This window comes from Carex rostrata, chromosome 18 (assembly GCF_964058835.1).
Source record: "Carex rostrata chromosome 18, lpCarRost1.2, whole genome shotgun sequence".
Taxonomy (NCBI): Eukaryota; Viridiplantae; Streptophyta; class Magnoliopsida; order Poales; family Cyperaceae; genus Carex; species Carex rostrata.
Window position 1 is genome coordinate 8,083,212 of NC_135935.1, and position 142,996 is coordinate 8,226,207.

The window sequence follows — 142,996 nt, forward strand, 5'->3', positions numbered from 1 at the left end:
TATTTATCCCATCTACAAAAGAATCACAAGCAAGTTGATGTAGTAATCTATTCATTTGTTATGGAATTATGCGGGCTGAGAATTTACACATTCAAGAACCCACTATTTAATTTGCGGAAATTCATACTCATGAATACGTACGGAATTGATTATGAAAATGTAAATGAGTTTAGTTGTAGGAAATCTTGATATATTTTAAAAATGTAGTAAATAGCAAAAGTTTAAGTTTGTCTCAATATATTCGGAATAGTTTCTGTTACAATCATTAATATATATTAACAAGATTCCATGTGAAGGTAGTATGGCTAGTATGGCTCAAGAATCTCATGACATGGAAAATTTATCTTTGATCGAAAATCAACCACAGGATACTGCACATTTGTAGGCAAGAATCTCATGACATGGAAAAGTAAGAAGCAGAATGTAGTTGCAAGGTCAAGTGCGGAGGCAGAATACAGAGCAATGGCATCAACAACTAGTGAGCTAGTATGGCTCAAGCAATTGTTATGTGATATGAAGATTCCATGTGAAGGGCCAATGCAAATGTATTGTGATAATCAAGCCGCCAGGCACATTGCTTCAAATCCAGTATTTCATGAAAGAACTAAACATATTGAGGTGGATTGTCACTTCATACGAGAAAAGGTTCAAGCTGGAGAAATCGAAACTCTGTTTGTGAGAAGTCAGGATCAGTTAGCTGACATTTTCACCAAAGCATTAGATAAAGGGATGTTTCAAAATATATTGTACAAGTTGGATTCTATAAATTTATTCAAACCCAACTTGAGGGGGAGTGTTGAGAAATAGAGTTTAGGTCTCAGAAAATCATCATTGACCATTTAGGAAGGAAATTAGACTAGCATCTTGAATTAGCTGTCAAGCTTAATTTAGTACCTAGCATAATTTTCTGAGATTAGGAAAATCTAGAATATTGTACATTAGGAAAGTAGCCAACGGCTATATCATTTAGCATATAATTCTCAGTCTATAAAAGGCCTTGAGAATAGATTGTAAAATCAGTAAAAAAATCCAATACATATTATTTCATCACTTCTCTTTCCAAAACGTATTATAGCCATCAAGAAAACATTGATCTGACTTTTAATTCTAATTATCAATTAGAATTCAAAAAATTTATCATAATTTAAACCTTAAATTTAACATTAATTACAAACCAAAAGTTCAGAGAAAGTCAAAGTCGAACTGAACCTATAAATTTGTGTAAAACTTCAAAATCCAGGGAGAAGCAACTGACCCCCCTAGACTAGGTTGGGTCGCGCCCTGCATGTAGTGTATAGTTTCATTGATTTGAGGAGCATGCTAAAAAAAATGAGTTTTTTTTTTTTTTTGAGAAATTTGATAGTGGCTGTCAAGTGAAAAAAGAAGAAGTTAATTTCATATTAATTGTAGATTCGATTAAGATAACTTAAAAATTAAATTGTTGAATGCTATATGTATGAAAAGACAGAAGATTTGGAACAGTTTTAATTAGTGTAAAGTGTAAACAAAAGATCAGATTTAGGGAGTATCTTGTTTTACAATTCTAATCTTAACTTTGCTAAGAAATATTAAGTTGTATGCATCTTTAAAGTAACTAAATTTTTTAAATTATGATTTCTATATTTATCGTTTTAATTTACAAGTTATTTTAGTCTAAATATGATAATTCAATGAAGAATTCTCACTAGTTTTATACTTGTCATTTTTGATTGTAGAGTAAGAGATAAATCCCTTATTCCATAGTTAACTCGTCAAATTAAATAACTAAAAAACTGTCCACTGATATTGTTTGTTTTTGATACATTTTGTATGCATGTAATATAAGATATGCATTATATATCCAAATAATTAATATCATAATTTAAAAAGGAATTAAAATAGTTATTTTAATTTTAAATTTGTAGACACAGATTTAACATAAAACAGTTGACAATGGATTCATCCATATTTTTCCCATCTACAAGAGAATCACAAGCAAGTTGATGCAGTAATCTATTCATTTGTTACGGGATTATGCAGGCTAAGAATTTACATATTCAAGAACCCACTATTTAATTTGCGGAAATCCATACTCATGAATACGTACGGAATTAATTATAAAAATGTAAATGAGTTTATTTGTAGGAAATCTTGATATATTTTAAAAATGTAGTAAATAGCAAAAGTTTAAGTTTGTCTCAATATATTCGGAATAGTTTCTGTTACAATCATTAATATATATTAACAAGATAATTGCTAAGTTGTCATATATTACTGCATGTTTGTTTACTTGGTGGTGGATTGTGGTATATCCGTTTGTTTTTAGAATGTCAATTCCAGCACGTAGTCAGAGGCGGATCCATAATTTTTTGTCGGGAAGGGGCAAGAAAATAACGGATCAAATTTGAATAGTTAATCGAATTCAAATCCATTAGCTAATCGAGTATTAGATTAAAAAAAAACATTGCTCTGACTTCTAATTTTTAATATTGTGACTTCTAATCCTAATTAGCAATTAGAATTCAAGAAATATATCATAACTATAACCTTAAATTTAACATTAATTACAAACTAAAAGTCGATAGAGAGGCAAAGTCAAACTGAACATATAAATTTTTATACAACTACAAAATCCAGGCAGAGGCAACTGACCTTCCCCCCCCCCCCCCCCCCCCCCCCCCCCCCTTTAATTAGTGTAAACAAAAGATCAGATTTAGGAAGTATCTTGTTTTACAATTCTAATCTTATATCAAGTTTTATGCACCTTTAAAGTAACTAATTAAAAATTTTATATTATCATTTTCTATACTTATCGTTTTAATTTACAAGTTATTTTAGTCTAAATGTGATAATCCAATGAAGAATTCTCACTAGTTTTATACTTGTCATATTTGGTTGGAGAGTAAGAGATAAATCCCTTATTCCATAGTTAACCCGTCAAATTATGAGTAAAAGAAAAATAAATGAAGTAAGAGATGAGTAAATTTGAAATTATTTTACTTTTCTAAATGGATCACTGACCGTTATAGATAGAGATTTATTTTTCTATATTTTAGTTCTCTAGACAGATTAATTTAAGTCATAAATTCAACTAGAAAATAAAGTGTAAAATATAAAAGATAAGATGAAATAAACAATTTAATTCTCGTACTTTTACTCGGCCAAATGAATTTTTTTTTATAAACCATATTAAAAAAAAAGATTTTTATGAAACCAACATGATTACTATTTCTTTTTTTACAAAAGCCATAAGGACTGAAATATCATTTCAGTCTTGAAATTTTTTTTTTTTGGGACTGAAATGGTAATTCGATCCAGGTATTTTTATAATTTTTCAACGTATTTTTTTCTCGAAATATGTGAATACGGCTGGAACCGAAATGATATCTCGTTTCTTATGATTTTTGTAAAAAAAACAAAACAATCAAGTTGGTTTCGTAATAATAATTTTTTTTTCATTTATGGTTTCTAAAAAAATTCCGGCCAAACATTACCTATATAACCAGCTTTTTTTTTAATATTTTATTTTATAAATCAACGAGTACTTTGTTTTTTTCTTTTTTTTTTGATTGGAAGCCCGTAGGCGGAGTACTTTGTTCTCGTTACCTCCGGGTGTATGTGCAAGTACCAATCATAAAAGCATGATGTTTTGTATTTTGAATCCGTATCACCCTAGGTACCTGAGGTACAAGTCATAAATCTAAATGTTTTTTTCATGTTGCACAAATCTCAAAGCAGACCCCACAGTCCCAACTGGTTTCGAATTGAGTTTGGTCCAACTATGATTAATTTGGGCCGTTCGTTCGTTTAAATTGTACCTCAGGTACCTGGGTGGATACGCACTCTTGTATTTTTCCAATAGTTATAGAACGAGTGCGTATCCTCTGAGATATCTCAACTTTTGCGTGACCGATGTGTCCGGTGTCTATTCGGGGAGTGATGTAGGGGGTCAGTATTATGTGTGCTTTGAGATTCGTGCAGAACATATTTAAAAGGTTGGAATTTTCCATAAAGTCACTCAAAGTTTGAGACATCTCAGAGGATACGAATTCTTACAGAACTCTCGTCCGTTGTACTGTTTTGGTCCATGGGGGCATATCAGACCCGGTCCAGTCAAGATTTAATTCCAGCAACTATAGTTGTCAAAATGTCAAGTATGTCAATATCAGTGCTCTATGCAGCGCCAACTTGGGAATAGAATTGTCAACATTGGAAAAGTTAAGGTAGTTTTTATACATACATCCCTATATTTTCTATATTCAGATTAAAGTACATTTGAATGAATTTGGTCATTTTGCAACTTGATCTTTATATTAAAATATACTTAATTAGAAATCAAATTTTATTCTTTTTTAATCTTTTTCACTATTTTTAGATAGGTACTAAGTCACTGTTTTTAGAATATTCTAAACCATCTAAAACAAAGATTTTGTACCTATCTAACAAATTAGTAAAAAAGTTCTAAAAAATATAAAATTTTGTTTCCAAGTACATTTTAACATGGAGATCATGTTGAATGGTTCAGATCGACTATTCGGACTTTGAAAACAGAAATAAAAATATAAAGCATGATTAGAGTCCAAAACCTATGATGCATTTTAACCATGCTCATAATATAATTAAGGTGTTCAATTACTAACATAAACAAGAATATCTCAGCATATTTATGTTGTCTCACTCTTAAAAAAAAATTAAAAAAAAAATAATGTGAAAAAAGTTTTTTATAAAATTTAGGAGCACATACAGTTATGCAGAAATAATTGAACAGAAAAGTGAGTGAGCCAACCTAACCACCCATGAGATGGAACCCTTGTTTTCAAAATGTGGGGGCTCTCTTGTATATTTGTTCATTTGTTGCATGGTGCCATGCAGCGTGGACCGCCTGGTCCTATTTTTGTGCAGTTTGTCTTTAATTAATAAATACAATTTTTCTTTTTCTTAACCTCAACAAACACACAGTCACAGAGGTAGCTACGCCTACTACTACAAAAAAGCTACTTTCTCAGGCTTAATTTGTTTTGTACTTTGATGCCATGTACTCCGTCTCCGTACCAGCTTTGTTAATTAGTCAAGTTGTAAGAATTAAAAAACAAAAAAAAAATCAATTGTAACTAATTGCAATTAAAAGTAGTTCAGAAAGGGTCCATTGTTTCCTCGTAGTCGTAGCGTACCCAATTTCTTATTTCATTCATCAAATTGCAAAATTACCAGCTACCTGGTAAGTATTAAACATGTAATAATTTTTACTTGGTGAATTCTGTAGTCTTTTTTGTTAACAAGGCTAATCTAAATTAGAAAAACTGATCGGAATTAAATGATATTTATTCTAACCGGTAAGGCGGTAAGACCGGAAAAATAAATCATGGTATGAAGTTGTAAATAATCAGACGTGAATTAAATTATTTCTGGCGATCAGGTCCTGCATGAGCATGACCGGTCCCACGGTCCCACCACACAGACCACAGAGACAGTCTAAATTTGTTACGATCGCCGACCTTTTGTTGTCTGATTCTGTTCATGACATGGAGATATATGCTTAGCTCAAAGAACATGCAAGCACATGCATTTTTTTTAGGATATAAATTTACTAATAATATATTCATTTAATAATTTTTAAATCCGACATTTAGAATGTGACCTAGGGGTGTAAACAGTCAGACACGCATCATCAGATAGTGGTCTTACCATATCCGTATCCGTTATAATTTTTTGGATACGGATACGAATCATATATTAAACCTTACAGATACGGATTGGATATCGGACGGATACGGATATTTTTTTATAATTAGTTTATTAGTTACAAAACATGTATTATATTATTAAAATATTAGTCAGTAATTTTGTCACGGTGTTATATTATTCATCAAAATATATATCTATATCTAATTTAATAAATTATTGGTAGAATATGCAATTTAATAAATCAATTTAAGAACATATAACACATTTGTTGTGGTTTAAAGTATAAACGGTCGGATACGGATAGTTAAAAGTCTTACCATATCCTTATCTGTTATAATTTTTCAGCTATGAATCGGATAATTTAGATAATTTTTCAGATTCGGATCTAGATAAAATCGGATAATATCTGATCCCTTTACATCCCTAATGTAACATATGCAAATTACACACATGAAAAAGTGTTCAAAAATATTAGCACTTGCAAAAATTATAAAATATAAAGGATTAAATTGTTAATTTCTATTTACAGAGGAGCTTGACCACCCGAGAGTAGTGCAAACAGGCTGGTCCGGTTCAGACTCGGCCGGTTCATTGTTATACACTGTCCATGGTTTTCACGGGTTCACGGGTCTATACAGTTCGGGTCCAGCAGGTCCGATTTGAAATGGTTGGCCCAAATTCATGCTAGGACTATGGTCCAGATTCACACGGTTCGGTCCGGTCCATACGGGTCCACGGGTCTGTTTTTTTTTCTTAAAACAAACATGTTAAATTGATAAAAATAATTAAAAAAAACTAACGGTTTAGGCACGGTCATGTCCGGTTTTGCTCTGGTTTACCACGGTTTAGGCACGGGTTATCACGATTTAGGTCCGGTCCGGTCCGGGTTATCATGGGTTATCACGATCCGGTCCACGAGTTATCAAGGATTTAGTCCAGTGTATCACAGTTAAGGTATGGTCTAGTTCGGGTTTAGTCCGGTTATGGTCCAGTCTGGTCCACGGGTTTAGAACCGCCTGAGTTATCCCGGATCTAGTGGAAAAAAAATCCACCAAAAACTGTACTAAGACTCTTTTTATCCTCGGTCCGGATTTTGACTGCAATCCGAATCAATACGAATTGGTTCCACGGATGGTCCGATCCAGTCCTGAACCGGCCGGTTTTTTTCAATCCACTACCCGAGAACCCCTTAATCTGCAACTGCAACTGTCTGCAACACGTCAATTTGGATATAGTTTTTAATCTTTTCAACTTACTTCTTTTAACTGAAAATCGATTATGGACAGACAGAGGATAATATTCTACTAACTTTCAAGTTGCTTCGGATCGAGTCAGATTAGAAAAAAAAAAATCAATATTGGTTTTAAAAATTTTACCAACTATTTATAATTTAGCTCGCTATTTTTTTTTTCTCTTAGTAAGACCTGTTAATATAATTTATTAATTTATTCTTCAATTTAAATTAGCTGACTATCCCAACCATTTCTCTCACCACTATATATATAATGCAAACAAGTCATAAACCTAGTTTTTCTTTTTTAGAAAAAAAAAGTCATAAAGCTAGTTAAGTTTCTCAATCAAGGTAATATAGTTGTATCTAATTATGCACCTTTCATTAATTATACTATTCCATTACTTCCAACTTGCAACTTTATGTTGCATCAAGAATGATTCTTGCGGGGATCAATTTTAACAGCTAACTTTTTAATCCTTACAGATCTGAGGTAAGAGAAAAAATAATTTGTGGACCAAACTATCCATTCTCCAATAAGGAAATAATGTAACTAAATTATAAATCTTTTAAATTAGGAAGAGAATCTGTCGGCATTAACTATAGTAATAGTTTATTATGTGATCTTACGCAAGCAGGAGTGATATTTCTATAAAACATTATTTTATTCAATAAATTATTTTCTAAACCATATTATGCAGACACAAAATGAATATTTAAACATATAAAATAATAATAATGATCAAATGTAATCCAAATTAAAAAAAGAATTGAACTATAATATATAAAAGTATATTATCCGTTTTATAACATAGAATATTTCTTAAACTATAATACGACCAATTGATATTCATTAAGATCCATACAAATTCAAACTATAAAATTAACAAATTAACAAACAAAACATAACAAAAAGTTGAGAAGCATACGACCTAAAATAAAAATTATTACTCTCACAACATAAATTCAAATGTGTCCGATGGACAATTTATTATCATTCTAACAATAAAACTACAACTTCAAAAAGTAGGAAAATCATTTAAATTAAGCATAGTAGTAACATTATTCTCAAAGGTCATAGTAAGGTCTTCATTTTCATTCACTGGTTCATTGACTTGAGGGGCTTGATTGTTGGCATGTGACTTGTGTTTTGTTGATGCTTCCACAAATTCAAATTTAGAAGGATCTCGCTTGATAGAACTTAATGCTCTTTGTTTTCTTTGTCGTTGTAGCATGCACTTGTTGGGTGGCACTTTTGGTTCGAGTATCAACTCGGAATTGGAGATAAAGTTGGCAATAAGTTCTTTAGCAGCTTCCTTTTTGTGAATAGGCCATTGTTGATACTTGAATTGAAACTCATTAAGTAAACTCATGATTTCATTATCAACATCATTAGTCACATTGATTAGTGAAGTGTTCAAGAGTGTTCTATCAATTCTCCATTGCGGATGAATCAAATCTAGGTGTAACATTGAATTTATGAAGTTCATCATGTTATGAGCACATGGAAGACCCATTGTCGCCTCAAAATTTTCCGTGCAAACAGGATTGATTGCTATATTTTTGGTCTTTTCATATTGCTTGTACAATTCTTGCAAAACAAAAATTGAGACATTCGATATTAGTTTCTTGAACAACTGAATATCACAATTATGCAAAACACGAATTTTTTCGCTTGAGAGTTTCACATTTATGTCATTGAATTCATGCTTGATTGCAAGACATAATTTATCTTTTACTTGTTGAAAATCACCTGTTGAAACTTGCAAATACGTTTTTAGTTTTGCATGCGCTCCTTCAGCTCTTGAAGATGCACAATTGCCTAGATGCAAGCACTTATCTGTCCATGCTCCAATAAATTTTTCTTTCAATGGTAGTAAACCCTACAAAATAAATTCCAATTATAATGTAATATTATCGAATTAAAATATTAAATTTGAAACCATGAAACTACATAAATAAAATAACACATGTTGACATTATATTTTAATCCAAGAAGATCAAATCATGCATTGCTTGTTGTTATCAAGAAGAAACCTTATCCTTATTTATATGTGCCTAATTATTCCATTGTCGGTGATTCTTATCAACCCAAAAATATACTATTTTTTCAATAGTTTTGATAGATGGATCAAGCCAAAATATACTACTCCCTCTTAGCAATGCTATTCACTTTATAAGTTTCAATTTCTAATTATAATGTAATTTAATTTTCAGCATGGAGGAATTGTAAATGATTCTTAGTTTAATATAAATCCTTAGTGACATTTTTTCTCACTAATCTTAAAAAAAAACTACATAAATAAAATAATGTTCATATAAATAGATTAAAATACTATACAGTACCTTTATTATGTAATCCAGCACAGCTTTTTTTATCTTTATAAAGTGATTGAAGTTCCAACCAACTTTGATCAAATTTTGCTTCGGTTGAAGAATAAACTACCTTGTTCCAGATAGATAGAAAAATATCATACTCCTCTTTGTTGTCGAAATATTTTCGACAATTTGTCATCAAGTTCTTTTCAATATGCCACACACAAAGAAGATGTGTAGTAGCTGGAAATACCACATTTACTGCATTTATAAATGCTTGTTGCCTATCTGACATTATAACCGAAGGTTGAGTATCTTTTGGAAGAACTTTTTTAAACATGTTCAGTGCCCATATGAAATCTTCTTCTTTTTCATTCTTTAGAAATGCACAACCAGCATAAAAGGATGTGTTAAAGCATGAGACCCCAACAATATCAAGAAGTGACATTTTATATCTATTTGTTTTGTAGGTACAATCCATAATGAAAACACTCGAGAAATTCTTAACCAGAGTGATTGACATAGGATGGATAAAAAAAAGATGTGTAAGAGTATCACCTTCATCATGTAAAACATCAAACTCAAACCCACCTTCTCCTAGTTCTTTAAATAAAGCTTGAATCATTGTTCGACCACCTAACTTTTCTCTACGAATCTTTGCCTTCACATTATATACTGTTGTGGAGATAGCTTTAAGCTTCGGGTTCTTTTGGCGTAAAGAAGAGAGAATTTGTCTGGGTGGTATTCCAGATTGAGTCATGTGGTCAACACTCTCGATATCTTCTTATGATAGTTGTCGAAGAGAAGGATGGCCAGAGATATCGGCAGATGCTTCATGGTTGTGTGATAAGTTATGTATTTTAATTATCCAAATTCCTTCATCTGTCATTCTACCCCTAATTTTAAAAGGACAATTAATTCGACGTGTTCCGGATTTCTTTTCTCTTTCATCTAATGGCACATCGCGTGTATCACGATATTGACCACCTCTATCACATTGTAAAACCACACATCTGTCTGACTTTGAACTACAAATCGATAATGCGTATCCTTTAGCTGAGTAAAATGCTCTAACACCATTAAGTAAATCTTCACGAGTTTCATACTTGAAATTGAGCAATTCAAGTTTTTCGGCCTCATGTTCGAATGAAATCGCAGACTCATCAATATCCATCTAGTAAAAAAAAAAAATTAGTTTTTTTCATTTAAACCTGTAATTTTATTGTTAAAAATTACAGTTATACTTATATTATGTAATTTTGTATTTTTAGTAAAATAATTTAAAACTGTTTAAAAAAAAATTAAAAATATTGAATTACCGTTGTTGAGTTGTTGAGTTGAAACTTGAGAAATTTATAATCTGATCGTCTCTGGAATTATTGAAGCGCACTTGATAATTTAACTTTGTTTTTGCTCAACTGTAAAAGCAAACAACCTCTATAAATTTTCTTTTAGGAAATAAATGTTGGTGGATCCACATCATGATAGCCTTCTAATTTAAGAGATTTAAAATCGAGCAACATAAATATTTTAATGATCACCGACTGTATAGATTCCACCTTTATTGTTTCCTTATTGAAGAATGGGCAATTAGGTCCAAAATTATTTTTTTCTCTAACCTCATATCTGTGAGAATTAAAAGATAGCCGTTAAAATTAGTACCCGATTCTTGCGTCAGCGACTTTTTCATTTCATTTCCTTTTAGGAAAATAATGTATGAATCAGGCAGAGAGGGCCCACAAAAGAGATTACTAAAACAGGAAAAAGTTACTTTTCCAAATTAAAAATTTCAAATTGACGAAGACAAGATGAATAGTTTTTTTTTTTTTTTTTTATATGAATGGATGAACCATTGATCTGGTCCCAATAGATACCTAATGGGATTAAATCATTAGTTCAGTCCCGTCTATTTAATAAAAAAAGCAATCCATCTCTTTACTGGTAATTTAAGTTTTAGTTTCTAAAAATAAAAATAAAAATTGTATAAAAACATGACACCATGTTCTCATGTCAAGTAGAGGTCCCTCTTCCTAATCCGGACTTTTGTCCATTATGAGAGAGTTGTTTATTTTTTATATTTACGACAAACTTTTAAGCTCCTTTTTCTTTGTTCCTATTTCAACCACCAGTCCGCAACCTAGATAACAATCTAATTATAGTAATTTAATCATTTATTGTTGGAGGCCATCACCAAGGAAGGTGGTGATGATGACGGGACGACACAGAGGAGTATCGTTGTTGCGGAGAAGGCTGCCATACGAGAGTTCGTGCAAGAAGATGTAGCTCATCAGGTGATCCATTGAGAGAAGAAAACTCGACGACGAATTTTGCCAAATCAGCATGAGAAGAAAATTCCAGAACCTTCACTTCCGAAGAAGATTATTTTGAAAGATCGAGCGCATATGTCTGAGCAATTTTATGCTCAGAAAATTGAAAGGAGCAAGAAACATGACGACCCAGATAAATGTGTACCGAAGATCAAAACAACACCGAATTGGTGCTGAGGGGGAGTGTTGAAGTCAACAACAAATTAAGACCCAAGTCCATAATTAATTTCCATGAAGATATCAAGAATTATCTTGAAGCTACTAAATAAAATATTTTGTAGTTGAGGATGTATAAATATCTAGATGGATGCTAAAAATATCTTAGGTCTAGATGTTTCCTTAGCTCCCATGGAGCAAGTATAAATAGGAGGGCATGGTAAATATTTGAAGACAAGTTCTATGAAGTAGTTCTCTTTTAAGTCAAGGTGTAGTAGCGAAGTTTTAGGATAGTTGTAGTATGTTTACTAGTTGGTATAGTGTGAGTATTTGAGTAATATTTTGTAATGTTATTTTTAGTAATAGGATAATCAACGTTAAGTAAATCTGAAATTATCACGATGAGTTGTAGCTGGTGATGATAAGATAACCTGATCTTTCTGAGTGAATATATATTGAGGTCGGAAGGGGTGAGAATAGTGACTTTCTGACTTTATTCTACATGGAGTAGTCCCTTGACAACTGACCATTTGATGAGCTTGTATTTCTATGTATAATATGCTTGCATTGTATGAGCTGATTAAAATAATATTGAGAAACAAAAAGAAAAAGGAAAGGGGAACTGATGCATAACAACCAGATCTTATCTGGTTTCAAAAATTAAGAACATTTTTTTTTTTTAATTTACTATTGGAGGATGTAAGATGCAGTTAAACTTAACTTTGTGTATTGCCCATATGCAGCTCCATATATAAATCATTAGTTGTGGCTTCTTTAAAGTAAGTATTTCAATTTTACCTGATGAATGGCCTCTGAATTGTGGCCTTTTGTGGCAAGTCTAGTCTCTCCCACCCTCTCTTTATATCTCTTTCCTTGCCCTCATAGATTATGCCAATATTACCATGAAAATTCAGTTGGCTCATCTTTTTGCATCCTTTCTGGAGTTTGATTTATTTTTGTAAACTTTTTGTACCCTAAAAGTGCAGTAGCAGAGTTTTGTATTATACTTGGTGCAAGCAAAATAGAACACTATATTTTTGGTGTATATTGTTCAAGACTACTTGTCAGTTTTTTCCTCTTGTTATTATAGCAGTTGCATGCTATTCCGGAAAACTTGTAAGCAGCCTTGTTGAATGTTCCTTGAAACCATTAGATATATATCTAGAATTCTTGTTATATTAGTCTCTGGTAATAATTGTGAAATGCCTTTTTTTGGAAGAATGAAATAATAATAGATGAGAACAAAATGTGTAATGTGTTTATTATGCGAGTGGTTTTCTGCTGCAGCCTATACTGATGCTGGTTTTGGCAACATTTGGCATTCTACAGACAGGTTATTCCAGCTGCCTATGCATTTTGTATTAGTTTTGTGCCTCAAAACCAGTACAATCTTGTGTGCTACAACTATTTCTTTTTACACACTTGCATTACACTGGTTATACAGGGGATAATTAGGTATCTATATTAGTTGATAATGTGTTTATGATTTGGCTCATACTCTTTGTTTATAACGAATATTTGGTATTTGCATAGTTTGAGCAGCTAATTAAATTGACATCCTGAGAAATTTATCAATTTTAATTTATATATATATTTGTTTGGTGTTTTATACATGTTTTATTTTAATCAAAACTTGTTTGGTCAGGTGTATGATGAACCAATGTGGACATTTGGCTTGTTCAATGTTTTGTACATTTATTTCACATATTTTTAAAAATATATCAAGATTTCCTACAACTAAATTCGTTTAAGCACGTTTCCATAATCAATTCCGTACGTATCTATGAGGAGGAAGAGGGGGCTGTCCGATGGCCATTGGACCACTTTTGTGTTCGATGGGTTCTCTCACCGTCAGATCTGCTTTAGGATTCGTGTGTACGGATTTTAAAGCAGACGCGAAATTGTGGGCGCGAATCCTAAAGCAGATCCGACGGTGAAGAGAACCCATCGAACACAAAAGTGGTCCAATGGGCGTCGGACGCCCCCTCTCCCCTATGAGGATGGTTTCTGCAAATTGAATAGTGGGTTCTTGAATATGTAAAATCCCATTCTGCATAATTCTGTAACAAATGAACAGATTACTGCATCAATTTGCTTGTGATTCTTTTCTAGATGGGAAAAATATGGATGGATCCAATGTCAACAAAATTAAAATTCAAATAACTATTTTTGATGTCAGAGCAATGTTTTCTTGATGGCTATCGAAATAATGTCAAAATCTCACGATTTTTTATATGCATGTAACATAACAGAAATAATGTAAAATATATCATTTAAGTTTATTAATTTTAAAAAAAAAATTGACGTTGTTTCACACTAATAAGTAATAATCATTGGTATTAATTGGATCCTTTTCCGAAAAAGAAAATATTAATTTCTTGTGAAGATAATAATTTTAAAAGTGGTTGTACCGATTTTAATGAGAACACTATTACACTAACAATGTTATCAAAAGCATCAGTTAGTTTTTGCAAATTTGATGGTCCATTCATTAGATCTGACTGTATAAATTAAATTAAATGTCTCTTGCGGTTTGACCGGTCTAAAATAAGACTTGGTATGAAGCGTCAAGCTTACAGTAGTAACAGTAGCCATGAGTTATAAGTTATAAGTTATAAGTTATAAGAGGCGACAAAGCTATTATGGACCTGAAAAAGAGCGCGTTGTCTCTAGGGACTAGGGAGGATGTAGGTCGGTCCTAACTCCTAACTAGCTTGCTCTGTATTGGGACCCTCCTTTGTAGACTGGACTGGAAATGGCAAAATTAGATGCTACTTATTTTCTCATCTCTTACTCTTATTTATTGCAAGACAAAGAACAAGAGGGGAAGCGAGTTATCACTTATCAGCCTGTCACCTAATGGATCTGGCCCACTCGGTTTCAATGCTTAATTTAACTTAATTCGGCCAGACTGACAGTGCTTTACAGTTTTAGACGATAACATGCTGAAGCCCACAATAGAATCTTTACCACACGGTCGAATTCGCATCCAATGCGTTTTATTTTTTGCGTTTCAATATGCTTGTTTGAATCGGCGTTTTGTGAAATGCATAGATGACGAAGATGCTTGGTATAATAAACATTTTGAAGAGCAAAATTAGGGTGTGATATGCATATGCTCATTAAGAAGTATTGATGATAAGCATAACTCCAAAAGTCCATCTAATTGAAATCCATTTATTTCATGAAAAAGAGCGCGTTGTCTCACCTAGAGTAGAGCGGTCCTAACTAGCTTGCTCTGGATTGGGACCCTTCTTTGTGGACTGGACTAGACAAGGCAAAATTAGATGGTAGTTATTTTCCCATCTCTGGAGGGGTACACGAATCACTAACCATTTATGATACTATGAAAACTATTTTACCTGATATCAGTAGCATCTTTGTTCCTAATTACTTACTCTTATTTATTGCAAGACGAGAGGAAGCGAGTTATGAGCATGTTACCCAATGGATCTGGCCCACTCGGATTCAATGCTTAATTAAACTTAATTCGGGCAGACTGACAGTAATCTACAGTTTTAGACGATAACATGCTGAAGCCAAAACATTTTAGCCTACAATAGAATCTTTACCACACGGTGCATCCAGTGCGTTTTATTTTTTGCGTTTCAATGCTTATGTGAATCGGCGTTTTGCAAACTGCATATATACATGACGAAGAATATGGAAGCGTCTAATTGTCCACAGCATTTTGTCCACTATTTGTCTACAGCTTTGACTTGCGTAAATACTATAAAACTACTTCTACATATTGTATAATTATACAATATATCACATAAAATATATCAGTTAATCACAAAACATCCAGCAACTATTTGAAGTGGTCCCATGATAGTTAGAAAAAAATTGCAACTTGCACAACATGACAAAATAAATGTACTTTCAAATTGTACTTTCGAAAATTACAGTTATAGGAAGTTATTGGCAGTTAGAGTTAGTTATTAGCGGTTATTGGCAGTTAGAGTTAATTATTAGCTTCCGCACTGGGTTGAATCTTGTATACTGTAAAATTGAATCTTGTCTGTAAAATTGAATCTTGTATACTGTAAAATTGAATCTTCTACATAGTAAAATTTACAATTGAAACTTGTATACTGTAAAATTGAATTAGTAGAACTGTAAAATTGATATTGTATACAGTAGAATTTTTAATTGAATCTTGTATACTGCAACATTGAATCTTGTATACAATAGAATTTTCAATTGAATATTGTATACTGCAACATTGAATCTTGTATACAATAGAATTTTCAATTGAATCTTGTATATTGTAAAATATATACTGTAAAATTGAATCTTGAATACTGTAAAATTTTCAAATAATACTGTAAATTTTCAATTGATTCTTGTATACTGTAAAATTTCTAAATCTAAACCATAAAATAATACCATGTATACTGTAAGATAAAATGTAAAAAATGCTACATTTCAGCTTAAACTAAAACCTGCAAAGAATCATGTATACTGTAAATTTCAAAATATAAACCATAAAATAATATCATGTATACTGTAAAATTTCTAAATCTATACATACATCCATCATCTGTTCAACAAAAATCTGTTCACCCTAATGTTTGACTCTGTTGATTCTTCAATTCCTAGATCTCCCACAATATCGGGTTTGGCATGTAAATTGATTTCTACAACCCTAATTTCTGCAACACTATTCACGCTAGAATTTTCACTTGCCAAATCTTCATTCAAATCAAAAGCCATTGGAGCAAAACTGTAAAAATCAATACTAAAGAATGTTAGACACAAACAAAAAAATATATAATGATGTACATCAAAATGTCTTCATAACACTGTATTTGTATATCTTATATACTGTAAATTACTTAATATAAAATGTAACATACACATATCATAATAACTAATACAAAATGCATATGAAAACATTACTTATATACTGTAAAATTTGTCACCTATACCATAAACCAAACCCATTTATAACATAAAATGATATACATAGCATTTAAAAAATAACAAATATATCATGTAAAACTGACTTGCGTCAATCCTGTAAAATTCATAATTCAAAGCTGTAACTTATGTAAAACAATCTAATAACAATTTTCAAACATAAAGAAAAAAATGTCATTTTACTTGCACCAATCCTATAAAATTCATCATTCAATGCTGTAACTTAAATAACAAATCTTATAAAAAACGTCATTCAAATTTTCAAACATCCAGAAACAAAATACAACAAAAAAATAAATGACAGAAGCAAAATACAACAAAAATCGCATAAATTACTATTTTGTTTGAATACAATGTTCATATAATGCATACACGCCTGAGACTATATCAATTGAAATGAAACTTTAATAGAAGCAAAGAAATCATGATTATCAATTCAAATCTAGAAGGAACGAAACTTAAATAGATTAGTAAATAATATGTTTTGAATACTGTAAAACCACAAGATGCATATTGTAAAACTACAAAGTGAATACTGTAAAATAACCCGATTATGCTCCAGATCGCCTTGCTCTTATCTCTCTTCTCCAGATCGCCTCTCTTAGATCGTCATACGCTCATACTCTCGTACTCTGTCGCCTCTCTTAGAGAAGAAAGCATCGACGAGTAGTCGTACGCTTGTACTCCGTCGCTGCCATGGGCAGATCTAGGTCTCGGCTTAGAAGCTTCATTCAAGTGAAGTCTGTGTGAAACAAATGGGTTGTGCGGGGCAGAGTCAGCATATAAGGAGCTGAGTTTGTTCAGGTATGCCAGAGAGAAAGCATGAATATAAAACTCATAGATAATGGATGGATTGAAGTCAATGAAATTATTCTACGAGCAAGCATCCCTCGTAAGGAACTTTTTAACTCCCGCGCGCACACAACTCCTCGTTCTTTTGTTCTTCACTCACATTGGAATGCCATATGTTGCGTTTGGCGCTGCTGGTCATCAAGACAGTATGCAAAGCGGAGAAGTTGAGTAATGGAGAGATCGAGAGTAGATCTGACAGAGAAAAGGTTGGGATCTTGGAGTTTAGATAGGGTAGCGGGAGACAGTGAGCAAGGAGAAAAGAAAGAGAGAGAAATTCAAAAAATGAAATCTGATCGAAAATTTGAGAAATGAAATTCGGAAAGTTATGACATGTTTAAATAAAGCAGAGGATACCGTTAAAAAGTGAGAACCGGATAAGGTTGTGGACGGATGGTGGACAAAACTCAGTGGACAGAAACCTTTTCTCAATATTTTGAAGAGCAAAGTTAGGGTGTGATATGCTCATTAAGACTTAAGAGGCATTGGTGAGCACAATTTCAAAAATTTATCTAATTGAAATTCATTTACTTCATGCGTGATGCATGTACTTAAATTATTTTAAAAGTTTTAAATTTATTTAGTACAAAATCAAACAGTAAAAAAAAAGTCTTTTATAAATTTGTTTTATCATTTTTTTACTAATTTTGTACTAAATAAATTCAAAACTTTCAAAATTTTACAATTCGTCGTTTGAAATTAAACCAATAGACTTTTAGAATTGTGCTTACCAACCAAAAGGAGCACATCAAACCCTAGCTTTGCCTCTAGTAATGAATTTTTTTCATGTTTTTTGTCTACAACGTAATTTTGTGCATATTGTAAGATAAATAACTGGAAATAATAAAAAAAAAAATTGGGGGTCTGTTGGACATTATATATACTGGAAAAAGCAACTGACGAAAAGGTACCCGAATTCTTTATCTAAATCAAAGAGAAAAAAAAATTATCAAGCAATCCCTTCCTTGATATTAGATTAGGGATGGCAAAAAAATTCGTAGTTCGTGATTCGATTCAGTTTGATTTGGGCTTGATTCGAGTTTAATTCGATTTGAAATGGGTACAAATTGAAACGAACCCAACCAGGTTCGGTTCGAAATTAATTCAAACCAAACTCAAACCTAACTTGGTTCGATCGAAATGGGTTCGCGAACTTTTATGGTTCGAATCTCATAATAACATCGGCTGTTTATTTACCTGATGGAATTAAAATCCAAGATAGAGAGTCATAATTTAACTTAGCCGACACTCCATCACTCTCAAATCTCAATAACCTAGTTCGCTCTCCGCCTCTTCCTAACTCACTCTCGCTCTCGCTCTAAAACCTAGCCGACGCTCTCAGCGACTGGCTGTCTCTCCGGCCGTCACTCCTCTCTCCGGCCTAGACGGCTGTCTCTCCTCTCTCTTCAACCGTCTCTCCTCCGCCTTCTCTACCTTTCGGATTCTCATTTCATTAGATGGTCTGATTGAGGGTTTGATCAAGTGAGCGCTCGAGATACGATTACTTGTTTTACTGCATATTTCAGTTCTTATACTTAATCCTCTTTTTACGATTATTTGTTGTGATGTATTTTTTTATGAACAATTTTTCAACTTAAAAACACTCATTTCATACCAGTAAAAAAAAACCATGTGAATTTTGTCCCGCGAGAAAAAATTAATGTATAAACTACCGATATAACTAGAACTGCTAAAAAATAATTTAGTTTGTGATTTGATTCGGGTTCGATTCGAAAAATATGTAGTTCACAATTAATTCGATTCGAAACAAATCAAATCAGGTTCGGTTCGAATCTAATTCAAACCAAATTCAAACCCAGGGTAAGTTTAATTCGGTTCGATTCGTTGCCACCCCTAATGTAGACACAGCAATTGGTTTCTGGCCAGCTCTACGTAATAATATAAATCTAGCATGTCTAGTAGCTGACATCACAAGTTCTTTTCTCAAACTTGTTCATCTCGTAACGTTCTCCTAACATAAAATATGAAGTATCGTGGTTAATAAACAATTTTGTGAAGAACATGTTTTGTTGATAAGTCTTATACAAGTGTCTTTCTTTGAGTCTAAAATACAAATCACATATACATGAGAGATGAAACCAAGAGCAGTGATTATATGTGCGGACAAATTTACAATACTCTGTTAAAGAGTTGCAACATTGGTAAGTCTGGAACCAATCTATATGACAAGGAGCAGCTCAAAAGTTGAAGGGTGTGTGCCTCAGTTCAACAGCACTAACCAGCAGTTCATTTATCATTTCCCAAGTCGACACGCTACGAAAAATAAAACAAAAGTCAGATATCACAATCCAGAACTCATTAGCAATGTTTTGTTTCAATTAAATTGGACTTGAGGTTTGTTTCTACCTTATTTTTTTTCTTTTCAATATTTGCAGGGAGCAATATAGAAAATAAATGAAATCAGAGATACAGCACATACCAGCCGTTTGCTTATATAAGGCTTCACTTGAAGTACTTGCTCAGAGTTCTCCATATCGTGGACCTCTCTTTTCTTACTGTTCTCTTTCTCAAACTCCTTTTTGGAATCCTTTCTGGTACCAGACTGCCATACCCTGCCAAAATTTGGTAGCCAAGTATCGGTACTGGTACTTTCTACCAACTCACCTCTCTTCTCCTTTTCCATTTCAGCCCGCCTCTTCTCAGCCCACACAGCTCCCACCCGTTTAGGGTTTAGTTTATGTGACTTTCCTTTGATAGAGTTAGGGTTTGGTACAGGCGTAATGCCTTGTTCGATTGGTTCGAGCCAAGGAGGCGGTGCACCAGTATGCACATTCCCTTTAACACCTTAAATGAGAATAACTCAAAAATTAATCAAATTCCTTAATAGATCAGAAATTGAAAAATCAGTGCTTCTACACTTGATACAAATCAAGGCTGATAAATGTTGGTGTGGACCACTGAGGTTTTGTATCCATAAATGGTAAACAAAGCAGGAGCCAGTCTTTTATATATTTATGATTTAAATTTTTACTCCTGTTCCTATTGTATGATTCCTCAATGAGCAGAAATAACGGAAACAGGACTTTGTTCACCTGGTTATAGGAAACAGCAAGAACATAACATTATAAAAGGTGACTTTTGCAAGAAGAGGTTTCAACTTTTGCAATAAATCATGCACAAAAATTTTCAAATATGTCTTTTTTCACTTCTATTCTTCTGGTCGAAATTCCTATGGTAAACATCACAAATGAGAAGACTTGTCTATATTTGTCTAAATGTATAAATTTAAAAATCTAAATATACCATCACTGGCAACCCCCTTATGGTTAACTCTTTGATCCTGCAACAAATCAGACATAATTAGATAAAAATTATTACGTCAATGTTTCAATTTTTATCACTAAAATCAATGCAAAAACAGTGACACCACTCCAATGAATGGCATGGTATCTCTTCTAATCACAGACCAGCAAAAAAGAGAGTTTTTCTTTGTTAAGTTTTTAAATTTTCTCTGGACGGTATGTATGTGTCGACCAGTACAATTGATGCTTTGAAACTTTCAAGTAATTTTTATTAGCTAGGAATTATAATAGAATTTGAGCTCCATATGTCTAAAGGCAGGCTAGACGAAATTCACTTTGTGCACAACCAACTAGTACCAACACAGGTATACGATGGGGGCATACAGTTTCAAGAAGAGAAAATGACCATTGAATTTGGGGAAGTTGAAGCAACTACTCCATAAGCGCCGTGTTCACCTATAAAATTAAAAAATATATATATAAATAAAAGAAGCCGCAATAAGTGCAGTATAAACAGCATGTTCATTAAAATAAGGTAAAATGTGTCACTTTACCCAATTTGGTGTTGGTATGAACGTGTTTAATTTTTTTTATCACTTAAATCTATGAACACCTAAATGAAATCAATGAACAAAAACAGTTACCTGTTTTTCCGTGTTTCATTTACTGGAACACAAAAACCAGAGAATTTTGCAATATCTCAGGTATGTTCTTATGAGCGATGCCAAATTGGATTTACTTAAGAAGTGAAATAAGTAGGCAACATTGAGGTTTGGTTGAACTTAATATAATAAGGCTTAGTTTTCTATATTACAGTTTTTTTTAAGCTTAATTTGTAATTTGTGGTTAGTTACAGGAGGCTACCAATACCACTATTTTCTGGTAAAGACTGGTGTTTCAACAAGTACCACTAAATTGCCATCTTGTATGGACTAACTATACATTTCTCAAATATCAAAGAATAATTCCACTAGCTGATCTAAAAAAAATACTGATAAAAAATTTACCATTGTAACCCTGAGCTCCGCCAAAGAGAGACTTAGAATCTTGATACTTGTCATTAGTAGCTATTTGTAAAGGCATAACATTGATAGAACTAGATGGAACTACTACTGAACTGTATGAATTACAAAAATTATTTTCATTTATGTTGCTAGAAATATACGTAATATCATTTTGGATATCTTTTGGAGGTTGCTCTCCAGACTGAGGTGAATGAAATGCCTTCTTGAGTGATTCACAACATTTCTCCCACTGAAAATTTAAATTATAAAAAAATTAATTTCAATATAATCAAGTTAGGAAAGTATAGTGAAGATTGTTGTGTCAGAACTGAGAACCACATCAGTCGGTACAAGCTAGGCTTCAATAATTAAGTAACACTTTGACATCCCATATAGTCAGGTCTGGCAATAGTACCATTACAGCATTGCTCAGTTATGACACTAATCAGACCAAGAAATGACTAAATAATTTACCTTGGCAAGCTCAATGTCAGTAACCCTAAAAGAATCAACCCGATCCATATCAGCACCTACACCATGATTCCACAGAAAATCCTTTACATTTTTCAAATGCTCTTCACTTGCCAAATGAGTTATAGCATTACCACTAGAAACACACAAAAAAAAATAGTGGATAAGTGCGTGGAGCCCTCAGTTCAGCGACTCACTAAAACCCCAATTAAGAATGATATAAATGCGAATCTAACCAAGCGAAGAGGCTATCAGTCTCGACGAGATCAAGAGAGCAAAAGATGCACCACAACCGGGTCCGACTGGCGTTGTCGGATCGGAGCATCGAGGGGCTGTGGAGAGAAAGGCGGAGGTGGGAGAGCTTGTCGGAGAAGCGCGAGAGAAGCGAGGAGAAGGCTAGCAGATGGGATGGGAAATAGCGGTGTCGCCGGCCCTGGTCGTGATTTCTCCGACAGACGTCGCAGTAAGCGTGCGGGCAGCTGCTTCGCTTCTCTCTCTCTTTCTCCTTTTTCCCCATTGGTCCAGCTCCCGGGTCGGGACTCGGGAGAACCAAGTGAAGAAAGAGGGGAGAAGAACTGTCAAATAGGACGGAAATTCGAATTCACATCCCCTCAGGTTACCGGACTGAGTACAATTAAATCAGACGGTTCAAAATTGTTCTATTTAACTTGGCACGAATCTCAAAGCAAAAATAATACTGCCCCCTCCGTTATCTCGACTTGCAACTTTGCAAGTACCGGCTTAGAGTAAATCTTGGCCGTCCGTTTCAATTGTGTTGAGTCAGGTACCTGGGAGGATACGGATCCCGGAAATTCGCGACGTGTAGTGAGTCGCGCAGTGTGTTGTGTCGAGATTTTTCTATGCTCACATCCATTCACGCAGAGTTTCTCATTTCAATCTATATAACACTAACTCTAAAATCTATCAAATTGGAGTTAGGCTAATATGACATTGGTGTTATTTGAAACTAAATAACACCAAATCTTAAACCCTTAGATCTGCTTGAAGATTCGTAATATCCGCTTTTACTGTTCAAGCACTTTATTTTGTACGAATCTTAAAGCAAATCTAAGGGTTTAAGATTTGGTGTTATTTAGTTTCAAATAACACCAATGTCATATTAGCCTAACTCATCAAATTGACTTCAAATGATAAATTCAAACCGTTCAAAGCAATTTACTTCATTAGTTGTGCATTTACATGCAAAATTTATAACTTTTTGAATTTATTTAGTATTAAGTCAAGTGGTCAAATGTGTGAGTTTTTAAGTTAATTTTAATACATTTATTTTTGAATATTTTTATCACTTGATTTGATACTAAAATAACTCAAAAATATAAAAAAAAATTATATGTAAACGCATCACTCATAATGTAAATCGGTTTGAACAGTTTTGATTAGTCGTTTGAAGCCGATTTGATAGGTTTTAGAGTTGGTGTTATATAAGCTAAAATGACATTTATGTTATATTAGCCAAACTCATCATAACTGCCGTGATTAAATGTGTGTTTAACTGTTTTTTATATTAAATTTATTTGAAAAAGAAAAAAAAATAGAAAATTTGTCCCAAAATATATAAAACATATCACATGACCACACCGATTTTTGTATTAATCAAATTTTTTTCGTCTTGGTGTATGGCGATTTCGGAGAATTGATATGAAGATTTGAAAAATCAAGTTTAAAAGGCATTGTCGGGCTCCAAATAACTTTAAGCTTGACATTTTTTTTATTTTTTTTTGTAAGCTTGACATTTGAATCAAGTTCAAAATACTTTTTTTTCCGAAACCAAATCGTCTGCCTCCGGGGGACAGGAAATTTCTGCCACCCAGAGTCACTGCGGGATGGGACCGGTTACTGTTTAGGGTTTAACTATTGTTACTGTTTTTAAATGAGGCCCCACCTGCAGAGACACTAGGGACAGGAATTTCCTGCCTCCCGGGGGACAGACGATTCGGTCTCCTTTTTTCCCATCTAGAATGGGACGGATTATTCTGCATGGATTATCTTTTTTGCATCTTGGACGAGATTGATTATCCCTATTGGTTTTTTTTTCCATGTCTGGAATGGTTTGGATTATCTTTTTTGCATCATGTACCGACTCACTGGTACATGAATCAATTCTGGATATTCTGGTTGCTCTGTGGGATAACCTTCAAACACCGCAAGTTGCTCTATTTATGACTATAGCCTGGCAAATCTGGAAATCGAGATGTTCGCACATCTTCGGTGACAAGAAATGTGACCCGGCAGCCACCATCAGGCATCTCTATCTCACCCATAAACCACTCTGTCTACCTGACCCGATACCATCCAAAATAAATGCCTTACAACAGCCCAATGACTTGCAATGTGAGAGGAATGAGTTCTCCTACAACTGCTGGTGTGATGGATCGTTTGATCAAAGAGGAAGAGGCGGAGCAGCTTTTGTTTTGGAAGAGCAGCAAGAACTTGTCAGATATGAGCTAAAAGCCTTTGCCGATGGAATATCCCCATTTCATATGGAGGTATGGGCACTGCTTATGGCGATCCGGGCGGCTGATCATATGAACATATCAAGCTGCACCTTCTATACAGATTCTGAATTGTTAGTAAAGGCGTTAAACTCTAAAACTAGAAATCTAACTCTCCAAGTAATTGATTGGCGCTCGTATAAAGAACTGATGTGCATCTCCAACTTATTGAAGAAGAATGCAAACTTCCACTGTGAGTTTAAAGGTAGAAGAGAAACCCAAAAGGCCCATCTCCTGGCCAATCTGGCACGATCAGGGCAATTTGATTACCAGGGATTTACGTACCCTCTGTTCGTTAACCATTAGCCGAGATGCAATAGACTAATAGGGGCAGCAAACATTGTTTTATTTTATTTTCTCCTAATGTACTACATGATGTATCAGTACCTGTTATTAATGAAGCCTACGGGCATTTTCAACCAAAAAAAATAATAATAATAATAAACGGTCCCGTTTTATCTATATTTCGATTTTCAATCAAAACGCCACTTTTTTCCGATATTTTTTTTCATTTCCGATTAATAAAAAAATCGGCATAACCATATGCCATATTTGATATCATTTCATCTATAGAGCAGATAAGATTCACATACCATACCGTGTCATTTTTATCAGAATGTGATCACAGTATCCATAAAACGAGATGCGCAAATTACGTTAAATGTTGTGCCGTAACGGAGTCGCGACGTGCCGTGTTCTTGTTACAACTGGCTACAGTGATTTTAAGAAGATTAATCAGGGCTTACAAGCAGGTGTTCATGGCTGGGCCTAATTCAAATATTAGCTCTTCCATCTATCCTGATTTTCCTGTTTTGTAAACCAGGAGAGTTACATCAGTATTACTTTGACTTTGTAGTATTGAGATTTGAGAGTAGGAGAGGCTTCAGGAGCATATCAAAACAAACAAAACATTTAAGACTTGATTGCTCACGTCTCAATACAAGAGGAAGGTGAAGTGCTAAACCATTAGGCCCGGCCATTCACTGTTTCCGTGGGAAAAAAAATTCACTCAGGCCCTGTTCAGCATTAATCCCGAAAGTAATGTTCACGTGGAAAAAAAAAAAATTCACTTAGACAAAATTTATTTTTTCCCACGTGAACAGTAAAATCCAGTTCAAAATTTTCAATTCCTATATCCATTCCTATTCCCTACTAGGCTGCCGAACAGACCCTCAGAGTGAATTTTTTTTTTCCACGCATACAGTGTTTTGGCCATTCAAATTAGACCCATTCTCATTCCCACCTAACAACCGAACAGAGCCTTAGTAGTTGATGGAGATGCTAATTGGCATTGTTAAGCATAAAAAAGACAGCCTGGTCATAAACGAACTAAATAGCACTAACAAATCCAATTCTTACTAGTTACAAGGGGGTCGGGAGATCTTCCAACTTAACAGAGAGAGAGGTAACAAAAACAAACAGATATATTTCTCGCGACATCATCAATATTTACACCTTAGTTGTTCTGTTGATTACCTATTTTTACAAAAATGCCAGCAGCATAGTCTTCGTAACAGACAACTATCCTACTCAACCCGGCAATTCCATTCACAAGTCACAACTTGCATGCTTTTAAGAGTTTCAACTGACCATCAATCCTCTGGCACTCCCCCACTCTCCTCTCCTTCCATTACCATCCAATGTAGCTTCGGCCCCTACATAAATGCCAACAATACAATAAAATTGGTCCCGTCTCCTTCAAGAATCAAGATTCTATATAGTCAAACAAGTCACTTTTGTGACATCTTCCAGTCTAAAAAAATAGTCCTTATCACAAGCATGACTCCCCTTCATCGATTTTTGACTAAAAGATGATAACAAGAACAATGCAGCTACAAGGTAGAATATGTAAAGACAATAATTACTAACAATGCTGCTACCAAGAGTTTCTGGGTGAAACTAGGAAATCATTGATACTTCTCGGATAATGTACTTTATTCTGAACAAAAATCATTACCATCAACTAATTTGACAATAATTACTATCATAGCAAATCTCTGATATACACATCTGTATTGATGCAAGGTCAAATTTCTGCCTATGACAGGAAATACCCATTCTGTACCAGTTGAGACAAATTTCTGCCTATGACAGGTAAGGCTAATTTTTTATGCTTCAGGGTTCTGACTTCAGTGTTCTTGGTGTTCAGTTGAGACAAATTTATCAAAACAAAAAACTGGCTTCATACAAGTAGAAACCTTTCCAAGACGAATTACAGTTGGGTAGTCCCCAGTCAAATCAACTACTGTTGATGGCTCAGCTGCTCTGACTCCATCATCAACTATAAAATCAACACCCTGAGCAACAATTAAGGAAAAAAATAAAATTAGACGTGAGAAGATAAAATTTAAAACATTGAAGTGACCAGTATGGCTGTTACTTGCATTTTTAGGAATCAGATAAAAGAATGGACAGATCAATCCTGGTACTAATATGTATCTGCTAACCTGGAACCAACATCAGTTGGTCACATTTTCCCATTCTATTCATGGGTTTCCATGGTTGCATTATGATTTCTTATGCCTTTAGTCTTTACTTAACCTTAATAATAACAGAAAAATATGTGAGGGCCGAGACCAAAATAGAGAAAGTAACATACCTCTTGTTTGTAGATTTCTGCTATAATTTCAGGATCCAAAACCCACTCATCCTCCGCTGGATATTTCACACTAGGAAGTAATAATCCAAAAAAGTATATAAACACCATCACCACATTTTTATTGTTTCAATACTCGTAAGGGCATTGCATAGTATGCTGATGTAAACAAATAGATATACATATAGAAAGTATTAAGAAAATGGTATACAGTACCTAGTGCAAATGAGGGGAGAATCTAAGGCTTCTAATATGTATTGGCATACAGTATCATCTGGCATACGTACCCCTACCTTCCTTCTTTTCACATGCCGGATTGCAACCCCTTTTGGGCCATGCCTTATGCATTGTCGGGGTAATTCTTTATTGGCCATCATTATAAATGTGTACTGCACACAATAGCGGTAACAACTGAGATATATACGGAGAGGGAGAGGGAACAAACAAATTGAAAAGGAAAAAATAGTTTAAACTATTATTGATTCCTTACTGGCAGATACAACACCTTAACAGTACATATATCATTAGAACCAATTGAAAATCATTAGCTAATAATTATAAGGGAATTTTGGCATATATCGCTGGGAGATGGGGGAACTTCATTGAATAACAAATTTTCTGAAGGTTTACAAATAAAATGCCAAGATATTTTAGGGTACACATGCAAGATTGACTCTCACAGTCATAATAAATACATAACATGACAATTAAAAAATCTAGCAATTATATCATTTCTTCGTCTTTCGGAGGGTTTTGATACTACCATTTTTCATGAGGCCTATGGCAGAAGAAAACTAAACAAGAGTACAAGTACTTGGACTAGTGCATTCTACATGAAGAATAGTAGTTTAAATCCAACCAACAAGGTTAGCATAAAGAAGGCTGTTATAACTAATGTATAGTAATCAGAAGTTTTACAGGTAAACTTGTAAATCCAAAGATATCCGAGGGCATTTGCAACACTAACTACAATTAGCAAGTTGATTAAATAATAATCCTTACAGGTCCTGGTAGGCAGGGTTTGACAACCCGAAAGATGTCTCTACGGCCTTCACTGCTACCACAAGGAAACCCCAATGTGTACTTGTATATGTCCCTTATTGAAGGGCATAGTATGCTTAAAGGCTACTTTGCAAACAAAAGAAAAATAAACAAAATGGAGAGAGATATATCAGAGGTGTACTTATGTAGTTGCTACATTTAGTCACAAATTATAAAAAAAGTAATAATAATAATAATAATAATAATAATAATAATAAAATAAATTTAAAAACCACACCAAAACATAGATCTACGCTTACTGGCACTGAATATAAACCAGCAATCCTAAATCTTGCTTTGAATAAATTAATTTTTATATGGAAAAAATAACAATAAAGTACCGTACCTTTGTAGGTCCTATGCCCTTAATCCTGCGCAAGAAAAAGGGGAATGCTAACAACTGGCACTAAAATTATGTTTTTCAAAAGTGAAATTTAAAGAAAAGAGGAAAATAAAGCAGCATACCTCCGTAGACGTTCGATGGAATCACTGTTCTTCATGTCACACACAATTGAATATCTAAATTGAAGAACAAAAAATAAAGTTGAGGCAGACTGGACATACTTTTGGTGGCGAATTGGACATCTCGAACAAGTTTAGCAGTGCAAAATGGCTTAAAAAGATGCCACAGCCCAATACAAAATGGCAGAGCCAGTTCAAAAAAAGTCACTTCAATTTTTCATATTTTGCTATTACACCATCAAGAGGAAAAAAGTGTAACTAGGAATAAGCAAGTACTTAAACTGGTATTAATGAATAAGCAAAAATACAAAAGAATAAGTGTGCAACATACAAAAAAAAATGCAACTCATAGTTTTAAGTAACAAAATATACTGTAAAGTTGCACAAAGAATGAAAGACACATCTCATCTGGTACCCACCATATATTATAAGGGTTTAGGGATTGGACAAAAATTAATCCTAAAAAGGGTACATTTATAAATTAAACATACACAGTATCAGTGGGGATTACGCCAACAGCTCCTTCCTTTATAAGCTCGATGACATGGTCAAGCTTCCACATGTCATCCCCTGACTGGTCCATCTTCACAAACACCATATCTTCCTCCTTTCTCTATAAACTCAATGAAACATTGGCATTGTGAACATATTTAGAAGTTTAGGTACCAAATTCTATTATGAGTTTTGGAGAAGGGATAGCAGGGGCAGACCTAGCATGCCCCCCCGCCCCCTGGATTTTGAGTTTTAGTGGTGATCTATCGGTACTAATCGACTTTGCCCCCCTCTCGATTTGTAATTCGGGTTAAATTTAGTATTAAAATCAAAATAAATTTCTTGAATTATCATTGGTAATTATGAATTATAATTTAAAGCATTGAAAAATATAAGTCAAAACATTTTTTTTTATCGAGTACCTAATTAGTTAATGGGTTTAAATCCGATTAGCTATTTAAACCCGATTCAATATTTTTTTGTCCCCTCCCGACAAAAATCCTGATCCGCTCCTAAGGGTTAGGAACTTTTTTAAACACATCTTGCAAGGTCTACATTTTTTTTTCTTTCTAAACTGCAGTGCTCTCCTACATAACTTGTTAAATTTTGGTTAATTTCAATCTTCGTAGAGCCTAGAGGGTTATTGTCTTTATCACTAAGCTAGTTCACTCAAACCATATATCAATATAACTGATTTAATTCAAAAACCAGAAGCCAGGAGACATGAAAATTCTGACCTTGAAGAGGCGCTCGGCGAGGTATTTTAGGCGCTTGGGGTTTCGTTTTATAAGCGCGACTACTGAGACAGTGGTGGCGGAACGAGGCGACGGGAGGCGGCGGGGTGAACGGAGGCGGACTGTGGGGTCCACAAAACATTGTGAGAAAGAGATAAACTCGCCAACGGTACCCATTTTTACTGGATTACTTGAGGGTGGCACTGAGAAAAATAAGGAGAGCGCGTTTTGTATTGAACGGAAAGAAGAGACTCGAACTGGAGTGTGGAGCTGAGGAACTTCAGAGCGCGTTTTGTATCGAACTTCCTGTGGTATAAGATGGAAGAAAAATAGAGGTAAAATGTTTCATATACATCTAAATAAACTTTAAATATCTTTTTACTACCGAATCCAACTTACTCTAATTTGAATTTGAGTTAAAATAAGATTTCAATTAAATTAATTTTAAATCGAATTAATTGCGAACTACATATTTTTCAAATCAAAATCAATTGAATTACAAACTACAAATTTTTTTGGCATTCCTATTTATACCGGTAGTTTATGTATTAATTTTCTTCTCGCGGAACAAAATTCACACGGTTTCCTTTTATCTTTCACAAATTCACACTAATGGATTATGGGTCAGTTTAAGATTTCCTTACCTTTACGCTGCTGGATTGATTAAAATTACGGCATAGACTTAGTCAAATGAAACTTATTACATTGTTAATTTGTTACGCTGCTGAAACATTTTCCTATTATAAGTTAACATTATATTAACAATTTTGAGTTGTGATGTAAGTTTGGTTCCTGCATTATTAAAGATTAATGGTTGAATTCATTAGTTGTATTATTTGAGATTCAAACCTAAATAGTTCGAGAATTAATTTCAAACGAATTATATCATGTTTGAGTTTGATTTGAATAAGGTTTGAATCAAACTGGTTTGATTTGTTTCAGAAAGAACTAATTTTGAATCGAACTAAACTCAAATCAAATTCAAATCGAATCATGAACTATGATTTTTTTTTGTCACCCCTACTTTTCACTCTGTTCTTAATTTGAAAGAATTTCAAAATTTGCAAGTTTAATAAGATTATTCAGATAATTAAGTCGAAAAAAAATACTACTTATTTAATTAACCTATACTTAATATTTTAAGTAGAGTCTGATTTTTTTGTATTTATATCAAGATTTTAAATAGCAACTATCGCCTCATCGCGGAAAAAAAAAAAAAAAAAAAACAATTATAGTTAGTTATAGTGACAAAAACAGCTAATAGCGCTATAATTATTAATAATATAACACGCCATAATTTTACTAATTTGTCTTGAAAACTCATTTTTGAACTTATTGATAATATGACAAAATTTTGCTTGAATTGCAATTTTAAATCTATTTTTGATGATCAAAATCTTAAGGTTTAAATTGTAAAATTGAAACCTTAGAAGAAGAATAAACACGTGGCTGGCCCGTTGCCCATTGTATGACCCGATCCCCTTGCGTGGTAGGCAATTAGGCATGCCACTGGCGCTCACAGTGAAACAGAAGGGATATTATCCGACCGTATTCATCTGTATTCCAAAATTAGTTATGAATATCCGATATTTGTGCAGATACATATACGATATAATTTTAAATTTTAATTATTTATATTTAAAGAATAAATAGTAAATATATTATTATATAATTTAATATATATTACGAAAACAAAAACAAATTATGTATATATTTACGGATATCCGATCCGTATCCAAAAATAAAAACAGATACAAATATAGTTTTATCACTATCTGATTTGTATCTGATCAGTTTGCACCTCTAAGCCATCCAAGCAATATTTTCTTTCAGTTCAGCTAGGTTTCTACTCGTTCCTTCTTTTTTCCTTCTGTAAACTTGTATCAAGGAGCTAAAGCAGAAAATCCCCAAAAGGGACGAGACCAAAACCAGTGAAATGCCAGGAGAAACAAAACTGAAAAATACTTCTTGCTAAAGGGAAACCGGGAATATAATAATAAAGTATCCGTAAAAATTAAGAAATTTAGAGAAGTAAAATTTCCAGTAATAAACACAAGAAGTATTACTGTTACTTTAGTCAACAAATGACTTTTATAGTCATCTTACTCATAGCTTCTATCTTGTATTATTTTGAATCTATTGTCCGATAAGAGATGGAGCAATAAGTAACTGAATGTAATTTGCTTTAGTTTGAATAACAACAAAGCCAATAGTGAACACAAGAACAGGATGTGTTGGAAAACAGATTATATAATTGTATGTTTACTCAAAAATATAAACAATATGTCATGCTACAAATTTATTTAATTGCTTTTATATTAAATAATTATTAAAAATATATGAAACTAAACTAAATGATGTGCAAATTAGAAAATTCCTACATAATAATAACTTAAACATATTTGATACTATATATTATTAGCATGCTCGTGTACTCTAATTGCAATTAACTCTATCAGTCTATGTTGTTTAAGGATGCCAAAAGTAGTACTGAAACAAATAAACATTACACAATAGAAAGTTGCTAAACGATCTCTTGCTTCAATCATGCAAGCATTTCTTTACTTTTAAGAAGTTATCTACCGTCTACATTTAGCCTTTGCTAGTTTTTTCCTTCGTTTTTTATCGACCTTAGGCACCTTGGTCTTTCGTGCCTCTCTCTTCTCCTCCTTCACCTTCTTCTTGTTCTCCTTGCGTGCCGCTTTCCTCTCCTCGGGCCCCACTTTTTCTCTCCTCTCATCCCTTTCTTCTTCATCCAAACTAGAACATGACTCGTCCCCGCTTAAGCTCTCATCATCATCATCATCATCATCATCATCATCCACCTTGTCGGCAATCTCTACTTCTCTATCTTCTTCCCTGGTGTTCTCTCTTGTGCAAACAAACCCTTGAAGGGGCTTGTCATACATGACATCAGTGGTAGGTTCATATGCAAGTGAGGGCCGTTGGAGCGATGCCATGTTGACTAGGTCAGCTTCGCATTGTTTCACATAGTTTAAGGTCTAAAGAAAATTAGGAGAAACGTATATGTTAGGGAGCTAAATCTCAGGCCTTATAGTTTGAATTACAAAGAGAAACCTACCAGTTGGCTCAATAATTTGTATTTTATTTTGGGGTTTGCTTTTATTACCGGACAATAACAAGGTGAAATATAGCACCCATACTCAGTTAGATCACATATAAATCCTAATCACCCAAAAAGAAGAAAGGCACTTTTTAAAATGAAGAGAGTAGGAAAACCAACTTAATCAATGCAGGAACTATCAACATCAGATGAAATGAAAAAGGAAGCTAGGGCACAAAGGAAATGCTATAATAGCTGAAAACACCTCAGTGGATCATTAATGGTCTTACAAAACAAGAAACTTATTTAATCCATGCTTCCTGATCAGGTTCTGCAACGAGATTTAAGCGATGAACATTAAAGTGACTCCTCAAAGGTCCCAAGGGAGGTCTCTCTGGCCTTAATCATATAGGAAATTTTACATATACTCCATCTTCTCATTATAGACAGACATGAGAACCGGCAACCAGGACAATACTTTTGTAATATGTGGAGGTAAAAATGAGGCTTCCTGTGTTTTTAGGGCTACCAATGATGCATCATGTATTACGAGGGTTAACATAAAATTGTTGCAAGCAAACATCATAAGAGAGAGGGAAAGGACCTCAACAAAAACAGTAGGGGAGATGGTGTCATCCTTGGCAGCTGCATCTCCTCTCTCCAAAACCTTTTGCTGGGCCTGAAATTAAAGTCAACAAATTAGTATACAGCAAGGCACCAACTCTCTATGGTATAATAAAAGAGAGTTGATTACAGTTGCCAACAAAACCACTACTTGAAATCAACCCAGGTAAATTGTACAAAAAATTAATATAATTTGAAGAGGGTTGAAAGCCCTGCTTTCTTATTCTGTCCATAATGGCTCCACTTTTTGAAAAATAATAAAAATTACCACTTCAAATAACAAAATACAAAACTTAAATACTACGTAAATGCTATCTTTTAGTATACAGCAACAAACAGTTTACTTTGGTATTCAAGATTGCTTGAATGACTAAACCCATTCATCTGACAAAATAAACACAAAACCAAGCAAATCCAGTTTTTGTTTTACTTTTTTTTTCATCCCTTAAGACTAGCATAGCAAATAAGAACATAGCCTACGCAAAGGTAATCTAACTAAAAACAATTTACTACTTCCACCTTGTATCTATCATGTTATAAAGTGTACTTGCCATACGGAGAAAAGTTACAAAGAATTATCAATATCATAAGAGACTATACACCCCAAAGACCAAAAACTTGTTTTGGTGTGAATAAGCAAATACATCAGTATGAGGTACCTGATGCAAAAATGTGATTGTGCATGCACGAGTGAGAGAGAGATAGGAACATACTTGACAGCCTCTGTCAAGATTTTTGAGAGAGAGAGAGAGAGAGAGAGAGGAACCTTCTCCAGATACTCATCCACAGACTCGTCAGAAATTGTTGGGTCAATCACAAAATCAAACAGCTCCATAACTGACATACCCGCAACTCCATGCTTTGTAAAGAAATCCTGTTATACAAGCACGATTAATAAATAATTTATTTTTGTTTAAAACTAAAAGCTAAAAAGAAATGAAAAGGGCACTTCTACAAAAAAAAAAACTTATGCTGGCATGCCGAATTTACCCTGGTATCACTAAGCACTATAATGGTATCATGATCATACGTTATTCACCAATACAACCCAACATTAAAAAACTTGATGAAGACAAAACATGAAAAATTAATCATTAGAATGGCTTGAGAAATGTCCTACAGTGACATGCAAGCAATCTTCCTTTAAAAACTCAAGAGCTGATGGATGGTCAAGATCAACTGATTGAGATACATCAATAATGTACAAATGACCCTGCAAAATTGCAAAACAAAAGAAGGCAATGTGAAAATTAGGTAAAACTAACTATCATCAGTAGTCTTTTTCCTCAATCCATTAAGTTGGGTTAATTTCACTTCTCTAAAAAATCCATAGGCACAATGCAATGAACAATTGCTATATTAACAAAAAGGATAGTCAACCTCCACATTTCTATAGAAAATGGGGAGAATGAGATTGCTGATGTTATCAGGTTTGAAATAGTAAAGAGAGTATATTTAGGGATGCAAGAAATATTGTAAGCTTCTTTGCGGGGTACAAGAATCATGTCATACAGTCATAATATAATTGAGAACAAACAATATTCAATTTTTTATTTTTATTTGTCTGAAGATTGTAGTCATACCTCGTAATAAAGAATGTTGTATTCGCTCAAATCTCCATGTACCAGCTTGCACTTCTGATATAGTGTCCTCATTGCTGTGATAATCTACAAAAAAAGAACAAATATAATTAAATAAAAGAAAATACTGCAATATCATATTAATTGTACAAACTGCACCAAAACTAATTACTCAGCAACAACAGCTCAAATGCCCCAGAAGTTTTATTACATGCCCCACGCTGCATAGATCAGACCCAAAAAAAATACCTGATTTTAAAATGCACAACTATCCGTTACAGCAACAAGAAGCTCAAATATTCCCTAAAACTATACAATCAAGCACCAATCCACAAGGATGGTACCAATACTGATCAGTATAGAATGCCCCCCCTCCTCAAACCCTACCCCCACTACAGACACAGATGCAAGAAACAATGGTGCAGAAGTACCTCAACATAACTCTCACGCAACTTCTCTTCAGATAAATTCGCATCCTTGAGGCGTGGCGCAGCCCATCCTCCTTTTCCTGATAAGTTTTTTACAATTATTAGCAACTCCATATGTAACATCTCACTTGCTTCTTAATAAGTTAACATCAAAACCAAGACAACTTTGGATATATCAGCTAAAGCTAAGAGAAAAAAATTAACTTACCAATAAACTCCATCACCAAAACATGCATCCTTAAGAGGAGAGGTGTCGGGCATCTTATTCCAGCAGCTTTCACTCTAAAGTAAGGACATGCATTAATGAAAAAAAAGAAACAAAAAAATGATAATGACAAGAAATTCCATTAACATAATATTTATGGGATTCCTTACCGCAAAAGGTTTCGCATTTCTTTCTCAGCCCAAGTTTTGACCATTTTGCGGGGATTGTGCTTGCAGTATCCATGCCTGAAACGGTAATCTCCCTGGACATACCGGTCTCTATCCCTGAAAACCAATAAAAATATTATACCCATTGCTATGTTCTGAATAACTAAATCCATCAACACAAGTTCAGACCAGGGCAGGCATGAGAACAAAATCCTGTAACTGATAGAGGGTTTAAGGGCCAACAATTCCCAACAAAGCCAAACCAGGACTGGTAGAACAAAATTTTAAAATGACATAGAAAGGGGAAAACAATATTCTACTGCTACATTGCTCATGCTACCCGGTCTAATGCAAGAGCAAACAATCAGATTTTACAACTACTCAACTGCATATAATTATTCTTCATACTACCTTTTCAGGTGACAAATTGTCCGATAAACTTCATTAGACCATTCCAAATTAACAGAAAAGACAACTAAAAAACTGGCAAGTAACATGAAAAATGTACAAACAAATATAAAATAAATACTTGAAGACGAGAACAGAAGTCTTGTAGATTTTTATAGCTAGCTCCTGACCATCAGTTTTTGTGGCATGATAAACATTAGCCTGTACACACACAATTATTTAATTATGAGCCTGCGGCAGGCATAGGAGATGAAATAAGAGTATGCTCTTGTACAGGATGATCAGGAACATCTAGTCAGAAAACATGCATTTGATCATTAATGCATAAGAAAAGGGTCAAGCGGGATAAGACCAAACTACAACATTAGTTTTTGATGCTCCAGCAGGCATAAACAACAAAAATACCCAGTAAGGACCTCATATCTCATTTGTATTGAATAAAAAAGGTAACAAAGTACCTCTTTCCCGGTAGAAATACAACCATTGATGTCATTGAAAACACCACGATTTAGCATCTTAAATAGAACCATTCGTGTTCTTGGGTCAATAGCCTACAAGTTGAATGTTGTCAAGTAAAGCATGATTATTATACAAACTAACTTGGTACCGTCAGGCAGAAAGAAACAAATAAGTTGGGTTACCTTAGAAGTTCTTCATTTCTTTCCTATAGCTTATTTGTTATTTAATTCATTCAATTCAGAGTCACCTCAAATCTAAGTGCTGGCAAAGAGGAAGACAGTTTGGAATAATTTAATGCTTAATAATAGTGGGATTATACCAGTAATAAATAGCTCCTTAATTACATTGCAACAATTGTGAGGAATCAAACTGTTTGTTCTTGGCAAAAAGAAGAAAAAAAAACATATAAAAAGGTGAAGCTTTCACCACATACCTGCTCAACAGTTGCTCGGTCAGCTTTCTCAGTATTCTTAGTTTTTCCGATTGCCATCCCTTTAACACTAGCTCTTATTTCAGTTGTAACCGAATTGGACATTCCTACATTCATTCTCCCTTCCCATTCCTTCAAAAATTGAAAGCTAAAATTAGTACAATCCTATGTTATTACACCCAGAGAAACCACAAGTTTGATAATAGCACCACATAACATTAGTGATTCACAAATATAAAATTATAGTAATTAGCTTTCTAATTTCTAGGCTAAACGAATTACATGCATTAAAACCCAAACTCCCTCTTCAGTCCTTCGATATTATCAAAAAATTAAAAATTAAAAGAACAGTTTTCTAAGTGCTGATATATTTCGCAAGAATCACATCACCACATTAGGCCAATTGAGCTCAATTGAATCCAGGACGCAGATTAATCCTACCAAATAGCCCAATTAACTTTTGATATAGCTCAAAAATCTCTAACTTAATTCTTTCTATCACCTATCTTATGCGTGAGGGAGGAGAGCGTGAGAGAGAGACAGACAGAGAGAGACAGATCAGTACCTCTAAAGGATCGGCTCTGATATGAGAAGTGAATCTCTGGTTACGATTAGACAGAGGTTGAAGCGGCCTTGAAAGCACCCCTCCATGCGCATTCGGCCTGCGTGGTGCCGCACTCCCACCAGAAAAGCCTGTGCCCCCTCCACAGGTGGAGACGCCGCCGCCTTCGGTGGCATCTAGCCAGTCCAGCGCCTCTCCCACGTCAGAATCATCAGACCATGTTTCGTATTCTTCTTCCTCCTCGGATAAGGCGTCTAGGCTTTCCGTCGGTTCTTGGTGCTCTCCTCCTTGTCCGACCTCTGTTTCATGCCTGGTTAGCGATTCGTCAGTCGCCACTGCCGCCATCTCTGTCTCCGCCGATAGATAAACCCTACTAGCTCGGCGAAAGAATTATGTTTACCGGGTACGGATTCCTAACTAATATAAGTTGAATAAAACCCAATCTTTGATTACCATCCTCACCGTCCGATCCATAAATAAAACCCAATCGGAACGGAATTCGTATCCTCTGCATTAACTCAAAAAGGAATCTTTTGAGTTATACCGTTAGATTAGCTTTAAGATTCGTACAGATTAAATTCGCACTAATATTAATGAGCCACTACATTATAGGCATAGGTTGGATGAGCTCCGTTTACAATCAGACGGCCCAGATATATTAACTAAAAAAGTGCTCTTTTGAGTTAATGCAGACTATGCGGACTCATCGGAACCACCTTAATATTCGTGCCAAGATACAGGTTGGACGGTCCGGATCTATACTTAAATATTGAGTTACGTGCTTGGGATTCGAATTCTATTGATCTTGGTATATTCATTAAAAAAATTATGCTGATATTTTATTTTATTTTTCCTTTAACGATAAATGTAATTTATTGTATTTTTTAATTTAATATGAAATTTTAATTGTAATGTGTCATTATTTTTTCATTAAAAGTTGAATAATTATTTTATTCTTCTTGGTACTGTTCGCCATAGTAATGGAAAGAAAAGCGAGAAAGAGTTAAATTTGAAATAAAACTTTTATTTCATACGATTTTCGGAGTGAATTTGCCTGAACGTGATAGAGTAGAAGAGTAAAAATAAATAAGTCCATTTCATCTCTTAAAAAAAAAATTTCTTAAGGCTCTGTTCAACGGACGAAGGGAAAAGAGAATCGGAATAAGATTGCAAAATTTTTGAACTGATTTTTACTGTTCACGTGGGAAAATAAAAATTCAATGAGTAAATTTTTTTTCTCCCATGTAAACAGTAAATTTTTTATTACAGCTGAACATGGCCTAAATATGTGTTGGATGGGAAATCAGATTAGCTAGAATAGCAAACTAATCCAAAATTTGAGTATAACAGGACCTGATAAATTATAGAAATAGAGAATAGTGAGTTAGCCCAAGCTATTTTAACTTTTCATTCAAACATAAAATAGCAAAACAACTCGTTTTACTAACTATTCTTTCATCACACAAACATACCCATTTCACCACCTCCGTAGAATATGACCTATTCGACAAAGCAGTGGAATAGATAAAAAGGTGAAATTTGAAATAGACTTATATTTCACACTATTCCAATCATATTCAGTTGAAAAAATAACAAAATAGTGGAATAATTGAAGAGTATCGATAAATGAGTCAATTTCATATTTTGAAAAGTATTAATTCTTCTATCTCTATTCCACCATCCTCATTGATTAATAATTAGCTCATAAAAGAATAAAAGAATGATCTATTTGTAAATAGCAGGATTCTGACTGCAGAAGTTCAAACTCAATTTTACTTTTCCACGATTTCACTTATTTTGTTTGGCTAAAATGAAGTGTTCATTCCAACTTATTTTACTTTTCTCTCTTCGACCGAACAGGTACATAGAAAATTGGCCCTTGGATAAATAGAGGAGGAATCTGTACGTTTGGATGACACAGGAATAACTCTAACCCAGAAATAGCAGCTATTCCTAGCGAGCTATTCTTTGTTTTTCACGTTTTGATGAAAAAAAAGCTATTCTCAACACAAGGAATAGCTCGGGTTAGCTGCTATTCCGCTATCCCTTAAAAATGTCGGGTTAGCAGCTATTCCGAGCTATTCTTTGTTTCATCCAAACGCACAAGAGTAGGAATTTGACCATAAAAATTCAATTTCACTCCTCTCATTTCTACAATTCCACTCAATTAAGCCTCCTTTTTTTTTTAAAGCACGATAGTAGCTATCAGTTTGAATTAAACCTCTATTTCAATCTATTTCTCTATGCTACGACTAGAGGAATCGGTGAAGACGTTTGCAAATCTGGAAACAAAAAATGTTAAATTTTAACAAAAATAATAATAAAAAATAACAGCGAGTGAGTTAATTTAGACAATTATCGTAATATGTAAGTAAAACGGAATAAATTGAAATTTACAAGAAAACTTACGAACTAGACTGAAAAATTGAATATAAGTAATTAAAATTAATTTAAAGTTCATTTTTATGCCACTTTTCTTCATAAAAAAATTCAAAGTCAATTTTAAAAACACTGGATTCATATAATTACTTTAGATTGTTTTTAAATTATAAATTGAAATAAACTTTTAAACATTTTAAAAATTAATTTTTGAAACAGACAAGCAAATAAAAATTAATATTTTAAAACCAATTTTATTAAAAAAATATTATAAAATTTACATATATCTAAAATTGTAAATAAAAGTTAACACTTACTTACGACTTAAAATTAGAATAAAATTATTAATGCAATGTCCGTTCAAAAAGATTACAGAAGAAAAAGAAAAAGAAAAAAAAAATGGTACACCGTACACGACAACATCAATTGGAGCGCTATCCTCTGAGATATCTCATATTTTACGTGACCGACGTGTCCGGTGCCTATTCGGGGGTGACGTAGGGGGCCAGTATTACTTGAGCTTTGAGATTCGCGAGAACGTATTGCAACAGTTGAGATTTACCAAAAAGTCACGCAAAAAATGAGATATCTTAGAGGATGCGAATTCACATCAATTGATCCCTCTGATTTCCGGGGGAGAGAGCGAGGGACGGAGCGAGGAAAGGCTGAGTCCGTACAACAATGGCGGAAGCTATTCCTCCCTTACGGAGCCTGCCTCCTGACGCTCCCCTCCCCCTTCCCGCACCCTTCTTAAACCCTAACCCTAACTCTAGCAGTTCACTTCCTTCTTCCTCTCGCACACCCGAAAAGGTACCATATCTCATCTTTACCATCTCTTAGTTCTCTATTTTAATTCTTCAAAGATATGTTTCACATACCTATAAATGTTCAATATGGCGTTCGTCTTTACATTCAATACTGTTCCAAGTGTGATTTTGGTGGTATAGGTTAATTCTAACGCATTTCATGGATTTCTTTTCATTAAATTTAGCAACCTTTATGAGAAAGGTTTTGTTTGTAAAGGCGATCAACTGTGCTCATTATATATGCAAGTTTATTCTGATTTATCAGTAATGAACACATTTTCACAATTTGACAAAAACACAGGCTAATGGAAAGGATCAAGCGGAGTTCCCGTACCGTTTTCAACGTACTGACCTGTGGAGGCCGGCATATGATTTCCTTGAATCTCTGGAAAAGGATACTTTGGTGACTCAGAAGGAAGTTTCTGATTGGCTAGATGCCAACCCCGGCATACTAGAGCGGTTGTCAGAGAAGCATTCACGCTACCACTTGGTGCATTACACTCAGAGAATGCACCTGAAGATGTTGAAGAAGAGAGGGAAAATACCAAAGGTATTCTTTTCATATGTGATCATTGCTGCATACTTGGAGGTGGATAGCTCTGATGCCTGGCATGTGCAATCAATGCAGTATGCTGTGGAACTGTTTCAAAGACTCCTGTCTAAGTTTTATTTACACTGGTCTAACTTCTCTATAAACATCATTATGAAACTTGAGACTACTTAAAACTAAGGGATTCATTTGACAAGCTCCCAAAAGAATAAGAATTTAAAAGGGATAATGGTTGATATCATTACATATTGGTTATTATTACTTGCTTAATTGTATGCAAGGAACCATTTAGCCCAATTGATCTATTATTTGCTTTTGGCCATGGTCATTTTTGACATGTTAGATTGTTGCTGGCCATATTGTGGGACTTGAATATATTTTTCTTGCTTAAATAGCACTCATCTTGCTGGTACCACATAGAAATGTTATTAAGGGGGTGGTATATTGTTGGTTTTATAATGAATGATGTTTAACATTTGTAGTAATCAGTTGGTCTAATCCATTCTGAGATCAGTTTCAGCAATCTTAACGATTTGATATGATTATTATTTACATGATACACTATTTGATTGCGAAGAAACAATGCACAATCTGAATCATATTTTTACAATAATGATAAGGGGTGCAGAGATTCTATTAATGGCATAATGGAGAGATGTAAGGTAACATATTAGTGGTAGTTTTCCCTTTAGGTACCCAACAAGGACATGCAATTGATTTTTAAAAGTACGCTTGAAAAATTAAATTTATTTAATTGTGCGCCAGAATAATATATGCATGATGATATTTTGATGGATTATATTGGATCAATTTGGTAAAAAGCCTTTACATAACTGTTTTCTTCTCATAAGACGACAGAGTCTGCAATTATCTGAGGCTATTAATGGCAATAATGAAGAGATGTAAGGTAACATATCAGTGGTAGATTGGCAGTTTTCCCTTTAGATACCCAACAAGGACTTGCAATTGGTTTTTAAAAGTATGCTTGAAAAAATAAAGGTTTTTTGATTGCTCGTCACTCGTCATAATGATGTGTGCTTGATGATATTTCGATGGATAAATTTGGTAAAGAAGATTTTGATTTATTTGAAATTAGCATTTACATACCTGTTTTCTTCTCATAAAACAACAGAGTCTGCATTTATCTGAGGCTAGGGCTTCTATCAAGCCCTCAATTGGTGGTGTTTCCAAGCAGAGGATCTCGATCGTTTCTAGGATTAAGAAAAGAGATGCACCAATTTCAGGTAAGATGATCATCTTGTTTAATCTCCTTTAAATTTTAAAAAGTGCTAAATTTTGGCCTTTTCTGTGTCAGGTTAAAGTTGACTAATATACTAATCTTTTTGTTGCTGAGTACAAACAGAAAGACCTAAAATATTATGACTGTACCGGTTAAACTTCTAAAACTTCAGCCTTGATTGAAATGCTTGCTCTTCCGTGCCAATTATTTATCTCAGATATGTAATTTCTTTTCAAAATCTGAAGGTAGCATTTCTGGTGCTGGTGTTAAAGAGAAGAAGATTCTGTTATCTAAAAAGAAAGAGGCTTTTATAAAATATGAACTGTAAGTGGCCTGAGCTCTGTTATCCATGAAAATTTAATCTCTCTTGTTGACTATATTAGTTTGTAAACACCAATCTACTATCTGTTTATTGTATTAGTATTGTATGGTACTGCAATGCAGTCTGTACCAGGCCTGGTCAGTGTATACTCTAGATTTATGTAGTATTCAATTGGACAGTGGACTTGGCTAGTACATATTGTCACTGTACTGGTCCCTGATGCGATTGGTAACAGTTTACTAAAATTACAAATGATGTTGGATGGTTGATGAACTATATTTTATTTTATTATTTTTTTCAGATTAACAGACCTTCATGATCAACTAATTAGCATACTGGCCAAGCACAAATCAACAAGTGAGGTAAAACAGCATGTCGCATCATCACATCATACTGACAAAAAAGGTTCTGATGCGAGTTTGAAACATCATCTGCCTGATTTGCCGAGAGTTGAATCCAAGCCTGAGGAGAAAGTACCAACAGTGAGTATAACTGGAACAGTTGAGCCAAGGGCACAGTTGGAGGGGCAAATTGGTCCTAAAAGGAAAAGGAATCCGGTTATAGTCACACCAGCCTGGTCTTATAATGAAGTTCCATCAGGTATATTAAGTTCAATGAATTTGATTAAGGTTTGCATTCAATACCGTTTTAGGCGTTTGCAGTTAGTCAGTACCATATGGTATAAGTATGCATTGTGCAGTCTCCTGCATCTGTAAACTGGATAAAACTATTCTATATGGTGTGCTATATTAACCATAACATAATATATGATTACAATAACGATAATCTGATAACTATACAAAATGGTATGTGTGATACAAAATTATTGTCATATAACTCTGTGGGCAGGATAACTATATTAGTGTACATCCCGTGCTTTCGTTTCCTTTTGAATTGTTGGCCTTCTGTTGTTTGAATTTGTAATATTACCACTCTCTTCTTAAACTTCTCTAATTAAATCAGCTAATTATGTTGTAACAGGTGGTCCAAAATTGGATCAGCCATCTAGTTCAGATACTGACGAAACTCAGAGGAGGAGGTACGTTAGTATTTGGAAAGGAGAGACAGAATCAGAGAGGTCGCCTCTGGAAGGTAGAAGAAAGAGCATTGTACATTTTGTCCAGGGACAGGAGAGAGGTGCCAGCTGGCGTATCTCCTCCTCATTACACAACCAGTATGCTGGGAGGAGCCAGGAGTCATGGGTCTCGTTCTATAGAGGTAGGTGCACATCTATCACTAGTATAATAGTATCTTGGTTGTTTTTTAAATGCTGCTCTACCAGTGGTAGAGGAGAGAGAGAGAGAGTTGAAATATTACCCGTAGTTTGCTCCCAGTTGCCTTAGTATTGGACATGTTTTGCTTACATACAAATAGAACGATATGCAACTTCCCAGCCAACTGACTTGACAATTTTGGCAGTATTTTCAAATCCAGATTCCAATTCCAGTCAAGAAGTTTCCAAACACAGATTATTTATTTTATCCCGTTAAGCATATAGATCAGTTTCCTGTTGAAATTTCATGCATTTGGGAGTCATTTGACAATTCAGGAAAGTTTCTTAAACACGACATGTTGAAAATTTCAAATTGTGATGAGCTATGCAGAGTCCTGGTGCCACAACCTCACTTTGAGACTAACAAAATGATGATTTAAATATGAATCCCTAAATACGAATAAGAGTGATCTTGTTTTGTTTCAAGTGGCATACACAGGAAAATTAAAATTTTTTGAGACCGATGTCTTCTGGTTCAGATATGAATTATTGATGCCTTGCTATATCAACCAACCATTTCCCCCAACGATATTTATGTAATTGCATGATTTAATAACTAGATGTTCTTTTTTTTTTTTAAATTTGTAAATAAATTAAAATAGGTTGGAATTCTCTCTCAAGGCAGTTCGAGGGACCCACAGTAGATCTGAAAAGAAGGTGCTACAAGTCATGGGTTCCCACATGGTGTGCTTATACCTCTAATGTATCTTCTGGCCAATCAACCGACAGGGTATACTATTTTCCCCTTTAGTGCTACTGCTAGGGTTGATATTATTACTTGTTCTTTTGGTTTCTTTTTTTCTTTTAATTTGAACCTGCTTTAATGGACTCTGAATAACATATACTTTTACGGTGTTGATTTAGTTGAGAGTGGTTGGTCTTGATCATTTGGTGCCAACTGTTTCATTTGGAATTATAAAACTGTTTTAGTGAAACTTATTTTTGTTGATTTGGTCACTGATATATATATCAGCTTTATGTATGGCGCTGATAATCTATGTTAGATAGTAATGGAAGTTGATACGGCCTACATATTTTCATTACATATCATTAGTTCTGTTAAAAAATAATTTTCATCTGGTTCAGCAAAGTCCCCAGAAGGTTTTGCATGTGAAGTTTCATCCAGAGGGTCTTCCTCAGATTGTTTGTGGCTCCAATAAGGTTAGTAGTAATATCTTTGACTTCTGCTCTATTGATTACGGTACCTCATACAGGTACTCTTCTGATACAAGGACTAATGTAGCATAAGCAAAACTTCTATAGGAATTTACTCTTATCTTATCTTTTTCTTTTCTTTTTTTTCTGTTCTAAATAAGACAAATGTTTCAATTTCCTTTATATCTTTTTAATTAGTTTAATCCATTTCTCAATAGGGACCGAACGAGTTACTGTTGTACAATCTTCGGTCTGGAAGAGCACTTCAACTTAAAGGCCACACCTCTTTGGTCTGTGTCAAGATTTCTTTGTAATTATTATTTTTTTGCTAATTTAAATGCCTTTAATGGTAATAGAGATTCTTTATTTTTATGAAGTATATCTATTGTTGCACTATTATCAACCTGAACATCACACAGATTCATAATTTAACTGGAATTTCTAGAAAAATATTATAATTGTTTTTAAAAATAAATTTTTGGTTGGAAGTTCAAAATTGGTTCCTTATGTGATCCAAATTAATGATAGCAGATCCAGGCAGTTGATTTTGCAGTCAGAGGTGCAAGCGTAGTCTCCTGTAGTTCGAATTTAGTAAAGGTAGAATTTCAAGTTTGCTTGTCATCTGTGATAAATATTTCATTTTCATTTTCTTTTGAGGTGCTAAGATGAAACTTTCAATAGGCTGGCTGGAATCCAATTGATAATCGTCTTAGGTTTACCTCTCTTTCTCTCTCTCCCCTGAGGGGTTAAGATGAAACTTTCATTTGGGTGGCTTGAAAATAACCTATTTTCAATTGATAATGAACATATGTTTGTCTATATGTAATATCTATGTACATTTTAAATTGTGTAGGTATGGGATTGCATAACTGGATCATGTCTTTATACACTGGGGGGAGATGACCAAAACAGTACTGGCCACACTGAGAGAATTAATGCCATGGCTGTTAACAAGTGGCAATCATGTAAGTAAAATTCTAGTCCATTTACTTGTGTGTTGCCATTACCATGCTACCAGGTCTCGTACTATATCCATACTGGTACCAAAAACCTTGATGGTTCTCTGGCCTCAGCAAGATGACTGATATTAAAAGTCAACACTGTTAGAAAATAGCCCAAATCAATAGAGAGCACTGAGAGGAATGACCTTGTACTCAGCGGAGAGTTTCTCTTTTCAAATATACAATTTGTGAACAGACAAGTTGTTTCAGGTCTCATTGTAACAAGCGGAGCTAAAGGAGACGGAAAGCTTCTACTTTGGAATGCTTTGAGAGGTGAACTAGTAGCTGACCTGAATTCAAACTTGAGGTACATTATTTGAACTTAATTTCAAACATTTTTCTATGCAGATTACATGTAAACATTTTTCTGCACTTGGATGCCAGTTGGACCTTACATTGAGAATAATGAATGGTTAAAGCAGACAATATATCAGTTGGTTAAATGCTTGTATATACACTAGAAAGTAGGTAGAGGAATTAGCTCAAGTAGTCCTTTGGCATCTTTGAGTTTGATCAAGTATTGTGGCACCTGTAGTTGCTGGCTAAGAGTGTGAGCTTTTGTACTGTTTCCATTGTTATGTGCTGGTACCAGTAAATTTCTGCAAGTATGATTCTTCTTTTTTTATGTTTTTTTTCCTAATAGATAAGCACAAATGGCAGAAAGGCCAGACTTATGCTGACCGGGCATGGCCAGACAAAATGGGATACTTTTTAATTTTTTTTTATTTTGAATTGAAGGTCTCAAAACATGGTGTGCCCATCAGTACTGACGATGGAGTTTTGCAAAGAGAACCTCCTTATTTGCGGGAGTGACAAGGAGCATGGTACCTCGTCAGTAGTGCAATTATGGGATGTTGATTGCCCCCAATCCTGTCTCTCCTTCTCAGCTAGTGATTCTGTATGTTAAAGAGCCTTTTATATTCTTTTTTAGTTTTTAATTTATTAATTGAAAATTCTGTCAGATATCAGAATTTCAAGTACTTATTGTCAATTTATTTTCCAATGTAATTGGTACAAAGGGATGTTTGCAAAAGAAATTGACTTCACCGACAAAGTAATAAACATCTTACGAGGACCAAATATGGTGAAATTTATAGTGACACATATAGTACTTCATTTTATTGTTTATATATTATATATATAGAGAGAGAGAGAATGGCTAAGCTCAAAACGTTTTTTTCTAGCCCCCAGAACAAACGATTCGGTTTTCTGATTTTCAAAGTCTAAACAGTTGATCCAAATCGTTAGATGTTCAATCTATATTAAAATGTGCTTGGAGACCAAATTTTACATTTTTTGGAATTTTTTTACTATTTATTAAGATGGTTTGAAAATCGCTGTTTTTCAATGGTGCAGAATTTTAATAAAAACAGCGATTTACAAATCATCTTAATAAATAGTAAAAAATTTCCAAAAAATGTAAAATTTGGTCTCCTAGCACATTTTAATATGATTAAACATCTAACGGTTTGGATCGACTGTTTGGACTTTGAATATCAAAAAACCGAGTCGTTTGTTCCGGGGGCTAGGAAAAAACGTTTTGAGCTTAGCCATTCTCTCTCTGTGTTGGCTACAGCTTACTAGCACTGCCTATTAAATCATTATGTTTGGAAGTTTGTATCTCTGTTTAAACAATTGATAAACTTATTTGTGAAATGATATAGAGATGGTCATAGTTCTAACAGATGACTGCCTTGTATGGTTTGGTACCCAAACATGAATATTTTATTATTTTTATACTGTTTCATTTTTTTTGTTTGTTTCTTAATTACAGTATGTTAGCTCCCTGAAAGTAAGTCCATCTGGACGCACTGTAATCACAGGTCTGTTTATCTTTTTGATACTGTAAAAATAGCTCAACTCTTCAGTCTTGAATTCGCATATACTATCAGAAGACACAAGCCTTTCTCAATGTTTTTTTTTCTTTTCTTTTTCGGATAAGAGAAGCCTTTTAATTCTTTTGTATTTGATAGTAACTATTTTTTTTTTTAAATGTAGGTTCTGGTGATGGGACTATAGACTTGTTTGACGTCCGTACTCGTTCACCCATTAATCATCTGTCAGTAGGACCAGGTTCTGAGGTTATGCTTCTTCCTTTGAAATTTTAATAATTTAACCTTGTCTTTTGTAGAGATTTTTATTTTGTTAATTCTCTTCAAAAGCATAAGGCAAATCAGAGAATCTGTACTCGGAGTACAATGTTGTTCACGGAAAACCAGTATATATTAATTACTATTACCCCTTTACTGCTATTATTCCTGAAGCGGATCGCAACACCGTGCTTTTCCGGTTCGGGCGGTCTGATCTAAAGCGAATGCACAGGATCTATGTCATAAAAAAATCCACCCCTGAATGACATCAGCTGGTCGATCTGGCACCTTTGTTTTGGATCAGACAGTCTAGACCAGAAAAGTCCTGTGATCGGCTTCAGCAATAGCAGCAGATTCACACTCATTGTTACTGTCAAGGTTTCAAGCATCTAAAGTAAAAACTGAGAGCTCGATCTCTCGAAAGATGCTTTATTTGCCCTTTTATACTTGTATACAGGTGACTTGTGTTTCCTTCAGTGGATGTGGCACTTACTTTAGTGCCTCCAGTACATCAAATAGCACCCTTGTTTGGGACACCCGATTTGTCCCCACAAATACCTCCAAGGACATGCGCTTCTTTCGTCCTCTCCATTGCCTAAGTCACAGGTAATTTTTAGTCTCTATGTCCTTGTAAACTTTAGGGTTTTATATGCACAAAAGTAGTGTCAAAATACTGTAGTATTAGATTTTAATATACGTTCCGTAAGAAGAGTAAGAAGTGGGTGTTGAGTTACCATTAGGAAATACGGGCTGGTGTGATTTACGCCTTCTCAGTTACACCTTGCCACTAGATGTATGTGAAAGCCCACATGTTCAAACAACTTTTGCAAATGTGCCCATGGCACTGTAATAAATGTAGAAGGACATGCATCCTAAAAACTTCTGCAGATAAGCCCATGCAAAATTGAAAAAAAAATCTTAACCTTTTGCATTTTGATTTCTGAATTGAAATTAAATACAGTGATAAAAATTCTTCTGGAGACCATGGTGTAAATGATGCGAGGTGGTTGCAAAATGAACCGGTCTTAGTTACTGTCAGTAGTGATGGCAGGTAAGTATGGCTGCAACTTATTATTATTTTTTTTTTTGCAATAATTATGGTAAAACCTCCTTTTTTGCCGTTATTATTCAAATCATATTCTGCTGGTTTGACAGATAATCTTATTGTTGCTTTTTTTGTTGTTTGATATTTGATACAATACTGAGGTGAGGTAAATAGGAACTCAACTGAGCCGGGTTGTATGATTGTGTTAATTGATGATAATTTGAATTCATTTTTCACATTAACAAGCAATTAAACAAGTTAAATTGGAGGTTAGTGGCACAGTTGGGGGATTCTGTACCTCCCCGGTCTGGTACAGTGTGTGTCAACTATGGTGCTAGCTTTTTTGAATGTTAATTAATATGGCTTTCTTCTTTTTCCTTTTTAATCTTTAGCATGGCTATGTGGGATGTGACCCTAGGTCGACCATTTGTGAGACGTGCTCTCAGTCACACAAGAAGTGTCAATACAGTAAGGCTAATACACCATCCTTTTCTTTTTGCTTTATGCCTTAGATAGTTGTGGATTTATTAAATCTTCTGTTCTTTTATGGCAGGTCGATGTGGCCCTAAATGATGAATATTTGTGCACAGGAGGGGATGATCAGAAAATTGTGAGTCTCTCTCTCTTTCTCATGCACAGACACAAACACACTTATTTGCATGTACAGTAGAAATTAGTTCTTTCTTTCTCTCTTTTATCTTCCATAATTGAGGAAAAAGAATCTCAATTTCATCCTTTGGAATTCTGAAATTTTGGGGTTATCTGTGCACGAAATTTGGAAGGTCATTGGTCCCATATCCTGGAATTGGTCACATTAACTTGTGTTTGGTTGTCTGGCAGTTAAACTTGTGTTTGTCATAGTTAGGTCATTCCATGTTTATTAAAGAAAAACATAGTGAAAAATGTTATCTACTTGTCTCTCTCCTTCCTGCTTTCGCATTACCTTGTACCTATTCTCTTCTTCCCCATCGACAATGAGCTAGGTGAATTGAGAAGTAGGAAAGAGGAGAGAAAAGGTGGGAGCTGATTCAGAAGCGGGAATGGAAAGAGTTGGGAGACCATAAAGATGAGGTATGGAGAGTTGGTAGGGAAGAGACGAAGGGAATTGAAGGACTCCTTTGTTTGATTCTTCTTTTATGGAATGGAGGTGACCTGATTAGGAAAACAAACATTCAATGATTCTTAGAAAATATCAAAGTTGTGTTACGGATTCATATAGCGGGGTATAGGTAGTGGCCTTGCAAGAAATTTATCCAATTAGGTCGAAATAGGTATATTCAAATCTATGGAGGAACTGTATTTTGATTAAGAAAAGAAAAGGAAATTTGCTCAAGGCCCTGTGGCCTTGTCTTTAGGTCCTTACATAAAGGCAATACATTGGTGAAGCATATTGGAGGGGAAACCGTAACTTTGAGAAAAGCGAGTTGCTTTATGCAATCAAGATTTCGGGCAATCAAACAATCAGCTAATCGAACTATGAATCACTATTAGTCTTGAACAAGGTGTTATATATTGCTTTCTTTAATTGCTCGATCGCACAAATCTTGATTGCTGGTTATTAGCCCAACAACCATATGACAGTATAGAATAAATACTTGCATGCAAGTTTAGCTATTGGTATGTTATTTTGATTTTTGTTTCTCCATCAATTATGTTGCTTTCAGCGGATAGCAGAAAGGTGGAATTTTAGCACTATATGCATGGTCTTGTTTACAAATTTCTTGAAAGAAATAAACTTATTATGATGGTTGGAGATTTGGCATCTTGAACATCAAAAATATCTTTTTTTTTAGAGCTTAAATTAAATATATCCTCAAGGCCATCCTACGAAGTAGATCCACCTCGAAAGAAGGATATGCTTGTGGGGTTGGGGGTTACTTTCATCTTGTTCTGTATGTATAATAACAAGTCCTTGCATCTTTGGCAGGTGCTGTATCACAATAAAAGTGGAAGAGCACGTCTAAATTGGCGGTTGTCTCACCCGATGATGCTGAATGACCAGTAGCATTTTGTATTTATGAATTTGTATTAGTACCAACCAATACAAAAGGCAAAGCCCAACTGTTGAACTCTGCTAATTGACAAAGATAGGTTTAAATTGAGCAACTCTGCAAACTTTTATACTCTGTTCCTAATTAATTTAAGGCAGCGTAACCTTAAAATCAGAAACGAAAGTGGAAAATCTGATTGCCTAATTTTCCCATTATTCTTCTGGTGAGTCCGGTGGGCTTAATTAATTTGAACTTTACAATAAGATTTATGTGATATTACATTTAACTGGTCCTGCCAAAACCTACAGGGTGCCTACTATGTAAGATGTGAGCTATAACTGTTATAGGGGACTGGCAACGGGTAAAACTCTATAAGGGTACATAAAATCGTCAAAATGTCGTAACCATTGTGTTACAGATAGGAAAACTAGCGTCCCCCGGTCATCATTTAGTTAGAATGCATCATTATACAATGCAACATGTTGACAATGTGAACTACGTGTGAATTGAAATGCAAATAAGATTTATACATAGTTCATACTTATTTTATATTAGTGTATTGTTGGCCAGTCAGACAACTTGTTCCAATGATTGTTAGCCGGCACCTTTAAATAACCCAGCAGCGAACTGACATCGGAACAATCAACAGAGAGGGGAAAGAGCTAATGCTCATGCTCTCTCAATGGATATTACTCTCGTAATGATTGAATCCATTGGTACATTTGAGGGAACAGTGATATGGATTGGTGGACCTCGTATCCTTACCATTTGATGTAGGCCGAGGTGAAACACACAAGTCAGAACAGTGTATTATACTGAAAGTCTTCTTTATGAAGATGGGAATAGTCAGGAACAGAGAGGTCAAAATATATATGTACGTTAGTACGTACCCAAAATTGCAAAATCTAACGGAAGAAAAAAAAAATACAAGTTCTAATCTGTAGGGAATTCACATCCCCTCAGGTTACCTGACTGAGTACTGAGTACAATTAAATCGGACGGCCTGAATTGGAACATTTAACTTTGCATGAATCTCAAAGCAAAAATAATATTACCCCCCCTACGCCATCCAGAGTAGGCACCTGCTGAAATTAAATCTGAGCCGTCCATTTCAATTGTGTTGAATCAGGTACTCCCAGAGGATACGAATCCATCTATAGGAGGGCTTGACCCCCATCTCTCCGCCCATGTATATTTAGCCAAAGAATCATGTTCAGTAATCAATATAAATCTATCCCCAGTAATTTTCAAGTTTCAACTTAAAATAATTATTTGTATCTTTTTTTAATATAAAAGTTGAAGAAGCCCACTGATTGCATAACGAAAGCATTATTGTTTTTACTAAGAGGATACCAAATCACTGGTACCTCTATCAAAAGAAATTAAAACTGTATTACCTTTAAAATTACATTGTTTAGTTAAAGCTAAAGAAGTTCATGCCAAACCACATACAAGTTTCAACAACAAAATTACACAGTAGTATGTGGAGTAGAACTAGGGTGTTCTTAAGTTCACTATAATAACTCTCTGGTGAAGTCAAGTCTGAATCGGATTCAAATGACTAATTTTAACAGTCGAAACCCGTCTACCTTACGAGTAATGCGTCTACATGTAAATTTTTCTTAATTTTGAAATTAATTTTGCATAGAGTCAAGTGATAAAAAAAATGAATGCATTAAAATTAATTTATTAATCTTCTAATTTGACTGCTTGACTTTATACTAAATTAATTCAAATATTTAAAATTTTCATATGTAGACGCATCACTCGTAAGGTAGACGGATTTCAACTGTTCGAATTCGTTATTTGAAATAGATTCAATTAGTTTTAAACTTGAGTTCACCAAAAAAAAACTTGGTGAATTTAGGAACACCCTAGTTTTACTCTTAGTATGTGTGATCAGAATCAGAGGGCAGCCTATCAATTTTTTGGATTTCAGCCAAATCATTTAAGTATTAAAATACCAAAAAATAAGTAATGCAATGACAGGTGTGCACTTATCAGTCAGCCTGATTTGCTGTCAAAACACAGGGCATATATTTTGAAACAAAAGCATTTCTCTTATAATAATTTAAAGTAGTACGTTACATCAAGCAACGCGTGCTGAGCTTGTCACATTTCATTTTGGCACTCTCTATCGAAAGATAAAAAGCACCTCTCAACTGAATGGAAATTGGATCACACCATCTGATTTTTCTAATTTTTCACGATTGTTTGCTAGTGTACGAAAAAGGTGTTAACTCACCTCACCGGCCAATTCTCAAATTAAATTAATGAAAATAAAAAAAAATACTGGTCCCATTCGCACACCCTCCGTTCTCTCTCTCTCTCTCTCTCTCTCTCTCTCTCTCTCTCTATCCAGTAGTCTCTTCTTAACAAAGCTTCTTGCAGCTTTATAATTTATTTATTTTGCTCATGGCAAGGAGAACTTTTTATTTATAGAAATTATTTAAAAATAATATTGAAAAATAGATGGATTGCATATAGATTTCAATTTCGTAGAAGGAACTGAATCAATGATTCGGTTTCTTTAGCTGTCACATCATGCCACAAAACAACACAAAATACCATACGACAATTTCGGCTCCTAATCCTTTAGGTATGTTTGTTTGTCATGGAATTACATGTGATAAGATTTGACGGGAATGTGAATTCACTTTTGAAAATTTGAAAACTCATAAATTAGGATACATATGGAATTGATTATGAGAATATGTTAAAATGAGTGTTAGATTGTAACGTGGAATTAAATGTTTTAAAAAAAATATAACATATTTAAAATAAAAAAATGTACATAAATAATTAAATATTGTAAAAAAAATTGTACACAAATAATTAAATGTTTTTTTACAAAAAAATTGTAAAAAATAATATTTGAATATTCTACATAATATAATAAAATGTTGTACACAAAAATTTGTACAAAAAGTACTTTTCATCCATCAGACTAATATGATGTACAAAAATTATTTTTCATTCATTAGACGAGGACCCACCCACGTGGAGGAAGAGAGAGGAATTTGGGAAATTTTTTTTTTACTTGGACCTCTTTTTTTTCCATTATTTCAACTATTGGCGTGTGAGTTATGAGAATTTTTTTTGAGAAAAATCTGGGACAACGAACATGTTTTGAAAAAAAAAAAAAACAGTTCCATTGAGTACGAATTTCCACTAATTCCTACGTAAACCCATCCATCCGAACATGACCTTAATTTCACGAAGACGTACATGAACCATTGCCACAGAGAAAAATCGAGTAGCTAAAGGAACCGAATCAATAATTACCAAATAAAATTTGATTACACTCCATCCAATTCCCTAAATGATTTAAAAATAATTTCTATAAAATAAAAATGCATGGCAAGCACCTACCAAGGATATGGTACTTGTCTTGCACGCAAAACTCACATCTAAAGCCACCACTCCCACCTGCAATCATCTCTTTACTACACACACCATTTCTAGCTCTCACCTTTAATTCCTCCTTTTCACTCTCATGCACTGAGCAATGCTTAATTATGTTGCTACCAGAATTATCAGACATAATTCCCTCTTGAGCATCTATCGTCTCTGAAGAAAAAAAAAGGGAGATATATAGATATTCAAACGATGGGTTTAATGCAAATGGAAGCCAGATTACGCACCTCGCCACTGCCGGAGACTTCATGCGCATACTTGCTTCAAGAGCTCCAGGTCAATCAATTTGAAACTTCATTTATATATATATATATTGTGATGTTTTTGTAATCAATAAGTAAAAGGTTTGTACGTTGCATGATCTTATTTGATATGTATATATATATATATATATAGTGTGTAAATATATGCATAAGTGTGAATAAACATTTACATGGACAATTTTTGCTTCAATAAATATAAAGAGAGAGAGCCATTAATTGGAGTGCTACCGCGCGTACCGGACATCATTTGTCGGTGTAATTAAAATTCTGAATTGAATGTGTTGATCTCGTTTAAAATTTAATTGAAGTACCAACTACAATAATTCCTTTATCAAAGCAAAATCTAATCATAGGTCGGTTAACATATATATTTAATGCGTAAATTTCATAATTGGCTGTCTATTCTCTGTTCCAACTTCTTAATTGGGCATGCATACTTTTGGTTATAATTAAACTCACAATTCATTTACTAGAGGCTCCAACTGATACTTAAAGCAGACTGTTGAATAAGAAAATTTCATTATATATATATGAGTAATACATATGCAAAATTTATTAATTTTCGAATTTATTTAGTATAAAGTCAAGCAGTTTAAAAAATAAAGATTTATAAGTTAATTTTAATGCATATATTTCTCATAAATTTTTTGTGCTCTATCTGAAAGTGAGAGACATACAATAATATAATTAAGTGTTTAATAATAATTTTTTAAATATTAAATATGTAATTGTAAATTTGAAACAAAAATATGCAATTTTATATATTTTTTTTCACCAATAATAAAATCCAGTCCGATCCATTTATTACACTGGAAAATCCAAAAAGGGGCCCACTTTCAGTTTCAACAAAAGCGCCAAAATCCGTGAAGTCATTCGTTCTGAATTCTGATAACAATGGAGAAAGAAACGGACTCGGAGTGGACTCGGAGCTTGGACTTGGAGGCAATCAACCCGCCGCGGTTAGAGGATGCTGGCCTCGAAGACTGCGCGCTTCCATTGGAATCCATACTGGAGGCCTTCTCCAAAGCGGCCTCCATCACCTCCATTTCTCGCTTCTCCAACTCCGTCCACGACGCCGTTGATGAAGAAGATGATGAAGGATCACAAGTTGATCAGATCGAAGATGGAGGACAACCATCTCCAGTTCAAGAATGTAAAAGAGAAGAAGCTCAAGAGCAAGTTGATCAGATCGAAGATGGAGGACAACGATCTCCAGTTCAAGAATGTAAAAGAGAAGAAGCTCAAGAGGAAAATGACAGTACTGGAGGCGAGACGCTGCTGATGAGAACTGGAGAAGAAGAATGCGCTGAAGCGGATGAGAAAAAATGAGAGGGCTTGATTTTATTTGAATTAAATATTTCGGATAACTAGAATTATGAACTTTTAATTTAGTTGTTGCTTAAATTTGGTTTGGAAATCTTTGAAATTATGTGCTCCAGTTCAAAGTTTAATGTGGATGTAACAGTCAGGATTTGAATTTATGTACACTAGATGGAGTTTGGAATGATTTTGATTTGAAATTGCAAACAGATGATATGGGATGAAGTTGGATTTGAACAAGAAGAGAGAGAACGAATACTAGAAGAACTAGAACGAGAGTGTACAGAGGTGTACAAAAGAAAAGTTGATAGTGCAAACATGTCAAGAGCTAGGCTCCACCAAGCCTTGGCTGAGTCAGAAGCTGAATTAACCAACCTACTTCTCTCTCTAGGTGAAAGGTCCTTTCCTGGCAGAGTAAGTACGTTCTATGTTTTTTTTTTCCTTTATAATTTTCTAATTTAAGGAATTAAAATTATGTTCATAAATTTGTCTCAATAGAGCCTGTACCCAAAGTGTTTAGATATTGATATTGTTCACAAATTTGCTTCTGTTGTTCCTTTCTAGATAAGTTACAGGAACAACTATAACACCAACAATGTCCATTAACTAAACATATACATCTCATAAAATTAGACAAAATTTATCCTCAAGTAGATTATTTTTTTTGAAACAGCCTGAAAAGCTAATGGGGACACTTAAGGAGCAGCTTAATTCGATCACTCCAGCTCTTCAAGAGATGCAATTAAGAAAAGAAGCTAGGCTCAAGAGGTTGAAGGAGGTCCAAGAAGAGATCCATGTAATTGCCTCAGAAATTGCAGGGATACCAGATAACCATAATGAAATTATTGTAGTGAATGAAGGGGATCTCTCTATGAAAAAGCTTGATGAATTCCAAAATGAGCTGCAAAGGCTCAAGAAAGAAAAGGTGCATTTAATTTTTTTTTAACTAAAATATGGCAGAATATTATCTACTCACATCTATCATTTCAATTTGCAAGAACCAGCTCATATAATTTCTAATTAACATGCCACCTAATAGATACTTCAAATTGGTTGCAAATATTAAATGTAAAGTGTTAATTTCAATTATGAAAATTGAGGGGAAAGTAATTGATTGTGCTTTGTTAATTTTTCTGTATCTTATTCAGTTGATGTGCTAGATAGTTAGTATTTTGTCTTAATTTAGAGATAACACCACTGTACTCAATAATACTAAATGATAGTTAACGTGGTTTGACCAGTGAGTTCACGTCCGATAACATAAAAACGCTGCCATAAAAAAATGGCACCAGTTGCTCACTGCCCGAAAATTCAATGGTCAAAATTCCAAGTATATTTGTGGTGATTTTTTATCAGATGTAGTGCCTTATCGATCAGAGCTGTTGGATTTTGATCAAAATTCCAATGGGATCTTAGTATCTTACTCTTAGGGTTATTATTGATCAGGGCTGTTGAATTTTTGATCAGATGTGGTGCCTTATTTCTTATGGCAGCAAATATGAACTTTGTGACCAGTATGCTGTACCAAGTATATTTGTGGTCTTATTCTATAAATTCATTTGTTTTTTTGTAGAGTGATAGGTTACGCAAAGTCGAGGATCTAAAACAGGAAATTCATGAGCTAGCCATTGCAATGGGAATGGAACCTTCCATGATCATTTCTGACGTGCATCCCAGCTTGTCAGTTGGCGAGAAATCGAAGAATATCAGCGATTCCATTTTAAATATGCTAAATGTTACAGTCCAAAAGCTCAAAGAAGAGAAGCGGTTAAGAATGGAAAAGGTCAAGTTATAAGTGTTTTATGTCTATTTTTTGTCTCTAGAAAATCAAAATTTGAAAAGTTAAGGATATTGTACCATTTTTGCACACTGAAATTTGTACATATGTCATTTTTCTTGTTGATTTATATATTGCTGAGTTACTTATTTGTTTGTTCTTTCTCTTTCCCTGCACTAGCCATTATGTCATCAAACAAAATTTGGAATTTATTGAATAAACAAAATCAGAAAAGTGTATCGACAAATTATTAATAAAAATTATACAAAATTTCAGATTCGAGGCCTTGAGAAAGCACTGACAAGCCTTTGGAGCATTTTGGACATGAAGTTTGAAGAACGGCAGCCATTTGCGCACATTAAGCTTTTTGCTGCTTCAAATTCTTCATTTTTGGTTTTAAGTCCTGGAATCCTAGCAATTGACAAAATTGACCAGGTAAAGAAATTACTATTGCCAATTTGCTATACACAAAAGTGTCGCAGATAAATTGTTAGGATGTTGGTGTTGTTAACATCCAAACTATTGGGATTATTAAAAGCTAATATACCTACATTATTGATCCGTTCACACAGACCATTTGATTATTTTCAGATTAAATTTGAACAACTCTTCTGGTTTAGTCAAAATTGTTTAAGTGCTGAAAACAAATTAATAGGTTGAAGCAGAAGTAAAGAGACTGGACCAGCTAAAATCATCCAAAATGAAGGAGCTATTCTGGGCAAAGAGAATAGAGGTGGAGGAAATATGCAAAAAATCACACATGGAATTATTGCCCTCTCGATCTGATATGGATAATATCATGACACTTATAGTATCAGGTTAGCTTATATTGCATGTCACCTAGAGTTTGACATAGTTGCTAGCATAATAAAGTAGGTTATTAATTAGGTTGAAACTTGAAAGGGAAGTAACTAGCTTATATTGCTGAGCCTTTTTTCTTAATTAATCAGGTTATTAATTAGGTTGATTGCCTGGCTAGTCTTTCTTTAATTAAGAAAAAAGGCTCAGATATAACTGGCTCAAAAGAATTCACAAAAATTCTTTTCTGATAGCACCGTAGCAGCGGTTACAGAAATGTATCGCATAGGCACTCACGGCTTACAGCCACATGTGATCAGAATTCAGGCCATAGTCCTGTGACTTCTATTGGACCACAACTATTTGGATGTAAGGATGTTTAATCTAAAAGAAGTTTGTAATTAAGCCTCCATGCAATCAAATTTGGGTCACTACTTCCACAATTTATGCAGTTGCACCGCAGTATTTACAAATTGTCTCAATTAACCTTCAGTTAAGCAATGCTGATTTTTACACTTTCCCTCAAATTGACCTTCTGTTATTTTTTTTCTCACTTTCTCAAGTTTCCATTTGTGACAAGTAGCTTAAATTAAATTAAAATGAAATGAAGGGAAAATGGAACATGAAGAGCTACTAAATATAATGGAGGAATACATGTCGAGGGTCCAAGATGAAGCTGTTAGCCGAAAGGAAATAATGGACAAAGTTGAGAAGTGGATTTCGTCATGTGATGAGGAGCGCTGGCTTGAAGAATATAGCATGGTACTTATGCTTATCAACTAAGTTATAGACAGGTTGATTAAAGTAGGTCTTGTTTTATCTCGTTTGGGACCGGTCTGGTTAAGTCTTTTATTTGTTTGGAAGATTACCAGACCAAAATCAGTAACACAAATTTGTTGGGGTCAGGGATGTCAGTCTGACAGGTCTGGATTGTAATTGTCATCCCAGAGGTTTTTCACCATTTTATTCACAAATTTTAATTTACGAATATATTGAAGTTCTACGCACGACATGGTTGCTTTTTTGCTTTTACTTTTGCTTCTCTAAAAGAGTAATATATGATATATGGAACAAATTCAGGATGAGAAGAGATATTCAGTAAGCAGGGGTGCTCACAAGAATTTAAGACGAGCAGAGCGTGCTCGTGTAATGGTCAATAAAATTCCAGGTAATTTTGTAAAATCTAACTAAGATAAGAAATTTCCTTTAACTAAGATAAATAGTTTCCTGAAAGAGGATGAATTGGAGTTAAGTATTTAAATGAAAATGCAGGTTTGGTTGAAATGCTGGTGGAAAAGACCAGGAGGTGGGAAGAAGAACGGAAGAAAACTTTCTATTATGATGAGGTCAGAAAACATAAAATTTCTTCTACCATTAGTAGATTATGACTGATGGTACAAAGAACAGGATGACCTAGACCTACTTGGTTATACTGGTAAGGAGTACCTAAAGCCAATACCATTTAGCTCAAGTCTGTTATAAGTTTAAAAAAAAAATGAAAAATAAAAGCAAGCAGGATGTAAGTTTTGTAGTACCATTGTCACGGAATTGTCTTTGTACTGTGGTATTCAGGACCGTGCAGCAGTACTCTATGTTGCGCATTATGGTTTTTTTTCCATTTGGACCAAATGTTTAGGTCATTCTAAACTACATTATCAGTCACTGTTGAATAGAGATTATAATTTAGCAACATTTCTTCTTTATTCTTATTTTTTGTTTCAATTTATCAAATCATCAGATTCCTCTTTTGGCAATGCTTGAAGAGTATGCTTTGTTAAGGAAAGAGAAGGAAGATGAGAAATCCAGACAAAAGGTATGCTGTCTTTTTATTACATTAACTACGAAGTGCAACTTGGAAAAAAAAAATCTAAGTTCTGCAATAAGAGTTTAATTGTGCATATAATTTGGTTTTGCAATGTGGCATGATAAATGCAGTATGAGGGATGAACGGATATATGTTTTTCCTTTTTATTCATAATTGATTTAAGCCAACAAATGATTTTTTTTTTCCTTTTTATTGCCAGGAGAGAAAAAAGGTGCAATCCCAATTGATAAGGGGGCAACCATCTCCTATTTCATCAAGGCCATCAACTAGCGCAAGTCGACCTCCTTCAAGTAGAGGCTTCAACAGAACTTCTAGCTACTCTCCAACTTTTTCTAACAAGAGAATTTCTAGTGCAACTAATAATGCGCCAAGGCCTTCCAAATTGATTGCAGCTAAGAGAAGTCTCTTTATTGGCAAAGAAGACAATGCATTCGAGATTTAGACATGAATTTGGCTGCACCATCTCCTTTTAACTCTTTTATTCATTCTTTCTCACTTGTTTCTTTAACATAACATATGGTGTGTGGGTTTTTTTTTTTTTTTGTAAAAAAAAATATATTTGTGTGCTGTTCAAGATGATTAGGTTGTGTTCTCCCTGATTTTATTTTTCTTTTGGAGTTGTTTTTCCTGAAGTTGCATGTAATGTGTAAGATGAGGATTGATATTGTGTATAGATACCCTTTCTAAAGTGATTTTATTTTCTACTGTACATTTAAAAGGACTATGTTTCTTGTTTGCTTTTCCACGATCCGAAACAGTTTTGAAGAGTAATGGTTTTCGTGTCGTCAACAATTTTTTGACGAGGCATGCTTGGCGTAGTGAGGGCCATTGAAAATATCATTAAAAATTTCAAATATCATAATGGCCATTGAAAATTAAAAATCAGAAAATTTAAAATATCATTAACATCAGCGTGGTCAAATATTTAACGTTCATACGACGCTAAAATGAAATATCACCCATGAATTGGAGTGGATTTGCTGTCCGATTCGTTGCACCGTAACAAGAATCTCCGTGTATACGTGTCAAAGAGATGTACCCAAGCCACTTTATTCTATTCATATTCATTGGCGGATTCAGAATTTTTCGTCAAAAATATCAAATCGAGTTTAAATCCATTAACTAATTGAATATTCGATAAAAAACAATGCTCTGACTTATAATTTTAATTACCAATCATAATTCAATAATTTTTTTTTATTTTAACACTAAATTTAACTCGAATTATAAATCAAACATGCAAATGGGAGCAAAAAAATTTCTTGAGAGAGGAAAAGTCAATCAGTACCGATAGATCACCACTAAAACTCAAAATTCAGAAAAACGGCTGCCCTCTCCCCCCATTACATACTGGGTCTACCCCTGTTCATTACCATTAAAAATATAAAAAGATAAAGATAGACACAACACACAAGTGAAGAAAGCAAGGACGAGCTTTTCTTTGTCATCACTGTTTTTTTTTCTTTTTCTTTTGGTCATCACTGTACTGTTTTTTTTTTTTAACATTTCAAATTGCATTGCCGAAATCCGTGTTTGACAGATGATAACTCATGGACGCTATTTAATTTCATGTTTCATGGATGCCAAATAGTTTGTCATTCGTCCGATGTTGAATTTTTTCAGTAATATTTTTAGATCTATAATTTTTAAAATTTTCGATGACCTGTTTTGTGATTTTTTCAATTTTTTATTTATTTGTTATTAAAAACAATTCGGCAGTTCGGATCCTCCAAACTACCAAATTCTGTTGAAACGAGAGAAATTTAAAGTCAACATAATAGAATATCAAAAAAAAAAAAACATATTTGTCAGCTAAATGTATTTTTTGAGTAAAGTTGGAGGTCAAGTCACCTAACATTTTAATACTCGTGTTATTTTTTTTGTGAAAAAAATACTCTTGTTATGAGTTCGAAATTTTGATGAAAAATATTTTTTTTTATTATAATTTTAAATTCATAATCTCTCACGTAAAGACTGTGTCTTTGCCACTAGATTAAATGCTAGTTCTTTTGTCAACTACATGTAAAACTGTAACTTGACTCATATCAAAACAGTTAAGCTGAATCGAGCCAAGCTTCAGTTGACCTGTCGAGTTGAGTCAGCTCGTTTGTAGAGTGAGTAACACATTTTTTTTTTAAAAAAAAATTCACTGATTTGATGTTATGAGCTGTGTATAGACCACATGCCAAAATTTTTTTTTCTATATATATTTTTTTTTCAATGAGCTTTATTTTTCATGATGAATAATAAGAAGATAGTTAAAGAATCAGAATTTTTGTTTTCTTACAACGAGTTGAAACACGATTTGAGTCAGTACAGAGTACAGACTGAACTACATCAAAATTAAACTTATAACAACTCGAATTAAAATCAAACGAGTTAATTACGGACTTCTCCCAACTACAGTCACATAATTCGCATTTTATTCGTTTTTTTATATTTTCGAACCGAACTTTGAATAAAACGCAGAATAATGTATAATACATTTTATTCGCAAATAATACACGAGTCACAAATTATTTGAGAGAAAAATGTGAAATTTTTTTTTTTTAATTTTTTTAGTTTTTTTTTTTGCTTTTTTATTTATTATACCAAATTATTCCCGAATTATACCCGAATTACGAATTTTTAACTCCGCTGAATTAAACTCGAACTATTTATTTATCACTATGCTCCAAAGTCCGAACGGATCTTGAACCACAAGTTATGAGTTCTTGACAGCCTAACTAGCTACGCTCACATTTCACTTGCAAACATATTGGCGACATGTTTTTTGTATTTTTTTTTTATATATCAACCGTATTTTTACAAATGCTACCTTCATTAAAGTGCCTACGGACTTCATGTCAAGTCTTCTTAATTTTCTATTAACAAGTCGATTAAAATTAAGTATCGTTCTTGCATCAACAAGTATTAACTAAGTTTGAATAAAATCTTAATTGTTAGGTGTGGAGCGCACATACTTGGAACTTCAAAAATATAGTAATTAGATTACGTCAGTATGGACAAAATAACAAAAATAAAAATACCAAAAAACTGAAAAAATATAAAAAAAAAAGATTTCAATATTTATTATTTATTATAAACTAATTAGTTTGTATAATATGAGTAGAGTTAAAATGATCCATTATTTTCGTAAATCAATCATTCCTCAAATATTTATCGGCCATTTTTATTAATACCCTAAATTTTTTTTTTTTTTAAAATGTCCATGCCATCTGTTTTTTCTTTTTCAAAACTGCCCCGACTGCCAGGCCTATGGGCGGCCCAATAAACCAACTAGACGCCCCATGCAGAGGCGGGCTAGTCCACTAGCGGACCACCCCGCAGTCCTCTATTTTTTATTTTTATTTTTTTAGAGATATTAATATTTTGATTTAAATAATTTTGTGAAGAAAAAGTTTTCTTGTTTAGAGTGTACGTCAAAAAATAAGACATTTGATATATTTATGAAGTGATGTCGTAACTCTTTACTACGATTTATACAGGATACGTGCATGGGATATAGTTATGAAGTTTTCTTGGCCTAGATTCTTAATAATTTATTTTATTCAAATATACACAAGAAAATATAGTTAAATTGCCTCAATGATGTCAACTTTTTTTTTTTTTAGAGAATAATTGGATTATTTGATTATTGTCGACATATACCATTTGTTCGGAGATAGGCAAACGAACACAATGAATAGTAAATGCATTTTAAAATAAGTATATGAATAATTCTTGAATAATCTCTTAGGCTTTTGACTAAACAAAATACAGATCGTTGTACGTCTACCGTTGAACGAAAACTTAAACTGAATTTTTGAGGCACTAAATGACATTTTTTTTGAAATTCTGATGTTTCGAATGCAACGATGCCCGGGATCTCCCCTGGGCAAAATCGGATCCGTCTCATCCCCCCATTTCTGAAAAGTGGTCATACGCACAAATCCGACTTTTCTAGCCAAAGTTATGGCTGTTTAAAGTTTTTTTGAAAGCTGAACTTTAAAAATTCATAACTAACTGTAGAAAAATCCAAATAAATTGAAATTTGTGTCAATTCTGTGTATTTTTGAATGCTCTACATGGGGTGTAATCACTTTTACATTTTGGTCCCTGTATCAGTCCAGACCTCTGCTGGTAAATCAGTCCAGACTGGCCATTGGCCAGTCTGGACTGATACAGGGACCAAAATGCAAAAGTGATTTAAGTAGTACATGTGACAGTCTGAAATGTCTAATAGGATCCTGGCCAGTCTAGACTGATACAGGGACCAAAATGCAAAAGTGATTTGAGTAGCACATGTGACAGTCTGAAATGTCTAATAGGATCCTTGAGTGTGGAATTCAGATCCTAGATACCTGAGGTTCAATTATAAAATATGAACCATTTTTTTAACTTGGTACGCATCTTGAAATAGACTCTTATATTTTCTTAATACATTGAATTTATTTCGGCTGAGAATTAATCTGGACCGTCTATATAAATTGCACCTCAGGTCCCATAAGATACGGATTCTTTGAGTGTGGTGTTCCGGTTTGCTCTTTTATTTTTTTGAGTGGTGATTTGACGAAAGTAAAACGTTGATTTGACAAAAGTTAAAACAATGCATGTGAGCTGCAGATTTGATTTCCATGTGCGTATCCTGTATAAATCGTAGTAAAGAGTTACGACATCACTTAAATATATCAAATATCTTATTTTTTGGCGTACACTCTAAACAAGAAAACTTTTTCTTCACAAAATTATTTAAATCAAAATATTAATATCTCTCTAAAAAAAAAATAGAGGACCGCCTCTGCAGGGGGCGGTCCGCTAGTGGATTGGCCCACCTCTGCATGGGGCGGTCTGGTGGGTTTATTGGGCCGTCCGTGAACCTGGCGGTCGGGGTAGTTTTGAAAAAAAAAAAACAGATGGCAGGGCATTTTTAAAACTTTCTTTTTTTTTTTTTGGGGGGGGGGGGGGGGGGGGGGGGGTATTAATAAAAATGGTCGAATATTTATCTCAGTTTTCAAAGTCTAAACAGTTAATCCGAGGTGCATAACATGATCTTCATATTAAAATGGTACTTATAAATCAAATTTTATATTTTTTTGTGTATTTTTTTTTACTATCTTGTAGATAGGCACAATATGGTAATTTTTTTGAAAGGCAGTGATTTGTGCCTATATGAACAAATGGTAATTTCTCCTTCAAATATATAAATTTGGTCTTCACATTTTAATACAGAGGTCACATTGAGTGGTTCAAATTGACTGTTTGAATTTTTGAAATGAAAATAAGAATGTAAGATATAATTGGGGCACAAAAATAATTAAACATTTTATCCCTACTAATGTAAAATACAATTTATAATAAATTTATATAAGTTTTCTTTATCAGATCATGGAAAATTTGATAATTTTCTTCAATTACTAGGTTTTTTTTTTAAATTTATAAACAATCCAAAACAGAAAATAAATGAAAAGAAGTAACTAATATAATGTTGTTAAACTAGACAAAATAGATTAAAAAAAAAAGAGAGAGAAGAGATTCATAATCCAGTTAAATAAAAAGGGAGCATCTAGCTATCCCCCGTAACAATCCCCCATTTCATCCCCCAGTCATTAACTACTTCAATAACTACTAACTACCTAGGGGGACCACTTACTATTGGGGACCACATAATATTTGAAAGATTTTACAACTGGCGCGCGCAAGTATTCATCTATAATGCATCAAGTATTCATCTATAACACATAAAGTATTCATACCTAATATATCAAGTATTTTAAAAAAAAAACTGGACACGTTTTTAGAGGTGAGATTTTTTTTTCTTCGTTCAATCTAATCAATATTTCTGACGATCGGTGAGGAATTTTGCAAATCTAAAACCACGAATGTTTTTGACATAATTTATCTTTAAAATGAGATCCATGATAATATACTTTCGAGTTGTCCGTTGTACAAGTATTCATCATTATCGAGAAAGTATTCATCCTCGTCGTGCAAGTGCAAATATAGAAACTGGACACATCACTCATCCATCTTTTACACGTTTTTAGAGGTGTTTTTTTTTCTCCGTTCAATATAATCAATATTTCTGACGATCTATGAGGAATTTTGCAAATCTAAAACCACGAACGTTTTCTACATAATTTTATCTTTCAAATGAGATCCATGATGACATACTTTCGAGTTGTTCGTTGCACAAGTATTCATCTCTTATCGAGAAAGTATTAATCCTCATCGTGTAAGTGTAAATATAAAAACTAGACACATCACTCATCCATTTTTTTACATGTTTTTAGAGGTGGGTTTTTTTTTTCTCCGTTCAATCTAACCAATATTTCTGACGATCTGGGAAGAATTTTGCAAATCTAAAACCACGAACATTTTCTACACAATTTTATCTTTCAAATGAGATCCATGATGACATACTTTCGAGTTGTCTGTTGCACAAGTATTAATATCTTGTCACGCAAGTATTCATTTATACACATTGAAGTATTCATAACTAAGACATGAAGTATTCATTCAATATCTTTATTTTTTTCAAAATTTGTTTTTATGTCATTTATTTAATACGCAGTGGCATAATTCACCATTAATAAAGCTTTGTTCTTTGCAAAACTCGCTACTTCATGAGGAAGAGGAACATAAACATGAAAAAGATTAATTGCATATACATATACAAAATTATTTTGATACGATCGACAGTGACGGATCTGATCCGGTAGAGACGTGCTTTAGTATTCATTCAAACACATTGAAGTATTCATTCATACACGTTGAAGTATTCATTCCTGGCAGAGGCATGCTTGATTGGGATGGAGTGACGGATGATCTCCGGCAGAACGTTCGCTAGAGCAGGAGCAGCAGGCATAGAGGGAAAAAACCGATGCGAAAGTGTAAGAGTGAGGGAGCTTATTGTATTTATCATTTCGAGGTGGGAGAGGGAGGGGAGCTTATCAATGGAAAAACGGAGGTGGAGGAGGAGGTGGGATGCGGAGGTGGGAGAAAGAGGTAGAAGCGGAGGTGAGGTGAGGTGAAGGTGAGAGAGGGAGGTGGGAGGCAGAGGTGGGAGAGGGAGGCGGAGGCGGAGGTGGGAGAAGAAGATGAAGGTGGAAGAGGAAAATAGAGGTGGAAGAGAAAGGGAGAAAGAAGAAAGAAATAAAGGTTGTTAGAAATAGTAGTTATAGTTATAGTTAAAATAGAAAGTTAGTTGGGGGATGAAATGGGGATGGATAGATGGAGGATATTATAATTACCCAAATAAAAATAAGTGAAAAAGGTAAGTAACTGACTCAACAAAAACCTTAATCTGCGAATTAACTTATGATCCATTGGGTCCCACCCGACAGACCCATCCATCCTCAATTCCTCATTCTCCTTCTATATTTAATACAAAACATACAGAATTACAGATCAAAGATCCCTGCTCTTCACCCTAGGGGTGCTAATGAGTCGAGCCGGCTCGCGAATCAATGAGTTGAGCGCCTCAATATTTCATAACGAATCGGACTCGAAACTGAAAAAAGTCCAAACTCAACTCGGCTCGTTTTTGAAATAAAAAACTCGACTCGGTTCGGCTCATGTAAACACTTGGCTCGATTCGGCTCGACTCGTGAGCCGGCTCATAGTTTTACTTATTTTCCTTCAAATGCAAACGATTGATCATATTTATGAGAAACTGCATCATTTATCTTAGCTAACAACGGTTGATTTGTCTGAGAAATATTCATTTATATACATTGACATAGGTCAGAATATTCAAATTTTTTTCTAAATTTCATTTTTTTTTCAAATTTCAATTTTTTTTTCCAAATTTCAATTTTTTCGGATGTCAAATTTTTTTCCCAAATTAATATTTTTTTTTCAAATTTCATTTTTTTTCGAATGTCAAATTTTTTTCAAATTTCAACTTTTTTTTCCAAATTTCAATTTTTTTTCAAATTTCAAATTTTTCCAAATTTTAATTTTTTTTCAAATTTCAAATATTTTTCCGAATTTCAATATTTTTTGAAATTTTTTCGAATGTCAAATTTTTTTTTTTCCAAATTTCAAATTGTTTTTAATCACAATATTATTCACATAAAAAAATTCTGTCCGATAACCCAGTGGACGCGTGGTGTTCGTTTATAGGTCAGAATATGCTTGGGCGGGCCCAAAGCTAGCTTGACTTCATAATTTACTGATACAGAGCATTCATAATTTACTGATAGTTTGTCTTTAATTACCTTATCCAAATCAAAATTTACTGTTACATCTCAACATTGCCTTATCCGTATTAATTTACTGTTAGATCTCAACATTGCATTATCCATATTAAAATTTACTGTTACATCTCACATCTACCCTCTAATGGCAAATATGAATCAAACATCAACTAAAAATATGAGCCAACTCGCGAGCCGAGTCGAGCCGAATTTTTTATTTCAAAAGCGAGCCGAGTTAAGAGCCGAATCATTCGACTACAATTAACGAACCAAGCCGAATTTGAGCCGAATCTTAATCATTAGCAGCCCTACTTCACCCTATGTCCCTATTCCCTGATTTCTCTTCCAATTACCAATCAATCACATCACCTTTCATTTTCAATAATGGGTACAATACCTTATGAAAGGCCTGGCTTCATGAAAATATATGTGGATAATATATTTCATAGATAATATATGTGAATAATATATATTAGTGTAGAATTAGAATGATCTTAAGCTCATCAATTTCTCTAATAAACTTAACTCCAAACTCAATTGAAATGACTTCAAACAACGAATTTCAAACTATTAAAACCGTGTCAAATTTATAATTTTTGACTTAACTTGGTACAAAAAATAATTGTTAATTTTAATGTATTTTTTATTATTTTTTGAATTAGGTGCGTAATAAAAGATGTTTTTATTATCTTTAGTTACATCCCATCCAGCGGAGAGAAAATTAATGCGGACCTACCGACCTTTCTAGAAGATGCCTTAGCATTTATTCCTCATTCAACCGCTTGTAAATTGTTAGTTAGAGTGTCATTATTATGTCCCACCATTAATGAATTTGTGAAAAACAAAAATTACATAACTCTACATGGTGAAAAAGCTTCTCCTGTTCATTTTTTTTTTTTTTTTTTTGAGAAAAGACAAGGACAAAGTCTTTTGCTTAGTTAATTTGGATAAATTCAAGATGGTTTCAAACTAAAACCAATTACAAAAACAAAGTTCTTCAAAACAAGCTCAACCTTGTTGAGTCCTATAAGAAAACAAAAAGAAAAGAAAAGTTTCTAATACATTTAAATGCTAAAATAATTATAATAATTTCGGCACTAATATTTTCGCACAACCTTCTTCTAATGAAATAGTGAGGATCCCGTATCTCCACGTCAATCTTCTTCAATTCCAAATAACAGTCATTAATACATTTTCTTTTTTCTTTTTTCCTTTCTAACTAGACATCTTAAATGGAAAAGAAAGCAATAATGAATTGACCAGCAGGCAGTACATCTTGTCCTGAGGTAGATAGTGGACTTGTGGTCCTCCATGAAATTAAATCAACATCACAAAGCAAAGCAAATGCACCAGAAAACCAGTAAATACCACACAACCACTGAAACACATTGAGAGCCAGAATATGGGAAACAAATCAAGCTCACAACCACCCATGAAATGGCCACAAATGCCCTGGACAGATCGGCTGCTTCTCTCCCTGGTCACCCGTCTGCGCGACGTTACGTGCCACCACAATGGCACTGTCAACCGCCGCTTGTTTCCATTTCTTGATCATTGCACTGCTGCTAATCCCAACCCAGTTGAAGGGGTCTGTACTTCTGATATAACCATTGATTCCTCTTGTAACCTGTATGTTCGTGTGTTCATGCCGTCTGATCCTTCCATTCAAGGTATATATTTGATTTTACTGATACCATAAATTTATATTATAGTTCAAATAGCTGTATCATGTTTACCATGCATACGAGCGTAATATTAAGAAGCATTTGTTTTTAAGTTATTAAATTTTTTATGAATGACAGGAAGGCCGATCCCGGTGATAGTGTACTTCCATGGTGGTGGATTTAGTTTTTTCTCTTCTTCTTCCCCACCGTACGATGCTTTGTGTCGTAGGATTTCTCGTGAGATATGTGCAGTTGTAGTTTCGGTGGATTACAGGCTAGCGCCAGAACATAAATACCCTGCAGCGTATGATGACGGTATTAATGTTCTAAGATTTTTAGATTCTGACAGGCTCGGCTCCATCGAAACTGTGACTGATTTACAGTTGGATTTTGGAAACTGTTTCCTTGCCGGCGATAGTGCTGGTGGGAATATTGTTCACCATGTCGCTCGTCGGTGGGCTGCTAGTACTCGAGATTGGAAGAAGGTCATTTTAGATCTTTGCGAGATTATATTATTTTCGTTCCATTACATATATGGTTTAAATTGTTCCTTATATTCTCATAGTATTATGTGTGCCCGCCCCTATATTTTTTTTATTTACCAGTTAATTTTATGGCTCTTAGTTCAAAACAAGAGGGAAGAATTAGCATCTGTACTCTTTAAAAGTTCCTTGTATCAGCATACACTTTCTAATTATCTATGGATTTGGAGAACTCATTAGCAAAAAAGGAGGTAGAAGCAAAATTGACTCCATTAGCAATAAATTCTAGTTCTTCTAGCATAATTAGAGCAAGAATCAGATAATTTTCTGTTAAAATTTGTAAATCACACAAGCAAAAGTACTAAGCATGTGTGAGTTGAAATTTTGCCAGGTTCAATTAGCAGGAGCAATACTGTTGCAGCCATTTTTTGGTGGAGAGGAGAGAACAGAATCTGACATTAGACTAGATGGGGCACCTATAATTTCTATGGAGAGGGCGGATTGGGCATGGAAGTCATTCCTGCCGGAAGGTGCAAATCGAAATCACGAGGCAGCACACGTCTTCGATTCAATAAAAGCCGGGATTGAGGAGGCGTTTCCACCGGCATTGGTGGTTGTCGGAGGATTCGATCCTCTTCATGATTGGCAGCTACGGTATACATGTTTTAAACTAAATTTTATATTTGTCTAGATATTAAGCTATGAGGAGGATTTCAATGCCTCATGTCTTTCATACCTCATGTTTTATATCTTCATTTTTAAAGTCTAAATTGTCGATCTGAACCGTTCAACATGATATCTATACTAAAATAGGGTTGGAATGAAATTTTATAATTTTTGAATTTTTTACTAATTTTAAGATGGATAGAAAATCATTGTTTTTTGAACAATAAAAAAATAGTGATTTTGTATCTATTTTAAAAATTAGTAAAATATTTCCAAAAATTATAAAATTTCATCCCCAGGCGTTATTTAATATAGATATCATATTGAGTGATTTGGATCAACGGTTTTGACTTTGAAAACAAAGATATAAAATATGAGATATGATGTGGTATGAAAAAAATGAGGTATTGGAACCCTCCTCTATGTACATCACATTTTTAAGTGTTTGCTCACAAATATACAGTGTAATATTAAATTTATGTAGCAGATTGAGCTTGTTGTTTATACAGATACTATGAAGCGCTAAAAGAGAAAGGAAAAGAAGTGAGATTAGTGGAGTATCCAGATGCCATTCATGCATTTTATCTTTTTCCAAAACACAATGACAACACAAAGCTGATGGAAGAGATGAAGGGGTTTGTTCAAGCAAATCGGTCAATCTAGCGCACTTGTCTCTACAACTTTGTTTTATTGATTATATTTCAATTTATTTGAAGTCAATTTTCTTCTTCTGTATCAAACAAGAATTGAAAAGTTGGTAGTTTAGATGTTTAGTCATTTCTACTTTAGATTTCAAAATAAAACTAGAAGATATGATCTACATTATTTTTTTTATAAACATATAAGACATGATATTTTGATTTTATTTTACTTATTATTAAGAGCTTACAAAAATACATCGATGTAGATAAATTCTGAACGCTAATTTTTTCAACTCATTGATTCATATAAAATAAATTCGAAAAGTAATAAAGTTTTATGTCCATGTAGAAAATAATAATATAGATCACATCTAACAATTTATTTTAACATATAAATTTAAATTTTTTGTTATTAAACAAAACAAAAAATTGGAGGCATGGATGCATGATGGATGCTCAAAAATGAAGATATACTTTTTTAGTAACGATTGAAGGTGAAATCATCCAACTATTTAATATTTATAAAAAAAATGAGAAATTGGTTATTTGTCACTCCAAAACTTTCAAATTGTAAAAATGACATCCCAAAATATGAAATTATAAAAATACCACTCCAAACTTCATTAATTTGTAATATTACTACTCCAAATAATTAATGATTAAATACCCTCCCTTCTTCTCCAGTCTCCTCTTCTTCATTTTCGGCAGTAATGGTTAGCAATTTGTGCCCGTATTTCCCCAACTCACTTGAGATGGATATATTTACCAAATTTTTTTTTTTTCCTGGTAATACACTATATTTGTCGAAGAACACCATACAAACGTATATTTTTTTTAGTATTCTACCTACCTCTAACTTCCAGTTCAGGCACAAAAATTGGCAAATGAGGTTGAATAAATTGTTTTAAATAAGCAAATGAACAAGGACACAAATATTCATGTAAAATATGTTTTTAATTAAATTATTCATCCACAAATGTTTAAAATTTTCACATATAGACGCATCACTCGTAAGATAGGCGGGTTTCAACAGTTCGGATTCGTCATTTAAAACCGATTTAATAGATTTTGGAGTTAAGCTCACCAAACACTTTGGTAAGTTTAAGAACACCCCTAGTTCTACACGAGAGCTGGAACTGGAACCTACTGATAAAATAACTTATTTTGAATTTTTTTTATTTTTTATTTTTTATTTTTGCTTCTTACCTCTTGTTTTGCCCTTGGAAAACGTTTATTTCACGTAAAATAAAATAAAATAACTCGTACATACATGTGATCTTCCCAATTTTATTGGATTCACACTGAAAATTCAAGCGCATAATCTATATACATAACAAGGCAGTCGATTAACAAGTGAACATGGAGATAATTCCAAAATATCTGAAAAGCTTAATTAACTTGCAACACCAATTTTATTTCTCAAAACTGGGGTAACATAACCAGTAATTTAACTTTTGTACTAATGAAAATTCTTTCTCTAACGGGCCAAGGTATTGGGAGGGCAGCTATCCACAACACAAGCCAACACATCTCTGTAATCTCTGTCGATGGTAAAAGAATCATACACATTCCCATCGCTCGATTTCTTGTACTCGAAAAGGAGGGAAGAATGGTTGAATGCTGTTAGTTTTACAAAGCCATAATCCACATCCCGGTATATGCTCCAAACAGGAGTTGAGTTTGGAAAGGCAGATGTACGGAACCCGCCACCTCCTGCCACCACGTGGATGGTACCATTCATTGTGCCAGAGTAATGTGACTTCGCAGTGCTCACACATTGATTCTGTTGAGAAAACAGTACAAAAAACACATCTGAATAACAGGTTCGACTGTACCTTGTTTCTCAGTAGCAAGTTGTCTGTAAATTAGGCAAACAAAGAAAATAAGAAAGAACTATACCTCATAAATGGGGCAAGTTCTCTCGTAACTATGCACATGCCCATAAAATGCCATGTCAACCCTGTACTTTTGCCAGAGATTTTGGAGGCTGTCTCTGCCCATGGGCTCAGCATAGGATCCCTCATTCGCGTAGTATTCACTTGACGAGTAACCCAGCACACGATGGGCTATGAATATCAGCCATGGCTGCTGCTTCCTGTCGACTGTTGAAAGGCACTTCTCTATGAACTTGTATTGCTCTGTGCCTTCCCTCCAGTCATGTTCTGTGTCAGCGATGCAGAACCTGAACATGCCATAGTCGGTTTGGTACCTGTTTGCAAATATTTTTACAAAACCGTAAAGAGTTAATGTTGTTGTTTTGTACGCACAATAATTTCAGTACTCCATTTTAAGAGCTCCAAAGCTGTATTGAAATCAGTTCAGTGCATGACCACGTTTTGTAATTACATGGATTGATAAATAAAATTCAGATGACATCATCACAAGATGCTATTCTACAGATCTCAGAATTGACATAACAGCCATGAGAGAAAGGATAAATGTTAGGTGTCCATGAGCTTACCAGTAGTTGGCTCTATTCTCAGTTGGTACATAGTACATTGTCTCGGCCAATACACCACATTCACCACCTGAATCAAAACCCGCATAGAAGGATCCAGTATTAGGCCAATCTCTCTCATGGTTACCACTGCATAAAGTAAAATCACACAAGAGAAGTCATATGTTAAAAAGGAAGACGAATTGTGAAGCTTACCATTGGAGTTTAAACAATGCATGGAGACTTGATTTAAGCAACCGAAAGGAAGAAATTATTTTTTAAGTACTTTTAATATCAGACACCATGCCAATTATAGAAACTGAAAAGATAAATCGTAGGCATAGGCATAGCACAGATGGTGATGGACCATGCCTCTCTACGGAGAGACGTAGGTTCAATCCCCGCAAGTGGCAACTCAATAAAAATAGTGTCAAGGTTAAAGGGGGGCTTTTATATATAATAACTGAAAAGATGAAAACCTGGCGAGCATGTAGGGAACCTTGGCAGTAAGAGCCTCAACCTGAGCAGTGAACTGATCCCACTGAGAGATGTATGCATAGACAATATCTCCGATATGGAAGATTATGTCTATGTTGTTCAGGTCCTTGACAAGGGTATCAGTCGTATTAAGTGATCCGGGCTGGTAATTGCTGTACTCGTTCGATCCATCCCTTTCAGCCTGGGAAATAATAGTAATGTTAAAAACAAACACAACAGCCGATTTCATAATTACATATCCATATGCACCTGCATTTGAAAGTATTGACATTGCAGAAAATAATCTACCAATATAATTTAAGTATATCTGGCCCTGTTAATTAAATTGACATTTTAATTTTTTTTTTTTTAAAATTCAAAAGCAATTCTCATGTAAAACAGTATAATTTGTTCAAACAAACCTTCCCCATATCTCCAAAAATAATTACTCTTTGCAATGAATTCTGTCCAGGGAATGGAGATGCTTTGAAGGTGTAACCCTTGCCGTACACAATAGTCCCATTTTTTAACTGGTGTCCGACCTTGTAATAGTACCTAAAATAGCAAGTTGTAGTTAATTTGATGAATTTAGCGAGCTTTGGAGAATTAAAAGATAAATTACTAAATAAAATTGCTCCAGTCAAGAGATTCTATCCATACTCTTTATTGGGCCACAAATCCTTGAGAAAACTTGTGTGGATAAAACCTGGATCTCTCCAGCCAACTGTACGTGCCGGTTCACCTTCAAAACGCATCAAAAAAATAACATGAAGATTTCCAATAAAGTAATGTGTGGATGATTTTCATAATCTAGTGTAGATCATTTCCATGCATATCACATAAAGAAGAAAGAAAATATAAATCAATGTAGCACTAAAATAAGAGACTTACCACACATGCTTCCACGGTTGAAGGTGAGGGTCCCAGCAGGGGTTCGTGTTGGTGGGGTCCACAGCATACCCCATTCCACAAATGGATAAGCCTCGCTTATGTCATACCCACTTGTCCACGTCACAGTCATCTGTACGAGACAAAGTTCAAAAATATCCTGTTAATATATCTATTAATTTGTTTATTTATTTTAAGAATTATATCTCATTTGTGCAGAAAAGATGAAGAAAAATAGATGACTAACCTCATTCCATTCTTTGCCCTGTGCAAGGCGGGGGTAGACAGGTGCTTTGGGGTTCTTGAAGGCAATTGTATTAGATACTGCTATAAGGCTTGGCTGGAACAGATAAAGAACATTATAATCGACATAAATTTAGAATGTAAGATCTCACAAATTATCATTATTATTTTTGTATATATAAAAATTAATAATATTCAGTGAACTCACCTTTGAGAGACCTCCAGTGAATAAAGCAAATGAGAAGTCTGATCTCTGATTGATCAATTGAAATTTTATTGAGCCCTTGCCAGTGCTAACATATCCTGAAGAGTAGTTCGCAAATTGGTACTAAAATCAGCAATCAATTCAGTATCAGTGTCAGCATCAGCATTAGTGTCAATTAAAATTCTGATATGAATTACGGGCTTTTTGACTTGACACCAATATTTTTACAATTAGATCCTTGTCAAATTGACCCCAGGAAGGTTATAAATAAATGCAAATTAGAAATGTAAATTGAAGTTCATATAAATTTAATCAATTACAACAACTGTAAAAAAAAAATTGTTTCGTTTTTAACAGACCTTGATTGGTGCAGTGCAAATATCTGGGTCCTGCCCTTTAATATTTACAGCGGGACATGTCGATGAACTGTAATAAGTTTGAATAGTTTAATAACACCAAATAGGAAAATTACTACAAAGGTGATGAAACCAAATTGGAAATTAGCGTTTAAATTTAATAACATGACCAGTATAGCTACAAATAGGCTTACTTCAATTAGGTAATGTTATAGTGCAATTCCATAGTAAATTATAGAGAAAGTTGAGTGTAGAGACATACTTAAAATTTGCAGGAGAGAAGACACCAATCCAGTCATTGATTGTTGAATTTGGAGAGAAGTACTCGATCGTTACCCACTCTGTATCCTCTCCCTGACATTTTCAGAAAATTGAAAAAATGAATAATGGAATTTTTTTTTTTTTTTTAAGAAAGTATGGATCTAGCCCGTATTTGATTCATTGAAGTTTGAGTTACATTGGAGATGTAACTCCTAGAAATAAAATTACAATTTGCTCAAGATGCTTGAGCTAAATAAGAAAGTGAAATTAAGCAAAAAAAAAACTAAGATAAAACAGTAAGAGAAAACTAGGGAAAACAGTAGCTTCAAAATTTGGTGTACTGCTGAACAGTAACCGATTATTTCATCCTTTTGTTATGAAAAGCAATTGCATATCGATCTCTTGCATCAATTCTGTTATGTCTTTGTTCACTTCTTCGAACGTTCTTGCACATCTTTCTCTCCATATGATGAATTGAGCAATTAAGGTAGTCGTCTTGTATTCTTTTGAAGCCCTTGTGGAGAGGATGGATGCTGTTCTTGAAGCCGAAAAGGTTGATTTTCCTGCTATCATAACTGGTTTCTCCATTTCTAGCTTATTGAATAATGCAAGGGAGTAAGGACATGCATTAAACAAGTGGTGAATTGTCTCTAGGTTGGATTTGCATATCGTTATTTTTTCTCCACAAAATATAGAATAAATTAATTAACTAAAACAAATACACTGAAGAATATCTTCATATTAAAATGTACTTAGATACTAAGTATAAGTTTTATATTTTCAGAATTTTTCACTATATTTTTTAGATAGATTGAAAATCAAATTTTTGTAATTTAGAATCTTTAGATCAATGAATTTTATGTCTATGTAAAAATGTAATAAAAAATTTAAAAATATATAATATAGTCTTCACAATTTCACATATATTTTTATATGAAAATTATGTTAAACAAAATCTTCACTTCATAAAACATATTAATCCTTCTCCTAACCTTAAATATCTGTACCTATCTACAGTGTTTTAATATTCGGTCTATTCGGTCAAATATTCGTATTCAGTTTCGAATATTCGGTCGAATATATTTTTCCGCATATTATTTATTCGGCCTAATATTTCCGAATAGAGAATAAGAATCCGAATAAGAACCGAATATGAACCGAATATTTTCGAATAGAGAATAAGAATCTGAATAACAACCGAATAAGAACCGAATAAGTTATAATTTCATTTATTTAAGTTTAAACTTATGTTTTATTTATGATTATTTGTAGTTTTGTAATTTGTACTGTGAGTTATTAACTTGTTCTAACTTGTGTTATGTTTTATTTATGTTTATTTGTAATGTTTATCTATGTTTGTTAGAGTTAATGTCTATAATTCTTCATTTAAAAATTTGAATATATAAATCCGAATAAAAATTCAAATATTCAACCACATACTATATATGTAATATTAAGTGACTTTTCAAATACCAAATAAGAACCGAATATTAAAAAACTGCCTATCTAAGAACGCAAGTCAAAACCAAGATATAATGATCAACGAAGGGCAAGGGGACACTGAAAGTGAGAAGCCAGTAAAATAGTCAATTCTGAGATGGGATTGATATCCTGAGGCGCGCTTTTCTCATTTCAATCGTGCGATGTGAGTTAATCGGGTTTTGGCAAGATCAAATATGGGTCATTTATATCAATTTAAAGTCTGTCATGCCACAGAAAATCAAAATCATTTGTGGCAACAACAGCTCAGGACATGACAAGTGCCTAACAACATGGCCAGTGTGTGCGTCAATGGATGTTACAATCCTTGTGTGCGCAGTGTGTGTCGAGTCCGCATCTTCTGCATTAACTCAGTTACTCGGAAGAGATCCTTGTGATCTGGATTGGAGTTAATTCGGTCCACATTTATAACGCACGGAGTTTTTTAATATTAGTGCAGATCTCAATCGGACGGTCCAGATCTATTAAGGCGTTCCGTTAATATAGAGGATACGAATTTGTGTGGGTCAATGGATTTGATGTAGTTTTTTCTTACCTTTTATTTTTTTCCCCTTTTTGTAGGAGGAAAAACTTGTACCAATAACAAATTTTATTGATGGATGTTACAATCGATTATATAATTAATTAACATTAAAAAGATTTGATGCAATTATAAAATTGATTGAATATCCATTAAGTAGTTTAAAAAAAATTAATAAATCAAATTAGATTAAATGTAATACACAACCTATCTATATTATAGAAAATATATCTACAGTTTTATTTTTAAATTTTGATAATTATATCTGTTGTCCTAGTCTAATTCTTGTATTTAATATTTCTAAAATTAAGAATTAAATATTTAGAAAAATGACGTGGAATATTGTACATTTATACCAATATATAACAATATATTACTTTTGTATATTACAATTATAACAATACATATATATATTTTTTAAATCCCTTCTTCTCCCCATCCTTTATTTTCTACTTAATTCAGCCATTTAAAATTGTATAATATATTTTTTAAGATCATAACATCAATTAGAAAAGCTATTTTTATGCTTTTTAAAAATATCAATCAAAAAGAATTTCAATATTGTATAAAAATATATTAAAATTCTTTTAATGTTTTCATAATTTTGTTTGTTTAAATTTATTTTATTGTTATAATAATAGTAGAGGCTCCGTCTTTATTATTAGTTTTTCATAATAGCAAGGTCGGCTGGCTATTAAAGAAATAATAAATAAATAAATAAGCTGGTCTATTAATAAATTCTTATAATAACAAAGCAAACCTCATTGCATTCCTCCGGGGTTTACGGCAAAACCTTGTTTAGACGTGTTCTATTATTAATTCTATAAGCCATAATACAGCTTTCGCACTTCACTGTAGGGGTGCAAACGGGTTGGATATTATCTGACCGTATCCGACTCCGTATCCGAAAATTTAATATGGATTTCCGATATTTGAATATGCGTGTGGATATGGATACGGATATGGTTTTGAATTTTAATTATTCATATCCGAATAGTAGATATATATTATATGAGTAGAACTAGGGTGTTCTTAAGCTCACCAAAGTGTTTGTTGAGCTTAACTCCAAAACCCATTAAATCGATTTCAAATGACGAATCTGAACAGTTGGAACCTGCCTATCTTACGTGTGATGTGTCTACATGTGAAATTTTTAAACATTCAAATTAGTTTGGTATAAAATCAATCGGTCAAAATTAGAAGGTTAATAAATTAATTTTAGTGCATTCATTTTTTGAACGTTTTTTAACCGCTTCACTTTGTACTAAATTAATTCGAATGTTTAAAAATTTCACATCTAGACGCATCACACGTAAGGTAGGCGGGTTTCAACGATTCGGATTCGTCATTTGAAATCAATTTGATGAATTTTAGAGTTAAGCTCACCAAACACTTTGGTGAGCTTAAGTGCACCCTAGTTCTACTTTATATTATATAATTTAATATGAATTATGAAAAAAATTATGTTATTCACTATTATAAAAAGCGGATATCCATATCCGTATCCGGTTAATATCTAATCCGTATCTGTATCCATCTAATATCCGACCCGTATCTTTATCCGGAAAATAAAAACAAATACAGATATGGTTTTACCATTATCCGATCCGTTTGCACCCCTACTTCACTGGCCAGTCAACTTCTCCAACTGTCAGACATTTGTCGACACCAGTAAGACAGGAACTTGTAATTGACGAAAACACCAAAACATGGCAGACGAATGGGAAACAGATATTACATTTTATACTCTACTGTGTAACATTTGGTAACTGTCATTTTCTTGCCTAAAATATTCCTCTCTCGTCAATTTGCTCCTAAATGAAAAATCAACTAGATATGTGCTAAAGAAGATATCTATACTCTTAAGTCTTTTCTGCGTTCTTCAAAAATCGATTCAAAAGCCAACTTCCCAAACTAACTCCATTTCAATTACAAATGGAAAAGAAAAAACCCACACCCCTTTGAACCCAAAAGGAATCACACAAAAGCAACCAATTTAACCATTCTAAAGAGTAAATAGTTTAATGATTGAATGCATACCTTTTGTCCCAAAACATAGGGAGAAGCCTTGATGTAAGCCTTGACATCAAGCGCAATTCTGGCACGGTGAATTGCAATATTTGCCAGAGGCTGATCTCCTCCATGCACAGCTGCGCCGCCTGTCAGTACTGCCACAAACAAACCCAGCAATGGTAGGAGAGAGAAAGTGTGTCTCTTCATTTCCTTACCTCTCCCTTTCTTTTTCTTTTATGAAGCCTTCAAGCTTTCTTTGTCAAAATAATTGGAAATAGTAGGGTTTTTATAGGTAGGTGGAGCCGTGGAGAAGAGAGTAGAGTGGAAAAGACGTGCTGTGCCATGCTGTGACTAACACATCGTGATTTTGATCTTGTGCCGTGACCAAGTGAATAGTGACCTCATGCCGTGCCATGACTCATTTGAAGTGTAACACTCAAATGATCTTTTTCTTTTATCTAGAATCTATTCATTCCAAATCAATTGCTATTCAGATATGTTCCATTAGATCGCATCATACATGATCATTGGCAACATTCCAAAATAACTAATTGAAAAGAAACTTCAAGTATTTAGTAAAAAATCGAAGAGTACTATGAGATCCTTTTGATCTCGCGGGTCTCACACAACAAAGAAGAAGAGATCATATCTTCTGTTACCCTGTTGGTCAATTGCGCATATGGTATGAAACATATGTTACGGTATTATTCTCCATTTCTTATGGAGCGTATGTCTAATTTAAAATCCAATACCGTACAAATGATAGTTCAGATATACATAATATCTAACTTGAGTCCACAACTCTACTTATCATATAAATTCAATAACATGACTCCCACTTGGCATAAGACAGTTAAGGTGAATAGTGAGTATTTCACCTTCGGTCATAATAATATATTCATATGACCTCATCTTGATTCTCTATCAAGGCGATATATATTTTAAGCACTTGCTCTCACATTTTGTATCATGTCTAGCTTAAAATCAATCTCATTTCTATGTCCTACCAAGACATAGAACCGATTGCCTGTGTGAGAAGGCCAATCAACTGTCTGACATACCTTTCATTTTATATATCTCATGTGTTATGCTAAATATAATGATATTAAATAACTTGTAACAATTATAACATAAATGTACAAGTAAATAGCATTCATTGCATTTATCCCACAAATACAAATATACATAATATATATTATTCAATTAAAAATATAACTACAATCTACGTAACCCTAGAGATTTCACATGGCCAATAAACACATCTCTAGGTATTGCCTTTGTAAAAGGATCTGCCACCATTTTGTGTGTAGATATGTGCTGCATGCAAACTTGCTTTCTCGCCACCATGTCTCTAACGAAGTTATACTTAGTATCAATGTGTTTGGTCTTTGAGTGATACTTGGGATCTTTTGTATAAGCGATTGCTGCTTGGCTATCGCTGTATACCAACACTGAGTTAGTTTCATTCTCACCGAAACCCAAGTGATTCAAAAATCTTTTAAGCCAAACTGCTTCTTGTACTGCTGCTGAAAATGCTACAAATTCAGCTTCCATTGTGGATAAGGATATGCAACTCTGTTTCTTACTACTCCAAGAGATAGCTCCATTACTAAGTAAGAAAACATAGCCTGAGGTAGATTTTCTTTCATCTAAATCTCCTCCCCAATCAGCATCTGCGTAACCCATGAGTTGCAGATTTTCTCCTTGAAAACACAATGAATAATCTGCAGTACCTTTCAGATATCTAAGTATTCTTTTTACTGCTTTCCAATGGGACTGTCCTGGATTGGCTTGATATCTACTCACCATCCCAACGGCGAAACTGATATCTGGCCTAGTACACATCATAGCATACATGAGGCTGCCAACAACACTTGAGTAAGGAACTTTTTCCATTTGTGCTTTTCATCTGGAGTCTTTGGACACATTCTTAAACTAAGACCTTCGCCTTTTGCTATAGGAGTATCAATGGGTTTACAGTCTTGTATATGAAACTTTTCAAGTACTTTCTTGATGTAATGCTCTTGTGATAGAGCTAACATCTTCTTGGAACGATCTCTTTCAATCTTCACTCCAAGAATGTATGCTGCTTCACCCATATCCTTCATATCAAAATTGGAGGATAACCATTCTTTAATGATTTGTACATACTCTTTATTGTTACTAGCCAACAGTATGTCATCCACATAAAGCGATAGAATCACAAATTTGTCTTTGGATCTTTTGACATACACACAATGGTCTTCATCAATCATTTCGAAATCAAATGATATGATTGCTTGATGAAACCGAATGTACCATTGTCTGGAAGATTGCTTGAGACCATAAATGGATCTCAACAATTTGCACACTTTGTGCTCTTGTCCTTCGGCAACAAAACCGACAGGTTGTTCCATATATATCTCTTCTGTTAGTTTGTAATAATCTAGAAGTCAATAATACGATAAGTTAATCATAAAGCTTTGTTCATGAATTGAATGTTTATTTATATATCATTTTGTTGCCTTGAGTATTATTGAAATTATGGATCATTTCGAGTTCATGACTGAAATTGTGAAACTCCATAATATAGATAATATATACTCTTAAAAGTCACTGACTAAGGTAATTAGCAGGAACACTAATTACCGCGATAAGGTTAGCATGTGGATTAAAAGATGGTTAAGTTTTACAAACCACCTGACACGAGATGTCATTTTAATCACATGGATACATGTTCTAGGAACATGGTATTTGACAGACCCCGAATGAAACATTAAATAGAATTGTGTTCGTGTCATTTATGTTTTCATTCAGTGTCAAAGTTCTACAGTATGAGGTATTTATCGTTCCCACTAAGAAATATATATGAGTAAGTGTTATCTAACGCTGTCCGTAAAAAGCAGCCATAACGGTAGCATTTCCATATATATAACTTAGCTGAGGAAGTGATAGTCTGCCAAGAATACTATTTGTCCCTCGTATCTCTATACGAGCTATAGCATCACTGGGCCCCTTGATAGAGTTAGATTATCTGCATGCGGTATAATTACAAGAGTAATTATATTTGATAATCTACTCAAGATCAAGAAAAGATACAGTTACCAAGGATGACACACATCTACCTTGAAACTGATCTGATAGCTATGAGACAGAAGAACTGACACGAGTAAATTGTTTATTGGATCGTGATATTGTACAGTACAGCATCATCTGTGTAATTGGATGGTCATGATGTGTTGCCAGATGCCACCCATGACTAACAGAAGTTAAAACAGTTTTAACTCTGTTTACCAACATAACACAGATCCTATTGGGTCACACCATATAGGAGCTACTCGGAGAATCTTACTGATTAATTATAAATTGATTATAATTAATATTAAGATGGTTATAATTAATTATACGTGATATAATTAAATTATAAATGTCATTTAGAATGACAAGCAGAAACAACGGTTAATTTATAAACGTACACGTTACGTTGTATAAAAGTTACCGAAAAATAACCGAAAAGAAATATAATTGTACATGACAATTATATATATATGATTTGGAATTTTAATTGTTAATTATGGGTTTGAATTATGGATTTAAAAGCCCAAAATAATCAAAGCCTTAATTAAAATTAAAAGCCCAAAAGTCAAAGCCCAAAATCAAAGCCCAACACTATTCATGCCTTAATGGACCAAGGGTAAAATGGTCTTTTTACCTTGGTGCCGACTTCCCATGTGTTGACATGTGTCATGTGAGGTGGCAAGGGTATTTTGGTCATTTCACATGATAAAAGGATGAGGTGTCAAGGGCTTTTGGTAAATAGATTTGTTTTGAGGGGTATTTTGGTCTTTTGCCAACCTCCTCAAAAGTCTATAAATAGAGGGGTAGGGGTAGAGAGAAAGACTCACTAATTCACGTGTTAATCTGATTACTTCGTTAATCGGTTTTCCTCTCTTCCTTGATTTCGGTTATTTCGAGATTAGGAAATAATATATTTTGTGTAATCCTGCGGTTTAGCTTTTAAGCAAAATCGAGTTACTTCGGGACACAAATATATTTATTTCATCATTTTCTCGGTGAATAGTGTTTTTGCAGAATTCCGCAGTTTACGGTATTTCTGGCAGAAGAAGTAAATCGCTCTCCGGTTAGTCCTGGTGGATAACCAATAGAGGTATCACACGTGTGATACTGCGAGTCGATTCCATCCCTGGTGAGGCTCTACTCGCTCGGTCTGCATTCCAACTGAGATTTGGAATCAAGGTATAAATTGTTATATTAATCTATTTAATTTGTAAATAGATTTAATGCTTTAGAAAATCAATTATGGAGTAGCTGTAAATAGGATTAAACGAATCTTCTTGATTCATTTAATCCGTAGCTTAAGTTAGATGTAAAATTTTTTGTTTTACTCTTTCCGCAGCTTAAGCTAATTAAATGGGTTTGAACCGTTCCTCATAACCCAACAGTGGTATCAGAGCTCAAGGCTCTCCCGCTGATTGATTTTCTAAAGTTATAACTTATGCAAATAAGGTGCATGTACCGCGTATCGGTTTAAATTCTTACATTTGCAGCACAAGTCCAAAACCGATTAGAAATGAGATTTTCTTGGTTCGGTTTTTTCGACTAAGAAAGTTAAATTAGATTTACGCTTTCTTTATGCTTTCTTTATATTTTCGTTTTCAAAAACTTTTGATCGCGTTAAAGTTCATCGAAGAATGTGATGAAGCAATAAAGTACCTTAGTAAGAGCTGTCATTTCCACACCGTAAAAGAGATGGTTCTGTCTAGGAAAGATTGAGTCTAAGCGGTCCTTGTGACCTCGATCTTTCCTGGGAGCCCCTTTTACACGTCCTAATGGCTGGCCGAAAAGGAACTTTGTCACGTTACCAAATTGCTTTAACGCTTTTGAAATGGCAAAATTTAGTGTAAATCTTTCGCCTTTTCGAAAACCTTCGGAAAATAAAGTTCATCGAAGAATGTGATGAAGCAATAAAGTACCTTAGTAAGAACTGTCATTTCCACACCGTAAAAGAGATGGTTCTGTCTAGGAAAGATTGAGTCTAAGCGGTCCTCGTGACCCCAATCTTTCCTGGGAGCCCCTTTTACATGTCCTAATGGCTGGCCGAAAAGGAACTTTGTCACGTTACCAAATTGCTTTATGGAACGAAAAAAATATCTGTTTTAAAAACATGTAAACTGTTTATATGCTTTAAACGGTATAGAATAAAGAACTGAGCATAGCTGCAAAATAAAGAATTAGGAACTGATAAATATATATACCTGACTTGGTCCCGTATATAAGTAAATTAGATTTACTGCTTTGATATGAACTGAATAAATTAGATTTATCGCTTTCATGGAACCGTGAAAGAACGTGATGTCAAAGAAAGATTTGTGAAGGAACTTACCGTTGTCTTTCTGGCAGACGACTTTCACGTGTCCGCTAGAATGTCTAAAGTCAGTTGCAAGAACTGACTGCTTAACAAAAGCTAAGTATATGAAAGAGATACTGCTAAAAGAAAAGAAAGTAATGGGGATCATATTCGGTATCCTTTCTAGACTTCCTTTCCACGACTGCTTAATGAAGCATATGAAAGAGGTCTCTTTAGATACGAATAAAATCACATTAGTCGTTCTTTCTGGCACGTTAAGGATAGAAAATAATGCGATCACATTTCGTACTCTAGACTTCCTTTCCACGACTGCTTAATGAAGCATATGAAAGAGGTCGCTTAAAGATACGAATAGAATCACATTAATCATTCTTCCTGACATATCTCTTTTAGAGATTGCTGGCACTGTTAAGCATAAACACCAACCCATTAAATACTAAGTAGTATGCCCTTCCCACTCTATCCTCCTCAAACCATTGTTCATTGGTTGATGATTAAACTACTCAGTAGACATCGCCTTTTACCTTTGGTGGTCGAGGGTTATGTCCGACATATCAAACCAAATAGAGTGAGGTTACTTACCAATGATTTCCAAAACAGTTTTGGGCTTAGGGCAAAGTTTTCGTTAAATACACGTGATGTTTTAACGAAACCAAGAATCACAAAGAGGTGTGATTAGCAAGTTTGCTTACCTAAGATAACTGATAGCCATGATATGCATACACTGCCTTGGTTATTAGTGAAAATAGGGATCTTGGTCCTACTGCAAAACGGGAATAGAACAAATTTGCAGTGGGAGTTTTATCATTAGAATAAAACATTACATGAACAAAGCTAAAATCTTTACATTTTAAACATTGTAGTAATATGGCTAAAGAAACATCCTTCTCTCTACGCTCCCTGCTCGAGAAACAAACACTGAAAGAGGACGGATCCAATTTCACTGATTGGTTCCGTGCTCTCACCATTGTACTAAGACGTGAAAAGAAAGAATATGTCTTAAACTCACCTGTCCCTGCTGAGCCAGGAATAAATGGCAAACCAGAGGATGTCACTAAGTACAACAAGCACAAAGAGGATGAGCTTGATGTACAAGGTCTCGTAGTAAGTATTATGGGTCCTGAATTGCAACGCCGATTCGTGGATACCAAAACTTATATCATATGCGATCAGCTCAAGAACATGTTTCAAGAGCAAGCGCGTATCGAGAGATTTAAAGTGACAAAATCTCTACTTGGTCACAGGTTGGCCGAGGGAGGCTCTATGGGAACTCACATGCTCCGTATGACGAGCGATGTTGAGCAGCTCGAGAAGCTGAATGCTCCGATAAGCAAGGAATTTGCTACGGACATTATCCTGCACTCACTTCCTCCAAGCTTTTCGGGATTCATCATGAATTTCCATATGCTTGGTATGGATAAAAGTCTGCAAGAGCTCCAAGGGATGCTTCGGATCGCTGATGGGGACATGAAGAAAAAGTCTTCTGTTCTCATGATCCAAGCTGGTGGGAAAAAGATAAAGAAAGCCCCAAAGAAGGTGGCTCCCAAGTATCAAGGCAAAGGGAAAAAGATTCTTAAACCGAATCCTCCCAAGATAAAGGTTGCTGCTTCCTCTGAATGCTATTACTGCAATAGCAAGGGTCATTGGAAGAGGAACTGCCTGAAGTACCTAGCGGATCTGAAGTCTGGAAAGGTTTCCAAGGCTTCAACCTCAGGTATTTTTGTTATTGAAGTTAACGTTGCTACCTCTATAAATGATTGGGTATTGGATACTGGATCATGTGCTCATATTTGTTCAAATATGCAGGTACTAAAGAATAGAAGGAAGCTACGTAACAAGGAGATACAACTCCAAGTTGGAAACGGAGCACGAGTTGCAGCCGTAACAGCTGGTAGTATAGAGTTGTATTTGCCCAGCGGGCTTGTAATGGAATTAGAAAATGTATATTTTGTTCCTAGCATTTCCAGAAACATCATTTCAATCTCATGTTTAGAGATGAATGGTTTCTCTTTTGTGATAAAGGACAATAGATGTTCTATATACAAAGATGAATTATATTATGGATCTTCTTATATGATGAATGGTCTTTATATACTGGAAATGAATAAACCCGTGTTTAACATAAATAACAAACGACTCAAAGCATCACATGAAAGCACGACTTACATGTGGCATTGTCGCCTTGGTCATATAAATGAGAAACGCATCAAGAAGTTACATAAAAATGGACTTCTTGGTAAATTTGATCTGGAATCAATTGACACATGCGAATCTTGTATACGAGGTAAAATGACCAAAGCGCCTTTCTCCAAAAAGGGCGAAAGGGCAAGTGACTTGTTAAGTCTTATACACACGGATGTATGTGGACCTATGAGTACTTGCACAAGAAATGGTTTTTCTTACTTTATCACGTTTACTGATGATTACAGTAGATACGGTTATGTCTACTTGATGAGACATAAGTCTGAATCCTTTGACAAGTTCAAAGAATTCAAGACTGAAGTAGAAAATCAATTGAACAAAAGTATTAAGGCTCTACGTTCTGACCGTGGAGGCGAATACTTGAGTTTTGAGTTTAAAGAATACTTAAGGGAATGTGGGATAGTCTCACAGCTCACACCTCCAGGGACACCACAATGGAATGGTGTTTCTGAGAGACGGAATCGAACTCTACTGGATATGGTTCGATCCATGATGAGTGAAGCCACTCTGCCGAAATCCTTCTGGGGGCACGCACTAGAAACTGCTGCACGAACAATAAACATGGTTCCATCCAAGTCAGTAGAAAAGACTTCATACGAGTTATGGTTTGGGAAAATCCCAAATATGTCTTATCTCAAAATATGGGGTTGCGAAGTATTTGTCAAACGTCCGACGTCTGGAAAACTTGATCCCAAAGCTGACAAATGCTTCTTCGTAGGATATCCTAAGGAAACGAAAGGATATTACTTCTATTACCAATCCGAGAACAAAATAGTTGTTGCTCGTCATGGTATATTTTTGGAGAACGAGTTTCTTGCAAAAAGAAGTGGTGGGAGTAATGTAATACTTGAAGAAATTCAAGATACATCACATAATACAATATCTGAACCAGATCAGATTAACCCACCTCTTGATACTTCGGCTGATGAGCATCTGGAAGTTCCAAATCCACAAGTAGCTGTGGATGAGGTTCTAGTCCCGAGCCCAAGTACTTCAACGCAAGTTGAAGTAGAACTGGATCTGCAGACAGTTGTGGATCAAGTTCAACAGCCCGAAGAACGAGTACTACGTAGGTCAACAATAGTAGTCCATGCACCTGAAAGGTACTTGGGATTGCACGAGATCTCAGCCTATGACACTGAAGATCCTTTGACCTATGCGGAAGCAATGGATAGGCCCGACTCTGATAAATGGCTGGAGGCCATGAGATCCGAAATACAGTCCATGTATGACAACACAGTCTGGAACCTAGTTGTACCACCTGATGTGATAAAACCCATAGCTAACAAGTGGGTTTTCAAAATGAAAACAGACATGGATGGTAAGATGACTGTATACAAAGCACGGCTAGTAGCGAAAGGTTTCAAACAGATTCTCGGTGTAGATTATGATGAAACTTTTTCGCCCGTGGCTATGTTTAAGTCAATTCGGATACTCCTAGCAATTGCCGCATTTCATGATTATGAAATATGGCAAATGGATGTCAAAACCGCCTTCTTAAATGGAAATTTAGAAGAGGATGTGTACATGACACAGCCTGAGGGTTTTGAGGATTCAAAGAATGCTGGGAAGGTGTGCAAGCTTCTTAAATCCATTTATGGACTAAAGCAAGCATCACGGAGTTGGAATCTTCGATTTGACGAAGAAGTCTAAAAGCTTGACTTCGTCAGATGCGAAGAAGAACCATGTGTATACAGAAAGACTAGTGGGAGTGCCATCGCTTTTCTTATCCTATATGTAGATGACATACTACTAATGGGAAATGATATTCCTCTTTTGCAACAAGCCAAGTCTTCGTTGAAGAAAGTCTTTTCAATGAAAGACTTGGGCGAGGCTGTCTATATACTAGGCATAAAGATCTATCGAGATAGATCAAATAGACTTATAGGTTTAAGTCAAAGCACGTACATTGACAAAGTGCTGAATCGATTCAGCATGCAGGATTCTAAGAGAGGATTCCTGCCAATGTCTCATAGTGTTCAGCTAAGCAAGACTCAGTGTCCTTCGACAACTGATGAGCGAAGCATTATGAGTAGAGTACCATACGCTTCGGCTATTGGCTCTATCATGTACGCCATGTTGTGCACTCGCCCTGATGTCTCGTACGCTTTGAGTGTGACGAGTAGATATCAGGCTAATCCAGGCAAATAGCACTGGATTGCTGCAAAGAATATCCTTAAGTACTTGAGAAGAACTAAGGATATGTTTCTCGTCTACGGTGGTGATTCCGAGCTTGTGATTAATGGTTACACTGACGCCAGTTTCCAAACTGATCGTGATGACTCAAGATCACAGTCTGGGTATGTGTTCATACTCAACGGTGGTGATGTGAGCTGGAAGAGTTCAAAGCAAGATACTACAGCAGACTCAACCACCGAAGCAGAGTACATAGCTGCATCCGAGGCAGCTAAAGAGGGTTTCTGGATCAAGAAGTTCCTTAGCGAACTTGGAGTGGTTCCCAGTGTTCAAGGCCCTGTGGACCTCTACTGTGACAACAATGGAGCTATAGCTCAGGCCAAAGAACCGAGATCGCACTCGAAATCCAAGCATGTTCTACGGCGTTTTCACCTGATACGAGAGATCGTAAATAGAGGTGATGTAAAGATATGTAGAGTTGACACAGTCAGCAACACAGCTGATCCACTCACGAAACCTCTTCCTCAAGCCAAGCACCAGATGCATATTGCCTCTATGGGTCTGAGACACATAGGAGACTGGCTATGAGTTTTTCTTTAGATCTACGAGATTTTTAGAATACTAGAGATTTGTGTAACTAGGGCCTACGATGATTGGCTCCTAGCTTAAGTGGGAGATTGTTAGTTTGTAATAATCTAGAAGTCAATAATACGATAAGTTAATCATAAAGCTTTGTTCATGAATTGAATGTTTATTTATATATCATTTTGTTGCCTTGAGTATTATTGAAATTATGGATCATTTCGAGTTCATGACTGAAATTGTGAAACTCCATAATATAGATAATATATACTCTTAAAAGTCACTGACTAAGGTAATTAGCAGGAACACTAATTACCGCGATAAGGTTAGCATGTGGATTAAAAGATGGTTAAGTTTTACAAACCACCTGACACGAGATGTCATTTTAATCACATGGATACATGTTCTAGGAACATGGTATTTGACAGACCCCGAATGAAACATTAAATAGAATTGTGTTCGTGTCATTTATGTTTTCATTCAGTGTCAAAGTTCTACAGTATGAGGTATTTATCGTTCCCACTAAGAAATATATATGAGTAAGTGTTATCTAACGCTGTCCGTAAAAAGCAGCCATAACGGTAGCATTTCCATATATATAACTTAGCTGAGGAAGTGATAGTCTGCCAAGAATACTATTTGTCCCTCGTATCTCTATACGAGCTATAGCATCACTGGGCCCCTTGATAGAGTTAGATTATCTGCATGCGGTATAATTACAAGAGTAATTATATTTGATAATCTACTCAAGATCAAGAAAAGATACAGTTACCAAGGATGACACACATCTACCTTGAAACTGATCTGATAGCTATGAGACAGAAGAACTGACACGAGTAAATTGTTTATTGGATCGTGATATTGTACAGTACAGCATCATCTGTGTAATTGGATGGTCATGATGTGTTGCCAGATGCCACCCATGACTAACAGAAGTTAAAACAGTTTTAACTCTGTTTACCAACATAACACAGATCCTATTGGGTCACACCATATAGGAGCTACTCGGAGAATCTTACTGATTAATTATAAATTGATTATAATTAATATTAAGATGGTTATAATTAATTATACGTGATATAATTAAATTATAAATGTCATTTAGAATGACAAGCAGAAACAACGGTTAATTTATAAACGTACACGTTACGTTGTATAAAAGTTACCGAAAAATAACCGAAAAGAAATATAATTGTACATGACAATTATATATATATGATTTGGAATTTTAATTGTTAATTATGGGTTTGAATTATGGATTTAAAAGCCCAAAATAATCAAAGCCTTAATTAAAATTAAAAGCCCAAAAGTCAAAGCCCAAAATCAAAGCCCAACACTATTCATGCCTTAATGGACCAAGGGTAAAATGGTCTTTTTACCTTGGTGCCGACTTCCCATGTGTTGACATGTGTCATGTGAGGTGGCAAGGGTATTTTGGTCATTTCACATGATAAAAGGATGAGGTGTCAAGGGCTTTTGGTAAATAGATTTGTTTTGAGGGGTATTTTGGTCTTTTGCCAACCTCCTCAAAAGTTTATAAATAGAGGGGTAGGGGTAGAGAGAAAGACTCACTAATTCACGTGTTAATCTGATTACTTCGTTAATCGGTTTTTCTCTCTTCCTTGATTTCGGTTATTTCGAGATTAGGAAATAATATATTTTGTGTAATCCTGCGGTTTAGCTTTTAAGCAAAACCGAGTTACTTCGGGACACAAATATATTTATTTCATCATTTTCTCGGTGAATAGTGTTTCTGCAGAATTCCGCAGTTTACGGTATTTCTGGCAGAAGAAGTAAATCGCTCTCCGGTTAGTCCTGGTGGATAACCAATAGAGGTATCACACGTGTGATACTGCGAGTCGATTCCATCCCTGGTGAGGCTCTACTCGCTCGGTCTGCATTCCAACTGAGATTTGGAATCAAGGTATAAATTGTTATATTAATCTATTTAATTTGTAAATAGATTTAATGCTTTAGAAAATCAATTATGGAGTAGATCTGTAAATAGGATTAAACGAATCTTCTTGATTCATTTAATCCGTAGCTTAAGTTAGATGTAAAATTTTTTGTTTTACTCTTTCCGCAGCTTAAGCTAATTAAATGGGTTTGAACCGTTCCTCATAACCCAACATCTTCTTCTAGATTGCCATTTAGAAACGCAGTTTTAACATCCATTTGATGCAATTCCAAATCTAAACTGGCAACCATAGCTAGTATCAACCGTATGGAAGTAAATCTTACAACAGGAGAGAAAGTCTCTTCGTAGTCTATCCCTTCTTGCTGTGTATACCCCTTAGCAACAAGACGTGCCTTATACCTCTCAATTGAGCCGTCAGCTAGACGTTTAATCTTGAGAACCCATTTGTTCCCAATTGCCTTGCGTCCTTCAGGGAGATCAACTAATTCCCAAACACTATTTGATCTCATTGACTCCATTTCTTCTTCCATTGCTTTCATCCATTTCTCTTTAGCAGGACAAGTGAGAGCCTCTCGAATATTTCTTGGCTCTTCTTCATCTTGCATGACGATCATGTAAGATTCATTTTCGATTGGAAAATGACGTTTAGGGACTCTAGCACGATTGCTATGCCTAATTTGTGATTGTGCTGAACTTGGCTCAGCATCATCTACAGACTTGCTCCCACTTGGATGAGATACTGTTGGAGGTTCAGGAATATGCACCAAACAATTTGCAACAATCAAATCATCTTGCTCCTCCTCTACTTCATATAGAGAAAATTCCTGACCTATCTCACCCTTTCTTGGAAATTCATTTTCCAAGAAAATGACATCTCGGGACTCAAATTCTGTTACACTCCCACTCGATTGTTCACCAATGAACACATAACCTTTGGAATATTCAGAATATCGTATAAATATACTCTTTTTACCTCATGGACCCAATTTACCATGTTGATGAGACGAATCATGAACAAAGGCAGCGCATCCCCAAGGTCTCAGATTACTAAGATCTGGTTTTCTATTAGTCCAAAGTTCGTAAGGAGTTGAAGAAACAGATTTAGAAGGTACACGATTTAGAATATAGGCAGCAGTCAATAATGCATCACCCCAAAAATTAATTGGCAGATTTGCTTGAGCCATCATTGACCTAACCATTTCCAAAAGAGTCCGATTTCTCCTTTCAGCCACTCCGTTTTGCTGTGGAGTATATGGCATGGTTAGTTGCCTTAGTATTCCTTTTTCTTCGCACATTTGTTTGAACTCATCAGACAAATATTCGCGACCGCGATCCGTTCTTAAGGCCTTAACCTTTCTGTCTAATTGATTTTCACATAAAGTTATAAATTTCGTGAAACAAGAAAGAGCTTCAGATTTATGAGATATCAAATAGACGTGACCATATCGCGTATAATCATCAATGAAGGTGATAAAGTATCTACCTCCATGTCGTGCCCTCACATTCATTGGTCCACAAATGTCAGAATGAATTAATTGCAATGGAAATTCAGATCTGGTTCCTGTTCCAAATGGTTTTCTTGCCATTTTTCCTTTTAAACAATTTTCACATGTTGGTAGACTAACCCTTTCAATTTGGCCTAACATGCCTTCCTTGGCTAATCTATCCATCCGTTGCTGTCCAATATGGCCTAATCTCATGTGCCATACATTCACATCAACATTTTCATCAGCATATGATGTAAATAAAGAAAAATGGGTATTATAAGAAGTCATCACATTAATAACATCCAGAATAATAAAACCATTCAATACATATCCATAACCATAACACACATCATCCAGATACAACTTAATACTAGTACCACACATGTTCAAAGTAAATCCAAATCTAAGAAGAACTACTACAGATACAAGATTTCGTCGAATGTCAGGTGCAAAGAGAACATCATGTAAGAGGAGGGTTCGACCATCACGCATATCCAACTTGCATGTGCCTATACCCTTGACTGGTACACGAGAGTTGTTTCCTACATAAAGCCATTTTGAACCTTGCGGAATTCGACAAAAATCCACAAACAAATCACGGTCTTTGGCTACATGGTCTGTTGCCCCTGAGTCTACAGTCCACAAAGGATGAGAATCGGCAATAAAAACAGAACTGGAAACATATGAAAAATATGAAAGTTTTTCTATAATTTGTACCTTGCGGGGCTCTTTGCATTCACGAGCATAGTGACCCTTCTTGCCACAATTGAAACACTTGATCTTGGCCTTATTATGCTTCTTAAAATTCTGAGAAGCCTTTCCCTTGCCACAATCTTGCCCCTTATGCTTTTTCTCTTGTTTGCCCTTGTGACCATAATTTGACTTACGCTTCTGGCCTTGCCCTCCATGAGAGCTTGAACCAGCCAAATGCACAGCAGATTCAGTTTCTTGAGGCTTGGATGCCTCAATACGATCTTCCTCAAGTTCCAGATGCCTTGCTGCATCATTGAGAGTTTTAATACTCTCATTGTGGGTCAGATTCACCTTCATGTGTTCCCAAGTATGAGGAAGTGAACGAATCACTGCTTGAAGTTGTTGCTCTTCAGTCAAAACATGGCCAGCGTCCTTCAACTCACTAATCATATTTGACATCTCCCTGAGATGTTGCCGCATGCTATGATTAGGACGCTTCTTGTAAGTGTCAAACTTGATGGTGAGTTGTCTCAGTTTTGTAACAGAAGTTCCACCAAACTTCTGCTTCAAAGCAAGCCACATCTCTTTTGCAATCTCATGTTGCCTAAACTCACGCATCACATCATTATCCATACTGCTCAGCAATGTAATACGAGCAATGGAGTTCTTCTTTTTCCAGGACTCATATGCAGCACTATCAGCAATGTGCTTTGCAGTTGTACCTTTTTCTGGTTCGGTTAGAATATGATCCAGGACCGAAAGAACCTCTTGTTATTCCAGGACATACTGAATTTTCATGGCCCAAATTTCATAATTATCGCCATTCAGTTTTTCACCCTTATTGAGTTCTGCCACAATATTCCTAGATGCAGATGCCATTTCACTAAGAATTTACAATTAAACTAAGTTAGGACATATCACAGTTTTGATGACTTAATACAAATTATTTAATACCTAGCATAACAATTCTAGTTTTACATCAACTGTGAAATAATTTAATAATAATAAAACTTATAGATTAAAATCGAAAGATCACTAAGTTTCACAATCATCATTTAATTCTATAAATTTTATTACTATCAATTATTCACTATGCAAAACTCCCACTAGAAATTATACATTTAATGTATAATTTTAACAAAAAAAAATTATGTAAACAGATTAAAAAAAAATCCGTATAATCCAAAAAAAAATTCCATGAAAATAGATATAATATATTATATAATATATAATATATACAAACAAAAAAATCCTGTTGCAAAGTAGAGAAAAATCTGTTTTATAGTGTATATAATATATAGAATGAATAATAGAACAAGAAATAGCATGTGGCATAGTGGTAAGATCATTGTTTCCCAAGTGACCCAACCGGGTTCAAGCCCCAGCGGCTTCAAAATGGAATTTTTTTCGCGGTTCACCATCCCGGAATGGACCAAGTCTATTTAGTTTGAACCGATGCATACAACCTCTCCATTTCAAACAGTAATGGACCTCCATTGGCGCTGGTTGAAATAGAAATGGATTCTATACAATCCAGAAGTATAAAAATTGTACACACCGATCATGAACCATCAAATCCGAAAATTCTTGAGAAAAAATGGTTCTTTGGACGGTTGTGATTCATTTGGACCAAAAAATTGTCCAACCAGTTGTATTAGATCCATAATAAACTAAAATGCAAGGTTTTGCTTTGCATCTCCCATTTCCACTATACAACATCACTGTTTTGCAATGCATATCCAAAAGATGCATTTAAAAAATCTCCAAAACAATGAATACAAATATAAAACGTATTTATATCTGAAAAAATAATTTTATAAAACGTATTTATTTTTTATAAAACCTATTTTATAAAAATTTGTGAATCAGAAAATACGTATTTTAAAAAAAAATTTGTGAATCAAATCTTAAAATTAATTTTCGGAATATTTTCAGAAAACTGAAATTATTTAAAGAAAATAAAATCAGAAAATTTTCGGAGAAAAAAAAATTAATTATAACAGATTTTAAAAAATCTATTTTATAAAAATTTGTGAATCAAATCTTAAAATTAATTTTCGGAAATTCTCCAAAAAATCTGAAAATTTCTTTACAATTAATTTTCGGAATATTTTCAGAAAACTGAAATTATTTAAAGAAAATAATTATCAGAAAAACGTGTGAATTAAAACCAGAATACATGCCATAACTAGTGCTCTAATACCAATGTTAATTAACGGATAGAACTTACAAAATACTCCGTTAATCTTCGTGCGGAAGCGGATCTTGCGAGTGGAGCAGTATCACTGGTTCTGCAAGGAATCACAAGCCGAAGCCGGAAGCCCTGCGTTTTCCACGACCTAAAACCTTCAATCCTTAACAGAGTGCTTCTTGGTGCTCTCTATCTTTTCTCTCTATTTTTGGCTGTTACTATTCACACGTTTTTCTGATTATTTATGTTCAGTAACTGAGAGAGAGAGAGAGAGGGATTGGGTTTATATAAAAACCAATGCATCTCTTCATTATGGATAAGCACATTTTTATAACGGGTCAGGTTTTGGATTCGGGTTTCCCATAACAGACGTATTATTTAATTAATCCAACAGTTTAAGACGGATTTGATTCTGAATTTTAATATCCGTTTATTATTTGTATCCATATTCGTATTCGTATCCGCTCATTGAAAGACAGATACGTATTTGGTATTAGCATTACCCGCTCCGTTTTCACTCCTACTACTCTTCCTAGAACTGGACTGATGCTATAAAATTTCTTTCGAGTAACAAAACAACGTCTATGAAGATATGTAGCTTTTGATTTCCGAAGAAATCTCTTTCGAGTAATAAACAAACCTTCGAAAGTTCCCAAGCATAGAATCAGCACACATGCATGGATACCTAGTAATACCAAATTGGTAATGAAAAAAATACATCTTTGGAAAATATTATTGTGAAAGATAGAGGCAGAGCCATACTTTTTGATTTATGGAGAGAATAATAATCAATTTGACAATACTATGTGCTCTAAATTATATAAAAGCAAACTTGAAGGATTGGTCGTTGCAGCTGCATATCTTTTATGATATGAATATGATCAACGACTTATCGATGATGAGCCAGAGCCAGCAGCATCTATGCCGCTTGATGTCATACGCGCACATTCTCTCTCGAACAAGTCAATAGCTCATAAATTAATTTATTGGTTCAAGTGCAAGTAACTAGTATGCTCGCGGCATCGTTCCAAAGAAAATTGCAGGGAGAGAATGATTAGAAGACTTTAAATCCCCAAGTCTACCAACGAGTGATTACGAAGTCTCCGATGGAATAAGCGCAAGCATTATTCCTCTTCTAGTCTTATTCTTTTCTGCATGTGGCTTTCTTTGCTCTTGTGTTCCGTGTACCAAGTTATGCGTATCAGTATACAATTCGGTACATTAATAGCTTTGCTCAAGTGAAAACAGCAGATCAATTAATGCTCCCAGTTTACTAATAATTCTGCCTTACCTCTCTGGTCTCCGTTGCAAACAGCAATTAATGCTCGGATCCCCTAAATTATATATATATTTTTATAATTAAACATCCAAATTCCAAACCTTCTCTTACGTCGTTGGGCTCTCGGGCTTTAAATGGAATCTTCTCAACAAGGCATTTTTTTTGTCAAGTTAAAAATCTTTTTAATAACATATTTAGGTGAAATTTACAATCAAAATTAAAATATTAGTATTTAGATATTAAACGATTATATAAATTGCACGACTATAGTTATACTAAATTTAGATAAGAATATCCGTCAAAACAAAATTAGAATTAAATAATTAATAGACTATCTCTTCTATATTAATATAATTGGGCTATTCAATTTTTTTTTATTAATAGACTAATGTGGATAAAATTAATTAATTGATGGAATAAAAAACGCTTGTCCAATTATGTATCTTGAAGCTACATTGATATATATATTTCAAGCTAATTAAATATGAAGGTTCCTAATTATTGTTTAGGAAGCAATCCAGTGTTTACCTAATGCAATTTGGATACTAGCACAAAATTAAAAAATTATCAGATCCACACGAATCTTAATATGTCGGAAAAATGAGTAATGTATATGGTGAACTAATTAAAATTTTATATATACTTCACACTTATTTTGTCCTGAAAAAATTACTATAAATAAAAATATAATTTAAAAAAGTAATCCTTTGTACATTTTTAATGCATTCAAAATTATACTTTTAAACGAGATACTTCTTTTAACGGGTCAATATTTTCATTTTTACTTATAAATTCTCAATTCATACCATCGCCAAAACGACCTAAATCTTTTTATTTATTTATTACATTCCATCCAATTATAGTATCGGATCCAAATGTAGGTAGACTTCAACGGTACCCGCTACCGTTATAATAAAGTCGAACAAAATAGCATCTCTATTCTCCGCACTCTCTTCTCCACCTACCTATAAAAACCCCACTATTCCCAATTATTTTGACAAAGAAAGCTTGGGGGGTTTCATAAAAGAAAAGAAAGGGAGAGATTAGGAAATGAAGAGACACACTTTCTCTCTCCTCCCACTTCTGGGTTTGTTTCTGGCAGTAGTACTGACAGGTGGCGCAGCTGCGCATGGAGGAGATCAGCCTCTGGCAAATATTGCAATTCACCGTGCCAGAATTGCGCTTGATGTCAAGGCTTACATCAAGGCTTCTCCCTATGTTTTGGGACAAAAGGTATGCATTCAATCATTAAACTATTTTCTCTTTAAATTTTGAACGGTTATTTCCGTAGTTAAATTGGTTACCTTTCTGTGATTCCTGTTGGTTCAAAGGGGTGTGGGTTTTTTCTTCTCCATTTGTAATTGAAATGGAGTTAGTTTGGGAAGTTAGCTTTTGAATCGAGATTTTTGAAGAACCCAGAAAAGACTAAGAGTAGAGTGGGAAAAATGACACGGAGGAGCCGTTTTCGTCATAGAATGGTACAGTTACGGTACAGAACGACACGACACGCATGTCATATATGTACTGTACTGTGACTCATGTGTCTCGTGTTGTGATCATTCGCGTGCCGTGATCATTTTTTAAAATTTTGACAACGCACGACATGGCATGTCACGTGAAAGATCTAGCTACGTCACGGCACGACACGTAGTTACGCGAGTCACATGTAATTAGAACCATTAGATATTGATTAAATGATGAATATTGAATAAACTAACTTAAATTATGATTTAAATGGTCACGCGAGGCACATTTGATCACATCACGTTTAGGCACGGCATGACTCACGTGACGTGACCATTTGCGCGCTGCGACTATCCCTTAATATTTTAGATACGTGAAAAATTAACTTTAGCACGGCGAGACCAAAATCACGACGTATTAGTCACGGCATGTCACGTTATTTTTTCCAGTCTAGAAAGTAGAGTATAGATATCTCCTTTAGCACATATCTAGTTCATTTTTCATTTAGAAGCAAATTGGCGAGAGGAATATTTTAGGCAAGAAAATGACAGTTACCAAATGTTACACAGTAGAGTACAAAAATGTAATATCTGTTTCCCATTCGTCTGCCATGTTTTGCTGTTTTCGTCAAATGGAGCAAGTTTCCAGTTTGTTCTAACTGGAGACGATTAGTAACAATTACTAGTTCTTGTTTTACTGGTGTCGACAAATTTCGACAGTTGGAAAAGTTGACTGGCCAGTGAAGTGCGAAAGCCGTATTATGGCTTATAGAATTAATAATAGACCATGTCTAAACAAGGTTTTGCCATAAACCCCGGAGGAATGCAAATATGCAATGAGGTTTGCTTTGTTATTATAAGAATTTATTAATAGACCAGCTTATTTATTTATTTATTATTTCTTTAATAACCAACCGACCTTGCTATTATGAAAAACTAATAATAAACACGGAGCCTCTAATATTATTATAACAATAAAATAAATTTAAATAAACAAAATGAAAACATTAAAATAATTTTAATATATTTTTATACAATATTTAAATTCTTATTGATTGATATTTTTAAAAAGCATAAAAATAGCTTTTCTAATTGATGTTATGATCTTAAAAAATATATTATACAATTTTAAATGGCTGAATTAAGTAGAAAATAAAGGATGGGGAGAAGAAGGGATTTAAAAAAAATATATATGTATTGTTATAATTGTAATATACAATATCCAGAAGAAAAAAAAGTAATATATTGCTATATATTGTTATAAATGTACAATATTCCACGTCATTTTTCTAAATATTTAAATCTTAATTTTCGAAATATTAAATACAAGAATTAGACTAGGACAACAGATATAATTATATATAATTCAATATTAGATTAGAGATGTTGTAAACACATTTATTCAATTCAATATTGGTAGCTGCTACCAATTTTTCAAAAAAAAAAGACAACAGATATAATTATCAAAAATAAAAAATAAAATTGTAGATATATTTTCTATAATATAGGTAGGTTGTGTATTACATTTAATCTAATTTGAATTATTAATTGTTTAAACTACTTAATGGATATTCATCAATTTTATAATTACATCAAATCTTTTTAATTTTAATTAATTATATTATATAATCGATTGTAACATCCATCAATAAAATTTGTTATTGGTACAAGTTTTTCCTCCTACAAAAAGGGGAAAAAAAATAAAAGGTAAGAAAAAATTACATCAAATCCATTGACCCACACAAATTCGTATCCTCTGCATTAACGGAACGTGGGTTAATAGATCTGGACCGTCCGATTGAGATTTGCACTAATATTAAAGAACTCCGTACGTCATAAATGTGAGCCGAATTGACTCCAATCAAGATCAGAAGATCTCTTTTGAGTTAATGCAAAAGATGCGGATTAGACGCACACTGCGCACACAGAATTCGTATCCTCTGCATTAAATCAAAAGGGAATCTTTTGAGTTAATGAATCTTGACCATCCGATCTCTTTTAAGATTCGTGCAAACTAGATCCACACTAATATTAAAGAATCGTATATCATAAGCAGGGGTCGGATTGGCTCCGTTTTAAATCAGACGGTTGAGATTCATTAACTCAAAAGATTCCTTTTTGAGTTAATGCAGAGATACGCTTTCGCGCACACAAGGATTGTAACATCCATGAATTCGTATCCTCTGAGATATCTCAAACTTTGCGTGACTTTTTGGAATTTATCAACCGTTTAAATAGTTTTACACGAATCTCAAAACAAAAATAATACTGGCCCCCTGCGCTATCCCCGAATAGGCACCGGACACATCGGTCACGCAAAAATTAAGATATCTCAGAGGATACGCACTCAACATCCATTGACTCACACACTGGCCATGTTGTTGGGCAGTTGTCATGTCCTGAGCTGTTGCTGTCACAAATGATTTTGATTTTCTGTGGCATGAAAAACATTAAATTAATATAAATGACCCATATTTGATCTTGCCAAAAGCCGATCAACGCACATCGCAGGATTGAAAAGAGAAAGCGCGCCTCAGGATATCAATCCCATCTCAGAATTGACTATTTTACTGGCTTCTCACTTCTCACTGTTCTCAGTGTCCCCTTCGTTGATCATTATATCATATCTAGGTTTTGACTTGCGTTCTTAGATAGGAACAGATATTTAGGTTAGGAGAAGGATTAATATGTTTTATGAAGTGAAGATTTTGTTTAACATAATTTTCATATAAAAATTTATGTGAAATTGTGAAGACTATATTTTTTTTTTAAAAATTTTTTTTATTACATTTTTAGATAGATAGAAAATTCATTGATCTAAAGATTTTAAATTACAAAAATTTGATTTTCAATATATCTAAAAAATATGGTGAAAAATTCTGAAAATATAAAACTTAGTATCTAAGTACATTTTAATATGAAGATAATGTTCAGTGCATTTGTTTTAGTTAATTAATTTATTCTATATTTTGTGGAGAAAAAATAACGATATGCAAATTTGGGTCTTTTTCAAATTTATTCTGATATAAATAATACTAAATATGTTTCCAGCCATAGCTACAGTTTCTTAATGCATCTTTCTTTTTATCTATTTTTTCTTTCAACTAATATTTCATGGGCTGAAAACTAATATTTCTGAAACACGCATGCAAAATGTTCAATGAAATGCGCATAAGGACACTGCAATTTCAATTCCATACACATAACGAGCCAATACTACAAATAAATCCTCATTTTATTTTGATAAATGTAATTCCCTGATTCATTTTTTCAATTTTCTGAAAATGTCAGGGAGAGGATACAGAGTGGGTAACGATCGAGTACTTCTCTCCAAATTCAACAATCAATGACTGGATTGGTGTCTTCTCTCCTGCAAATTTTAAGTATGTCTCTACACTCAACTTTCTCTATAATTTACTATGGAATTGCACTATAACATATTACCTAATTAATGTAAGCCTGCTTGTAGCTATACTGGTCATGTCTGAATAGTTTCAAACACAAATCTTGCTTATTTTTTATTTTTTCAATTTAAATGCTAATTTGCAATTTGGTTTCATCACCTTTGTAGTAAGGTATTATTAAACTATTCAAATTTATTACAGTTCATCGACATGTCCCGCTGTAAATATTGAAGGGCAGAACCCAGATATTTGCACTGCACCAATCAAGGTCTGTTAAAAACGAAACAATTATTTTTTATAGTTGTTGTAATTGATTAAATTTATATTAACTTCAATTTACATTTCTAATTTGCATTTATTTCTAACCTTCCTGGGGTCAATTTGACAAGGATCTAATTGTAAAAATATTGGTCTCAAGTCAAAAAGCCCATCATTCATATCAGCATTTTAATTGACACTAATGCTGATGTTGATACTGATACTGATATTGATTGCTGATTTTAGTACCAATTTGCGAACTACTCTTCTGGATATGTTAGCACTGGCAAGGGCTCAATAAAATTTCAATTGATCAATCAGAGATCAGACTTTTCATTTGCTTTATTCACTGGAGGTCTCTCAAAGGTGAGTTCTCTGAAAGTCTGAATATTATTAATTTCTATATATACAAAAATAATAATGATAATTTGCGAGATCTTACATTCTAAATTTATCTGTTCCAGCCAAGCCTTATAGCAGTATCTAATACAATTGCCTTCAAGAACCCGAAAGCACCTGTCTACCCCCGCCTTGCACAGGGCAAAGAATGGAATGAGGTTAGTCATCTATTTTTCTTCATCTTTTCTTCACAGATGAGGTGTAATTCTTAAAATAAATAAACAAATTAATAGATATGTTAACAGTATATTTTTGAACTTTGTCTCATACAGATGACTGTGACGTGGACAAGTGGGTATGACATAAGCGAGGCTTATCCATTTGTGGAATGGGGTATGCTGTGGACCCCACCAACACGAACCCCTGCTGGGACCCTCACCTTCAACCGTGGAAGCATGTGTGGTAAGTCTCTTATTTTAGTGCTACATTGATTTATATTTTCTTTCTTCTTTATGTGATATGCATGGAAATGATCTACACTAGATTATGAAAATCATCCACACATTACTTTATTGGAAATCTTCATGTTATTTTTTTGATGCGTTTTGAAGGTGAACCGGCACGTACAGTTGGCTGGAGAGATCCAGGTTTTATCCACACAAGTTTTCTCAAGGATTTGTGGCCCAATAAAGAGTATTGATAGAATCTCTTGACTGTAGCAAATTTATTTAGTTATTTATCTTTTAATTCTCAGAAGGTTGCTAAATTCATCAAATTAACTACAACTTGCTATTTTAGGTACTATTACAAGGTCGGACACCAGTTAAAAAATGGGACTATTGTGTACGGCAAGGGTTACACCTTCAAAGCATCTCCATTCCCTGGACAGAATTCATTGCAAAGAGTCATTATTTTTGGAGATATGGGGAAGGTTTGTTTGAACAAATTATACTGTTTTACATGAGAATTGTTTTTGAATTTTTAAAAAAAAAATTCAAATGTCAATTTAATTAACAGGGCCAGATATACGATTATTTTCTGCAATGTCAATACTTTCAAATGCAGGTGCATATGGATATGTAATTACGAAATCGGCTGTTGTGTTTGTTTTTAACATTACTATTATTTCCCAGGCTGAAAGGGATGGATCGAACGAGTATAGCAATTACCAGCCCGGATCACTTAATACGACTGATACCCTTGTCAAGGACCTGAACAACATAGACATAATCTTCCATATCGGAGATATTGTCTATGCAAATGGATACATCTCTCAGTGGGATCAGTTCACTGCTCAGGTTGAGGCTCTTACTGCCAAGGTTCCCTACATGCTCGCCAGGTTTTCATCTTTTCAGTTATTTTATATATATATATATATATATATATAAGCCCCCCTTTAACCTTGACACTATTTTTATTGAGTTGCCACTTGCGGGGATTGAACCTATGTCTCTCCGTAGAGAGGCATGGTCCATCACCATCTGTGCTATGCCTATGCCTACGATTTATCTTTTCAGTTTCTATAATTGGCATGGTGTCTGATATTAAAAGTACCTATAAATAATTTCTTCCTTTCGGTTGCTTAAATCAAGTCTCGTGCATTGTTTAAACTCCAATGGTAAGCTTCACAATTCGTCTTCCTTTTTAACATATGACTTTTCTTGTGTGATTTTACTGTATGCAGTGGTAACCATGAGAGAGATTGGCCTAATACTGGATCCTTCTATGCGGGTTTTGATTCAGGTGGTGAATGTGGTGTATTGGCCGAGACAATGTACTATGTACCAACTGAGAATAGAGCCAACTACTGGTAAGCTCATGGACACCTAACATTTATCCTTTTTCTCATGGCTGCTATGGCAGTCCTGAGATCTGTAGAATAGCATCTTGTGATGATGTCATCTGAATTTTATTTATCAATCCATGTAATTACAAAACGTGGTTGTGCACTGAACTGATTTCGATACAGCTTTGGAGTTAAAAAACAAGAACATTAACTCTTTACGCTTTTGTAAAAATATTTGCGAACAGGTACCAAACCGACTATGGTATGTTCAGGTTCTGCATTGCTGACACAGAGAACGACTGGAGGGAAGGCACAGAGCAATACAAGTTCATAGAGAAGTGCCTTTCAACAGTCGACAGGAAGCAGCAGCCATGGCTGATATTCATCGCCCATCGTGTGCTGGGTTACTCCTCAGGTGAATTCTACGCGAAAGAGGGATCCTATGCGGAGCCCATGGGCAGGGACAGCCTCCAAAATCTCTGGCAAAAGTACAGGGTTGACATGGCATTTTATGGGCATGTGCATAATTACGAGAGAACTTGCCCCGTTTATGAGGTATGGTTCTTTCTTATTTTCTTTGTTCGCCTAATTTACTGACAACTTGCTACTGAGAAGCAAGGTACAGTCGAACCTGTTATTCATATGTGTTTTTTTTGTACTCTTTTCTCAACAGAATCAATGTGTTAGCACTGAGAAGTCACATTACTCTGGTACAATGAATGGTACCATCCACGTAGTGGCAGGAGGTGGCGGGTCCCATACATCTGCCTTTTCAAACTCAACTCCTGTTTGGAGCATATACCGGGATGTGGATTATGGTTTTGTAAAACTAACAGCATTCAACCATTCTTCTCTCCTTTTCGAGTACAAGAAATCGAGCGATGGGAATGTGTATGATTCTTTTACAATCGACAGAGATTACAGAGATGTGTTGGCTTGTGTTGTTGATAGCTGCCCTCCCAATACCTTGGCCCATTAGAGGAACAAATTTCATTAGTACAAAAGTTAATTGCTGGTTATGTTACCCCAGTTTTGAGAAATAAAATTGGTGTTGCAAGTTAATTAAGCTTTTGAAATATTGCACTTGTTATGTGAATAGATTATGCGCTTGAATTTTCAATGTGAATCCAATAAAATTGGGAAGATCACCATATATATGCGAGTTGTTTTATTTTATTTTACATGAAATAAACGTTTTTGAAGCGCAAAACAAGAGGTAAGAAGCAAAAAAAGAAAAAAGGGTTATGGAACATAAATTATTTTATCAGTAGGTTCCAGTTCCAGCTCTCAATAAAGAAAGTTCTGTTTCAAAAAATTCAAAAGAACATTCGAAATATAATTTAAACTAAATAGAATCTGAACTGATGTATCATGTATGAATGAACAAAGCATTCTCTGTCATGCTTGGTTCTTTAAGACCATTTTGTGTCCCTGGAAGTAGTTGGGTATTAAATTTACAAGAAAAAAGAACTCCCATTGAGGCAACGAAGCTTACTTTTGATTAGAATTAATACTATCTTCCATTCTTCCTCATATCAACAATTCAACATTCTTTCTAAGACAAATAAATAATTATCCTATGTACCAAATTAATTATATCTCTCCCCTACAATGCCAAAATACAATACTCGGATTATCCTATGATTATCTTCTTGGTTGTAGTCTTAAAAATATAAATATTTAGCAACAACATGAGTTATGTATATTTTTTATTATATAATTTTATTTGACTCATCTCATCATTTTGTTATTTATCTTAAAATTTCTTCTAATGATTCGTTATGTATATTTTTTTATTATAATTGTAAACAGTTGTTAATGAACTGTAAACAGTTCAGTTCGCACCTTTTCGCTTATGACATCAAAAAATGATTTGACATACATATGATCATTACCTTATATCCGATACTCAATTCTTTCATACTCTCTCGCAAACACAAAAAAATAAAAAAAATTCTGCTGGGACTACCAATACTCGATTCTTTCATTCTTTCAAACGTCGTATTGGATTTTAATAAAAAAAAAAATCAATATTGTGGGCTAACCCATGCAGGGACAACATTTTTAATCAATCATGGATAGAAAAGAAAAATAGTAGATCTTAGATATGCATATATCGAACTCGTTTCCTTATTTTTTAGTATAATATTAAAATTAATTCTGACATACATCTAATTTATGGTACAATTTTCCGGAAAATATAATAAAATTTCAGCCAGAAAAAAAAAAGATATATTATTGATTCACCTTTTGAGTTTATATAGAACTTACATTCTTTCTAATAAGTCTCTAGAATTATCTATAATTCGTATTTACCAATAGGACCTAACAAAGATACAAATATTATTCAAATTAAAAAAAAATTATAGATGTGCTCGGAATAAAATAGATAGGCGTGTATCATATTTGAGTAAATTTAAAATTTAATTGCTCATTCGTCAAAAAATCATGCAAACTTTATCGTTATTATTTTAATTATTTTATGAAGACTAAAAGTATTTGAAATTAATTCAAATTCAGATACACATCCTATCTAAATAATTAAAAAAATCTACAATTTTTTTTAATTTGAATAACATTTTTCGAAATATATGCATCAATTAATATATTAGATGTATCATAAAAGTTGGATGTAATTAAGAATTATCCTAATATTAATTAATGATTGATAACCAATTACTCGATGCATGCTGTATCTATCTATCACAGGAAAGGAGAAGAATTATAAAATACCGTTTTAGCCATAATCAGTTGTATGTATCATGCAGAATCACAACTTACAAAATTTTTTATATATCAATTTAATATAAATCTTTGTTAAAAAGTAAATAAATAGTCTAATATAAAGTTAATTAACCATAGTAAAACACCCCTAATGAAGCAACCAAATTAAAAAGGGGGAGTTTCATGTATACCCCTCAAAAACTTCAAAATTACATATTTCCCACTCTAAATTTTAAAATTACATATTATCCCTATAAACTTCAAAAACTCACAAATTTATCTATTTTATTGTCTTTTATATTCTTTAAACTTGGACAAATCTTCTCTGGTCTTCTTCGTTGTGCAAACCCTCACCCCTCTCTCTCTCTCTCTCTCTCTCAGACACCAAAATGACACGTAGAGAAGCATCAGAAAGTATCATAGAGATAGTTTGCTCTGCCTTTTTAGAGTCTTGTTGCAAAGTTGTGATAATTCCCTTGTGTGAAGATAACATTCGACGCTTGGCCGACCGGTTGAAGTCGGAGCAGGAACGCATCATGAGGAGCACTGATTTGAGCAAAAAGGAGGGATTCATTTGGACGAAGAAATTGGTTAATTTGAAAAAAAGATCCGAGATTTTTTTCGCAACACACGAGAGCCGGAACCGGGCCAGTTTCTGTAGCTTTCTTTGTTTTCCATTTGACAACTACGTCGCTGCCACGCTACTTAAAAATTGGGAGAAGCTCGATGAAGAGGAACCTTCGGCATCATTGCCATCAGACAACACCGGTTATCATCAGCTCAGTCGTAAAAGCACAGCCCCGATTGGAGCTATCGAGGCTGAACTATGGAATCAAAATGGAATTGTTGTTAGGAGCGGAGACGATGGCGGGGATGAAGGACATGGAGACATGAATTATACTAGCAACAATATTGTGGTGTTAAATTCATTGAGTTTCAGAGGAGAAAGTGATCAAGTTCCAAGGGATTTGCTGAGTACACTAAGGATGGTTGCTGGACCTACCGGAACATCGTCAGTGCAAAGTACCCACGACAATCGCCATGTCAGGTCCAGATCCTTTGAGATAATCCGCAACGAAAGACGGATTGTTCACCACACACATTTTTGTGAATAATCATGTGTTCTTTTTTTTTTCTTTGCAATGAGTTTACACAAGTTTGAGAATTTTTTTATTTGATACATAAATTTTGAGTTGTATATCTAAGAAAGACATGCATTTGTGACTTTGTAATTGCCCCAAACTTTTACATTAAGAGCAATTACAATTGCAATTTAGCAAGTTTATTAAATTAGCATTATTTTTTAAAGTAACACATCATTACCATTGTTTATTTTATTTTATTTTAAATGTCAATTCCAATGCTGAAGAGGTAATTGCAAAGATAAAATATTATATTAAAATATTCAATGCGTCATAAATTAAAATTATAATGCATTGCAAGAAAGACAATCGTTTGAAAGTATATGAAAAAATTGCTAAAATTGTTAATGTGATAGTAAAATATATTATTTTATACAATTACAAAAAAAGATGCTCTTAGTTAAGAATTGAGGTTTTCACATCCCGGTGGAATGCCTTAAAATAAATTAATCAATATCATCCTCACCATTTGTTATATATTTTCATATTTTTTTAGGATCTTTTCATAAATCTGCTGTTCATCTAGTCAAACGGTCCAATGACATGATAGATGCAAAGTCTAAAGAAATATTGGCAGCTGCATCGGTCTCTAGATTTATTTAAATATTTTCTGAAGTAGTATGCAAAGTCTAAAGAAACTTTGTTAAAATAGAAAGTAAAATATGCATGACTTAGAAGAAGCCAATAAAAGCTGATTCATGAAAAACAATAAAAAGAATACAGAAAATAACAGTCAAAACTATTGTATAAATTAAAACAGCGGTACCAAAAACCATTTTTCCCAGGCTAGCATTCGCTGTTAACATTGAAATAGCCTCTGGACCAGCATTAATTTCTTTAACTTACAAGGGTGCTTTTGGCATTTTCTACATATATTACAAGTGGAGGATTAATTTCTTGTTTTCTTCAAATTTATTTGAGATATTGTGCATTATTCACATTATGACATTTTACAGTTTAATTAGGGTTTCTACTTTCTACCTGAAAATATGCAATCTGAACATTTAGCTTTGAATGTAATTTATTGACATTGTCTTAACAGAAATATTTTAATAGCTTTGAATGTAATTTATTGACATTATCTTAACATAGAATTCCTTTTTTTACACACAAAAAAAAAAGTCGAATTATATACATTTGAAAAGTTAACTATTTACGAATTAAAAAATTATAAATCTTACACATGAACAAAATTTCTGATTGTTACTTATTCTTTTATAATAATCATGCAAAAAGATTTTTCCAATCTTAGAAATGTACATATCCCACATACGAAGAAACAAATAAAGGCCTTTGGGCTTTGGGATTTGGGATTTGGGCTTTGGGCTTTGGGCCAGGGCTAGTCAAGAAATTGGAGTACATCCTTCAGGAATTCTCCGAGGCCGAGCGCGTTGGAGAGGCAATGGCCATGGAGTCTCCGAGTTCAAGAGGTAGGATTAGGAAACAACAACTATGGGGGCACAAACACCTTCCGCTCTTGGTCGGGGCGAGTTCCAAGGACTCGGTAGAGTACATCCTCCAGGCATTGTGGCGCACTCGCAATACTGGTCTCGACTCCGCCGACCGCTCCACTTTTCGCGACATCCTCCGCCTCCCCTCCGACTCCGACCTCGACCCTGTACTTCACCTCTCTCTCTCTCACACACACACACACACACACATTGAGTGCTTTTTTACCAGTTCAGATTGGTATCTTGCTTATAGCTCCTTCTCCTGTGTATGCAATGCGCTTGTGTGCGTTTGCACTGAACTTTCTGATTATTGCTCTGACATTGATTCTTTGGAAATTTTTAATGCAGCTGCTAGCATGCCTAAGAATGCTGATAAGAAGTTGTGTATATGGAAACACACCAAAGGAAGAAATTCAAAAGCTGTTTCCACCAGATGTGTCACCTGAACTACAAAAGCTTCTCACTTTACTCCTCCAGAAATTCCAGTCTGAGTGGAAAGATGATGTGCTAAAAGATCAGGTACTATATGCTGAACATGGATCTAATAGGAAAATGTTCATTGATTGAATGGACCAAACATCTCGCCTAGGCATTTCTGTGTCAGTAACCTTTATTTTGGGCATGTATACTAATTATAACTGAACAGGCCTTGTACAGAAGTCAATTTTTTGTATTGTAGTTTACTGTTTTAGAGGTGTTACAAGCTTTACCATTTCTTCTGGGATGTTACAACAAATAATATTTCAATGACGAGATTTTTTAATTTCATACAATTTTTCATTTAATGTATTTAGAAAAGAGCCTAGAACCCTAAACTGTTTTATTTTTAAAAATTGATTTATATAGCTTCAGGCTGGTACTAAGTACTGGGAGAAACTGGGGGCAGTTTTGTGAATTCAAAAGGAGATCAAGTGTCAAATAATGTAACTGATTTGCAACTGAATATATTCAGTACTAGTTTTTTTCTTAATTATCTATAAACTTGTTCTTGGGACTGTGGGTGTGTCTGTGTGTTAGTGTGCATGTATTTTATAAATATTTGTTCAATCTTTCAGGAAAAAACCAGCAAGTCTTCATAAAGAGCATTTGGACAGGTAGGATAGGAATCTGATGTCAGTGCTGCTGGGGTTGCATTTTTCTAGAAGTAACATTTTAGATCAATTTCTCTCTAGCTTGGTAGACTTAATTACTAATGTAATATGACCTTGTATATATCAAACCAGATGGATGGACTTGTGCATGCATTTGTATGTCTTTTCTACCAACTGATACAAATCTAAACTTAGCCCCTAGCTTGATCTTCTGAAGCTTCGTCCCATTTGTTAACAATAAAAAGTTTATAATATATGGCCACTACGGTGGAATGGATTCATCATTTGAAATTGAGGTTTATGCTCTTGATTGACAGCAATTAGTAAGAGGTGCAATCGGGGGAGGACAGGTTGGGTCAGGTGTTGTCGGGTCTAGGTTTGGGTTTTTTTTAGATTTGGGTGTTTTGGGTTTGGAATATCTCGATCTGTGGGTATTTTGGGGTCGAGAAGTATCTGGTCTTAATGTTGTTCAGGTTTCTGATTGGATGGGATCCGGATTGAACAGTCAAGATGACATGTCAGATGAGTCAGGTTTGGATTTTGGTCTACTTTGGTTTGGATCTGTTCCTAACGCATGTCAGCTGAGCTCTATGAGGTTTTGGGTTGCTGGTTGATCACTTTCGGGTCATGTAAGCTTTTTTTTTTTTTTTTTGGAGGGGGCGGGGTGGGGAATGCGTTTCCTCTGCATTAACTCAAAAAAGAATATTTTGAGTTGAATCTCAACCGTTTGATTTTAAACGGAACCAATCTAGTTCATGCTTACGATATAGGAACTCTTTAATATTAGTATGGATTTAGTTTGCACGAATCTCAAAACATATCAGATGGTCAAGATTCATTAACTCGAAAGATTCCCTTTTGAGTTAATGCAGAGGATACGAATTCGGGAATTTTTTTTATAAACCATAAATAAATAAATGAATTTTACGGAACCAAGATGATTGTTTTTTTTTGAAAAACCATAAGTACCGAACGGACCGTTCGGTCTCAATCAATTTTTTTTTTTATAAAACAAAATTTTTTTGTATTAAAATATTAGAAATGTTGAATATATTTTTTTGAAAATAGATGAAATACAATATAATTTGATTTATTAGGAAGACTGCAACAAATAACCCGGATCAATATTTTTCATGTTGGATTTTTCACTGCTATAAGAAAAATTAATATATTTCTTTATGTGTTATTGGGAAAAAAATAAAAATGCTTAGATTCTGAGTTATTGATTCCGGTTCAAAAGTCACTTCTAGGTAATCTAGAAAATATTGTGATCCTTTTAAGACATTTAATTTATAAAAAGTTGTATCTATTTTGATATTTTTTTTTGAATAATAATTATTAAATAACTTAAAGTTTTTGTTTTTTTTCAAAAATAGATACAACTTTTCATAAATTAAATGTACTAGAAGGATCACAATATTTTCTGGATTACCTAGAAGTGACTTTTGAACCGGGATCAATAACTCAGAATTTAAGCATTTTTATTTTTTTCCAATAACACATAAATAAATATATTAATTTTTCTTACAGCCGCAAAAAACCCAACCTGAAAAATATTGATCCGGATTATTTGTTGCAGTCTTTCTAATAAATCAAATTATATTGTATTTCATCTATTTTCAAAGAAATATATTCAACATTTCTAATATTTTAATTAAAAAAATTTAAAAAATTTCTGTTTTATAAAAAAAAAAAATTTGATTGAGACCGAACGGTCCGTTCGGTACTTATGGTTTTTCCGAAAAAAAAAAAATCATGTTGGTTCCGTAAAATTCATTTATGATTTATAAAAAAAAATTCCGAATTCGGGGGGGGGGGGGGGGGGGGTGTGTGTGTGTGTGTGTTTGCACCTGACGACGTGACAATATTTATTTGAAAGAAAATAAACACTGTCAAAGGTGATTTATGACTTCTAAAATTAAATTAATAAACTGTGGGAATACAAATATTTAAATTTAATCCCGAAGTTAATATCACTAGTCCTTTTTATGAAGTTATGAATGTAATTGTTAAATTAGACTCTTATGGCAAAAACAAATTGAAAAAAAAAAAAAACTTAACTGCTACAGTATTGTCATTGTTGTTGTTGTGTGTGAGCGGATTTACTCAAAACATAAATTATCTTTTGCTTATCCAATTGTGTATACTTTCATGTGTCAGAATATAAAGATATGTTACTATGGGTCATAGTGACAAGATACCCGAATTATACCCGTTTAATTCTTTTTTGGGGTGATGCCGAACCGAACACCGAATTATTCGGTTGACTGAACTTTGACCGAATTAAACCCGAATAATTCCCAAATTTTACGAACTTTTCCTGAATTTTACGAATTATTCACGAATTTTTCCAAGAACAATTATTTTTTTGCTCCCTTGCATGACTGAGATTTCTGATCCGGATAATTCCGAATCATTCCCGAATTATATCCGAATTATACCCGAATCACGAATTTTTGATCTCGCCGAACCAAACCCGAATAATTCATTTGTCACTATGCTATGGGTTAGTAAACATGAACAAACGAAGAAGGCTTTATTAAAATTCCACACCTCATGTACTGGCAGTACTGTACTCAAAACAATACTGGACTTTCTACGAGCACTGAAATGGCGAGAAAAATAAAATAACAGAGAAACACTACTGAGATTGCCATAGCGCTACCACACTAAATATGTAGCTTATTATTTGTCCAAATCAGTTCCTGAGGAGTCTGTAAATAACAGAGAAACACTACTGAGATTGCCATAGCGCTACCACACTAAATATGTAGCTTATTATTTGTCCAAATCAGTTCCTGAGGAGTCTGTCTGCTCAGAGCTTAGCAGCAGTGCTCCTAACATAGACATGATGCCATGAATTGTTGAGAATACCTCTCAGATTCCATATTGACATCACATTCTCTGGTTGCACATTTGCACTCGAATCAACCTATCCATTTGAAACAAATATCGAGTTACAGATTATAAAACATTGTTAAACAATTAGTCCAAATAAATCTGATTTACAATATGCCCAAAAGTCTCTTCTAAGCATATCACAAGTAATAAGTTTTGTCAATTCAACCAGTGAAATGTAAAAAAAAAAATCCAATAAAAGAATATTGGTGCATACCGCCTTGACAACAATGTCAGCATTTTCTGATTCTAGGCTGACAACAGCCTCGAAGAGTACCCATCCCCACTTGTCACAGCTGCTATCATCATCAGACACGTATGGCACGCCATTCTTCTGGTAGCGGTTCGCCTCAAACCAAGTCTTTCCTCCATCTATGGATACGTCAACCCTCTCTATGCCCCTGCCCCCACCAGATACAGCATAACCCGCAATCCTAATCTGCATCCATGCATCTATATTAGCATACTAGTTGGTTCAAAGAGACATGCCTAACCGATATGAAATTCAGCAAGATTCCTAATTTGGTCAAGGTATTATATCACTACTTTCCTCTGAAACTTATTGTCAGCATCAGTTTATTTAGTGCATTACAATATTTTTATTGCTTAATGTTACTGATTACTTTGAGGTTAAAAACTTTTCCCTATTAAGATACTACTAAAAAACCATCTGCATAACTGATTTCCCTCATTCAAAAGAGTGACCCTGAAAATAGAACAAAAAACAAATAATGACACTACCGAAGGCCAAGATTTTGAGTTCCAACCCACAAGGAAAGCTTACTTGTTGCTTTATTCAGGTCAGGCAGGTGTCATATATTTTCAATAAGTATGATGTTGATGCTTGTTTATATAACTTGGAAAGCTGAATTGAAATTTAACATCTGAACGAACCTTTCCTTGTTTAACTATATCCACATCTTGTAAGGAGCAGATTGCACTCTGTTAACAATTGTTGGGGGGACAAAAAAAACAATTCATTACATTCTCAAAACAATAGTAGTGATGGTACATCTCGTGTTTCATACACACAAACCTGAACAGGGAAGTCCATCTGAGGCTCTCGGGTTGACCAGTCAATGTTGTCCCAGTTGACCCATGGTGGGAACATCTTGTAATCCTTCTGCATGAAGAATCCCTGATTGAGAGAGAGAGAGAGAGATTAAAAGAACTGCCAAAAATCAAGCATTGAGATCTTGGTTTGTGTCTAACATAACAAAGTCCAAATAAAACTCAAGAAAGATTCATCTCATACCGGATAGGTAGTGGTCCACAAACCTATTTCCAAACAAAAAGGCCTAAGGTTTGTACGAGGACAGTATTGGTCGAAATCTTGCACAGGCCGCTATCTTGTACTGTCCCAGGTCCAAAAGAATTGTGGTGCTCCCACAAACACTGGCTATAATAGTCATTTTGATTCATACCTGGCTTTTTTGTTCAATTATGGTGATTCTATCAAGCCATTTAACAGATCTTGCACCAATTACACCCGGTACCACCACCCGCAATGGATACCCATGGTCACGGTTAAGTATCTGAAATAACATATACAAAAACTAACATGGTAAATAAAACTTAAAATGAGTAACTCAGGTGCAACTAATTGGAAGAAAAGGAAAAAGAAATCGTAATTAGATGAGAAAGTACCGTAAGTCAAGAAAATGCAAAATCATACCCCTGTTGTTGGTTGGATTGACACAAAAAGCAAGTTCCCTTTGTAATTTCTTATTAAGAAAGATTTATGTTTACATTTTTCTTAATTTTTTTTTTTCAATTATTCCCATAAAAACCCACCGGACCAAAATAACATTAAGCACAAACTATACAAGTTTGCTTTTCCCCAGTGACATGTTTTATTCACAAGTTCCATGATAATTTACCTCTCCATTCATTTCATATGCAAGCAAAACATCAGCCTCTGGACTAGTAGCTTGTGACAGTGGAATTGATGCTTTGTAAGGCCCACCATTCTCCTCCTAAAATGGAACAACAAATAATAGCAACTCACAGTAGGAATTGATATGGTCTTCATAGGGACAAACTACAAAGGGATGTTTCTCTCCAGGGCTCCAGGCCCTTCAAAGTCTCAAACTGATGGTAATAATGATATAATGAGTATAATAGCACTGGAAATGAGAAGTGTTGGTAATGCATCTCACTGGCTTTTTTAAACAGAAAAATCCCATATTTGTTCCTTCACTTCCCTTTAAATTATAATTTTCATAACAATGAACAGGTGTAGTTAGGAAGAACAGAAGTATATCAAAGTTAATTAATAAACTAACTTTGCACTTGTCAATGCTGATAAACTCAACATGCTTCCCTCCTGATGATGTCACTGATGTCGACTTTGAGACACCTACCAATTCTAACACATCAGACAGTTTTGCCCCTCCCCATATAGCTACAAGAAAAACGAAGATATACAAATTATAAGAAACTATCAAACTATTATAAACAATACTTTACCAGTTGAACATGATAGACTTGTGATATTTTGCGGTTGTTTTTTCTAGTGGTGGACATGATCCTCATTATTTTTAAAGGGCTTTGTAGAGCTGTTCAAGGTTTTGCAGCAATACAACACCAAAAAAGAAAGATGACTCATATTTGAAGAGAAAAAAAGGATTTACCATTTCCTATGGCAGAGATATCCCAGCCAACACCTCGTACCTTCAATTGCTGACTCATAGCCGTTCTTCTATTACCTGCACACTGCATGCAATAATAATTTAATTTGCGTCCGTTGTGAATTATACTTCAAAGTACACAAAAGGAATTCCAAGAGAAAAAAAAATAACAATAAAATGAAGCTTACCTGTAGAGTAGCAGTGACATTGTACTTGGGAAGAAGCCTACAAGGTATAATTAATACTTAATAACTTTTGGTTAGGTTGTAAGCAACTCATATCTTAACTTTCTCGAAAGAAGAAACACTACCTAGTTATTCAAGTTCAGGTAAATTAGGTGGATGTGCACCCCCATTAAAGACATAGAAACAAACTTGCAGTAACTAGAACAAAGACCCTTTCAAATCAATGGACTCAACAAGGCTACAGATACATAAAAGGAATTCTTTTGAGGTTTTACATGAAAAATGAATTATAATGTTATTAATTTATTTACCTGATTTGAGCCAAAGAAAGTTCTATAGGCCTCTCCACTAGACCATCTATAGCCAGACTGTACCTGTTTACAATAAACAAAATAATAATAAGACACTAAAAAGGTCCTCTGCAAACATATGCTAGCACGGTATTAGAAGCATGTATCAAACTACTCCAATGACAGTATCGATATCTCATTAGCTAGATAAGTGAAGCACTACCTTTTTTCTTCTGATTTTTGTTAGGTCCAGTCTAGTTAAGGCTTCAAAGTCAGAATCTTAACCAAATCACACCCCTCCACAAAAACACAAAATAATAAAAATAAAAAAGTTGGCGGAGACTTGGAGAATAAAGTGCAAACCTGCCATTGTCTTCAAGTATAGGAATTGGACCATGGTTTCTCTTATAAAAATAGTCCACAGGGGTGATATATGAAACGATCAAATCCTGACGAGTCGGCTCTGCATTGAATGGTTCCTACATTAAAATTTTTAAAGGATGCAAACTTCATATTAGTGAATATGTTGGAACCCCTAGTAGTATTACTTAACAAACAGTATTACTAGCAGCTAAAAGAAAGTAGAAAGCATAATATGGAAAGTGGTATTGTTCGTGTGTTGTAAAAGATACGATTTACAATTAGATTGAATTTATCCTTGCAAATTGAAGAATTTAGACCACGAATTGAGATTTACATAAATCAGACTGTCACCTCTGCCACTCCTCTCCTAATCCCAATTACTGAAATTAACCTAAAAGATCCCTCCGTTTTTCCAAATTTACGCAGTGAAATTTGTGCGGAAAATGACACAGGTTCAAATCACAAGTATAATTCAAAAGAGAAGAAGGATTGAATTCGAAACAAAAACTTATGTAAGATCGCCAAATCGACCTAGGCTCTAACCTTTGCATTGATCTTAAGAGATGGATGACGCGGTGGCTCGCGAGAGTAATCCGACGGTGCGATCAACCCTGGCATGTCCTCTCTCTGTCTATCTCTCTGCTTCCCCGACGAGATATAATATAAAGCTTGTGTTAGTGGCTGGTGAGACGGGACAAGTATCCTCTTAAGTATTGCACAGTGGGTTCACAACTTTTTACTCACAGGCTAGCCGGATCAACTCCAATCCGATGTTGGTGTCTATGGAAGATGTAGGGATCTTTTCAAGATTCGTGCCAGGTTAAACGAACGGTCCGGATCAATTATTTGGGAACCCATTTTTACAGCGTGAGATTATGTGCGTACAGAGTTTTGAATTATTTATGGACCAAAATGCCCCTACATCGAAGGCAGGAATCGAACTGAGCAGAAAAAAAAGGGAAGGGATCGAGCTGAGCAAGAGTCTTTTCGTCCATCAAAAATTCAAACGCTGTATGCATCAAAATTTTTAGTCTGTACAAATGGTTACCAATTATTTCTAACTGATTCTCATTGAGACGGGGAGAGACGAGTCCGTGTTACAATTTCAATAAATGAACGGTTCAAATTAATTCCATCCATATCCAACTCAATCCGGTCCCTATTACGACTGTAGAGGTTCTGCTTTGAGATTTGTGCCATGCTAAAAGAATGGTCCGGATTTTCTGCTTGCTCAGGTATCTGAGGTGGTACGGATTCGGGAGAGACTTCCCAATTAATCGGCCCAGACATTCTTTCCTGGTCAATAATATGACCCTTACTCGGCTCGAAAATATAGTTCTATGTAAGAATCTATAAATAAAATAAGAAAGATGGTTAAAATGTCTAGTATTTTTTGTATTACATTTTTTATTTTTCTTTTAAAATTTAAATAATTTATTTGAATTGATCAATATGATCTCTATATTTTAATATATGCATGGAAATCAAATTTTATATTTTAAAAAAATATTATTATTTAAGATAGGTATAAAATATTTTTTTTGGATGGTCAAGAAACAAGCAACATATGATTATGCTAAATATTTGGTTAAATCCGGTGATACTCTGGTTTGAAATATGTCTAACTTTGATTAAGCAAGTGAAATATTTTGATTAACATGAGACTTCTTATTTTATTGATTATTGGTAGATAGCCATCGGCATAAATTAGAAATTATATATTTTTTATATTTTATAAATTTTATAAGTGCCAATATATTTTAATTCCTTCGTAAAATAATATTACATTATAGCAATGGTTTAAATAGCGATTATGACGGTATAGCGGGACGGTTAAAAAAAATAAGCGATTGCACTAAGTAGCTAGTTATATATCACTCATAGCGTCACAGCTTTAGAGTCCAAAAAAGCTATAGCGCAGCTATAGCTAGCTATTTAGAACACTGCATTATAGTAACTTATTTAGCTCCCTAATTATAATTTTTTGCTTTTGTCACTTTTGCCACCTTAATATATATAAAATAGAATAGGGATTACTTTGACAATGATTATTTTAATAATAAATTTTCAAAAGTTAAAATAAATATAAAAATTAGAAAGTAAATTCATAGTTATATTGTTTTTTTTGAGAAAAAATAAGAGTCCTGCTCTCATTTCATTGATAATTATAAGATGTTACAAGGGTTTTGTAACAACTAACAAGTAAAGAAAATACAATGTAACTCATGATGATGAGATAGTTATGTTGTTGGATGTATAGATTGTCTAACAATCAAATTTCATGAAATTTAATTATTATTTGATGATTGATCAAGTACTGTTAATTTTGAATACACACGCATAGATGATGTTTTCTGGGCAGGCGACAAGCCACACATATTGGGATGGGGATGCGATAAGAACTCCATTTTTCCAAACAATTCGTTACTTATTCATATCCTAAATTTTCTAAAAATATCTAATTATGAAAATCTAAATGATTATAATATAATTCATTTATAGAGGAGATAACCATAAAACCATTCAACTAATGTCTTTTTATAATTATATTTTTGTTGGGTATTATCAACCCCATCTTGCAGAGTATTATAAGCAAGTCTATACAAAAATAATAAGTTAAGCAATATTTTGTAACTGATTTGCCTTTCTTGAAGGTAGAGTGAGAAAAATGGCATGGCGGAGCTGGTTCTGTCACGGAACGGCATGGAACGGCACAGCATGGAACGTCACAGTATGTGTATCAGTTACGTGTCGTGACTCGCGTGTCCTGTGCCGTGACCATTCGCGTGCCGTGATCATCTTTTGACACTTTGGCACGTGACGTGAAAAATCTAGTCACGGTACGGTACATAGTCATGTGTAAACTAACTTAACTTATGATTAAATGGTCACGCAAGTCACGTGAGGCATGTTTGGTCACGGCGTGACTCACGTGGTATGACCATTTGCGTGCCGTGATTATCCCTTGATATTTTAGTCACGACACAGTATGGCACGTGAAAAATTAACATGATCACAGCACGGAATAGTACGAGATTAAAGTTACATCGTGTTAAACATAACACATCACGACACAACACGGCACTTTTTTTTTGAATCATTTGTACATCAAATTTTTGCAAGTTTAGTTTACATCATATTTAATTATTTAATTTAATGTTGTTCCCTTATTAGTAGCAACAGTTTATATATTATTTGAGAAAATTGTCTCTTTTGCAAACCAGTGAACTACTGCTAGTGTGAACCGGATCTTTCTATGCAAATTGACTCCCAAATAAATTGCACCCTAGTCTGCACAAATGTTCTTAATTGGAGACTTCACTTAAAAACAATAAAAAACAAGGATTCTAGAAAGATTGAGATCGGTGATTTACACTCATGATAATACAAATGATTCTTAAAGCGCACACAGGTTAACAAAGCAAAGACAAAGGATAATACAAATGGTTATCTTAATTTGTTTCTATTTCATTGTAATTATGTCTAAATTAAATGTACGATTTTTTTTAATTTTAACAATATTACAAGAAAAAGGAGGACAAGATCACAAAACATATTTCATAAATCCTTCAAACTTATGTATTAGTTTTATAATAAGGAAATCAGGTTTAAACAAGAGTTCTAAATAGCGCGCTATAGTGTTTTCAAACTTTGAACGCTACGTTATGGGATAAAAGTGCGTTATTTTAGTTACGACCGCTATAACAGTAATAGCGGTCCACTATCTGTGCTACGCACTATAGCGCACGCTATGTTACATAGGCTTTTATATAAATGTCCAAATTGAAAATTAATTTTAAAGATCAATTTTTTAAGGTCCAGAATGATTTTTCTTTTAAATAGAAAAAAATAGATAGTTTATTTCATTATGCCTTTGTTTTTTGTTTTTTTAATAGAAGAAAAATATATAATTTATGCCATGATGCTTAGGTTATTTTTGAATAGAAAAATATAGATAGTTTATGATATTATTAGAGATATTTTGAATAGCAATTTGAACTTTGTACTAGTTCAATATGAATATTCTAATTCCTTAATCAATTTTGTGTTACTTATTACTCTATGAAATTTAGATAATGTTAATAATTAGTAGAAATATAAAATATAATTTTTAAACAAAAACCATTATATAAGATAGCTTTTGATATAGCTACGCTATTCATAATAGCTTTTTTTTAGCCTTTCCGTTATGACACGATAATTGCTATTTAAAACCTTGGTTTAAACTGAAACATATCTCAAGTCAAAACCTTGGTATGATTATCTAGTGTTGTCTGCGGAGTCCCCAACCTTACATTTATTTTCTTCCTTCCCTGTTACTGGGGGTGCACCTGAATTGGACGTCACAGACTCACAATATTTATTCTAAAGAAAATAAACACTATCAATGGTGATTTATGACTTCTAATATTAAATTTAATAAACTGTGGGGATAAAAATATTTAAATTTAATCCCGAAGTTAATATCACTAGTCCTTTGTTATGAAGTTTTGAATATAATTGTTAAATTAGATTCAATGGCATAAACAAATTGGAAAAAAAAAAACTTAATTAACTGCTATAATATTGTTGTTGTTATGTGTGAGACTCAAAACATAAATTCTCTTTTTCTTCAGGCGAAAGGATTTTTATCCAATTGTGTGTATACTTTCATGTGTCAGAATATAAAGAGATGAACAAACGAAGGGTTAGTAAACATGAACAAACGAAGCAGGCTTATTTAAAACTCATCTCATGTACTGGCAGTACTGTACTGCAAAGTGCAAACAATACTGGACTTTCTACAAGCACTGAAATGGCGACAAAAACAAATAAAAGAGAAACACTTCTGAGATTGCCACAATGCTACCACACTAAATATGTAGCTTATTATTTGTCAAAAACAGTTCCTGAGGAGTCTGTCAGCTCAGAGCTTAGCAGCATTGCTCCTAACATAGACATGATGCCATGAATTGTTGAGAATACCTCTCAGATTCCATATTGACATCACATTCTCTGGTTGCAGATTTGCACTCGAATCAACCTATCCATTTGAAACAAATATCGAGTTACAGAATAGAAATAAATCTCTTCTAAGCATATCACAAGTAATAAGTTTCGTCAATTCAACCAGTGAAATGTATAAATAAAAAAATAAATAAAAAAGGATTCCAAAGAATATTGGTGCATACCGCCTTGACAACAAGGTCAGCATTTTCTGATTGTAGGCTGACAACAGCCTCGAAGAGTACCCATCCCCACTTGTCACAGCTGATATCATCATCAGACACGTATGGCACGCCATTCTTCTGGTAGCGGTTCGCCTCAAACCAAGTCTTTCCTCCATCTATGGATACATCAACCCTCTCTATGCCCCTGCCCCCACCAGTTACAGCATAACCCGCAATCTTAATCTGCATCCATGCATCTATATTAGCATACCAGTTGGTTCAAAGAGATAAGACTAACCAATATGAAATCCAGCAAGATTCCTAATTTGGTTAAGGTATATCACTACCTTCCTCTGAAACTTATTGTCAGCATCAGTTTATTTAGTGCATTACAATATTTTTATTGCTTAATGTTACTGATCACTTGAGATTAAAAACTTTTCCCTATTAAGCTACTACTAAAAAACCATCTGCATAACTGCTTTCCCTCATTCAAAAGAGTGACCCTGAAAATAGAACAAAAAACAAATAATGACACTACCGAAGGCCAAGATTTTGAGTTCCAACCCACAAGGAAAGCTTACTTATTGCTTTATTCAGGTCAGGCAGGTGTCATATATTTTCAATAAGTATGATGTTGATACTTGTTTATATAACTTGGAAAGCTGAATTGAAATTTAACATCTGAACGAACCTTTCCTTGTTTAACTATATCCACATCTTGTAAGGAGCAGATTGCACTCTGTTAACAATTGTTGGGGGCACAAAAAAAACAATTCATTACATTCTCAAAACAATAGTAGTGATGGTACATCTCGTGTTTCATACACACAAACCTGAACAGGGAAGTCCATCTGAGGCTCTCGGGTTGACCAGTCAATGTTGTCCCAGTTGACCCATGGTGGGAACATCTTGTAATCCTTCTGCATGAAGAATCCCTGATTGAGAGAGAGAGAGATTAAAAGAACTGCCAAAAATCAAGCATTGAGATCTTGGTTTGTCGTATAACATAACAAAGTCCAAATAAAACTCAAGAAAGATTCATCTCATACCGGATAGGTAGTGGTCCACAAACCTATTTCCAAACAAAAAGGCCTAAGGTTTGTATGAGGACAGTATTGGTCGAAATCTTGCACAGGCCGCTATCTTGTACTGTCCCAGGTCCAAAAGAATTGTGGTGCTCCCACAAACACTGGCTATAATAGTCATTTTGATTCATACCTGGCTTTTTTGTTCAATTATGGTGATTCTATCAAGCCATTTAACAGATCTTGCACCAATTACACCCGGTACCACCACCCGCAATGGATACCCATGGTCACGGTTAAGTATCTGAAATAACATATACAAAAACTAACATGGTAAATAAAACTTAAAATGAGTAACTCAGGTGCAACTATTTGGAAGAAAAGGAAAAAGAAATCATAATTAGATGAGAAAGTACCATAAGTCAAGAAAATGCAAAATCATACCCCTGTTGTTGGTTGGATTGACACAAAAAGCAGTTCCCTAAGTAATTTCCTATTAAGGAAGATTTATATTTACATTTTTCTTAAAAAAAAACAATTTCAATTATTCCCATAAAAACCCACCGGACCAAAAATAACATTAAGTTTCTTTTCCCCAGTGACATGTTTTATTCACAAGTTCCATATTAATTTACCTCTCCATTCATTTCATATGCAAGCAAAACATCAGCCTCTGGACTAGTAGCTTGCGACAGTGGAATTGATGCTTTGTAAGGCCCACCATTCTCCTCCTAAAATGGAACAACAAATAATGGAAACTCACATTAGGAATTGATATTGTCTTCATAGGGGCAAACTACAAAGGGATGTTTCTCTCCAGGGCTCCAGGCCCTTCAAAGTCTCAAACTGATGGTAATAATAATATAATGAGCATAGCACTGGAAATGAGAAGTATTGGTAATGCATCTCACTGGATTTTTTAAACAGAAAAATCCCATATTTGTTCCTTCACTTCCCTTTAAATTATAATTTTCATAACAATTAACAGGTGCAGTTAGGCAGAACAGAAGTTTATCAAAGTTAATTAATAAACTAACTATGCACTTGTCAATGCTGATAAACTCAAAGTTAATTAATAAACTAACTATGCACTTGTCAATGCTGATAAACTCAACATGCTTCCCTCCTGATGATGTCACCGACGTGCACTTTGAGACACCTACCAATTCTAACACATCAGAGAGTTTTGCCCCTCCCCATATAGCTACAAGAAAAACGAAGATACACAAATTATAAGAAACTATCATAACATTATAAGCAATACTTTACCAGTGGAACATGATAGACGTACGATATTTTGTAGTTATTTTTTTCTAGTGGTGGACATGATCCTCATTATTTTTAAAGGGCTTCATAGAGCTGTTCAAGGTTTTGCAGCAGTATAACACCAAAAAAGAATGATGATACTAATCGAAGAAAAAACAAAGGATGTACCATTTCCTATGGCAGAGATGTCCCAGCCAACACCTCGCACCTTCAACTGCTGACTCATAGCCGTCCTTCTATTACCTGCACACTGCATGCAATAATAATTTAATTTGCTTCCGTTGTCAATTGTACTTTAAAAGTATACAAAAGGTATTCCAAGAAAAAAAAGTAATAATTAAATGAAGCTTACCTGTAGAGTAGCAGTGACATTGTACTTGGGAAGAAGCCTACAAGGTACAAGTAATACTTAGTTACTTTTAGTTAGGTTGTAAGCAACTCATAACTTAACTTTCTCGAAAGAAGCAACAATAACTATTTATTCAAGCTCAGGTAAATTAGGTGGATGTGCACCCCCATTAAAGACAGAGAAACAAACTTGCAGTAACTAGAACAAAGACCCTTTCAAATCAATGGCCTCAACAAGGCTACAGATACATAACAGGAATTCTTTTGAGGTTTTACATGAAAAATGAATTATAATGTTATTAATTTATTACCTGATTTGAGCCAAAGAAAGTTCTATAGGCTTCTCAAGTAGACCATCTATAGCCAGACTGTACCTGTTTACAAAAAAATTAGAAAGTAGAACAAACAAAATAATAATAAGACACTAAAAAAGTCCTCTGCAAACATATGCTAGCACGGTATTATAAGCATGTATCAAACTACTCCAATGAAAGTATCGGTATCTCATTGGCTAGATAAGTGAAGCACTACCTTTTTACTTCTGATTTTTGTTAGGTCCAGTCTAGTTAAGGCTTCAAAGTCAGAATCTTAACCAAATGACACCCGTTCACAAAAACACAAACTAATAAAAATAAAAAAGTGAACGGAGACTTGGAGATTAAAGTGCAAAACCTGCCATTGTCTTCAAACATAGGAATTGGGCCATGGTTTCTCTTAAAAAAATAGTCGACAGGGGTGATATATGAAGCAATCAGATCCTGACGAGTCGGCTCTGCATTGAATGGTTCCTACATTAAAATTTTTAAAGGATGCAAACTTCATATTAGTGAATATGTTGGAACCCCTAGTAGTATTAATACCAGCTAAAAGAAAGTAGAAAGCATAATATGGAAAGTGGTATTGTTCGTGTGTTGTAAAATATGATTTACAATTAGATTGAATTTATCCTTGCAAATTGAAGAATATAGACCACGAATTGAGATTTGCGTAAATCAGACTGTCACCTCTGCCACTCCTCTCCTAATCCCAATTACTGAAATTAACCTAAAATTTCCCTCCGTTTTGCCAAATTTACGCAGTGAAATTTGTGCGGAATATGACACAGGTTCAAATCGCAAGTATAATTCAAAAGAGAAGAAAGAATTGAATTAGAAACAAAAACTTATGTAAAACCGCCAAATCAACCTAGGCTCTAACCTTTGCATTGATGTTAAGAGATGGATGACGCGATGGCTCGCGAGAGTAATCCGACGGTGCGATAAACCCTGGCATGTTCTCTCTCTCTGCTTCTTCGACCAGATATAATATAAAGCTTTTTTTCAGCTTACATGTGTTAGTGGCTGGTGAGACGGGACAAGTATTACACAGTGGGTTCCAGCCGGATCAACTCAATCCAACGTTGGTGTCTATTGAAGATGCAAGGACCTTTATATAAGATTGGAACCGGATCCCCTGCCACTAGAATCACTACCGATTGGTTCCGGTTCCGGAGTGATTTTTATCATTTACATATTTCATCTCGGATTCACCTCATATTCATCTGGCAATGACTCTAGCGATAGAAATTTTCTAGATGCAGGAGATTCGGTCTCTATAAGATTCGTGCCAGGTTAAAAGAACTGTCCGGATCAATTAATTCAAATCGATTGTCATTTACGGGGAGGTATGAAATCGGTGAGACGAGGAGAGATGGGTCCGGATCAACTGTCCAATTCAAATATGAATCCATCTCTTGAGATGTATGCACTCCACTTCGGATAGATTATTACGGATTCGGATTTGAACGATCCTGATTTAAAACTCAAAAATTGAATTACTTCACTAAATCTGAACTCAGGAGAGACCGGGGTCAATTAATCAATCGGCCCAGACATTCTTTCCTGGTCAATAATATGATCTTTGCTCAGCTCGAAAATATAGTTATATGTATAAATCTATCAATAAAATAACAAAGATGGTTAAAATGTCTAGTATCTTTTATGTGTCTCACATTTTTTATTTTTGTTTTAAAATTTAAATAATTGATTCGAATCAAGTAATATAATTTTATATTAAAATATGCATGGAAATCAAATTTTATATTTTTGAAATTTTTTTATTATTATTTTAGATAAGTATAGAATAATTTTTTTTTGGATGGTCAAGAAACAAGCAACATATATATTATTATGCTAAATATTTGGTTAAATCCAGTGATATGCTGGTTTGAAATATGTCTAACTTTGATTAAGCAAGTGAAATATTTTGATTAACATGAGACTTTTATCATTGATCCTTCTTATTTTATTGATTATTGGTAGATAGCCATCAGCATAAATTAGAATTTTTTTTTATATTTAATGAATTTTATAAGTGCCAATATTTTTTAATTCCTTCGTAAAATAATATTACTTATTTAGCTACCTATTCATAATTTTATGCTTTTGTCACTTTTGCCACCTTAATATATATAAAATAGAATAGGGATCACTTTGACAATAATTATTTTGATAATAAATTTTCAAAAGTTAAAATATATATAAAAATTAGAAAGTAAATTCATAGTTATGTTGTTGGAGGTATAGATTGTCTAACAATCAAATTTCATGAAATTTAATTATTATTTGATGATTGATCAAGTACTGTTAATTTTGAATACACACGCATAGATGATGTTTTTCCAAACAATTCGTTACTTATGCATATCCTAAATTTTCTAAAAATATATTGTTAACCTCTAATTATGAAAATCTAAATGATTATAATATAATTCATTTATAGAGGAAATAACCATAAAACCATTCAACTAATGTCTTTTTATAATTATATTTATGTTGGGTATTATCAACCCCATCTTGCAGAGTATAAGCATGTCTATACAAAATAATTAATAAGTTGAGAAATATTTTTGCCTTCTTGAAGATATCATTTGTACATCAAATTTTTGCAAGTTTAATTAGTTTACATCATGTTTAATTATTTAATTTAATTCCCTTATTAGTAGCAACAGTTAATTATATATTATTTGAGAAAATTGTCTCTTTAGCAAATCATTGAATTACATAGTGTGAACCGGATCTTTCTATGCAGATTGATTCCTAAATAAAGTGCACGCTTATCTGCATAAATGTTCTTAATTGGGGACTTCACTTAAAAAACAATAGAAAACAAGGATTCTAGAGAGATTGAGACTGAACACGTGGGGTAGTTTTGGCGCACACAGGTTAACAAAGCAAAGGGCGCACACAGGTTAACAAAGCAAAGACAAAGGATAATACAAATGGTACTTTGTTTCTATTGCACCTTTGTAAATTTTATCCACATGTGATGTCTAAATTAAATGTACGATTTCTTTTTAATTTTAACAATATTACAAGAAAAAGGAGGACAAAATCACAAAAATCATATTTCATAATTCCTTCAAACTTGTGTATAAGTTTTATAATAAGGAAATCAGGTTTAAACCAGTGTTCTAAATAGCGCGCTATAGTGTTTTCGGACCTTGAACGCTACGCTATGGAATAAAAGTGCGCTATTTCAGCTACGACCGCTATAGCAGTAATAGTGGTCTGCTATTTGCGCTACGTGCTATAGCGCACGCTATGCTACATAGGCTTTTATATATAAATGTCCAAACTGAAAATTAATTTTAAAGATCAATTTTTTTAAGGTCCATAATGATTTTTATTTTAAATAGAAAAATATAGATAGTTTATTCTATGACACCTATGTTTTTTTAAAAGAAAAAAAAATAGTTTATGTCATGATTCTTAGATTATTTTAAATGAAAAGAGATAGATAGTTTATGATATTATTTTATCTTTATTTTGAATGAAATAAAGATAGATAGTTTATAATATTATTTCATCCCTCATGTTGTTTTCTTATTAGTAGCAACAGTTTATATATCATTTGAGAAAATTGTCTCTTTTGCAAACCAGTGAACTACAGCTAGTGTGAACCGGATCTTTCTATGCAAATTGACTCCTAAATAAATTGCAGTATTGCACCCTTGTCTGCATAAATGTTCTTAATTGGAGACTTCACTTAAAAAACAATAGAAAACAAAGGATAATACAAAAATGATTCTGTTGCAAGTTTATAATTTTTATCCTCATGTCCAAATCAAATGTAAGATATTTTTTTTTTCAATTTTTCAACAATATTACAAGAAAAAAAAGAGAGAAAACTTTTTTTTTGAGTAAAAATCTAGGTCAAGCCCATATTTGATTAATAAAAAAAAGAGACAAAACTTATATTTTGTAATTCCTTCAAACTTATATACAATGTTTTATAACAAGGAAATTAGGTTTAAACTGAAACATATCTCAAGTCAAATCATCTTTCTTTTGAAAGAGTTCAATAGATTTTCAAGAACAAAAAAATATATATATATATTTTCCAAATTAAGAGTATTAATAGGTATCCGCATTATTTTTTATCGAATTACGGTACTTGGAGCAAAAAACTTTTAATTCTTATTTGCATTCATTTTATATTTAAAAAATACTGTTCAATTTTAATACCATATAGATATATATGTTCTTTATCTCTTATATATGACATATATCAAATTTGAACTATCTTGAAAGTCACTAGCCTTTCATCAAACAATTAAATTTTTTGCACCATTTAATTTTAATGACATTATGGTACATTTTTGACAAAGAAAAGTGAGAATCTAGCTCTTATATATATTTCATTAATCAAGACATAAGAAATGTCCGTTTTTACATAATTAAAGGGGATAGTTTCCCAATATAAGGTAAATATAATAAAATACTTAATGTGTGAACTCTCTAGATAATTGAAGTTATATATGGATCAAAGCCTATTTTTTTCAAAATACAGAGATAGATAGTTAGATTCAAGTCGATCTCATTGGGGCTGGTCTATGTCTCTCCATTGTATTAAAGGAAAAAAAAAAAAATCTAATGTACATTAATTTTTATGAACATCAATTTGATATTTTGGCATCAACAAAAAAGTTGCTGATATTTAAAAAAAAAGATAAATTAAAATGATACGTGTACTATCAATTTTTTAAATATGACATCTTTCTTTCTAATCAATTTCAAATTTAATTAACCATGTACCATAAAGTCATGACAAGACCCCTGTTACTAGGGCCACTATGTGTCAGGTATCAGGAGCTCTACCAGCAAGCAACAAACAAACATGTCACGATGAATCAGACACTGACAAGCAATATATGCCTGAATCACAAATACAGTACGTAGGTACTCTCTCACAAGACCTACTCACACTCACACAACAACAAAAACTTCTCCAAGAAATTAGGTTGAGAAATCTGGAGATGGCACAATTAAGGAAGGGAGATTTACAGTCAAAACATTCTATCTGACAATGGAAGAGGGACCGTAACTGATAGCCACTATCAGGTTTTCAACAAATGAAAATGGAAGAGGGACCACGCATTACACAGGACATATTCATCATCTGGAGTACAAAGCACCAACCAGAATTACAATTTTCATTTGGCTAATGATTAGAAACAGAATTCTCACAATAAAATTCACAAGGTTTTCTTTTACCTTTCACGAATTCACACTAATTGATTATGGACTAGTTCAAGATTTCCTTACCTTTTACGTTGTTGGATTGATTAAAATCACGACATGGACCTAGTCAAATGAAATTATTCAATTGTTAATTTGTTATACTGCTGAAACATTTTCCTATTATAAGTTACTATTATATTAACAATTTTGAGCTGTGATATAAGTTTGATTCCTGCATTATTAAAATTAATGGTTGAATCCATTAGTTGTATTATTTGAGATTCGAACCTAAATAGTTCGCGAATCAATTTCAAACGAATTATACCCAATTTGATTTGTTTCGAATCGAACTAAACTCAAATCAAACTTAAATCAAACTAAACGTTTTTCTAGATACTCATTTGTATTTGTATTTTGAATAAGCAAGGAAGAGGAAGACAAATAGTATTTGAATTTCTGTTTTGTATATTATTGATAAAAAGGATGTTACAGCCTATTAATAGGCGAATTACATTGCTAGTAATTGAAAGGGAAACATGATCTGTAAATTAAAACAATTTCCTAGCAGAGGCTGTTTATACATAGAAGGAGAATTATCTCTGGATATTCAGTATCGGATTGAGATCTTCTATAATCTGGTTATTACAAACTCAAATCGAATCACGAACTACGAATTTTTTTTGCCACCCCTAGGCCAGTTTACTAAGAAGCCTTGTTGTTGTTGCGCATCTAATGTGTATAACTAATCGATCACTCATTCTGCTTCCAACAATTAACAGTTAAATCTAATCGATCACATTATGCTCATTATCCTTGTATTTGAACATTGGGCAGGGGCACATGGATAAAAAGAACAAAACAGCGGCCTATGCATTCTTACTTGAGGACCTTGATGAAATTTCCACTTAGGGTAGCCCCACATTGAGTGGCTTAGTTATAATTAATTGCATTCTCTATCACTGTGTTTTGGTGGATGTTAGAAAGACGAGCTTATTTGTTTTGTTTTACTATGGCATTTAGCTTGCAACTAGATCAGTTACCAATTTCTCTAGTAGACAATGTGTAATTAATTTCATGTTTCATATATGAAATGGGCCTTGTGCCTTCTATCAAAAAGAAGAGAAAAAAAAAAGCCCCTCTCAACTAGCACTCCTCCAAATCTATTGCAGATGGGACCTTAGACAAATTAGACAATGCCTCATGCTCCAGTATATGTCACAGATGCAACTAGTACAGCGACGACCATGATCCACCCACGCATGTCTTCAAACCACTTTTGGCTTGCATCTTGCGCGTTGTTATTATGTGCTTGTGTTGTAGGAGATGGAGGTGTCGGTTGAACTGTATTGGGGTTATATTGTTGTAGTGGAGGCTGCGGTTGCTGCTCAAGGGATCCATTATAATTCTTTGGAGAAAAGGCGCTGAGGCTTATCTCATATTGTGACATGATGACTTGAGAAAGGTGTTTAATTAGCTTCTTCCTTCATAGAAAGGTTTCTTATATAGAGATAATTAATATGGGTGAATTTATTTTCAAATCCTCAACTCCCAGTTCGAGCAACCAATAATATACTAGCTATAGAATATGCTCAAGATATGCATTTCATGCAAATCATAATATGATATCTTATTATTGTGAGTTAATTATGACGAATGTGATTAGGATGATTGAACGACAAACTAATTAATTCTTGGTCAAATTAACATAACTTGTCCGTCTCCCGCTCTCAGCTATTATAATAATTTGTTTCATGATCATCAATGAAGAGTAAAGACAAAAAGGGACCACCAAGGTGCAAGTTGCAATAATTTTAGAATCTTAGCTAGATAATTTTACATTGATAGAATCATAATTGCTAAATAATTTTTTTATTTTTTATTTTATTTTACATTGAGGTATTCTCTTTTGGCATCTTTTGTCTCATAGAAATATGAGTAGGGATATTAACACCACACACATTTATATTAACACAATATTTTACAAAAGATTAATGTAAAGACAATTTTAACTCTATTTAAATATCTTTCTAACTTCTATATTTTTTCATAATGTAATTAATACAGTGAATATTTATTAATTATTTGATTTCTATGATTGCTAAATATTTTTTCTATTTTATTTTATTTTATTTTACATTGAGGTATTTCTTTTCAGCATCTTTTTCTCATAGAACTTGGGCCATGGAGGTACAGACACCCCTTGGGAAGCTAGTCCTGGTAGACAGGATTTGCAAAAGCTGTAAGGTTCAAGTCGCTGCTAGCAGTAGACCTTATAGTTTTAGATATGTGCGACTTTGACGTTCTGCTAGGTCTAGATTGGTTGACCGCGCACCACGCCATAGTCGACTGTGAGAGACACGCCGTACGATTTGGTCAGCTGAACGAAGTCCACTTCGTCTTCAAGGAAAGGAAACCAGGGACAGGAATCCCTATCATATCTACGCTTTGAGCGAGCCATATGATTACCTCTGGATGCAGTGTGTATCTTGCATCGATAGTCATGATGGAGAGCGAGGACGGGGACATACGTAGTGTCCCGATAGTGAGCGAGTACCCCGACATATTTCCGGAGGAGCTACCTGGGATGCCCCCAGATCGCGAGGTTGAGTGCTACATAGAGCTACAGCCTGGGACGACTCCAGTTACACGGCCCCCCTACCGTATGGTGCCTGCGGAGCATAGGGAGCTCAAGATGCAACTCGCGGATCTTCTAGAAAAGGGCTTCATACAACCTAGTACATCGCCTTGGGGAGCTCCTGTCCTTTTCATGAGGAAGAAGGATGGATCCCTTCGTCTGTGCATCGACTATCGAGAGTTGAACAAGTGCACGATGCCCAACCAATACCCATTACGGCGCATCGATGACTTGTTCAATCAGCTTCAAGGTTCACAGGTGTATTCGAAGGTCGATCACTAGTGGAGAATGTACAATTAGTGTCACCTCATTAGTATCAGATGTCTTAAAAATGCGGCACTAATACTATTAGTGTCAAATTAAATAATGCTGGTCATTTATTAAACAGCCGATACTAATGCCTAACCTTTAGTGTCAGTCATTTACAAAGTATTAGTATCAGCCCCATTAGTGTCGCCCAAAGTCCGATACTAATACCCCATAAACGACTGATACTAATTCCAAGTTCTCCACTAGTGGATCTATGATTCGGATATCACCATATGCGCATTCGAGTGAGTGACGTCCCGAAAACTGCATTTCGGACCCAATACAGACATTAGGAGTTTTGAGTCATGTCCTTCGGATTGACGATCGCCCCAACATATTTCATGAGTCTCATGCACACTGTATTTACGGACTTCCTAGACTCGTTCGTAGTGGTTTTCATCAATGATATTTTGATATACTCCTGGAGTCACGAGGAGCACGCCATACACCTACGGATGGTGCTACAACGACTTAGGGAGCACCAGTTATACGCTATTCTTGAAGTGCACCAGCTATACAGCGACTTGGCGAGTCAGCTCGGTTCAATTATAAATTTGTGAATTTGTATGAATTTGTGTGGATTTGATATGCATAAATTTGTTTTGTGAACTATGTTTGTATGAATTTGGGTATCTGATATTTTGTTATATATGAATTTAATTGCAAATTTAATTGATGGTAGTTGATTTTCTTAGTTGTACTTGAATTAAAAATATTGTTCAAGCTATGAAAATGAATATATGATACAAACTATACTTTGTTTGATAGGACTTATTATTATTATTTTTTTAATTTGCATGATAGTAGTCGAATAAAGTCCAATGAGCTAATGAATCAACTCGGTTAAGCTCTGAGCTAGCTCATGATGATCTTCATGAGTTAAGATTCTAGCTCGTGCTTTTAAACTCAGCTCACTCGAATCACTCAGTAGCTATGACAATCTGATCTTGAACTGAACCCAATTTGTAATGAGCTAGCTCATTACCACTCCTCTCTATGCATCTTTATCTGAAGACATAAGTCACAATTCACAAAGAAGAAGAGAAAAAAATTTAAAAGAGTGAAGAAAAGAAGAAAAAAAGAGCAAGGCGGTACGTATGAGCAACAGAGCGAGTGGCGAGGTACGGTGGTGGCCGAGCTAGCAATCATCCATTCATCCTTTGCTGAAATTTTGTTGAAATCTGACTAACCCAAAAAATTTCTCTCTTGTTGGTGAATCAATCCGGTCTACTTAACTATCGCTGAATGATAGAAAATTGCTATCATTATTATTCCTCACACTCTACTTTTGAGTTTTGTTTTGTATCTTTTTTCTTTTTGTGTTTTTCTCACGCTTTTTTTTTTTTTTTTTTTATCAGAACAAATCTTTTTTCATCTAAATGAGAAATTAAAATTCTTATTTTAACCAATCTCTTGATCGGAATTGTTAAAAGATGAAAATTAATTTCATTAAGCATGATCTGGGGGGAGATTTAGTCCACTTGAAATCAAATGAATTGGGATGGAATTTGGAGATAATTGAGTCTTTCTAAAGAAAAATACTATTTTATCCCTATTTTTTTTCTTATATATTCACAAAATTTTGAAAAGGAATGAAGAAGAGCTAGTGGATATAATTGTCTTTTAAGCTCATGATTTTTCTTTTATTAAGTATTTTACAAAATTGTTGATCCACCGGTGGCTTAACAAAACATTAAAATCAGCAACTACTGTTGGATCAACAATTTTGTAAAATACTTAATAAATAGTAAAAAATATTCAGAAAAATGTAAAATTTGGTCTCCAAGCACATATTAATATGGAGAATAAGATGAACGGTTTGGATCGGCCATTTGGATTTTGAATTTTAGATTTATGGTCTAATGCACAAACCCCTCCATGCATTACAATGCACCATAGCCCATCTCTCTCTCTCTCTCTCTCTATATATATATATATATATATATTTGATTCGATCTTCTGTGGTGGATAATGAGCATCTATATTTAAATTGGATTAAAATAACTCATTCACAAATAGCTCTATAATTCATAAAGTTAAAAAAAAACCGTTAATATTAAAATAAATATTATTTAAATTTTGAGTTTTAAAATAAATTTCTGACAGATAATTGAGTCTTTCTAAAGAAAAATACTATTTTATCCCTATTTTTTTTCTTATATATTCACAAAAGTTTGAAAAGGAATGAAGAAGAGTGGATATAATTGTCTTTTAAGCTCATGATTTTTCTTTTATCAAGTAACCTATCCGATCAGAAAAGTTCAGTTCAAATTCATTTCTGTTTAAACTTTAAACTATTCTCAAGTAAAATCAATTGAACTTTAAGAAGACCTGTTCCGACGGTAAACCTAGCTCTCACTTGGGGTACAAATTGGGCCGGGCCTTGCTGGTCTATAGGCGGAGGATATTATTAAGAAACAAAACACAAACGAAGAAAACGCTTAAAAGTTGTATACCAAACAAAAATAACCATCCCAATTGTTTATAGTCAATGCACCTTACGGCATCCCCAAATGGGCTGCTAATTGGACAGGATTGTCCATGGACAACCGGGCTGAAAAACACCTGGACATAGTTTGAACGGGCTGTAATCCGAAATAGATCAAATATTCAGTTCACATTCAATTACAATTTAATATATGAACTGGTAACGGATCAAACATGAACATGAATTAAGAGCAGCCCGTTTGTTAGCCCGTTTGAGAGCCTGTTTGAACAACCATTTGTTGGTTCGATCTCTCATCCCCCATCTTCCTACCGTACCACTACAGCCTATTTTGGGGCGGATCCTATGATCTCATCTAATTCTATTCTCAAAAAAAAAAAAAACGAGGGTTAACGGTTTACCTGATTTCAGATCTCTGGAGTTAATTTTGATCCGTATAGGAGGTTACAAATTCAAAATCTGACAGATTTTTGTTTTTATTTTTTTTATAAATATCTAAAGGTGAAAGGCTTTACCTCATTTTATCACAGAACCAGGCTTAATTTTGAAGGATACCTATGTTTAGAAAATTAAACCAGGAATTACAGAACTCCAACGTCTGATATCCTTTCCAACATACATGTTCCATTATATATGTAAAAGTTCAAGTACATAGAACAAAAATAATAAATAAAATTAGACTTAGCGAAGACAGCATATGATTCATCCGTGGTTACGTAAGCAAACACGAGGAAATGACCACGTAAACTTTCCATTCCTTTTCTCCTCACTGGATAAAGCTTTATACTTCTTCCAATCATCCAAAATGCCGCTTAAATCAATTAGCTTATTCTTAAGACCAACGCAACAGTTCGACTGCATTGTATAGACCTTGTTCATGTCCTTCCCATAGTTGCAAAACCCACTAAGATAATCAGTTTCGACAAATCTCATCTTAGTTCGAAACTTATCAACAAGTTCCTTCTTAATCCCATTGAAAACATATTGTTCGTTCTTGCCAGGGAACCTTTTCCTTGCTTCATACCAGTAATTGAGTACCTTGGCATTTTTCATGGTGCTCTTCACGTAGAAAAGACCGGTATTTGGAAAACTGCCAATATATTCTGGCGATCTGATAAATACATCGCAGGATAATGTTATGTCATAGTGAACAGTGATGAGCTTTAAGATGTTACGGAACCACAAAACATCCAAATCCTGTAAAAAAAAGAAAGCTTATAACATTTGTACTTCAGTTCTTGACCATATGAGAAATGTTATCTTTCACTTAGGTAAAGTTTTAATATACATTCATACATATTAAGCCCAAAAATAAAATAAATCACTTAAATTAAGAAACTAATGCTGTAGAAGTAAGAACGATGGTCCAGAATATAAGTTTACTTCGGCTATGTGTGATATTTGGTTTAATACATTGATCTAATATTCTAATTATATTTTACTGACATAAATGTACTTCATGTCTGACTTATGCAATGACGTTGTAATTAATTATGATAGAAAAAAAAAACGTACCGTGAAAATCACATTATATCCGAACTCCACCATGCGTTGCATCAGCATAATTTTGGTCCAAACAAGGTTAACAAAGCCTTTTGTCATAAAGAACTTCGCAGCTTCAAAATTTTCACCATCAATCTTTAACAAGTAGCAGTGATGGTGTATGATTTTACATCTCTCAAATGAGACTTGGTCTGTTGCTACAATAATCAAGTGCTCGAGGAGGTGCTCTATGTTCTCCCCAACATGAAAACTCTCGAGGAAGAGGTCAAGAATGGAACCTGGATTTGCATATGCATCATTAATCTCGGTGAAAATTATCGTGTTGTCATCCATGGATGCATTTTGTAGTAGCGGAAGTAGGTCTTCAAAGGCTGTCTACATACATGCATAATATAAAATAAACTGTAAGTGGTCAGGTTAAATCAGAAAAGAAAGAAAATAGAATTAGACCATAAACTCCTTTTGCAAGAATTTTGGTTGGTATTTTGACAATTTCATTTCTCTTTTTTATTGTTTGTTATGTATATCTTAAGGAAGCTATTTCAAGAAAGGATCTGCATTTTTCTTTTGTCTATCAAAAAGCCAACCAAGTTGGACATCGTTAGTTTTTAGATAACAATAATTTACATATTTAGATATCTGAAAAATATTACATTTCGAAATAACATGTAAGTTTAAAAACCAGAAACAGCATAAAAAAAAAAAAAGTTATGCAGCATGTTTGAGTATAACAGAGAAGAAACAGGAAGAAATAGTGAAAAGATAATTGCGAACAAAGCGATATATCAACATATTAACTTGGTTTTTTTTATGTACCTAAACAATATAAGAGTTTGATGTACCTCAGTAATATTTGTTGGTGCAATATCTGTTTTATTGAGAGAGACACTGCTAGGTGGAAGTTGAACTTCATTCCTCAAGCCTAGATCATGAATTGTCTTGATTTGTTCCGTGTTTATGGAGAAATAAAACACTAGTAAAGTAGTTGCTATAGCTGCTCCGAGAAGAAACCATACAGCCTCTGATCTGCTTTTATTCTCTGACAACATCTCTCTGTCCCACACTCTTCCTCTCTTTCCCTCTATAAGGAACCTCAGGTTTGACAACATCTCTTGAAGCAGGTCTTGTTGCTGGTTCTGGCGACTAACTATATATAATTTGTTGTTTTTGGCGCTTAGAGAGCCTTTCAGACGTAAATTAATATATCAAGGCTTCCATTAATAATTTTATGAAGTCTAGCTATGTCCGACATTTATATAATATAAAATATATTGGCCTATGAATTTTGTCGCATTATTTTATATAAAAAGGCTTAATTCCTTCAATTTTGTCGGTTTAACGGCCATCTGTTTAACTATTCTAGTAGTTGTGCATTTAAAAGGGAAATAAATTATTTCCCTTTAAAATAGGCAACGGTGCTTCAATAAACTAACGGGACACGTGTGTATAGTACTAATCAATCATACTTTTTACAGGTGGTACATACAGGCCGGGAGCAAAGCATACTTTTTAAAGGGGGCTACAAGGAATTTTGTTGAATTCATGGGAAAGATGTACTTGCCTACATTGTCAGCATTTATTTCCGCAAAAGATGCCATCCATTGTGGAGAATGGAGATGGGAATCATCGGCAATAACTCAAAAGAGAATATTTTGAGGAAATGAATCTCAACTGTCTGATTTGTTTAAAATTAGTGCAAACTAGATCCGCACTAATATTGATAAACCTCTTATGTTATAGGCAAGTGGTGAATTAGCTCCGTTTAAAATTAGACGATTGATATCAATCGATGAGAACCTTTAATTTACTAGACATTTCACATATGATTTTTTTTTTTTTTTCAACTTTAGAAGGTTAAAGTGCAAACTGCATTATTGTGGTAGTTAGGCGTTACCTATCTCCCACGAAATAGGGGAATTTCATTATTCTTCGGAAACTTTAAAATTACATATTTCCTCCTCTAAAATTCATAATATCATATTTACCCTCTTAAATTTAAAAACTCATAAATTTAGTTATTTTTTTATTTTTTTTATTAAAACTCATTTTAAATTTAAAAAGTGCCAATTTCAGAAAAATGGTTGTCTTCTAATTAGTAAGTTTCTGAGGGCGAATATGTCATTTTTCTACTTTGAACACTTACAGAAGCGTACAACCAAGTATCAATGTATATGCATCCGAAGTAGAGAAATGACCCATTTGTACTTGAGAACTGACCAATTAGCAGATTGACATTTTTAAACATGCTACATATTTTTTATTTTTTTAATAAAGATAAAAATTGGTACTTCGTAATTTTAAAATGTGTTTTAAAAGGAAAGGCAATAAAATAGGTAAATATGTGAGTTATTGACATTTAGAAGGGTAAATATGATGTTATGAATTTTAGAGGGGGGAATACGTAATTTTGAAGTTTTTTAGGGGCATACATGAAATTTCCCCCCCAAAAAATAAAGATCATTATGTGGATGTTAATTAAAAATAGAATACTCACACACAAAAAAAAGGTTTTGCAAGCCAAATAAAAAAAATGAATTTAGTGCAGAAAATTTTTTTGAACTGAACTTTTCTGATCGAACATCAAATAAAAAAAAATAGGGTATTGTTTTGCTTAAAAATCGAAATATAGAAAAAACATGATGGTTTATCCCATCCAGATTAGTGCTCCGCTAATCTCGCTAAGCAGAAAAATTTCTTGGACGGAATAGATTATCCCGTCCAGCACTGTAGCTATTTTTTATTATTTTTTATTTTTTAAGTTTCATCTTAGTGAATGCAATTTTTTTTAAAAATGCTACAGTGCCAGACGGGATAATCTATCCCGTCCAAGATATTTTTATTTTTTTTAAGTTAAATGGCTAATTAGGATCAAGATTAACCGGACGGGATGGTTTATCCCGTCCAGACACTAGCTGGACAGAATAAACCATCACGTTTTTCCTAAATTTCAATTTTCCACTAAAATGATCCTCTTTCACGATATATATTTTTTTCTTTTAATAGAAAAATCGGGGCTCTCCTCTGTGCCAATTATGCTCAGTAACTGGTGCCAAGGAAACTAATATCCATCTGTTCATAAATATCTCTATATAACAAAATTATGCTCAGTAAATGGAGACCCACTGATGATATAATTGCATATCCCAGTGCAGTTCAGTGTGTTGGCCTTGTCTGAA

At 34.1% G+C, this 142,996-nt stretch overlaps 14 protein-coding genes across 19 annotated transcripts; 6 read left to right on the top strand and 8 right to left on the bottom strand.

The window, feature by feature from the left end:
* Positions 1-7,914: 7,914 nt before the first annotated feature.
* Positions 7,915-9,971, bottom strand: LOC144569822 (uncharacterized). The gene is made up of 2 exons (XM_078320296.1): positions 9,342-9,971; positions 7,915-8,778 (listed from the first exon to the last, which is right to left on the bottom strand). Exons 1-2 carry the CDS (start codon positions 9,969-9,971, stop codon positions 7,915-7,917), a joined length of 1,494 nt encoding a protein of 497 aa, XP_078176422.1.
* A 9,365-nt stretch (positions 9,972-19,336) lies between these two features.
* Positions 19,337-22,770, bottom strand: LOC144569635 (coiled coil protein). Of its 2 annotated transcripts, XM_078320100.1 has the most exons (8): positions 22,441-22,770; positions 22,208-22,340; positions 21,737-21,983; positions 21,136-21,185; positions 20,731-20,767; positions 19,907-20,271; positions 19,687-19,740; positions 19,337-19,438 (listed from the first exon to the last, which is right to left on the bottom strand). In XM_078320100.1, the coding sequence occupies exons 1-7, from the start codon at positions 22,719-22,721 to the stop codon at positions 19,714-19,716; spliced, it is 1,140 nt and encodes a 379-aa protein (XP_078176226.1). In that variant the 5' UTR covers positions 22,722-22,770; the 3' UTR covers positions 19,337-19,438; positions 19,687-19,713. The 2 variants fall into 2 exon arrangements, with proteins under 2 accessions (XP_078176226.1, XP_078176225.1); XM_078320099.1 differs by lacking the exon at positions 19,337-19,438 and having other exon boundaries at positions 19,450-19,740; positions 22,441-22,769.
* Positions 22,771-26,038: 3,268 nt separating this feature from the next.
* On the bottom strand, positions 26,039-30,348 carry LOC144569792 (DHBP synthase RibB-like alpha/beta domain-containing protein). Its single transcript, XM_078320266.1, has 9 exons — positions 30,046-30,348; positions 29,308-29,429; positions 28,820-28,873; positions 28,701-28,725; positions 28,316-28,438; positions 27,530-27,702; positions 27,317-27,386; positions 26,916-27,014; positions 26,039-26,372 (listed from the first exon to the last, which is right to left on the bottom strand). Exons 1-9 carry the CDS (start codon positions 30,217-30,219, stop codon positions 26,310-26,312), a joined length of 903 nt encoding a protein of 300 aa, XP_078176392.1. The 5' UTR covers positions 30,220-30,348; the 3' UTR covers positions 26,039-26,309.
* A 1,996-nt stretch (positions 30,349-32,344) lies between these two features.
* LOC144569141 (uncharacterized) lies at positions 32,345-38,354 on the bottom strand. The gene is made up of 12 exons (XM_078319341.1): positions 37,973-38,354; positions 37,411-37,539; positions 36,977-37,069; positions 36,640-36,719; positions 36,114-36,227; positions 35,947-36,020; positions 35,742-35,818; positions 35,314-35,397; positions 34,851-34,943; positions 34,497-34,604; positions 33,711-33,785; positions 32,345-33,044 (listed from the first exon to the last, which is right to left on the bottom strand). The coding sequence occupies exons 1-12, from the start codon at positions 38,312-38,314 to the stop codon at positions 32,622-32,624; spliced, it is 1,692 nt and encodes a 563-aa protein (XP_078175467.1). The 5' UTR covers positions 38,315-38,354; the 3' UTR covers positions 32,345-32,621.
* A 2,599-nt stretch (positions 38,355-40,953) lies between these two features.
* LOC144569139 (ribonucleoside-diphosphate reductase subunit beta) lies at positions 40,954-52,122 on the top strand. Of its 3 annotated transcripts, none has more exons than XM_078319335.1 (20): positions 40,954-41,158; positions 41,456-41,704; positions 42,837-42,948; positions 43,190-43,268; positions 43,568-43,866; positions 44,248-44,484; positions 45,142-45,269; positions 45,626-45,700; positions 45,913-45,984; positions 46,223-46,291; positions 46,548-46,659; positions 46,906-47,002; positions 47,434-47,593; positions 48,470-48,518; positions 48,694-48,776; positions 49,243-49,391; positions 49,747-49,836; positions 50,223-50,298; positions 50,384-50,440; positions 51,758-52,122. In XM_078319335.1, exons 1-20 carry the CDS (start codon positions 41,030-41,032, stop codon positions 51,833-51,835), a joined length of 2,400 nt encoding a protein of 799 aa, XP_078175461.1. In that variant the 5' UTR covers positions 40,954-41,029; the 3' UTR covers positions 51,836-52,122. The 3 variants fall into 3 exon arrangements, with proteins under 3 accessions (XP_078175461.1, XP_078175462.1, XP_078175463.1); XM_078319336.1 differs by having other exon boundaries at positions 46,226-46,291; XM_078319337.1 differs by lacking the exon at positions 51,758-52,122 and adding an exon at positions 50,814-50,953.
* A 3,082-nt stretch (positions 52,123-55,204) lies between these two features.
* Positions 55,205-61,939, top strand: LOC144569140 (65-kDa microtubule-associated protein 8-like). 3 transcript variants are annotated; one of them, XM_078319338.1, is made up of 11 exons: positions 55,205-55,514; positions 57,032-57,235; positions 57,495-57,746; positions 58,395-58,604; positions 58,875-59,033; positions 59,254-59,416; positions 60,007-60,158; positions 60,477-60,564; positions 60,669-60,742; positions 61,135-61,209; positions 61,421-61,939. In XM_078319338.1, the coding sequence occupies exons 1-11, from the start codon at positions 55,431-55,433 to the stop codon at positions 61,661-61,663; spliced, it is 1,704 nt and encodes a 567-aa protein (XP_078175464.1). In that variant the 5' UTR covers positions 55,205-55,430; the 3' UTR covers positions 61,664-61,939. The 3 variants fall into 3 exon arrangements, with proteins under 3 accessions (XP_078175464.1, XP_078175466.1, XP_078175465.1); XM_078319340.1 differs by having other exon boundaries at positions 55,272-55,514; positions 57,032-57,239; XM_078319339.1 differs by lacking the exon at positions 55,205-55,514 and having other exon boundaries at positions 56,724-57,239.
* An 8,752-nt stretch (positions 61,940-70,691) lies between these two features.
* Positions 70,692-73,078, top strand: LOC144569726 (putative carboxylesterase 18). Its single transcript, XM_078320194.1, has 4 exons — positions 70,692-71,071; positions 71,204-71,550; positions 71,939-72,201; positions 72,723-73,078. Exons 1-4 carry the CDS (start codon positions 70,804-70,806, stop codon positions 72,874-72,876), a joined length of 1,032 nt encoding a protein of 343 aa, XP_078176320.1. The 5' UTR covers positions 70,692-70,803; the 3' UTR covers positions 72,877-73,078.
* Positions 73,079-74,247: 1,169 nt separating this feature from the next.
* On the bottom strand, positions 74,248-82,039 carry LOC144569662 (nucleotide pyrophosphatase/phosphodiesterase-like). The gene is made up of 12 exons (XM_078320119.1): positions 81,782-82,039; positions 77,723-77,814; positions 77,464-77,530; positions 77,108-77,227; positions 76,904-76,996; positions 76,660-76,789; positions 76,429-76,510; positions 76,191-76,323; positions 75,771-75,970; positions 75,316-75,441; positions 74,754-75,063; positions 74,248-74,637 (listed from the first exon to the last, which is right to left on the bottom strand). Exons 1-12 carry the CDS (start codon positions 81,959-81,961, stop codon positions 74,332-74,334), a joined length of 1,839 nt encoding a protein of 612 aa, XP_078176245.1. The 5' UTR covers positions 81,962-82,039; the 3' UTR covers positions 74,248-74,331.
* Positions 82,040-84,036: 1,997 nt separating this feature from the next.
* On the top strand, positions 84,037-88,852 carry LOC144569824 (uncharacterized). Its single transcript, XM_078320299.1, has 3 exons — positions 84,037-84,140; positions 88,100-88,658; positions 88,757-88,852. Exons 1-3 carry the CDS (start codon positions 84,037-84,039, stop codon positions 88,850-88,852), a joined length of 759 nt encoding a protein of 252 aa, XP_078176425.1.
* An 11,704-nt stretch (positions 88,853-100,556) lies between these two features.
* Positions 100,557-107,919, top strand: LOC144569143 (nucleotide pyrophosphatase/phosphodiesterase-like). The gene is made up of 12 exons (XM_078319342.1): positions 100,557-100,843; positions 104,365-104,456; positions 104,679-104,745; positions 104,982-105,101; positions 105,200-105,292; positions 105,407-105,536; positions 105,686-105,767; positions 105,873-106,005; positions 106,208-106,413; positions 106,759-106,884; positions 107,106-107,415; positions 107,534-107,919. Exons 1-12 carry the CDS (start codon positions 100,661-100,663, stop codon positions 107,837-107,839), a joined length of 1,848 nt encoding a protein of 615 aa, XP_078175468.1. The 5' UTR covers positions 100,557-100,660; the 3' UTR covers positions 107,840-107,919.
* Positions 107,920-112,112: 4,193 nt separating this feature from the next.
* On the top strand, positions 112,113-113,559 carry LOC144569395 (uncharacterized). Its single transcript, XM_078319725.1, has 3 exons — positions 112,113-112,344; positions 112,526-112,696; positions 113,233-113,559. Exons 1-3 carry the CDS (start codon positions 112,129-112,131, stop codon positions 113,254-113,256), a joined length of 411 nt encoding a protein of 136 aa, XP_078175851.1. The 5' UTR covers positions 112,113-112,128; the 3' UTR covers positions 113,257-113,559.
* Positions 113,560-115,832: 2,273 nt separating this feature from the next.
* Positions 115,833-120,333, bottom strand: SOX (sulfite oxidase). Its single transcript, XM_078319343.1, has 12 exons — positions 120,178-120,333; positions 119,635-119,750; positions 119,293-119,355; positions 118,985-119,021; positions 118,800-118,881; positions 118,452-118,570; positions 118,047-118,142; positions 117,591-117,701; positions 117,203-117,304; positions 117,061-117,108; positions 116,384-116,605; positions 115,833-116,200 (listed from the first exon to the last, which is right to left on the bottom strand). Exons 1-12 carry the CDS (start codon positions 120,250-120,252, stop codon positions 116,084-116,086), a joined length of 1,188 nt encoding a protein of 395 aa, XP_078175469.1. The 5' UTR covers positions 120,253-120,333; the 3' UTR covers positions 115,833-116,083.
* A 3,993-nt stretch (positions 120,334-124,326) lies between these two features.
* Positions 124,327-128,773, bottom strand: LOC144569145 (sulfite oxidase-like). Its single transcript, XM_078319344.1, has 12 exons — positions 128,624-128,773; positions 128,099-128,214; positions 127,738-127,800; positions 127,431-127,467; positions 127,247-127,328; positions 126,898-127,016; positions 126,448-126,543; positions 126,006-126,116; positions 125,621-125,722; positions 125,479-125,526; positions 124,806-125,027; positions 124,327-124,657 (listed from the first exon to the last, which is right to left on the bottom strand). The coding sequence occupies exons 1-12, from the start codon at positions 128,696-128,698 to the stop codon at positions 124,541-124,543; spliced, it is 1,188 nt and encodes a 395-aa protein (XP_078175470.1). The 5' UTR covers positions 128,699-128,773; the 3' UTR covers positions 124,327-124,540.
* Positions 128,774-138,861: 10,088 nt separating this feature from the next.
* On the bottom strand, positions 138,862-140,994 carry LOC144569146 (uncharacterized protein At1g28695-like). The gene is made up of 3 exons (XM_078319346.1): positions 140,663-140,994; positions 139,833-140,195; positions 138,862-139,514 (listed from the first exon to the last, which is right to left on the bottom strand). The coding sequence occupies exons 1-3, from the start codon at positions 140,927-140,929 to the stop codon at positions 139,020-139,022; spliced, it is 1,125 nt and encodes a 374-aa protein (XP_078175472.1). The 5' UTR covers positions 140,930-140,994; the 3' UTR covers positions 138,862-139,019.
* Between the last annotated feature and the right edge of the window lie 2,002 nt (positions 140,995-142,996).

Coding starts and splice junctions, on each gene's coding strand:
- LOC144569822 (XM_078320296.1), bottom strand. CDS start 9,971: ATGACTCAATCTGGAATACCACCCAGACAAATTCTCTCTTCTTTACGC. Junction 8,779..9,341: donor TTCTATCTATCTGGAACAAG/GTAGTTTATTCT, acceptor TTTATTTTGTAG/GGTTTACTACCATTGAAAGA.
- LOC144569635 (XM_078320100.1), bottom strand. CDS start 22,721: ATGGGGAAAAAGGAGAAAGAGAGAGAGAAGCGAAGCAGCTGCCCGCAC. Junction 21,984..22,207: donor CTGACATTGAGCTTGCCAAG/GTAAATTATTTA, acceptor TTAAATTTTCAG/TGGGAGAAATGTTGTGAATC. Junction 20,768..21,135: donor CAACTTCCCCAAATTCAATG/GTCATTTTCTCT, acceptor GATTTGTTGCAG/GATCAAAGAGTTAACCATAA.
- LOC144569792 (XM_078320266.1), bottom strand. CDS start 30,219: ATGGGTACCGTTGGCGAGTTTATCTCTTTCTCACAATGTTTTGTGGAC. Junction 27,703..28,315: donor AACCCTGCCTACCAGGACCT/GTAAGGATTATT, acceptor TATTGTGTGCAG/TACACATTTATAATGATGGC. Junction 27,015..27,316: donor CAGAAATCTACAAACAAGAG/GTATGTTACTTT, acceptor ATTGTTGCTCAG/GGTGTTGATTTTATAGTTGA.
- LOC144569141 (XM_078319341.1), bottom strand. CDS start 38,314: ATGGCGGCAGTGGCGACTGACGAATCGCTAACCAGGCATGAAACAGAG. Junction 37,540..37,972: donor TCAGAGCCGATCCTTTAGAG/GTACTGATCTGT, acceptor CAATTTTTGAAG/GAATGGGAAGGGAGAATGAA. Junction 35,819..35,946: donor TTTGGTGATGGAGTTTATTG/GTAAGTTAATTT, acceptor AAAACTTATCAG/GAAAAGGAGGATGGGCTGCG.
- LOC144569139 (XM_078319335.1), top strand. CDS start 41,030: ATGGCGGAAGCTATTCCTCCCTTACGGAGCCTGCCTCCTGACGCTCCC. Junction 46,660..46,905: donor TGTTAACAAGTGGCAATCAT/GTAAGTAAAATT, acceptor AAGTTGTTTCAG/GTCTCATTGTAACAAGCGGA. Junction 47,003..47,433: donor GACCTGAATTCAAACTTGAG/GTACATTATTTG, acceptor TTTGAATTGAAG/GTCTCAAAACATGGTGTGCC.
- LOC144569140 (XM_078319338.1), top strand. CDS start 55,431: ATGGGTTTAATGCAAATGGAAGCCAGATTACGCACCTCGCCACTGCCG. Junction 59,034..59,253: donor CAATTGACAAAATTGACCAG/GTAAAGAAATTA, acceptor ACAAATTAATAG/GTTGAAGCAGAAGTAAAGAG. Junction 60,159..60,476: donor GGCTTGAAGAATATAGCATG/GTACTTATGCTT, acceptor GAACAAATTCAG/GATGAGAAGAGATATTCAGT.
- LOC144569726 (XM_078320194.1), top strand. CDS start 70,804: ATGGGAAACAAATCAAGCTCACAACCACCCATGAAATGGCCACAAATG. Junction 71,072..71,203: donor GTCTGATCCTTCCATTCAAG/GTATATATTTGA, acceptor TATGAATGACAG/GAAGGCCGATCCCGGTGATA. Junction 72,202..72,722: donor CTTCATGATTGGCAGCTACG/GTATACATGTTT, acceptor TTGTTTATACAG/ATACTATGAAGCGCTAAAAG.
- LOC144569662 (XM_078320119.1), bottom strand. CDS start 81,961: ATGAAGAGACACACTTTCTCTCTCCTACCATTGCTGGGTTTGTTTGTG. Junction 77,531..77,722: donor TTCTCTCCTGCAAATTTTAA/GTATGTCTCTAC, acceptor AACTTATTACAG/TTCATCGACATGTCCCGCTG. Junction 76,324..76,428: donor GATTTGTGGCCCAATAAAGA/GTATGGATAGAA, acceptor TTGCTATTTTAG/GTACTATTACAAGGTCGGAC.
- LOC144569824 (XM_078320299.1), top strand. CDS start 84,037: ATGAAACCGAATGTACCATTGTCTGGAAGATTGCTTGAGACCATAAAT. Junction 84,141..88,099: donor TTCGGCAACAAAACCGACAG/GTTGTTCCATAT, acceptor CATTGTACTAAG/ACGTGAAAAGAAAGAATATG. Junction 88,659..88,756: donor TAAAGAAAGCCCCAAAGAAG/GTGGCTCCCAAG, acceptor TTACTGCAATAG/CAAGGGTCATTGGAAGAGGA.
- LOC144569143 (XM_078319342.1), top strand. CDS start 100,661: ATGAAGAGACACACTTTCTCTCTCCTCCCACTTCTGGGTTTGTTTCTG. Junction 104,457..104,678: donor TTCTCTCCTGCAAATTTTAA/GTATGTCTCTAC, acceptor AATTTATTACAG/TTCATCGACATGTCCCGCTG. Junction 105,102..105,199: donor TCACTGGAGGTCTCTCAAAG/GTGAGTTCTCTG, acceptor TATCTGTTCCAG/CCAAGCCTTATAGCAGTATC.
- LOC144569395 (XM_078319725.1), top strand. CDS start 112,129: ATGGCCATGGAGTCTCCGAGTTCAAGAGGTAGGATTAGGAAACAACAA. Junction 112,345..112,525: donor CCGACTCCGACCTCGACCCT/GTACTTCACCTC, acceptor TTTTTAATGCAG/CTGCTAGCATGCCTAAGAAT. Junction 112,697..113,232: donor ATGATGTGCTAAAAGATCAG/GTACTATATGCT, acceptor TCAATCTTTCAG/GAAAAAACCAGCAAGTCTTC.
- SOX (XM_078319343.1), bottom strand. CDS start 120,252: ATGCCAGGGTTGATCGCACCGTCGGATTACTCTCGCGAGCCACCGCGT. Junction 118,882..118,984: donor ATGTCACTGCTACTCTACAG/GTAAGCTTCATT, acceptor TATTGCATGCAG/TGTGCAGGTAATAGAAGAAC. Junction 118,571..118,799: donor TATCTCTGCCATAGGAAATG/GTAAATCCTTTT, acceptor TTTTTCTTGTAG/CTATATGGGGAGGGGCAAAA.
- LOC144569145 (XM_078319344.1), bottom strand. CDS start 128,698: ATGCCAGGGTTTATCGCACCGTCGGATTACTCTCGCGAGCCATCGCGT. Junction 126,544..126,897: donor TCAGCATTGACAAGTGCATA/GTTAGTTTATTA, acceptor GTTCCATTTTAG/GAGGAGAATGGTGGGCCTTA. Junction 124,658..124,805: donor CTGACCTTGTTGTCAAGGCG/GTATGCACCAAT, acceptor TCAAATGGATAG/GTTGATTCGAGTGCAAATCT.
- LOC144569146 (XM_078319346.1), bottom strand. CDS start 140,929: ATGTTGTCAAACCTGAGGTTCCTTATAGAGGGAAAGAGAGGAAGAGTG. Junction 140,196..140,662: donor CACCAACAAATATTACTGAG/GTACATCAAACT, acceptor GCATGTATGTAG/ACAGCCTTTGAAGACCTACT. Junction 139,515..139,832: donor GATATAATGTGATTTTCACG/GTACGTTTTTTT, acceptor TTTTTTTTACAG/GATTTGGATGTTTTGTGGTT.